This window comes from Electrophorus electricus, chromosome 3 (genome assembly GCF_041902795.1).
Source record: "Electrophorus electricus isolate QZ-2024a chromosome 3, ASM4190279v1, whole genome shotgun sequence".
Classification (NCBI taxonomy): Eukaryota; Metazoa; Chordata; class Actinopteri; order Gymnotiformes; family Gymnotidae; genus Electrophorus; species Electrophorus electricus.
Window position 1 is genome coordinate 5,390,001 of NC_137499.1, and position 111,397 is coordinate 5,501,397.

Here is a 111,397-nt window from a genome sequence, read left to right on the forward strand (position 1 = left end):
CAACAAAGTGGTTACTTAGTAACAACTTTAAAGATAGGCTTTCTGAGAACACTATATTGATGGGCTATGTACCAAAAATCAAGAAAATATTTTAGCATTTCCTGTTGTCTAAAATCCGCCGTGAATTCTAAGAGGGCGTGCAAAAAAGGAAAGGACCTGAGACTGCTAAAGACAAACAGATGACCTAAACTACCGTTTTCCAGTCCTGCCTCCTACTGGAGACAGGAGACTTGTTGCTGACTGGAACACAATTATGTAATGTAGTGTAATTTAAGCATTTCAAATGAATACATTTTCTGCAAATAAAAATTATTGCTGCTGTTTTAGTGAAATAAAAAAACTATCATCAACAAATATATAATCTAATTCATATAATCTATTAGAATTTCCTGATCTACCAGTAAAACTAACCAATAGAACAAGCTGTATTATTTTTAGCACAGTATTTTATTTTGTTTTTTTATTGGGATGGTTTAAGGGCAATTGCAGTCAAACCCATGGCTGTGCCCGACCATAATCTTGTAATACAACAGTCTTTGGATTGAGATGGAGAAACGTGAGTAGACAGTTCCAGCTCTTATGAAGGCGAGGGACCATCTCATTCCGTTCCTACCATATTAGGTAGTCTACAGCAAGTAAAAAAAAAATTACAATCAAAAACGGAAATAAGGCACGTGTCGTCAGCCTACGTTGGTTTTGTCGCATTGACATGAAACTTCAGTTAAAGCAAAGAGAAGCTAGTATGCTAGAGTCCGGACGTCATTCCAATAACGCTATAAGCACTATAAGATCAAAACGTAGCCTATTTAAACGAGGAACGAATAACGTTTGACAGTGAGCGACTGCGGCGACCTCTCAGCAGCAAATACAACGCAATTTGATGTTGTCTCTACATCAAAGACATCAGCAGCTAAATGTTTTACAATTATATCAATAGACATAGAGCCAAATAAACTACAGTTCAGACGGGCTATTCCTGCCATATAGGATGGTTCTCTAATAAAATATTTAATATTTTGAAAAGCTTGTAGAAAGAACGTAAACAGAACTTAAAAATCGGCTTCTCACGTCCTGTGTATATTTCACGATAGTGAATGCTTTCTCGTAACCAAAGTTAATGTATGCTAGTGGGTTACCAAAAATAACCGGGCTCCAGGAGAAATTCGCGGTCATTTACCGCAGCAGGGAAAAAATAACTACTTACATGGAGGTGATGTTCCTGAAGAGGTCCTCAATGTCGTTGCTGCTACTGCCATTGCTGCCTCCAGTATCTTGTAGCGCGAGGAGGGGAAAGAAATTCCCACTGTCGGACTTATTGCAATAGATCTCAGTAGGTGAACAGCTGCAGGTTGGCGGGCAATCTAACATTGAGCTGAAATAGCCTTGAAAGATGCTTGAAAGAAACAAAATCCTTAAGCCACAAAGTCGTAAAGAACAGAACCATACATCCATGACTTTAGGTCCAACCGGGTTGATGCCTCCGTGCTCTGGTAACAAACGGAAAATATGTGGTGAGTCTGAATGCGTTTGGCTACATAAGAGCGCGCGCGCCTATGGACATTATGTGTGGGTGAGAAACCTCAACTCCTTAATTTTTTGTAGACTATTCCGTCATGAAAACAATATCTGAAAATGCGACCGTTCCACTCGGGTTTTCACTCATGATAAAATGCCCGGTGTTTCGGTTACCGTTAGCTCCGACCGTGCTGAGGAACCGAATGATGCACTGGGTACTTGTAGAATCGGCAAGTTCGTGATTTGAGCATGAAGACCCACCTACCGGGCAGAATTAAGACTGACACCTGCAAGAAACTGGGATATCATGACTGCGAACTGACGTCGTGAGAATCGAAAGTCATCACGCAAACAAAACAGGAAGGAGGAGGGGGTCTAATGATGATTATTGACTTGCATTAAAATATTTTTCTTTTCTAGCTTGTAAATAAAAAGGTAGCTAATCAACCAACTATTCAACTCGACTTCGACGGCATGATGTCATACTTACTCCTACATGCAGTGAGATTTTTTTACTAATCTACTTTTTGTTGGGTATTTCGTACTGCACAAGTTCATTTTATTTGACTCACATCGAGGCTTTCAGGTCTATAAATAAATTATCATGCGAATCTATTTGCAGAGTTTCCCAAACTGAGTAAAGTTGCTACTTTGAGGAAAAAAAGGAATCCAACGAAACATGCTCCTGTATAAGGCATCAAATCCTATCAGGTGAAGAGATTAAACATTAATATACCCGTGACTACAAAAGTCCATAGGCAATTTATATGGCTTATAGTCTAGATAGCGCTCATTTAGAAAACGTTTATGACAAATGAACGTGTGTGTGTGTGTGTGTGTGTGTGTGTGTGTGTGTGTGTGTGTGTGTGTGTGTGTGTGTGTGTGTGTGTGTGTGTGTGTGTCTGTATCTGTATCTGTTGCTTAAAGACATTCTCTATGCAGCATTCTGACCTTTTAATATAAACCTTTGCAGTGATTGAAATTCTTTCATAAGCTCTTGCAGTTATTTACCTCTAAATTTATTTAATGCACGTCTCCTTCACCATGTTAAGAAATATTATATACCATTATATAACATTTTCACAAAAACCTCTCAATTTAGTAATCACATAGCTGATAACCAATACAGCATGTATAGTAAAAGGTGCACAGAGTTGTGGATAGACGATACATCAGCCCATATTTGCTAAAATGTAGCAGTGAAAGACCAACTCCTATATCTGAGCAGCATTGCTCAGCATTGCCTTTAGGTCACTTGCTACAGAGAGCTTTTTTACAGTGCCATAATCTGTGGATTCATACTTTGGGGAACTTCTGCCTTCCACTGCAGACCTCACCTGGACATACAGGTATATGTGCTGATGCCAAGCAGGTATATCTGCCAATTTATGTCAGTGCTGTGATAGGGAGTGCCACGGGGAGCCTATTTACATAGACTGTCACAGCCACCAGGAGGTTTCCCACCCACGACTGAGGAATAAAGCCAAAAAAAGATTTGATTTTGCAGCCTGCAGTGTGGGAAAGGACTGCTGTGCCCATGGATTTTAATGCCAATCGCAAACCACTAACAACTGCACTGATGGAATCTGTAGATAGGAATGTGGAAATGGCAGGAAGTGCATTAGTCAGTAGGTTGGCATTCCGGGGATGAGATTGCCCTTCTTAGAAATGAAGGTAAGGTTGCTATTATAGAAGAAACGCTGTTTTGAGGTCAATACCTAGAACATAAAGGAACATGGAGTATTCCTCTCAATTCTTTTCATGCTGGAATAGAAGGAGAGAAGATGTCCAGGTCAATATGAATCTTTCTTCAGCCTGCTCACACCTTCTTTGTTGGTACCCAGAATGAAGGTTTATGATAGATGAGTTATGAATCTGAACATGAGTTATGGCCTTTGCAAAATCTGAGTAATGACCACTGTGAATTGTTTTACTTTATCTTTAATCAAGCCTTTATGCCCATGGTGAAAGCTTGCAGTATGCCCCTCCCTCTCCTGTTAAGATCTAAATAAGACATGTGGCAGTTCGACATTGCAACTTCTAAGAATGTGGCCTGAAAATAAAGTTAAGCCATCAAAGAATACTTTATTGCCTATTTGCCACACTCTATTAACTTGAATTTTTTTTTAAGTTGTTAATTAATGTTGCAACACATGAATAAATATACTTTTTTATCTTATCTGTAGAACACATTAAATTATCCGAGATTGTTTCTGTCTTATTTTCTGCTGTGTTGGGTACTATCCATACATGCTCAGTGGAAACAATTAAAGGTTTAATTGGTAAAGTGAAAATATATTGCTCAAATTAACATAATTAACTTGTTACTTTGAAAACAAAGTGAAAAATCACTGCACATTGATTTTTTAAATTAAATATTGAAATTGAACTCAAATTTATTTATATATTTCATGGCACAATGCATGTTGTTACAAAGCAGATTTACAAAAGTTTGCATCTATATCCCTGATGAGTAAGTTAGTAGTGGCAGTGGCAAAGAAACTTCCCGGACAGATTTAGGAAGAAACCTTGGGAGGACCAAGACTCAAGAGGGAACCCCTCCTCCTAGGGCAGCCCAGTGTACGAATAATCCATGCTATATTGCATTACATTCATACAGTTCAGTATAGATATAGGAGTCTCAGCATGGGGAGATAGGGCAGCTGGATGGATATGGCAGTATGAGTTCATCCACGGGTATCAGCGGTACATTTTCTGATGTCATCTTAAATTCTTCATCATTAGTAAGCAGGTGTAACGCAGTGTTGGTACAACTCAGCTGTAACATGTAGATAAAACCAAACCGCGTTGTTTGAGCTGTAAAAATCCGTGAACAATAGACAAACAGTCCATAAACAGGACAGTATATACGTGCCAGTGATCAACAGGTCTGTCTGTAACAGCATAGCTAAAAGAGAGGGCCAGAGAGTCACTACAGGCCTGAGGGCTCTCTGAGACATTAAATTCAGACTATGTCATTTTGACAAACCCGAGTGAACACATGAAGAGGCCAGACGATAATGTCAGCATTATACTAAGATTACCAGAACATTCTATGACCACGAGACCCCAGGCTCTGTTCCTTTATATAAAGGAAGCTAACCTAAAGGTTGACTAAATAAGTAAGTTTTTAGCCTAGATTTAAAAACTGTGAGTATGTCTGAGGCCCAAATTAAAGATGAAAAGTTATTCCATAATTATGGGGCTTTATATAAGGCTCTATCCCAACTTTAATCTTACTAATTATAGGTACTAAGAGAAACCCTGCATTTTGAGAATGCAGTAGGCATCTGAAAGACAGTATTAATGTGGTCATACTTTCGAGCTCTTATAGGAATCTGGATGTTGCATTTTTTTAGTCAGGGTTATGACTTTTGAGAACATCCAATTAGCAGACTATTGCAATAATCCAGTCCTGATTAAATAAACGCATGGACCAAATTCTCTGCATCTGATGATGGAAGTACATGTTTCAGTTTAGCAATATTATGTAAATAGAATAAGGCAGTTTTAGTAAAATTTCATATATGTTTGTAAATGAGAGATCAGAGTCAATAATGACATCTACACTGCCTGGCCACAAAAAAAGGTCACCTTCTGGATTTAACTAAGCAAACAGGTAAATTTAACTAAACCTCACATTGCATAATTACTGCATGGGTAATTATGTTTCAGCTGGCAACAAGTTATTTAACCCCAAATGATGCAGTGAGTAGCTTCTCATTTGTTAAGCAACCATGTCGAAAGACACATCCTGTGGTTGTGGAAAAGCTATTAATCTGTTTCAGAAGGGTCAAATTATTGACATGCATCAAGCAGAGAAAACATCTAAGGAGATTGCTGAAACTACTCAAATCAGGTTAAGAACTGTCCAATGCATTATTAAAAAGTGGAATGTGGTCGGAAAAAAATGTTGAATGATCGTGATCGGCAATCACTTAAACGTGTGGTGAAATCAAATCATAGAAAAACAACAGTAGAACACAGGGATATGTTTAATAGAGAAAGTAAGAGCATTTACACACGCACACTGCAAAGGGAACTCAAGGGATTGGGACTAAACAGCTGTGTAGCTTTAAGAAAACCACTTGTCAGTGAGGCTAACTGGCATAAATGGCTTCAATTTGCTAGGGAGCATAAAGATTGGACTCTAGAGCAATAGAAGACGGTCATGTGATCTGATGAATCCAGATTTACTGTTCCAGAGTGATGGGCGCATCAGGGTAAGAAGGGAGGCGGCTGAAGTTATGCACCCATCATGCCTAGTGCCTACCGTACAAGCCTGTGGGGGCAGTGCTCTGATCTGGGGTTGCTGCAGTTGGTCAGGTCTAGGTTCAGCAACGTTATGTGCCCAAAGAATGAGGTCAGCTGACTACATGAATATACTGAATGACCAGGTTATTCCATCAATGGATTTTTTCTTCCCTGATGGCACTGGCATGTTCCAAGATGACAATGCCAGGATTCATTGGGCTCAAATTGTGAAAGAATGATTCAGAGAACATGAGACATCATTTTCACACATGAATTGGCCACCACAGAGTCCACACCTGAACCCCATTGAGAATCTTTGGGATGTGCTGGAGAAGACTTTCTGCAGTGGTCCAAATCTCCCATCATCAATACAAGATCTTAGGGAAAATATTAATGTAACTCTGTACAGAAATAAATGTTGTGACATTGCAGAAGCTTGTGCCACAGCGAATGTGTGCCGTAATCAAGCTAAAGGCGGTCCAATGAAATATTAGAGTGTGTGACCTTTTTTTTGGCCAGGCAGTATATTTCTGTTTTTCAACAGTTTCAACAGTTTTGATGTAACCGTTCAGATGTAACTGAAACACCATCTGTATTTACTAGAATATTGGACAATTTGCCTTTTGCTGCCTGTCAAGCAATAAAACTTCTCTCATCAGAATTTAGAAAGAGAACGTTGCTATCCAGTTTTTTATTTCCTTTACACAATCCTAAATTTTTTTAAGTTTATGGGCATAATCATGATTAGCAGATATATAAAGCTGAGTACCATCCACATAAAAATTGAACTAATGCCATGCTTATTAATAATTGTACCTAATATTATGAGAATAATAAGGGAGTAAGTACTGACCCTTGTGGGACACCAAATTTTACCATCATCAGGTCATAGCATTCATTATATTCTAGGACAAAGTGCTCTGTCAAATAGGATTTCAATCATGAGAGTGCTTGTCCTCTAATACCAAGTATACCAGCCTGTCCAGTAAGATGTTGTGGTCTATGATATCCAATGCAGCACTAAGATATCAAAGAACAAGGAGATTCATCCTTTACCAGAGGATATTAAAAGATCATTTTGTTACCACAATTTCAGTACTGTGGCATGGTCTAAAACATTCTGAAATTGCTCATGGACATAATTTGTCTCCAAATAGGTGCATAACTGCAAAGAACCTGCTTTATTTAAAATAATACAGGGCAGGTTTGAAATTGTCTTGTAATTGGAATTAAGTCTGTTTTTTAATAGTTTAATAATGGCAAGTTTTAATGATTTTGGAATACAACCCAGTCTAAGAGAAGAGTTAATTATAGTAAGCATAGGTTCTATGCTAATGGGAAGTGCTTTAAGTAAACAAGTAAGGACTGGATCAAGTAAACAAGAGAAGGATTTTAAAGAATATATCAGAGAGGTCCCCGCAGACAAATTGGAGATAAGGATTCTAATTGTTTATCTGAGCTAACTAGGCAGCTGTCAAAATGTATTTTCAGATTAACAGAATCTGAAGAAGCATAATACATTTTTCTGATAATATTTTCAATCTTGTCATTAAAAAAATCAGAAATGTATTACTGCTATATGCAAGCAAGATAAGAGAGTTTCACTGTGGTTTCTAGTTAGTTGTGATACTGTATTAAATGGGAATTATAGATTTTAAAAATGTTTTTATTATAGATTATAATTATGATGAATTTTGCCACAGTGGAGACATGTTTCTATTTAATTAGGCTACTTTTACATGCTTTAAAAATACCTCTGATTTACTATTTCTGTATTTATGCTCCAAGTTTTGCACAGCTTGTTTCAAAGTACATGTGTGGTCACTATGCCAAGTGGAAGATAGCTCTGGTTGCACACTTGCACACTGAAATATTTGCTGGAAGTATTATATCATCTGAAAAATGTTTTTTTGGTCACATACTGCATACAGCATAATGCATTGGGACCAAGATGTATGTGAGTAGTATGTAGTAGGTCATGTAGTATCTTTGTGGTTTACTGCATCCCACCATATGCAACAGTGGCAGAAAATCTTTCCCAAGTGTACAGAACATTAATATGTTCACATGGCCTCATAGTTTGGTTCGCGCTTCACATACTGGATACTATACTGCAAACTACTATGGGAACCAGTACAGTATGTATAGAGTGCAGTATGCAGAATACAGTATGCAGTAGGTTATTTTGCACATAGCCCTTAGCTTTGGTTAGTTGTCTGAAGATCACATGGACAATTTTTAATGGTAGTCTCTAATGTATGGTAGAAGTAACTGATTTCAACTAAAAACCTGGCAAAGCAGAATATAAACCCATGTAATTTACTTAAACACACTGAGGGCATGTCATTTTCAAAGGTGCAGAGTTGAACAAAGAAAAACATTAGACCAGAGCAAAACATAGAGTAAACATAAAAGATAAACAAATTTAAAGGAGTATTAAGTTATTTTTCCAGTGATTCTTCTGCACATTTTGAAACAGCCATTACTCACACCTAGTAGCCTGGAGGTTTCCAATATTCTGTATTAAATGAATTTTAAACGGCCACCTCCATGTGGGGGAATGAGTCTATGGAGCATAAACTGGTTCATTTGAGGACTACAAAACAATTTGATTCTTTATCTCTTGTAACCTGCAGTTTATAGACAAAATGTAAAAATAATAAGTACTCATTTATATAAATATTTATTATTTTTTGGTAGTATTCTTTGCAAAGTTAAACCAATAAAAATCATAAACAAGCTTGTTTATGTTTAAATATATAATAAAATGATCCAGTACAATCAGCACATCAAATTACAGATACATGATGTCATTTAACACTGATGTCACCTAGGAAAAGTGGCAGCCATTGATAATAGCCAATAAAGCTATTGCTGCCTTATTCTTCTGACTTCCTGTAAAGTGGTCTTTAAATAAATCTCTATTCAATGACCAAAAAGTCATTTTAAGGTGTCTGGACAAAACAAATGAGCATTATTAATATTCTGAGATTGTAGCTAGAGAATATTTATCTTTACTGGAAAACAAGACACTTTGTTACAGGCCAAAACCTTTGACACTACTCAAAAGATCTGACCAGCAAGTTGGATAGTCTTAGTCTCATAAGATTTCTCTTTGTTCCTCTCCATGGATACAGGCTGGCATTAACCCAGCAGAACTGTGTAACCATGCATTTTAGCCAGACAAATCAGCACATTCTGCTAAGATATATGGACTGCCCACTGCTAAATCTTCAATTCTAAAATGGATGGTTAAATCCTCAAATCTGATTGGCTGAGACTTGTTGGTAACTGTCATAAAATCCTCAATATACGCACATCTATGACTGCCTCACAATGATTGAAGTTAGTATTAATGCGATCCTACATTGAATAAACTAAGCTTTATTGTTGTGTTGCTTAGCAACAAAAGCTTGTTGGTGAACTATATTGCCTGGCGGAAGTGTTTATTGTGAATATTAATAATAAATTACATTATTTATTGAGTATCTGGTGTATTTTACCATATTGTTTTGTCACCATTTTATAAAAGCAACAAGCCTCCACTTCGTGTTGTGCCAAAAACACCCTTACCTATGATAAAATCACTGTAATGCACAGCCTCTCATGGCTTATTGCTTTAATTAAAAGCACCAGAAAAGAAAACATAACATTAGACAAAGCTCACTAAAGATGCTATATTGTTAGGGTTAGGATTAGGGATAGAGTTTTGCATTTTGAGAGTTTTTGTGCCATCACCCTTCCTGTTCTTTGTGATTTTTTGATTACTTTTTTCATACTTTTACTTTTTCGTTATAAACACTTTAACAACCACCCTGTTGAGTGTTATACAAATGTTGTAGCCACTGTGCACAGTTCACAAATGGCAGAATACTTGACAAAATTCATGACATCCAGTGGGTTTAACCAGACCACAAAACAGACTTGTCAGAATTTAAATTTACTACATAATTAGATAAAAACCGACATGAATGTCAACTCTCACAAAATTCACAAAAATACACAAGATACATGAAATCATTTAGGACCATTGTTGGATAGTTATGGACATCCAGGTTTTAGAGTTGATTTTTCCATTGAGAAACTTCCTCTCCTTCTAAGAGTTGTTGCAACTCATTGAAATCAAATCTAGTTATATTGCCTCTCTCTAAACCAGTATTTTTTTCTTTATTATATTTCTAATAGTTTATGATTGCATTCACACTTTTGTTATGATTAGTCTAAATGTCAATACATAGATTTTTAGTGTTACTCTTATATTCACATTATTATGCCTATGTGCATAACAAGGTTAATGCGGAAAAATGTTAGTGCTTTGCCAAGTAGCTTTTATTTTTGCCGTTTCATCACTTAAATCTCTGGTTCAATAGAAAAGCATACTGCGTAGGACGTATGATTCTTGGCATATATGCATGATTCTTGGCATATATTTCACTTGTGAATTGTATAGGGTCTATCCATTTAATAACTTCTGCCTCAACTGTCAACAAGGTCAAAGAAACACAGGTGTTTTAGTGCAAAACCCATATTCTGTTTGATCCACTCATATTCGTGTGTCACTAGTACGATAAGCACAAGATGGTACTGGCATGTACTCGATTTTCTTCGCTGCATACCTGAGGTGACAGCATGCCTTAGGGTAATTATGAGAAACTGTCCAAATCTTCGTAGAAACATAGGCAAGGCTAACTTTTTGCTCAGAGTTGAGTCCTGTCAGCAGAGCACCATACTCACCTAGAATAGTCCTAGGCTGGACAAGACAACATGGCCAAACTGTCACCGGAAACAGGGGTTAAGTGATGAAAATGACAACATTCTGTTGCTCTGAACTTCTCTTATGTGACAGAGACTGCTATGTGGAGGCTCTGTGCAAGATTTTGCCACTCCATGTTTGATTCCTGCTCGTCCTGCATGGCCTCCCACTGATCACCCACATCTGCAGGGCATTTATGGACTCATCTGACACTTGTACATAGAGTGGTACTAATACTGTCAGTAGTACCTGGTACCAGCCAACATTGCACTTGACATATTTAATTCAGTATCAAAAAGAATAGGTCCATTCAGTGCTTATGCCGAATCTGATAGTGTCATGGCCATATACTGACACAGTAGTATGTTACTGAGGCTAATTAAAACATGAAAAACAAGGAGCTTATTTTAGTGTTCCCAAGCCAAAGACTTGTGCTTATTTTCCTTCAGAATCAAAAAAGTGCTTTAAGTGCTAAGCAATTTAGGGCTTTTCTTGTTTAGTCAAAAATGATTGACCGTTTACTGTAAACACAGCTTATAGCAACACACAAATTCACCAACAGTATGTCAGTAATCTCAGCTGTTTGCCAAAGCCCTTTAACCAAAGCTGACCTGTGCTATGCGCATATTTTGTGCATGCCTCACTTCATCATATATTTTGTGTCAGCTGCATTTATCAAACAGGCGTGTTCACAGATCGAAGCAGAAAGGTCTGGTTCATTGTTAAATGAAGTAGCCATCAAGTTTGTGTCGTTAGGTAGTAGTCTGTGCCTTTAATAAACAAGTATAATGATTGCTGGCACATGTGTGCATAACATGCAAAATCAATATGTAAATCTGAAAAAATGAAAAGAAAATCACACAGTTCTAGCTTTCACAAGAATACAAAGACGACTTGTTTCTCAGATTCTCTAAGAAAATTTTAGGTTATGAAACAGTCCTGAATCTCGAAAGTCTTAAATTCACTTTATCTATTAAATCACTAGCTGCCATCTTAAAAGAGAATTCAGATGATGGAGAGAGCACTCTGAAAATTGTACTCGTTTTCACACACAAGCATCACTAACTTTTAAAAGGGCTCTTAAATGTGGCTTTCTGCCAGGCTTCAGCTACCTGTCAATCCCACATATGAAATGATACAGTATGTAACTTAATACACATTTCAGGCAACACATTGCAATGTGCTTTCCCTCTCAGTGTTTGGAATACTAAAATTCTTACACATACATTCTTCTTCTCCTTTCTTCTTCTTCTTCTTCTTCTTCTTCCTCCTATTATTATTATTATTATTATTATTACTTTATTATTATTATTAGCATTGTGCACTTTCTACAGTTACAGTAGGTGAACCTTCATTAATATGATGAATAATGCATTCCTGACACAAGAGGACAACAGTCAAAAGTGACAGAGAATTGGACACAGCTTATAGTAGCAATTATGAAGAAGACCATAATTAGTTGCATGAGATGTGTCCACCTCTCTGTCACTTTATAGTGTTGTCCTCTCATATCAACTTGAAAGCTTTAGTCATTGTTGGAAGGAAGGATAACCTAAAAGAACTGCAAAAAGTGCTGTTAACTATAATAATAATAATAATAATAATAATAATAATAATAATAATAATAACAACAACTTAGTATAGATGATTCATATCATACTAAGGGTGACAATTCTGAAATCACAGTAAAACAAGTCTCACTGCAAAGAAACAAGACACAAAGGCATGAGATGAGAAAGATGAGAACATTTCAACATTTGTATAAAAAAGCATTTAGGACTGAAGTATTATTTCAACAAATGTCAACATGCCTGAAATCCATTATGTTTCTAAAATGTTGCACAAGCAAATTCTGTTTGACAGGTGTGATATTGTTTGAATTCTTATCAACTTATTCTGTATTTGGGCAGGTGTTGGGCATATGGAAATGTGTGTTCAGCCACCAAATTTGACAAGATTTTCTGATTGTTCTGTTCATAATTCAAAAACAACAACAACATTATTACCACCAGTAAGGGAGTAGTGACATTAAAACAAAGTCCTTGAGCTGCATCTTCAAAAGTTCTTGAAAGCAGGTGGCATTCTGTGTCACTAAAATCGCTGTGAGTCAAAGAACTTTTGGAGGGAATTCTAGGCACTAGGCATACTGCTGATGGAGCTCCCCAGCTATGCAGCTCATCAAACAATTTCTCCCAGCAAGTTTCCCCAGGGAGCTTAGCCTGAGTCATGCTGCAAGACACCAGATGATCTGAGAGCACTACACCGAAGCACCATCTCCAAGGCATAAAACTGAAAGGAAGACTGCCAGGAACCTCCCCTGACGCCCTCTGCCAAAATTCCAATCGAGTCTTCGCTGGCTACTTACAGTATTTGTGTTTTTTTATGCTCTATACAGCTCATGACCCAGTTTTGCAGAGAGAGAAAGAGGGAAAGAGAGGGAGAAAGAATGGGAGAAAGAGGGAGAGAGAGGGAGAAAGAGAGAGAGAGGGGGAGAAAGAATGGGAGAAATAGGGAGAGAGAGGGGGGGTGATGAGAAGGAGAAGGCACGTTAGATGAAACACCAAGACCTTCACTGTGTCACTCGTAATTAAAAATGGATTAATCAAAACCAGGCAGTAGGGTGAGCATGGGGGGACAAAGAGTGGGGATTTTCAATTCATTACACCAGTGTGTCTGATAAGTAATTATGTAACAGTTCTCTTGTTCACCCAGAGGTCTGGGACTTTGTAGAATTAGAATGAGCTTCAGTGTGGAGCAGAACTTTATGTTCCTATAAGGCAATGTAGCTAGGATGCATTTTCACAAAGGAAATAAATAATTCTATATTTTTCTGCAGTTCAGGGCTTTCATTTTACCAACATAAATTCTCAGAAACACTCGGGATCTGCTCAGAATACAAATATAGACTTACAAAGGCTCTTTACTAAATACAGCAAGGTGGTGCAGATTCTTATGTAATGCTAGCTGTTAGCCGCCATGGTACATTTTAAATCTAGGGTGTTCTTTTTTCTTTTTCTTTTTTTTTTTACTATTATTTCAATAAAAGCACTGTATAGAGGTCTGGCAGCAGAGATGGAGCAGCTTCACTACCAGCTTCACACATCAGCTCCCACACAGTGGTTTAGAGAGCAGTGCATACTGGGAGTGGGCGAAGGCCTTGCTGCCAGAGGCTGGTGAATTTTGGGTGCCAGGATGTTCAGAAGGCGCTCGATGCTCCCATTGTGGAAGTGTTCAGGCTTATACCAGAGAAGCAGACAGATGGACAGGGCTCTGGGAACAGCCATTTGTGACTAGCCAAGAAGTGGACATGCAGGGCCTCAACCTGCCTTGACACCAAGGTCACAACAATAACTGCAGTCATTCAGATGGACATGAGAGTACACTAGCACCTACATACTTGAATGCACACATCTTTCTTTACTAGGTATCCTAATGATATGATTGTCCTAGTAATTACAGTCCTGAAGTTATTAAGAATTTTAATTAAAAAGCAGAAGAAGTCAAAGGCAAGGAACAAGAAGAAAATTGAAGGGCTGTTTATGCTTGTCAGGACCATGGACAGTTACATTACAGGGGACTGGCACATGGAACTATCCATGACAGCTAAAGGTCACCCAAAGGGCACCTCACAATTGCAGAAGCCAGACCTCATTTGTAACATCTCTCTCATACCTGCAGAAAGCCAAAAACAACACAACACACTCTCAAGAAGAGCCTAAGTCTTCTTATGGAGTCTTTCTCAGTCTCTCTCAGCTTTTAGAGCACCAGCAATTTGTGCCAAAACAGACAATTGAGTGAGAAGTGTGAGCATTCAACCTTTATAACACTCTAAGCCAAGCTGATCAAAGTGGGTTTTAAGATTGCCCTTGAAATGAGTGCTAGGACGTGTTATGGTTCTAAAACACATGGTGAGACCAGCTGATGGCTAATTTTATTATTTACAAGATGTAAGACTCACCAGATTTCTCAGGTATTATATCAAACAATTTTCCTGTTTGTGAGTTCAAAATGAATTAACTCATACAGGAATCAAATAAAGAATCTTTGGCTGTTTTCAGCTGTTATAAAGCATCACTGTTTTAAACGCAAAAAAAAAAAAAAAAAAAAAAAAAAAAAAAAAAAAAAAAAAAAAAAAAAAGATCACCAGCTATTTCAGTGTTCTTTTGCTTGTTGTTCCTGGAGAATAAACCTTTGATGGTGTCTTCAGAAACAAACCTTTTCCAAGATGTTCATCAAAACCTTCATCATCAGGTGCAACTGTGTTAGAAGGGACATCACGTGTGACTGTAATTTCCTATCACTGTTTTTCTCGTTTTCAGTGTAGCTTGAGTAGCCAAAGGCAGGTGGAAAAGATAGATGAAGGAATAAATGTGGAAGATTTAGAGCCTTATATTTCTATACAAAAGTCGGGCAACATAGTTTTAGAATTAATGTTTGTGTAAAATACCTTCAAGTTCTGGAGGAATCATCAATAATATTGAAGTTATAATCAGATATTTTTCACCTAAACATATGACCAGAATAAGGTTTGTTCTAGGGTGCCTATGAAATATAAAACAAAAATGATTGCAAGATAAAACTTCCTCAATTACTTCGGCTATGTTTTACTGCTAATGGAGGCTTAGCAGTTGGGAACAAACTGCTGGCGAACCTCCGTCTGACCAACTTCAACTTTCCTGGCCTTCAAATCACAAGCACCACACTCACGTATCAACACAATTAGGCCATGGATTGTTTCAAGATCTACTCATCTACCTTTGCCACTTGCCATATCATTTGTGATAGCAATTCTAAGTAGTTTGTTTCTGTGTGTGCTTTTCTGGTGTGTGGGTATTTTTGTCCGGCTTTTCTTTTTTTTCCTTTTGCTCTTAGCGATGTTGGATTCTGTTTCCTTGCCTGTGTGTTTTGGCTGTTGAATTTGGATTGTACCACTGTGTTTACATCCACTTTTCCGGTCTTGGCATTACTACTGCCTGTGCAGTAGTCCTAGAGTTTCCAGATGGCTAGACATGTTGCTTTTCTACATTTAAATTTGTTTCCCATTAAACAACACCAGAAAACATTTAAGAGTAAAGGTTTCTGTAAGCACTGCATAATCATTTAATATTTTCCGTCATTACTTATACATGACACTGGACTTTCAAATAGGAAATATTGCCTTAAACAGATTATGTGATTAAAACAATAAGAATGTTACACTGAAAGAATATTTTATGGCTTTACAGTCAAATTAGCTATGACGTATTTGCCTCATATGAACTGAGAAATGCATCAATTTATTACTCATTACTCACGCAGTTGTTTGCACAGTTTTACTAATTTATCTCAGCCTTACACACAGTGATCAAGTATTTCTTCATATATTTTTGTAAAATGCTCATGCAGTATTCATATAATTTTTCACACAATTGTATTTGTTTTGCTCCCTGATCTCGCTCTTACTATATCAAATTTGATCAATTTGGGTTTTTGCCTCTCCAGTTAACGTGTCCAAACTAATCAAGTTCAGATTCAGATTAAGTTCAGTTTAAGCCAACTCTTCTTATCTATAAGAGACAGCATTTCTTCTCACTGGGAGCCTGTATTATGGAACAATGGAGTTTGCTTCAGCATTTTCAGTAGGTTTTCATTTCACAGTTTAGTTGCAATTGCAGGAGTTACTAAAGAGATGGGGTAAAATAGAAGTTTCTAATGTGAGACACATTAGGTGTGAACCACAGCCGTTGACACTTCATTAACAATGCATACAGAAACATATCAGTGTGGCTTTTTGTCATACAGATGACAGAACTGAACTGGACACTAAATTGGATGCAGCATTATGAGAAACAATGTAGGATACCAAGTTACAAATACAATACAGAACTGTGACATTCCATATTCTTCAAAGTCCTTTTTGCAAGTGAAGAAATAGTCTGAAATCATTCACAGTCATAGCAGAGCCACTTTAAGCGACAGTGTAAGGCTATTTTTTATGGGACAGAATTTATTGAACAACCAAGATGCCAAGTGAACCAAGTGAATTAAATATTCAATAACATGAATTCCTTAGAAAATACCAGCAGTGTAATCTACTTGAACCCAGTCCTCATCATAGCAAACTAGAGCTAGCTTTTGTGTAATTAAAAGCTGACTAGATTTCCATGGAGCTGCACGGAGATGTATCTTCACCGTCGCCAATGCTTGGTGTTGCATAACTGCAGATATGTCCCTGGAGCGAGGCTGGTGCCTAATTGCCCTCTCCAGTTGCTCTCTCTCTAGATCTCTGAACTGTGGTCAAAGATTTCTACACATGGGTGGCAAGCAGAGCTGACAAAAGCTGACTCGTCTTCTTGCATTCACCACCCATATTTCATCTTGGGCTGCACCAAGGATAGCATCCAACTCTAGCAAGTTAACCTGAGGCAGTTCTGCCAATGCAGGTCTTGCCTGTGAAAGCGGAATGCCATGTCCTTTGATTTGCAAAGAAAAGTGGCATCATAACCACACAGATTAATTGCATTCATAAAAGGTATACAGCACTTTCATCAGAAAATGTATTTCAGAAGGCATGAAGTGAAATACCCTTTCTGATTCATATGATGACTGCTAAATAGAAGATTATGTGTGACTTTGATACTAGATGACTTCAAGGCAATGGAAATTGCTACTTTACTTTTTCTGTTTTTGAGGTTTATTTTATAACAGATAAATACACACTCTTAAAAATGAGAATAAAGAATCACATCAGTAAGAATTACACTAGTATACTATCCATGGCACTGACATGCTGACTGAAGCATTCCACTTGCCCAAGGTACTCTCCAAGGTTCTGAATGTACTGTGCATTTACTGTGCTTTTTCTGTGTATTTACTCGTATTTCTCATTTACAGTCTGGGGGGCCCAGGCACTGCTTTTTTGTTTTTTTCTTTTCTAGCAAATCTGACTCATCTCATTATGGCTTCATAATTACCTGATGAGATGAATCAGGTGTGGTACAGCTAGGAAAACAACATGTAGTGCACTTCAACACTGTGATTGAAAAGAACACTGTGCTGTGCACATTTCATTTGCTCAAAAAAAAAAAAAAAAAACAATAATAAAAAAAAAAATCTGTACAATGTGTACCACAGTGTTTGGAGCATTATCTGGTGAGCAAATATCTTGCTGAGTTGTTTAAACAGCCAATATAACCTACAGAACCATAAAGGAAGAATGAGAAGGGATATCGAGCTATAAAACCAAAGTCATCACTGGGAAAATCACGACTGCTGTTTGTCACCAGAGCCTTGTCTAGCCAGTATGATCACCTTCATCGTTTTTCTTTTTTTAAAATGCCATAACTGTCTGCATTACCTTCAAGTTTGCAGTAAGCTGTCTACCCTTGAGATGTGTAAGCTGCACATCCTGAGGGCACTGATGAGATCTCTTTTAACATGAATGCTGCAAAGATCATTTAGAACCTGCAAGGAGGATTGTTATACCATACACAAGTCAGATCAGTGTGTTGGCAGAGTCAGATCAGAAATTAATTCCATGCAGGCAAACTGGAGTTCATCTGAGTCAAGAAACCGAATGGGATTATAATGGAAAAATGCTGAGCCAGTCAAAATAAGCCTGCATCACTTAGGTGTCAGGGAGCAGGATGTTTCAAATGTGTCATGTGCTAAATTAAGAAACCAAGGTGCTGAGGAGGCCAGGAGATGATTATCATATTTCTACATTAATGCTGAACATATTTTTCTAAATATCTTATGTGGCCCTGTTTAACATGTCATTTGTTTACATACAAATTTTTCTGAAGCTGTCTAATGCAATCAAGTATGAGAATGATTTACCTTCTTTAAAATGACTTCAGATATATTTTTACTTAGATTACTTAGAATCAATCATTGCTTTTGTACATCTTGTCCTTTTTAATTGACAAGCATGAAAACATACAATTTGCGCTAAAATGATTCTGAGAACAGTAATTATGCATTTTTGAGCACTCTGTGGTCTAACAGAAAAAGCTCGGCTTGTTGTACAGTATTTGGAAAGACCAGGGTTCTGTTTGTGCACTTTAGGCAGCTGTGTCATGCGCAGGTGCAGTAACTGGGGCTTTTTGACATTGGGCCGCACTGTAGGCAGGAGTCAAAGAGAAATCAGGGCCAAAAGGTCTATTTTCCCATCTGGGTGCATTGTTTTTAAGTGCCACTTACGTTTAAATTAGGAAATTGTTAGTGCTGCAAGGCTCAAAGGTTTTCAGCAAGGGCCTTTGTGTATACAGACTGGTGTGTCAAAGGAGACAATACATCAAGAGAGGTATCCATAATGGTACCTGAATGTCGTGTGTATGGTGACTTTCACATTAACGTAACTCTGAAGCTATATGCTATCTACCAGGTAAAGGAAAAAAAGGCCTATAGTATTGGCACCTCAGTAGATTAGACAGCCCGATTTAGTACATAATGAGTTAGATCATAAGGATATTGGGTAGTCCTAAAATTCATTAAAAGTTTTTATGATGATTTGTGGCATAATCATTACTATTTTCGCCCAATCGGGGCATTGCAAATGCATATAAGATTTAGGTACAATATATTTATTTCATTATTTACTTATTAAAATACTTATTTGATCCATAAACAAAACTGTGCATTTTTAGGGGTTCATTAATGAAAGGCAATAATTAGTCTTTTAAAATGAGACAAGGACATCATGTGTAGTGAAGAACAATAGCTGTTGGTGCTAAACACAAGGCTCAGTGCAAACAAAGCCACTCCAAAAGTAATTATGAGACAACAGAATGTACATTAGCAAACTGTGTCTCTTTGTGCATTATAATAATGCATGTCTTGATCTACGGTCTCATTATAGACAATGCCTTGATCTATAATGACGCATGTCTTGATCTATGGCTCCCAAGCCCACACTGTTTGTTATAGCAAATGAACAACAAAGCCAAAGTCTGGCAAAAGAGTTTCAAAGCTGGGCTTTGCTACTCATCAGCTGTGTTTGGCTTGGGCTGTAGCTTCCATGCATTTGGCATTTAATCTTTCTCCTTCTTTGCCTCACACACACACTCTCTCTCACACACACACACACACACACACACACACACACACACACACACACAAAATGAACACTTGGACGTGTCACCCCCACAGGTGAGAGGTCTCTGGGTATTAGCCCAGCCAGATTCAACTGGCACACTCGCATTCGCTTGCTATTTTGGCCTCTGCTGTCCACCTGCACCCCTTAGTGGAAGTGACAATGTTTGCAAAAGAAAAATAAAACACTATCAATTAAACACAAATTATACACAGGGAAAATAACAACAGCGCTCCTGAGTGCCATATTGTTGCATCACTCAACATTAATAAACCATTGCTCAAACAGCTTAGAGATCTTGTTCTTAATGGTGGGACTCGTGCTGGCATATGGCTTATATGGCTTATTAATAAATAGTTTTCTGTTAAAGTACATCAAAAATAAAACACTTTTAGTATAACTTGTTTCATTACAGCACAGGAAACCAAATCATGAAGCACAGCACAAATGATAAGAAAGGCTTGAAATATTAAATACTTTCTTTATTAAAATTATTGGGCATTTATGAAACATAGCTTGCCTTAACATCCTCTGTCTTGCATGGCGTAAACTGAACTAAGGTTTCATGAAGTAAGGCCTGCAGGCCAGCGTTTCTGCTTCAGATAATGCCCACGATCTCTCGTGAGCTGCAGTGGTGGCCCATTACGGGAGTAGCGGGGAGAGTGCGAGGGCGAGACGTGTGGGCACTGGTGCACTAATGAGACATCAGATGGTGTGGGAGTCTGAGTGGAGAAATTACACTGTCAGGGTGTACAGGACTGCTATAAATACCATCCCTGTTTTCAGATTCTGGAGCACTGCTAGGCGCTGAGTCATCTGTGATGCCATGGTCTCATGGATAAAACCCCTTAAAGCTTAAAAACTGTAATATACTGATTCACATTGCTTCTGGTGGACAGGAATTGATCATCTACACATGTGCACTTTGTACATTTTCTTATCAGCTTTTGACATAGGTGAGTCAGCTATCTGTAGGAAAATAATTAGATATTAGAACTACCTTTAAACATTATTAACCAGCCATTATACTTTCTAAGTAATTCAAACTATTTAAAATGATTTTAAAATGACGGTCATACATTCAAAAGCATTCCAGTAAAATAAATAAAGCTACAATACCCACATATTTGTATGTGTTGGAAAAGCTAAACGCTAAAACAAATTGTGTGAAACTGTAGAATTATACCAAGCGACTATGATATCCATGTTGGACCTCAGCTTTGCCTTGAGATGAATGCAAGAGTGAGAAAGAGGGGAGAAGAAAGCAGCACATAATTAGAGCTGAATTGCCTTGTTAGAATGTGACCCAAGGGGTCTACCACGCTAGGTGAAAAACATCCAACAGAGCACTAAATCTGCCCAGGTGAGAAGCAAAAGACAAGTCAGTTGAGTTAACATAAGCCCCCTGCCACACAGGCCAGCAGGAAGACAAAACCAGAGCCCATGTTAAAACTCCATTATAGGATGAATCATGGCACTAATTTCTTTACATAGCAAGATGCTCTTTGTGGTGGCCACACTACACTCTTAATGGGTTCCACCACTAACACAACCTCTGTCAGCACTCTAGCCTAATCAAATACTGTAAACTGAGTATTTTGCATGATTTATTGAGTGCACTACGAAGTATGACGCTTTATCGGGTTATCTTGTGAAATCTGTTTGCTGTTCATTTATTTTCCCTCATCTAATGTGGGATGGCCACGTTAATGCACTTTAAAGTGCTGAGTTGTTGTTTTCACATTTTAAGAGCACCCTTAAACAGATTACAAATGTATTTTCTTGCTGTATACCAATTAGAGCTCATTCATGAGAGGACAATGATGGTCACTCGGCTTCTGATGAGATGTTCAAATCAAGGCCCAAAGCTTGTTTACACCATGCTTATATGAGGATAAAATAATATGCACACACTGTCAGAATCCTAACAAACAAATACTCTTATTATGTCAAAAACATGAGCTAAAGATAAATTTAATACATTTAAAATGTATGTGATGCAACAGATTCATGGAAATTGATCAAGTGACCGGTGTTTAGAATGAAAAATGATAATGCACACCTATGGATTAACGGATGCCTCAGAAAGAGTATCCAAAGGGAACTAATATTAAAAAAATGAGTGAATGTGATGAAGTCTGAAGAAAAAAAAAAAAAAAGATCTATTTTGTCAGACCATTTTACAGCTTCAGCGTAATTTCCTCATAATAAGAAAAATGGTCCAATTTTCTGCATTTAGGTTATTAGAATATAGTGAGTGATTCAAAATGGCACATTCACATCATGCACACTCTCACTGGAACCAGAGAGTCAATCTACCATAAAAGGACAAAATTGGAACTCAGGATATTGCTCTATATTGTTCTCTGAATGATGTTCCTCTGATATGTTCTCCTACTACAGAGAACAGAGACCCTTATGGACTGATAGGACCACCTCTCTGCCCAAATCTCAGCCTTAATCATTACAGGCTTAACATCAAATCATGGTGTCAGATAAGCATGAAAGACAATGAATGTCTAAAAGTCTGTCACTACGGGAACATTACCCATCCTCTATTAGAGACTGAAGGTGACGATGTGTCACAGTGGAGAGTAACAAAGGTGCTGGTTGATTGCCTTATCTGCTACATGAATCAAATGGAGGGCCAATTTTATAGTTGGCCACAAATAAATAAATAATTAAAGAAAACTAGTAGCAGCTAGGCATCATTATTCAGATGAGATTAAGGGTCTTCATGAGCTTTCATCCACACCTCTTTGTAAGCGTTTCATTCGTTATGCTGACTCAAGTCTTTTTTTTACCCTTAAATATGCAACTTAAATATACATGTGTGGGCTTTTGAATTCTAGCCTCCTGAAAGGTCCCTTCAGCATTTAAATGCAATTCACAGAAACATTCTGGTATAGCAAAGAACTTTCAGCAATCATGGGCTTGCAGCACCTCAGAACCATAACTGCTCAACTGCAAGAATGCTGGTCCAAATCCCTGCACAATGAACAAAATAAGCAAAACACCATGGATTGTAAATTTCCTCTCCATCCACTGTATTCTGTTACTGCATACCCCAATGCAGCACTATATTCTGAGTTTGGATTTTTTTTAAAGGCTGTTTCCTTTCAAGGACAAGCTAAGTAACCCTGAAATTTGACTGGGACATTGTCCTAAAGAGAGTAGATTCACATGCATTTTTTAGCTGATTTATTAAGTCAACAGGTAGAAACTAGATTACTCATTTGGATTCACAGAGATCACTTGATCAACAGCAATAACACAATTATGGACTGCAGCAGGGTACCAAACCGGCAGTGACACTTAGCAATGACAGATGTGGGAATTTAGCATTTGCATAATGTCCCCTGGTACCATTTCTGTCATCTAAAATGGAAGGGAGGGTGACGTCAAAGCCTTTACTCATCAGATCCTTTCACTTGGCTGTGGCAAGCACCAGATGAAGTCAGCACAGTTTGACATTTAAAAGAGGCTCTTGAAAAAGTGGGGAAACAAACAAACAAAGGAATTGTTTGAGATTCCAAGAAGTAAGAACAGTAGAATCTAGAATGCTGAGAGAAAGATTTGGATAAGAATAAAGAACAACTTCATCATCAACATTTCTCTCATAAAATCAAATGTAAATTAATATTACCATAAAGTACCTCTGCAATTACCCAATATTGTTCTCAGTACCAGCACACAAAGTTTTACACTGGATATTCATTTGGGACTTTTGTTTATCCATTCTGTAAATTTATGTTTAAAAAAGTAAACATTAATGAATGCTACCTGAACAATTAAACCCATACAGCCATATTGATTCAACTACTACAGAACAGACTTTAAGACCCAGTGATGTTTTTTGTATATATGCTGTAATACACTGAACAACCCCGAACGAAGATGCATCAGAGTTTGAAAAGGTCTGATAGAGCAGTGGTCCTGGGGGACTGGTATAGCATTCAGCTCCAGAGCAATCCCTCAGATTTACAACAATCTATTCATCTACCAAGCCTATTAGATCAATACAAGAAAACAGGTAAAAACCAAGGAAACAAAACCGCCAGAGAAAACAAACAATTTCATGGACGATTGATTATCCGCTGATCGGGCAGCTGTCATTGCAGTGCATTTAGACAAGACAGGCCCAATTAAATTAGTTGTACTGTACAAATAAGAAGAAAAGTTAAAGAAAAACTTTTTTTCATGTTTCAAACAACAATTTTCCGAAGACTTGATGTGAGCATATAGAAAAGACTGATAAAATGTACCTAGACTAGAGGAAGTGTGAGGTAATCAGTGGTTTTATTATTGCATTTAGTAATTATACTCCGTAGAAAATCTTTCATTCGTTTCAAAATGTCCTTGAAAATGACCTTACCTAGAACTTGTCACAATAGGTCTATTAGTGCAATACAGTACGTGTCATACCAAAGTTCAATTCAGTAATCTTCCCAATGCCCTCTGGTTTTGCATCATTAAAATGAATCCCCTCCCATGAAATACTGCAATATTGCACAGCTTAAGGTTAGAAACATTATGTGCTTTGATGTCTAATGATCCATAAAGTTTCCGTAATATCACCCTGCCCAGAGAAATGCATTAACATTTGAAAGCAGGGGAAGGCTTAAATAAGAAGAAATTACTCTTATTAAAACACATTGTCACGTTGCTGATTACATGATACCTTTGTTAATGGCACAGTCATTTGAAGAGAGAATTAAAGTATTATTTCCTTACCATTTTGAGGTCTGTGAGAGACCATCATGTGCATAACATAATTATAGTTGTCGTCTTTCCCCCCCAAGTAGGATAGAAAATACACTTTGATTTCCTGTGCCAAGAACAAACAACAGATTAAGGTGACAGATGTGTGTACATTTGACCAATAAGACTCAAGAATCAGAGATCGAAATGGAAAAAAATAAAGGGCAGGACTGCAGCTGCGATTGCAGCACAAACACCTACACCTGTGGTCCATCACTGTGTTCTAACATACTACCCGATATAGCCACTCTTCCATTTAATCTCATTAAGGTGTGCTTGATCACAGCATTGTTATCGTCATATGCAGCTGTGCTTTCTCTTAAATAGCAACACTGAGAAATGTTGGCTCCAGCAATATGTTTAAACTGGTGAACTGATGAAACACTAATATGTGCCTTAACCAGCCCAGCAGGAGATAAAGTATTCTGAGAAAGTGGACTGCCTCGAATCGAGTCTTCTGACGCGAGTTCAAGCTATAGGCCCTTAGCCCTGCCTAGTGAAACCATTCATTCTCATCACTCATTTTCAGACAGTAGTGCTCTCCAGCTGTCTGCTGAATGATTGATGCCCGCTTTCCCTTCACGTGGTGCTTGCCAGTAAAATCCGACCCCCCAGCGCAATTTGTCCTGGGGAATGTGGCACGGTGGCTTTGGAGGCACACCGGAGCTGCTGTGAACAGGTGTGGATTTCACACACTATTTCATCCCCGTGTTTTTTAGCGCACTCCACGGTCATCATTAATAAAAACTGTCTCCATGGATCCTTGGCACCCCCTCGGCTGGGCAGGCCCCGCCACGGAGCCAGCGGCGCTGGGTGAGGGGACATGGCAGATGGCAGCAGGTGAAGAGGCCATGGATCAGGCGGGATTGGTGTTGCAGTGCAGACTACTGCATCAGCCACTGCCCGTAAGTCACATGAGGGAACTTCTCATTGTCACTTGCACAGAGATATGCACTCCATCAAGCTTTTACATGAGGTGGTCTTTGGTATCAAAGCCAGGGTGTCGGATGCACATTTATAAACCTGTACTTACAGAACACAAGTTACATCTTATTTTCCTTTGGAGTTGCCTTTCGCCTCTGACCTTCCAACTTTGACCCATAGCATGTGACTCATGCAGTGTTTATTTCTCTGATTATTGTGAATGGTTCAGCATATGGATCAAAACCATATATTCTCAGACAAACAGGAACAAAAGCTATTGTAACCCACTTAATACTTCTCCCCTAACATGGACTCAAACACCTCATCCCTTCCTTGCCTCCATGCCGACCTGAGATTTCAGTTCAATTTCAGCCTCCCCATCCACAAAACCAGGTCAGCCAAGGGGCTCCGTCCCCTGGTCCCTCACAGCTCCATGCAATAGGTGTAATTATGATGGATAGGGCAATTTCTGCTGGTTCTTTTTTTGCCGGGGGGGGGGGGGTCATACCCATCCTGCTTTCTCATAGTGGTAATGACTTTCTAATGGACTTTTTAAGTCACAAATGCCAGACAACAGCAAAGCACCTGGGAACGGAACTGTGAGGCCTCTATTATAACAAGTAATAGCACCCAGGGACACTCAGCTTTCTCTTCAAATAGGCAATGCATGTTGCTATTCCTATTCCGAGTATTTGTTTGTTTGTTTGTTTGTTTATGAGAATGCAACCTGTTGGCCTTGCACGAGCCACACCCCCCACCACCATGCACAGGTCCAGCGCTCCTCACTTCTGACTATTATCATGTCCCTGTGTTTATATACCCACTTTTGTTTCCTCCCTTGGAAAAGTCTAGGAGTCATTATCTTGTTCGCTGTTAGCGTACTGACCTTTTCTTTTTTTTTTTAACCTGTTACCCTGGTTATCCTTTTGTTTCCTCTCCTTTCTGGAAGCTTGCCTGATTATCTGTGGCTACATTTATGATTCTTGCCTGCCCTGATTTCCAGTGATGCATTCTCTGACATCACTACACAAGTAGAGAATCCCTAAAAGCACCATGGGGAAAAAGCAGTACAGCTCTATCTTCACATTGCAATTAGAAGAGCAAGATCACATGTATTTTAAACAGGCATGCTCAGTTATCTGTTGGCAAAACATTGAACATTTTTCCTGTTCTGCCTCAGGTGTTATTTTGAATTCGTCCATTCTTTACTAATGGAAGTTTTGCTCATTGCTTTTGCTTGTCTGCATTTGACTAAACTGTGATTTTTAGGATGTGCCATTTTTAAATCATTTTGGTTTTACTATTTATTTTTCAAATTGTTGTTTAAGTGCTTGAATACGACCTCAGCAACTAACTTTTTAATTTGCTACATGTGGAGGTAACTCTCTGTCTAACCCAAGTACCTTTTCAGTAGCAAAAGTACCACCTCGGCCCTGTGCTAATGAAACACCTGAGATTTTTATAATATATATATATATATATATATATATATATATATATATATATATGAAAATAAAAATTCACATAATGGGTACATGCATCTGTGTGACATGACTAACAACACTGACATACCGACATTTTACAATGTTCACTTTTAATGTGCAAGTCCAAGTGAGATTTCAGCTAAAAAAGGATGTGATGTTGGGCTCTTTGAATTTACCTCTGCTGTATTCTGTATGTAGGATAAACACCTCACTTTCCTCACTCTCTAGGACAAACTGTGCCAACACTGAAAAAGGGTGTGCAGTTCTCTAACACAACCATGGACTGGGCGGAGGTTTCCGGTCAGTTAACTGTGCCCCACCCCACCGCAGTCTCAGCCTGCTGATTTCAGCACTTGTGGGTTTTTAACAGGGTGAGATGTGCATCCCCTCAACCCATTTATTACATTATGGGGCCTATTTACGTGCCTCTTAAGGCCTGCAAGGTCCTGTTTTAACTCTCAATTATAAATTAAGCTGTAGGGCTTTACCGTGTTTACGAGCTGAGGCCGTCATTGAATTAAATTTGAAATGGGATTCAGGTCGAAGTGGCTGTTCAGCAAACGCAGAGTGCTCAGCCTTCCACCCCAATTAGCATCACTGATAAAGATGCGTGGGGTTGGTTTAGAAAGTCTTGATCTGCACACAGTGGTATTTACAAAGACAAATTGCACATAGTTCATTGTACGATATAAACACCTTCACCTAATGGATGAATGTGGTCTTACTGTCAAAAGAAAACCTTGTCTCTGCAGTGAAATGTACTTATCTTTTATTAATCTCAATTTGATCACAATAAACCTTTCAATACAAATCTGTCTTCCACTGTCTTAAACATGCACTCTTGTTGTCGCACTTGCATAATAAACCAAGCAGTAAAGTGTCTCCAGAATGGTCCCGCCATAGTTTTTAGACTGTATTTTACATTTAATACCAGAGGAGACAACAATCGACAAAAGACAGGGATACCTATGGAAGCGTGAACCTCAACAGACTGCTTTGTTGACACACATGGTCCAGCCAGGGTGTGTGATAGCACTCTGGGGCCAGAAGGAGCACAAGATTGGGAAGCAAGGCTCAGTTTTCCTCTCCCTGTCGACAGAGAGTAATACTATCCAATCAAGGGCATCTGTCAGGCTAACGTAAACAGAAGCGAGAGGTCAGCGCTCTCCTCCGAGTGCGTCGAGGTGTTCTATGGTGTAGTGTGAGCAGTAGATCTAAAGGATGTGAGGACTGACATGTGCTGCGTTACTCCTTCTGTCAGGCTGGAAGCTGTCATGGAATAACGGAGACCTAAACGGCAGGTGACAGCTGGCTATGACCAACACCGGCAGAAAACTGGGTAAAACATGCCAAAAGGTTTAAGAAACTGATACATGTGGTCACCAGTTCCATCACTTTGATGTTCTCAGTAACAGCCCCAACTGTCAAGGTCTTTTCAAGCAATAAGCACTAGAAAACAGAACACCGGTGTGCAATACATTCCAAATCAGACATGGCATTTACTGAAAACAAGGTCGAGGCTAGGCTTATCCTGAATAAACAGTATGAACCAATAAAAAGAAAGAGCATGCACAAGGTGAAGAAAGAGGAATTCTCTAGATATAGCCAAAGGCAGGTTAAGACAATGGTGGGTCTCTCCAATAACCCAAACACACACTGTTCCAAGGTGGAGTTTGTGATGGCTTGGCGAAGGAAAAAAACAAAAAACAAAACAAAAAAAAACAAAAAACAGTTTGTGCTTCAGATAAGGGTGGCATGTTCACTTTCACCCAGGAGTAGAAAATGATCTTTGAACTGCTGTGCAGAGATGTACATTCCATTCAAAAGAGGATGAGCCCAAACAAAGCATCTTGAAAGGATCTATGCCTCCCCAGCAACAGGTAGGTGGCAGTCAGGTGTGAGATGCCTTCATTCATCAGAGCTTTTCAACCAATTCTCAGTATTCCACTGCCTCCAAAGCCTCAATACCTTATTGATGGTATTCAAAAGGAACCAAGCAGCGAACACTGACTGCTGTAGCTTTAAAGAACACATTGATAACTCTGTCCTGACTGCGCTGCATCAAGTGTCCACTTGCATACTCAAATTTTAAATTAGCCAATTATCACTGTGCTTGGAGAACAACTGCGATAAGGTTCATCAATCCCAACTTTTTCTTTTACTCATGATAAGCCTTTCATCCAGAATTTAAGACTACATGAAACTGCAGATGGGCTACAGAGCAGGACATGGACATGCAAAACATGACACAAGGACGCTTGGGAGATTCTTAATGCACCTGCTAATTCTGTAGACATTTAATAAAGGCACTGTCAGATCATATCCCAACTTTCAGCCTCAGTAGCACGATTTGAAGCCTGGAGCACATTCAAGCAGAACTCATGCATACAGTTCAAACAGTAAGGTAACATTACTGCAACCATGCAGAAGTCATCTAGCAGCGTTTGTAACAGACAAAGAAGGACGTAAATTCTAGAGAACTTTACACCCACCCACACCTACACCCCGAGAGACATCATATCCACTGAAAAAAATCTGCACAACTTCTATTGCATGTTTGACTGGCTGTGGGCTCTCTAAGGAAAGGAAGCTCATCTTTGTAACCCAAGGATATGGAATGCAGTCAGAATAGGATAAATCTATTAAAGCTTCCAGCCATCCAGGACACAGGTGCCCAACTTTTAGTACTAAGCCTGCTACATCTAACTTTACGGCTTAGACTGAACAGCACTTGTTTGCCTCAAGCTTGAACTTGCATTGACCTGTTAATTCTCAGATGTCTACGTTTAGACGGACGAAGAGCATGTGGGCATACGCTGCAGTCAGCTTTCTGCTCTCCTCTGTACATTGCTGTGATTTGGGTAGTACATGAATTAACATTCTCAAAGAAATATTGAGGTATTAGAAGTAAATTAATATGTTCAGTTAATATGAGTACTTGATAAAGCTTGACTGTCAGAGAAGCAAATGTCACAAGTTATCAATTTTCAAGCTTGGGAGTGCTTTAAAAATATAGTCAATATAGACCTATTGTTGTACTTTAGCACTGTAGAACAGTCTTTCACTTTTAAAACATAGGGCAAAAAAGGCTAGCCACTTACAATTGATAAAAGGTCTACAAAATCGAATTAGCTAAACAATTCATAGTTCGGCTAATCCCCATTAGCGTACATTCAGCACTATAACCACTGACTGCTAGACACTTGAGTGAGAGAGAGGCATTTGAAAATTGCAGAGCCCAGTGTTCCTAGGCATTTAGGTTTGACAAGCAAGGGGTTTATGGTCTCAGTGGAAAAACCTAATAGAACACCACTCTTATCCAGATTTTCCTTAAATTGTCTTGCCTCAATACTGCAGCTAACTACTGCCCCCCGGTGGTATTTTACTGAAGATGTATCTGGTCAGCACGTTCAAGAAAAAACAAAAACAAAAACTTTGCACATGAAACAAAAGGGCAGGGTATTATTTTTAATGTTGTACATTACACATTTAGGCATTGAAGGAATGGCGGACTGGTCATGGCAATCTGATATAATCCACAAAGATTTAGAGCTCTGTAACAGAATTCAATCCATCCTAATTTATTAGTCCATCACATTCTGCCTAAGACACCCAATTCATTTAATCAACAAATCAAACCGTGGACTTATTTAATCAGTTATGTCATGCTTGGTCACAGCGTCATAACTGATTAAGGCAATGAAGCAGCCAGGAAATGGACTGGGACATTATGTTTCTGATCATAAGAGGTGCAGCCCATCTGATTTGTAGCCATTCCATTTATAAAGGAGTGGGCACCAGTGTACAAGTCTGAACACCACGTGTACATGGGGCACAGGTCCTCTGCACTTGTGCTACATTACAGATTCAGGATGAAACGCTTGACCTGTTTTAGGTATTTTGGTTTGAGATAATCCTGCAGTTCATCTTTTCTCACCCATGCAAAAGAGTCCTTCTGTAGAGATGAGCAGTCACCGCCTGACAGCAGAGACTTGAAGAAAAACACCTTGGCTCCTATTCTGCTCTCGGTCTGAACGTTCTTGGGAAATTGGTATTTGTAAAATCCACATGGGGAATTGCCAAGAAAGGTTGCTTTCAATTCTGCACCTAGATGTATAAAGCAAGTGATAAATCCTAAGTAAATTTTATGATTTTATGAAAATTCCAGCATGCATCTAAGACTTAAGTTTCTGTTTACCACAGAAAACAGTACTAGATCAGGCCTCACCAAGTTTACTGGAAAGTCAACAAGTTACAACTTCAGAGTTCAGCACATAAAAGGAAGAGGGAGTGATACCTGGCAGACTGGAGAGGGCACGCTCGGCTGTCTGTCTCAGTGTCTCTCCTGCCTCCCACTGCAGCTGAGGCAGAAGCCAGACGTTCTGATGGCCAACATCCTGCTTCACCAGGAGCACCAAGCTGTCTCCCAGGAAGCACTCGGAGGAGCTCACATCTGTGTTGTCAGAAGCTATGGAATGTTGGGGGCACGTGCAAGACAGACAGACACACACACACACACACACACACACACACACACACACACACACACACACACACACTGTAGTGGATCGAGGTTGTGCACGCGAATATACAGCAGCTAAACAGTGACAGCGTGGGAAGATGAATGAGCCTCTTGACATTGCGGTTGTGGTTTGAGGTCACAGCCAGGAAAACGACAAGCGTAGCAGAGGGGCATCTTATACAGATATGCTAAATGCTTAATATTTTTAGCATATACAGTTGTGTTCAAAATAATAGCAGTCCAACATGACTCATCAGATCAATCACTGTTTTTGGTACAAATTATATTACTGCATGGCAAATAACCCACCAGTAGGTGTAGCAGAGTCATAGAAAACCATCGGACCCAACATTCATGATATGCATGCTCCTGAGTTTGTGTAATTGAATAATTAATTGAAACAGGCGTGTTCAAAATAATAGCAGTGTGGAGTTCGATTAGTGAGGTCATTCATTCTGTGAAAAAACGGTTGTCAATCAGGTGGCCCTTATTTAAGGATGAAGCCACCACATGTTGTACATGCATTTCTCGCTGAAAACCTGAGAAAAATGGGTCGCTCCAGACATTGTTCAGAAGAACAGCGTACTTTGATTAAAATGTTGATTGGAGAGGGGCAAATGTATAAAGAAGTACAGAAAATGATAGACTGCTTGGCTAAAATGATCTCCAATGCTTTAAAATGGAACGCAAAACCAGAGAAACGTGGAAGAAAACGGAAGACTACCATTCGAATGGCTCAATGAATAGCCAGAATAGCAAAGACTCAGCCAATGATCAGCTCCAGGGTGGTCAAAGACGGTTTGAAGTTACCTGCGAGTAGTGTGATAATTAGAAGATGCCTGTGTGAAGCTAATCTATCAGCAAGAGACACCCGCAAAGTCCCATTGTTTAACCAAAAAAAAAAAAAAAAAGACGTACTGAAGAGGTTACAATTTGCCAAAGAACACATGGACTGGCCTAAGGAGAAATGGAGAAACATTTTGTGGAATGATGAAAGTAAGATTGTTCTTTTTGGATCCAAGGGCCGCAGACAGTCTGTCAGACGACCCCCCCCCGAATTCAAACCACCATACACTCTGAAGACAGTTAAGCATGGTGGTACAGGCAATATGGTATGGAGATGTTTCTCTTACTATGGTGTCGGGCCTATTTATCGCATACCAGGGATCATGAATCAGTTTGTATACATCAAAATACTTGAAGAGCTCATGTTGCCTCATGCAGAAGAGAAAATGCCCTTGAAATGGGTCTTTCAACAAGACAACGACCCCAAACACACTAGTAAGTGAGCAGCATCTTGGTTCCAGACCAACAAAATTAAAAAGTTATGGAGTGGCCAGCCCAATCCCGGACCTTAATCCGATAGAAAACTTGTGGGGGGACATCAAAATTGCTGTTTCTGAGGCAAAAACCAAGAAATGCAGAGGAATTGTGGAAAGTTGTCAAATCATCCTGGGCTGTTGGTCGACTCCATGCAACACATGTGAAGCAGTTCTCAGTAACAGTGGTTATACAACTAATTATTAGTTTAGTGATTCATAGCAATGATGGATCCTAAAGATTTTCCAGTTTATACAGTAAATATTTGAGTTTGTGAAGAAAAATGCAGACACTGCTATTTTTTAACAGCCCAATATTCATTTTTTCTTCATTTTCTGTAAAGTAATTTAAAAATTGATACATTTTTCTTCATGTTTTGATTTAGAATATAATGTGCAGTGCATGGAAATAAAAACTACTATAAGGATTCTGAGCTTTACTCACATTTTTAAACACACTGCTATTATTTTGAACACAACTGTACATTTATACTAGGCTACTATAATTAGAAATTAGTACTGTCATTTAGAGGTACTTACTAAACAGTGCATGGAAATTTCATTAGATTTTAATGAACTACACACCTTTTATCCTTAAAGCTGGTTTGAACTGCTTCAGTTTCTGTTCCCAAGCATCCTCCAAATCTTGAGCTGTGACAATGTCCTGGCTTTCATAGTCCTCGTCATCTGAGCCATAATCGGCCTCTTGTTTACGACTCAGGCGATCAGAATCCAGCAAGAGACGAAGCTCGTGATCAGAAAGCATGCTTTTCTCCTGTTCCAGCTAGATGAAGAAACCCCATAAGGCAATGGACCTTAACAGCTGCACAACTACCACTCCATATAGCAGTTAATATCATACTGTTCAGCAGTTTTCCAAAAAGATGATAAATTACAGCTTGACCAGAACACTACAGCCAGAGAGCCAACAGCCACACTAAACAGAGAACATTTCACACCAAGTCTCACTTCATTACACTGGCTTGCAGTGTCTTCAGTAGTACTACTAGATTTTTAAACATTACAAGGAATAGCACCATCATATATAATGAACTGCCTGCGTGTGTGTGTGTATGTGTGTGTGTGTGTGTGTGTAGATCGTTCTTTAAGGTCCGGTAATGCAGGCTTGCTTAACGTATAAGAAAAAAAGTGGTGAAGCAGCCTTTTGCTTTTATGTACCAAAATATGGAACAATTTACAACGAGACTAGACAGGAAACATTACTACATAATTTCAAGAAGCATCTGAAAATGTATTTCACCTACAGTAGGTCATTGTTCATTTACATTCCACAATAATATCACGGCATTTATTTTATAAAGTTAATTTTAACTTCTAATAATATCACTATTACTATTGTTTATTTACTACTATATTTATTTCCCTCCTACTTTATGTTCATGTGATCTTATTTAAATGTATAGCTTTATTTTAATCCTCCGTCAAGCGAAGCACTGTGAGCTTCGTTTATGTATGAAATGTGCTATACAAAATAAAATGTAGTAGTAGTAACAGCAGTAGAATCGCTTAATGATCCAAGGGCAGGTTGCGAGCTATTAACCAAGTCTGAATGTTTGCGGCTTACCTGCTGCAGAAGGTCCAAGAACTGCTCCTCGATTGGGTTCCGGTCTTGAGATATAACTGGTAACCGTTGTAAACACACCGCTCCATGTAGAACCCAAGGAGACGGAGAATTTACAGCCCGGAGTTTTTGAGCGCACCATCGCTGAGTGCTAGAAGAGAGGTTGCGCACACCAGCTTTTAACGTGCCTTGTCTCGCTATAATTTGCCACAGCGGTCGAGAAGCAGACCTCCAACAGAGCGCCGCCATCTTGGCTGTACATGTGTTCCCACAATTCAACGTTCAAGCTTCGGGGAACATGCTATTAAAGGGTTTGCTGGGTGGGGATAAATACAGACATTTAGTTTGAGAATAAATGTAGATATAAGCATTGGCGTGATAAAAGTAGATTTAGTTATAAAGTAATATTTATACAGATCGCTTTTAAATGTATTTGCTGCATAGAGATTATCAAGGAAAGGGAGCAAAAGTCGTGACGGGATGTACCCTATGATTTTCAACGAATATAACATTCCGGATACACATGACCCTCAATGTCATGCCGTTCTGTAGGCAGCTAGTAAGCAACTTCTTGATCTTTAACATATGATATGAAAATATGTATAGAATAAATTCTGCGTTATCGAATATCATAAGAGGTGCCTGTCAGCAGCTTCTTGGGCCTTTGACTTCAACCGGGAGGGCAGCGTAAGTGTTCTGTGTATGTAAGCCTGCTAGCTAGCGACCGGTAAAACTGGGTTAACTGTTCCTGAGCTTTAGCTAACCAGCCAAGGAGTCGTCTATGAAAATTATTTCTGTTAACTGGTACCGTTTACGTGGAAACGTTAACTTTATTTCAGCTTAGACTCCTTAACAGTGAAAAACACTGAGATGTACTTATCTAATAGTAGCTTTTTAGTATCAAAAGTGCAATATTATAGTGTGCAATATCCTGCTCTGCTATTTGTTTTAGAGTTGTTATATTTATACATTCACTAATTTATTATTATTATTTATTATTGTTATTGTCGTCATTATTTTATATTCGCGATTTATTTTGGTCACTTTTATTTTATATATAATAAGTGAACTTATTTTATCCTTGGTTAAGCTTGGTACACGTAATTTCGTTCTGCTATGCACCTTTCCTGTATGGCTGAATGACAATAATGTGAATCTTGAGTCTTGAACGTGCTTGCCTGAGGCGTGACGTTAATTGATCAATACATTGAACTGATCGATCAAATGATTTTGTTCTTGAGGCAGCGGAGGGAGAGTGGAGGTGGCGCGCGCGCTCTGCTTGGGCGCTCCACGTTTGCAGGAGGTTGGAACCCAGTCTCATCACGACGGCGCATCGGCGAGCCCTGCAAGAGACTCGAAAGACTTCAGGTGTGCCGTGCAAGCTAGCTTCATGCTTTTGTTTTCGTTTGTCTCTGGTAACATCGAGAGCACCCGACTAGCTAGATTTGCACAAATCCAGAGTCTGTTAGTAACTGGGCAGTGACACGATTTTAAATGTTTTGGTTAAAGTGTAGAGTTTCATCTTTAATTTGAGAGTATTGAGAGCATGCATCCGTATTTGGAGAATGAGGATGTCCCTGAAATGGGACGTGGTGCTATGAATAACATGAGCTGTGATTCTTAGGTGGTTTACTCAATATAAATGTAAATTCTCTCAAATTAAAGCTAACCCTTGGAAATTTCTTGCACTAAGTTGGGTGCACAAAATACTTGGGTGAAGGGGACTATAAGTAGCAGGCTGTTGTAAATCACTGGTATCATCTCAGCCAGTCATATTAATTATATCACTCTTATTGCACTTATTTCTCTTATTTAAGTAGCTGCACTGAGAATAATGGAGTATCACAAAAATGGCACACCTGTGTTATTATTTCACGTTTAGCATTTCTTGTTCTAAAGCTCTTGAGATAAGAATATTGTCAGATTTGCACCTCCTTTACCCCCACCTCATACACGTCAGGCACATGTGGAGTTGGTCTTCTTACAGCAGTGGATCCTCTCACTTTGGGTAAAGCAAGGGGCCACAGGGCATAAATGTGTTCTACGATGATGATGATGATGATGATGATGATGATGAAGATACCCATAGTACCCCTATCTCTGAATGTCCTATCTGTATAGCTGCAGTGTCTGTGTCCCATGAAGAATGGATCTGGAGTTATTGATCCATTTCAAATTTAATGTGTTGAAGTGTAGAGCTAAAATACCAAAAAAATATCACTGACCAATTGTTTACACTTGCCCTGCTATGTTTCTTGAAAAGAAATAGATAAATACATTGGGCTTCCAGGTATGTGCATATCATATCACAGGATGATTCTTGTAGTTCTTCAAGCTCTTGTCTGGAGGTTCTCAGTGTTTATGAGTAAAAGTTCTACAGCATTAAAAAAAATAACCTGTTTGATTGACAACCAAAATTTGACTGACAAGATTAGCCTTAAAATAATTTTATAAGCCTACGACAGAAATTTATACTGTTATGGTGTAGTGAGAGTTTTTCTGTAGTTTTCTTGTTGAAGAACATCCTCTCAGATGTACTTTAATGTTGTTTATTTGAATATATTTTTATATCCTACAGATCTTCAGTTTATGGCCTTTTATGAACATAAACAGATTGAGCATGATTAGCACTATTCTGGCTTGTAATATCACTTTTATACACTTGGTTTTGTAACTTAGAAATACGTTTGGTCTAATCTCTAGTGGGACTCTGTACAGTTTTTCTTTCACAGTGTTGGTTCAGTGTTATTTTCTTGTCTCTACTCCTCAGTTATTACCCACCATTTCCTGGTCAAGAGAGTGCTTTGAAATGGGATGGCAAAACATTTGAAGAATTGCCGATAGCTCACATAAAAGCCACCTATAACAAGTAAGCTTTTCATTTTAAGATGAAGATGGTTCTGAAAGATTCCACTACACACAAGATATGTCATCTGTTGTGTACTCGTTCAATTTTATTTTTTTTGTCTGATCTTTCTTTTTAGTTGAGTACGCTTTCCTAGTGAAATGTCGTAAAAACAGATCCAAGTATGGGTCTTTTGATTTCCATTTGAGTCTGGGATGGAACATGGGCAATATCCATAGCACATACAGACAGTGCTTAGAGACTGGCAGGTATATCGGGTTCTAATCAAATCCTCGTTGTTCCCTCCAGCACACACATCCAGGTGACAGATTCCATGGGCCAGTACATGGCCAGGACATCATGTGGAACGGAGGGCTTCCGCAATGCAAGGAAGTCTACCCCCATCGCAGCGCAGACCGCCGGAATATCAGCTGCTGCTGTAAGACACATTTTGTCACTGTGAGATTACGGCTAACAAATTTTTTATCCAACTGAACAAGTATAAAGTTCACACACAGGCAAAGCAACAATGACTGAGCACCACACTCAGCATAAAAAATGCTTAACGTAATTCTTATGAAACAGCATGGTAAATGGGACGAATGTATATTGTTCATAGTGGGTTCAGGAGAGTGGTGATCTACCACTGTCATTATTATGAAGTTGGTGGAATGGAACCGTAGATTGTAAGTGCGCTCAGTAAATCATTCTTGCTTCCTTCATTCGCTCAATTTCTGAGGCATTACATTAGCTTTTTATCACTTTTCACGTCTTTTCTCAAATTAGCGTAGTTTGTGGTGTGCAGCGTTAGTGCAGTGCTGTCCACTAGATGGCAGCACTGTTTCTTTTAGCAACAATGTACTGCTCTCTACGATTGTCTTACTATTGGTTCACTTGTAGTTTACGTTTTGAATGAAAAAAAATAAATATGGTTCTATGTCTGAATAATTTGGCATGTTGGGAATTAGTCAAACACCACGTTAAAATCTTAATCATTGAGGGTCCTGTTTAGCATTGCATGCCCACCTGCCTTCTACCTTTTATGCGACAGGATATAGTTGACCACATACTGCAAGTGTAATTGTTCAGTCGAGTATTTCCGGCAACATTTTTTTTTTTTTTTTCATAATTGGAAAAGTTTTCTGTGCATTCACTCATGCACCAACAATTTGACTAAGGGACAGAAACATCGCTTACATATTTACGTTCATGTTTATCCTTCGCCCTCCATGTTACCGCTCCGCTCCTCTCGTAATTTCATCGGCGTCTGCTGCGGGGACGTTAATGAGAACCCCGCACGGTGGCACTATGGATAATAACTGCATGACTATATTCTTATAGCCATTTATTTACTGCCTGGACACAAGCGGTATCATCTAAATCAGTATTTTTGCAGAGCCCTCACAACACAACCCCCTGCAATTTTGTTTTTCTCCACTCATTTATTAGCTCTTAATAGAACAAGTGCCTCACTTTGTGCTTGTTCCCTTGGAGCAGAAAGCACAGACGAAGGGGGCGACATTTGTTCGGGTGGTGCTCAAAGGTCTGGGCCCAGGACGCTTGGTGAGTATTGCCGGCACTCGCCTTCACTGTTCTAGTCTTACGTAATCCTACGAAGACCATAATTATAATATCACATTTCTAATTTGTGGTACGTATTTGACTGCTTACAAGCCTATAGAAATGTACTGTAGGTTTTTGAAGTCCAAGTAAATAAACAATCCAGAGGTTCAATAAGTATTAAAAATTCCAACTTTAGAATTACTAAAGTTACTTACTTTTTTAATTGTTCAATTCTCCATGCCACATTGTTGATTGATTTTTATAGCATGTTATCAGATAGAAATTGCAAGCCATCTCTTAACTCCCACTTACCCAATTAGTTATATTTATGTAACGCGATTCACCCAAGGTCACTTTACATTATGTCATAACAAATAGGAAGCATAGCGCATAAGTGCATTACACACCAGTGCATTTTTGAAGATTGAAATAAAAAAATGACAACTTAAGAAAACAAGTGGTCGCAACAATAGAATAATGGAGAACAACAACTTTGTCTTGACCGGACCTTCTTACCGTAGAACCTCGGCCAGTTTGCTGTTAATACCACACATACGTCATTGGTTTACACCCTAAAATTTGGTAATTGTTGTTTGACAGATGAAGTAGAAAAGAAAAGCCTTTTTTCAAGTGGGCAACTAGCATAAAAAGGAAGGCCAAAAATATAAAACATTACTACAAAACAAGAGTACAAAATAAGAGTTTTGCTCTGTCTACCCTGTCTGTCTATGAGAAATGAAGTTCTGTGAAAGCAAGGGGAGGGAGGAGCAGAAGAGTATCAAAAGCTGCAGCTCTTGAAAGCTTTTTTTACAATGCCAGAAGAGAAGCCCCAGTGGAGTGGCAGGAAAGAGACGAGGCTGAAGGGTGTGGACAGACACAAAATGCGATGTCTCTGAGCTCCACAGGTATCTGGACAATAAAATCTTGCACTGTTGTCTAGATTGTTCATCAGCTCTGCAGGTTTGAAAAGGTGCCTTGATTGCTGGGCTAAGAGAGAGCCTGTCGGCGTTGAGTTAAAACCTCGCTTACAGCACATGAACTGTGGAGAATCATTTTGAAATTATGGCTCACTTTGTTCTCCTTCACCCTGTTTTAGGGGGCCTTTTATTTTGCTTTGCACTTTGTGGTTCTTTTTATTGGTCAGGTGGGCTTTAATGTGTTTGGCATTCACAGAGTCAGTGGTAATTGCGGGCTTTGTGGTTTGTTTCTGGGGCTGCCAGTGTCTGACATTGTGAAGAAGTGTCAATGGAAGTGGAGTACACTGCCATGAGAAAAATAAAGAGAAACAAATTAATCAGAGAAATAGCGAAACATTAGGCTTGCCAAATCGACCTTACACAGAAGGGGAGAGAATCCGCCGGTGACCTACAGTGATGGGAGAAAGGCCCCTGTATACCAAGGTTGACCACCGCAGCGCATGCTGGACGAATCCTTTCAGTGGTAAAGAAAAATCTTCCAATGATGGGGCAAAAGATCACGACTTGAGTCTGTACCACAAATGAAAACCTCTAACAAATCACATGGACGGTACAATCAATTTCCAGGATCCAGAAGAGGAGTCTATTCAGGAAACGGAGTCGGATGAATGCGTGCAAATCAGCCTGCAGCAGAATGGTGGCAACCTGAAGGGGGGGGGGGTAGGGGTGCTAGCTCTGGAACATTGCTCAGGCACGTACGGCTCCCGCTGCACTCGGCTTCCGACAGTGACAGAAAGATGGATTCTGTGATCTGCAAAAAAAAAAAAAAAAAAAAAGAGAAAGAAAGAAAGCTTAGTGTTCTTGTGGAATGATGGGGACCCAAAACATACTGCCCAGAAGGCCAAGGTGCTCTCTCTATGCTGAACGAACCAAAGTGAGCAAGAACTGAAGGCTAGCCGGTACTAGCCAGTAAATCACCAACTTCGCAATGTCATTACCGGAGGTGCTTTTTTTTTTTTCCACATGAATTGTTTTTTTTTGTTGTTTTGTTTTGGGTTTTTTTGTTTGTTTTTTTAATTCATTTTTAAACAAACACAATATGCTGACTTGTAGTTTTAAAAAAAAATAAAATTTTGTAATTCACTTAAAATATGCCATATACCCCACACCCTCCTAATTTAAGCATACAAATACTTATCCCTTTACTACAATTACTACAATTGTCTGCAATAATACTACTATAGCCAGTAAGGAAAACACATTGGAGAGTCATCAACATTGCTCCAGCATGTCTTTGACCTTGTAATTGGCTGAAAGTAAGCTGTCCTATTTAAAGTGTTTTCAGGGCTGTGACTAACATTATACCTTACAAATGAGCAAGGGACGTAGAAATTTGTGATATGCATGTGAATGCATGTCTGTGTACCTGCTTGTATCCACTGATCAAATTTAGATTAGACTTTGTTTGTAACAGGTCACCAGTGGAAAGCAGCTCAGAGAACAAAGACTTTTTGTTCAAGTAATGAAAAGTATGGAGAATTAGTAAATTAATTCGCTTATTTGAGTGGATCACCATGCCTTGTCTTATATGCTGTGCATTTTTGATATTTGCTAAGGTAGTGTCAGGGTAACGCTAAAGGTTTAAGATCATGTTAAATGTGGTTTGCAGTAGGCATCAGTATGTTTGTTGCAGCAGATGGATGAGACATCAGTTCCAGGTGTAATCTCGGACCCCACATCAAATTCTGAGGTGTCACTGATGCTACTGCAGTACAGTTGGAAATACCACTTGATATAATTCTCATTACTTGCCACTATATAGCTACCATGTTCCCTTATGTGCTCCTCTATGTGTAAAACTGTAATCATGTGCTTACAGTCTTACATTTTGTTCAAGTACTGTTTAATATGTGCAGAAATGTTTACCTAATTTTAGCTGAAAATGCTTTGCTTAAAAAGTGATTAGCAGCCTTATCGTCACTTGATGTTATTAGTTGTCCAAAACACTGGAAAACCAAAAGATAACATCATCAGTGTCCGAGTACTTTAGGGACTTACTAAATGGAACCACACACATGCACGTTTCAAACTGTAACTTTAAAGGGCTGCACAATGAGTAGCTGTCTGTTGGTGAATGGAGTGCTGGAAGTTTGAATTGGAGGAGAAAGAAATGGCATGAGAAATTAGCCTGTGAGTCCCTGAAGTGACCGAAGCTCTGGTGGCTGAAAAAAAGGTCTGTAAAAGAAAGGAATAAGCGAAATGCACATTCTGTGCAAACACGTTCTAGTTAATAAACTGCCAGCTGTAGAAAGAGTCGGTGACAGACAAGTAGCCAGCTTGCCGGCAACTGAAACAGCATGTCAGCTGGGTTTCCAACATCACCTAGGCTTCATCTTACAGCTGACAGTGAAATGCTGGAATGAAATTCTTTGCTTAGACAGGGTTGAAGCTAAAGCCTCCTCTTGCGTCTTGACACCGGCACTGACCCCTAATGTGTTTAGTTAACCAAAACCATGCTCGGACTGGCATAATCTGTCCACTGGCCTAACATAAACGCTGATCTCCCTTTTGTGTATCCTCGCATGCTTGCCTTCAAGGAAAAATGCTAATGTAGTCAGTAGTCAACAGTTCGTGCAGTCAACAGGAATCACTGACCCAGTGGACTGCAGTAGAGTTTTATACTGTGGAGTGTCGGCTGGGGGAGGGCATGAGGCAGGTTGAGAGTGTTCAGCGCTGCAAGGCTCCTTTTAGCCACTTCGGCACACTGGCGGGAAACGGGAAGCTTCTAGAAGCGTGATGCGTTCAAGCATTTGTGAGGTTAAATTAGCGCCAGCAGGAGGCCTGTAGCACTGGTACTGCCCAGGTTGGAGGATGGAATCTAGACTTATGTAAGCTGAAGATAAAGCGTGGTGGTTAGCTACTACTAGATACGATGTGGAAAAGACTTGATCGTGTTAAAACCGCTAGCATCTTGTTCTGTCAAACAACATATTTACATGTACTCTAAAATAATTTCTGTTTAGAGCAATTTTCATACCTCATCATGCCCGTGTTTGTTAAAATTTTTTTTTATTCTAGCTTTTGGACATAATGTTATCTTAAATAAAGACCAACTTTATTTAAGACCAACTTTAAATAAAGACCACTTTTCTGTTTTCCTTGTGTACAGTCTGCCATTAAAGGGCTAACCATAGGAGGACTCAAGGTTGTTTCCATTACTGACAACACCCCGGTTCCACACAATGGCTGTCGCCCCCGTAAAGCTCGGAGGATATAAACCCCGGTAATCCAGTGTGTGTGAAGGGAAACCGTCAGTGACTGAGTCTGTGGTCTCTGTGGAGGAGCTGAGAATCGAATCACACTGGGATTCTATCAGCTTAATGTGCTAGGATAAAAGGCTTGCTCATTTCATTTGAACAGTATGGTGTCTCCTCATATATCTATTAGAAAAATTAGCTTTGGATTTGTGGTTGCTATTTTTGCTATTTTTAATGTATGAAACTGTTGGAATTAAAGTTATGATACCTTTTCCCTTAACATTAAAGTTCATATATGGAGTGTTTGTGGGTTTTTTGTTGTTGTTTTTTTCTTGAGTGTGATAAAGACATTAATCACTGTCATAAATGTATGAGCTATGGGAAATGAGGTTTTTTTTTAAATGAAGCTTTTCAGCCTTGTTCAGGTTGAACAATGGAACATGTCAGTCTAATGTGCACTTCAGAATGTATCATTTTTTTATCATCACTGGTATTAGATATGTCAGTTCCACCTTCCAAGTCTGCCTCCAAGTCTGATATGACAGGTACAGTGCAGAACAGCTCCCTATAAATAAATGGACTCTTGTAAGGTTATTGCCCTTTCTTAGCATTACATCAGGTGCCTCGTTGCCATGACGACAGCAATTAGCAGGAACTCAGGCAGACGGTTGAATACAAGTCTGTCCCTAGTACCCATAGCAACCAAGGTCAGGCCTGCAATGCACATCTGCTTTTTGTGTCGGCGAGAGCGCTAAGGCGGCGATGCTTGGGGAGAAAAGCAGTCTGCACAGGAGGCTATTTCCAAAACCTTATGGTGCAGTACAGCCCAGAGCTCTTATTAAGACCCCTTTTAAAGCAGCAATTAGTATTTGGACAACAAAGAGGACTTAAAGGAAGCAGTTGGGAGCATATTGCCATCACCACATGCGCAGAATTAAGACAGCAAGAGTAAATGGACCTGAAAAACATTCATATGGTTCATATTTTACATTGTTTTTTGATCGAATCAAACAAATAGTTTGGCTAATGGCCAGCTGATGTGTGCTCTTTAAGGATTATTGGACATGTGCTTGATGGAAAGAGATGTGACACCACCACCCCACCACCCCCAAAAAAGTGCATGTCTTACACTGTGTTTATTGACATGTAGGAAACAGACCACTAATTGACTGTACTTAACATTAGCTCCATGGCTGGTACAATAGCTGTATTGCACTGTGCAATGCCTGTTTTGATGATACGGCATTAACCACCTTGCATGATGATGTGTTCTCCGTGTAATTTGTTGAAATTGTTTTCAGTCACGCCTTTAGGCAGCAGTGGTTGGCTAAGCAGTAGAGGACCCACCCAACAGTATCACAGCCCAGCTGCTGTGTCCTCATACCTCATAATTACAGCTTTCAGAACTTACAAGTCTCTACAGCCCAATATGAATTACTTTGGGAACTCATCACTGTCCAATTAATTTCCACATTCTACTTGTTTCAAGATATTGTATCTGTATGTGTATTCACTGAAAATCACAACGGTCATATATTCTGTGAAAATCCACAATTTGCTATGTAAATTTACTATGTAGTGGCAAATCAGAAACTGCATTAGTTATGGCAGTCCATGCAATGTTATTGTGTATATTATTTATAATGGAAAAATAAATAAATATATAATCAACACTGCATGGACTGACATAACATTCTACAAATATTATGGAAATGGTAAATATCACAAAGTTAGTAAAATTCTCTCCAGAATGCACAGTGTGCTGGCAATAGGTAATCAAATCAAGTTAGCATAGTGTGTTTTGATGAAGGTTATATCACTAAAAATAATTCATTCAAATGAATAAATCAGTTAATTAAATAGAAATAGGATCAATGAAACTATGAAAACAAATCATGGGGTCACTACTGAATCAACTTTGCTTCTTGAAAGTTAGCAGAGCAATATCATGAGCATTGTGCATCGGTTCGATGCATCCTAGCACAAGGAAATTAAATTCATTAAAGTGAATTACCCAGGTGGAAACGCTTTCTGCTACTGAATTTCAAGCACAGAGTACAAATCCTCTGTCTCTGTTCTAAGGTCAGCCTTTTCTAACCAGTTTATAATGTCATTCACCCAGACATAAACCACAGTCATGGGTAATATCTTCCAGCATCAAATTGATCTACTTGTCCAAATGGCCAAGCACCTCAGGTGTCAGTACTGAGCCTCAGTTAACTAAAAAAGGTTATAGAAGAGATTTAGCTGTAGTGCATTTGTTCACTAATACACTGCAAGGAAAATACAAGGTTTCATTATTTGGCTTTGCTTTAGAAATAGGTGTCTGAAGAACATTTTTTCAGATTAAAAAAAATCTGGAAAATGACTTTAATGGTAAAACGTTTGAAAGGTTATTATGTAATTAGAAGCTAAGGTCCACTTTTGCTCTTCATTGAAGTACCGCACGTATCTCACTTTCCTACATTGTGAAAGTCTAAGGAGTTGCAATGAAATGATCATACCCTTTAAGTACTTCTGGTGGTAAAGTCAATGTATTATCAAACATCAAGTTTGAAAAAGTTGACCAAACTGCACAACACAACATTTTTAGCTAGGTCTCCTTCGATCTTTACATATTAGGAACTTTTTCTAAGCCATGATAAGTTGTTTTCTCTTTGAAAGATTTTTCTTTCCCATCAGAACATACCTTGTTGCTTTTTTGTTTTGTAAGCATGGTTTATAATATTTCATTACAATGGTTATCACTCTTAGTTGCATATAAAGATTATAAATGTAAACTGCAAATACTATTTATGGTCTGACTCTAATAAGGGCTCAGAAACATGTTTGACCCCAGACCTCAGCAATCCTTGGAGATATAATGAGAGTTGTTGAGGAATCCATTTGCACCATTATAATCAAACATATTCATACCACTAAGTACGCCCTGCAGTGTTAAACATGGATTCTGCAACCATTATGAACATTTTCTATTTAATTGCAGCTGCTTATTTAGAGGAGGTCATCATATGGAAGGCACATATTTTCCCCGAAATGAATTTGAAATTGCAAATAATTCTTTGAGCAATTATGTGTTCTGTGTCTCCCCCCATTGTGATATTTTGTGATATTAATGGCACGTCCTTGTCCTCTGTTTTAGTTGGCTGGGTGGAGGGGGTGGGGGGAGTGCAACTGATTGATGTATCTCCCATGAGACTTTGCAACATGTTCCGGAAGAGCTTAAATGATCCAACATAGGCTAAATGAATGGCTGTGTTGGAGTTGTATCTGTAGGGTGGTAGGCGCTACCACAGCCTTTTTGCACTGTATGGTTTATAAAAAGCATTTTTTAAAAATCCAAAAACTAAAGGTAAAGCACTGAGAATGAACACATTAAAAGCAGGAAAGGCAGCTCCATGTTTGGCCTTGAGTGCTGGATAATGGCCTTCCAATTATCCCTGTTCGAAGTATCTAGACTTAGTTGTAATTTTCTGTAATAGCAGGCTTGGAACATGGAGGGGGAGCTGTAGTTATGTGTATGTGTGAGAAGACCAGGAGTTGTGCTAAGTGGATTGGAGGATATTTTCTGGTTGTGGGTTGTTTTTTTTTTTTTTTTTTCTTTATTCTTGGTTTTGTATTTTGTTTTTGTTTTTTTGTTGTTTTTTTTGGGGGGGGGGGGGTTGTTGTTGTTTTTTTGCAGTGGCCATTGGTCTTTACCCATTGTCCTTTTGTATATTCTGAGGTCTTAATCTGCCAGTACCTGTCTCAGCCAGGAGGATCTTGAAGACAAGAGTTTCCCCTTTTTGTTTTCCTTCATATTTTGCCTAATATTCGTCCTACTCCACGGCCAAGCTTTTAGCAGCCACTGACGAAGGTACATTTTGAAAATGGAATCGGGGGAGTGAGGGTAGGGAGAGGGGGGGTGTGAATGGAGAGATTTGAATGCTCATTGGCTATTCAGTCAAGAAGGCCAGAACCCACTTGAGGTCCATTTTGGTGCTCTTACCTGCCTTGCTGTGTTGAATAGCACCTTTGTTCTACAGGAGGAGAGACTGGAAGAATGGTAGAGCACTCGGGTCTACATTGGTAAGCATGCCCAAAGCTTTTCAGATACAGTATAACAAGTTCTGAAGACATACAAAGGCTTATATTAAACCCAGGGACATGGGTTGCTAATTGTTCATGCCCTTGCCATTACATCATTGGGTAGTTTGTATAACAGAGAAAAGATTTTTTTTTTTTCTGTTTTGATCAGTCCACAACACAGAGATCAGTTAATGAAATAGAAATTGTTTGTCATTTTCTTAACAAATGTAACATTGATTTGAATTAACATTAATGCCTTTTGAATCACCCTGTTTTTGTGAATTTAAACCATTCCAGAAATAACATTAGAATAACTGTGCATGTAATCATATTTTATAACAAATTGTTAGACATGGCACAAAATAACTGTTAATGTTTTTTTAAAAGCCTGTTGACAAGTGTGCAGTGTTAAGCCTGAGGCAGGAAATGCTGGCTATGAAAGGCACTGGCAGAAACAAACAAACCTCTCTACATAGCATTTGGTTTGACTAAAAAGTCCAACAAGGGATTGCTTGGATGATTAGCCATCAATGTGACAGGCTTCTGTTGCTTAGGAACATGACTATTCTGCCTTAATTGTCGCTTCACTTGGTCCGCTCCAAACAGCTTCAAATTGACAGCAGTTGTAATTTCCCCTCTAAATATGAATGTTTAGCACACAGAATCATCTGTTGTCCCCATTTTATACATGCCCTTTTTTGCTGCCTTGTGTGATTCAATTATTTTTTTTTTCAGACATAACTCACATCCCTGCTTGCTTACATGGGATATCCTGACACTCCCTGACAAAACATTTCTCTGAGTTCTTATTGCTCCCTGATGCTGGTTGCCATGGTTACTTCCCAGTGCCAAAGGAAAAGGGGAGACAGCAAGGGGAGGGGGAGAGCCCCAGAGCAAGCAGGTGACTGCCTGTGCTAGCTGTGTGTAATTTTGTTAGTGAATCAGTGTAAAAGCAGGGGGTGGGGGGGAGGGGGGCTAGGGTGTTTGTGTGTGTGTGTGTGAGAGAGAGAGAGAGAGAGAGAGAGAGAGTGAGTGTATGCATGTCTTATGTGTCTGTGAAGGAGAGAGTTTGGAAATAACATCAGAACAGGGAGACTGGAGCAGAATCCACACATAGTACATTAATGCACTGTGTTTTGGGTCCACTAGAGGGCCACAGATCAATGCCAACTGTTTACTATTCTTCAGAAAAAGAGCATTAAAGGAATATTTTGGCTCTGAGACCAGTTCAGTGATTCATTCTTATGTGAGACATCTAAAACTAATATAATACAAATGCACCAAAGTACTTTAAATACTGGTTCTTTAGTTCTCTAATGTTTTTATTGATTCCTATTGCCTAACTGAGAGCAAATGGAGGCATTGATCCAGGATCCAAGCTCTAACACAGTTTTGTGTGTGTGTGTGTGTGTGTGTGAGAGAGAGAGAGAGAGAGAGAGAGAGAGAGAGAGAGAGAGAGAGAGAAAGAGAGAAAGAAAGAAAGAAAGAAAGAAAGAAAGAAAGAAAGAAAGAAAGAAAGAAAGAAAGAAAGAAAAAGAAAGAAAGAAAGAAAAAGAGAAAGAGAGAGTGAGTGAGTGAGAGTGAGTGAGAGTGAGAGAGTTGGTTATATGAAAACATGTGTTTAATCAGTTAGCCACAAATGAAGCTGGAATCCACCCACTGACTGTAGTGGTGTTGTTTTGAATCCACTGATATCACATGTATGTGAAGACCTTCTAGAAGACCATCGCACATTTAATATAAGAAACACTATCCTAGTACATGTTTCAGTGTATTATTAGTTATTCACAGACTCCCAACGTAACTTGATAATTACAGCTTTGATATATAATAAAATTTAAAAATAAATTTCGATGAGTTCTCTGTGCTCTGACCAAAAAAGAAAACACAAAACAAGCATGATTATTACACCTTTATTTAAAATTGTTTTAATGTGCATCAAATTATGCATTTGAGAACATCTATAGACCGGTTATATTTAACTTAATATAACTTTTAATTCATAGCTATTAAATAATTGTTTAACAAATTACATTTATGTTAACTTCGAAATAGATCACAGACTCACAGTTTATAACATATGAATCTTGTATCCTATAATTTCTTCTTGTTTTGATCCATTGGCAACATTACTTAGTCTTTCAATTTTTGTCTTTCAAAAACGTCCAGAGGGACTCTTGTTATGAAGGTGTTTTTTTATTATTATTATTTTAATAATGGTTACGTCATGCTCGTGAAATTGACAGGCCACCTGTCGGTCGAACGGATCTCGCCTTTAAGAAGCAGCGTTAGAATCAAAACTGGAACTGTTCACTGCACATGGTGCGGAAAGAAGTCAGAACATGCGGCAGCAATTAGTGTCAGAGCATGCTATTGCCAGATAGGAATAACAGCCAGAAATGCATGCTGCTCCATAAGATACACCACATAGTGGAAGGACGAGAGAGTGTTCGATTAAATTTTAACTTCATTTGGACAACCATTGCTGGAAGAGGCACAGTCGAACAAGAATGTCTTCGGGCAACGTGTTCACAGTGTGTATTCCACCTTTTCGTACTTCCTAATATTCTTGGTGATTTGTCCTGATATGGCTGAACGCGTGCGATTCACAGGCGTCACTGGACGAAGCAACAGGTAGAATTATTTTAATAACACACTTTTCGGCTCATCTCTCGGTCTTACATCCTCGATATTTCATTTAATCGCGTAAATTTTTGTATAAGCCAACAGCACTGAACCTGACTGATAATTTAAATAAATCTGTCGGTGTAGTCTGTTTTCGTTAAAGACGGTGCTATTCGTAAGAATGACCTCTCGAGACGGCACAAAACTGCCGTGTCGTTAAATGTTCATTTTTTTCCACTCTTAATATTTTATTCTCAGTTTTATACTTACCCGCCGTTCGTAAGTTTGCGTTTGTCATTTGCCTAACGATTATTAGGAGGGTGATACTTAAACTCAGAATAATGTTTTCTCAGCAAGTCGAAACTAAATTATATCCTACTATAAGTAACAGATACAGTTTCGTGGAAATGCCAGCAAAATAATGCTTTGGTTTTGTTTTAAGAAATTAAGCAACAGGATAATGAAAAGAATCGTCACAGTGAATTAACGAAGGGCCACATTGACGTGCTTTTCAATTCCTCCGAGGGTATTTCACTTAATATTCAATTTGGATTTGTCAGAGTTTGGATTAAGGGCCTTTTAAATACACAAGATTGCTGTCTTTCTTATTAGTGTCAGTGTGTGACACAAACACGGGTCCACTGGCGGAGGCCCTCTGATCCGATTTTGAGCACTGTTTCAGCACCGATAGCTGGACAGCTCCGTTTAAAAAACAAACTGATCAAACGGATGCAGATAATACTATAAAAACGCAAACGCCTGTTTGCCAATTCCAGTTGCTCCATGTATTTAATTAAATTTTGTCCTGAGGCCTGATAATTCAATGTACTTATTGTATTATGAATTTACAGTTTAAAGAATAAATTCGGTGTCATGATAAATCGTTTAGTGCCCTTTTCAATAATGTTCATGTAGGATCATTATTGTGCATTTTTTGCCTACTGAGAGAGAAACACATTTGCAACATTTACTTTGATGTAATGAACGGCACCTAATTGCAGTTCCACATTTCAATAATATGCATGCGTTCTTCTCTGTGCTGTGGCATTCTCACAACACTTGCTGTTCAGACAGCAGGTTTGATGTTGAGGTGAGTACTAAATATGCGGTGTTACTTAAAAGAATAACTTAGCAAATGATATTTGATTGTTGGTAATTATATGTTTTATGTAGTTATAAACATATCTGTGAATCAGTATGTCTATCTCTGTGTCACCACCAGACCTTCTCTTCAGCGTGCAACGTGGATTCCCTTAGGACATAATAAAAACACAAGAGATACTCAACAACGTTGTTGAAGATTCACTTAGATGGTGCTTTCTTCTGTGCACATTAAGCTAAAACTACCACCCAAACCAGATGTGTATTTTTGGTATTCCCTAGTACACTGTAATTATTAGTACACGACATGCATGCACACACACACACACACACACACACACACACACACACACTTGCAGATTTCGCCTGTTGTCAAAAAACAGTAGTCGCACAATAAACAATGCCTTTATCTGATGTGAGAGTAGGTGAGTTTAGGTTATGGAAGTGCGACAGTTTTACAGCAATCTTTATAGAGGCCTATGGGCTTTTGAAGGAGTAGACTAGCTCTTTTGAAGCACCAGGGCGTGAGGGAAAAAAAGGGAGATCAAAACATGACAGAATGTGCGCAAAGAGGCTCCATTTAAGGACACATTTGATGTACTATTACAATCTGTGGTGGAGGACTAAGCAGACAGGGCTTGTGGTCCCTGGGGGCCAAAGGGGCACAGACCATTTTTGATGTAGTCTTTTATGAGGAGGGGGGGACAATGACTCTTTGGAGTGCAGAGTCAGGGAGACCAGGTTATTCCTGAAAGGATGCACTAAGCCATAAGTTGACTCCTTCCGCTCTGAAGGACTGGTGTGCTTAGAACGATTGCTATGTGTGCTGAAGAGACCCACATGCCAGTTCTTTTCAGCGAGCAATAGCAGTCTGATGAATCTGTTCTCAGACAGCGACTCGATCACACTGCATGTCCACCTGCCCCTGCTGTTCAGGACAGAATAAAGAAAGGGTTCAGTCTACAAATGCTAACAATGCTCATAGTTTTAATGAGTTTTAAAAAGACCAAAAAAGTCTCTGCCTATGAGGGAAGGAACTGTAGCCCCCGAAGGTTGATGCTGGGGTCAAGCATGCCATGTTACCCAGCAAGGGGCCTTGGTTAGAAGCTATCTCATGGCAGGTGCCTTCCTGTAGCCCAGGAGCTGAGCTCATACCTGAAGTGGGAGGCCAGGACTCTGCTTAGCCTACGTTGAACAATAGCCCCTCACTTCGACTCTGTCGATATCACTCAAAAGAACAGTCTGCATAGAAACTGCTAATGTGTTTAGAAGTTCATGAAAGCTTGTGGGATTGAGCGAGTCTGATTTTATTCACAAAAGTCTGGCTACTAATAGCTTAATCTTCTTTGTTTTTCCCTTTCATTTCACATTTCATTTTACATTTCAGAGGTTACTGCTCCTTAAATAAAATACTGAGGAATCAAGTTATCACTGTTCCTGTCTTTGACATGAGAGCTGGAGAAAATAATGATGGTGTTTTATACTATATTTGTAATATATAAACTCAAGGGTTTAGCTATATTGTTTTTATGAAAGAACTAAATGTCCAGTTCAAGCCTAATCTGTAGTCAAAGCAACAATGATACAACACAGCACTCTTTAAAATTAATATTGATATATAATCCTCTTTTCTAAAGATGTAAATAACATGGAATCTGAATAATTAATCCAACAGCTTCCATAATTGTAGCTCACTGCACTTTGTGTATCTTGTGTAAAACTGTAATTCCATACAAAATTGTACTGCTGAACATACAAATTCCTTTTTAAAGTGCATCCAGCATTATTGTTCAATTTGCCCCTATGATTGTGTTTGTATTCATCACAGCCATTAATATATGTCTATCTTGCCATAACTAAATTGATAAGAGATTCCCCATTATTTTTATTGTCATCTTTCATTAGGGGTAATATGGTGCCTCCTTGGTGTATTTGAACATAGTGCTGTATCATATTGTTTCGTACAGTACAGTCACAGGGAAAGCATACAGCAGGTTGTCTGGGCTGATTGGTTTCCTCTAAACCTAATCTTCCCCCCTGGGGGGGGGGGGGGGGAGCCATACCATAGAGAGAGAGCAAGAGAGTGAGATAGAGGAGAAAAAAGATTGAGTGAGGCTCCATTCCTTTTTCCATAAATCCCTCAGCAAACCATTTCAACCCAGCGCGGAGGACAGAGAAATTAATGAAAGGAGAATTGAATAAAAAGCCCTGTAAAATATTTCTGTCATGTTCTCCCCAGTAACAAGCTTGTTTGATGATGGCAGTGTAATCAAATCACAGCATAAGGGGAGGAGAGTATTGTACCTTAAAGGCATGGTTTTTCAAAGTAAATGCTACTGCATTATTTTGCGCTCCCAGCGAAATATTAATTTCACCTCATTTTGTGGATGTGATATGTACTGTTATCTTCCTCGGCCATATGCTATTTGCTCTGTTTCCTTTCCCAATCACCTTATTTTTGATAGAGAATTACAGAAGGAATTGTAGAACTCTGGTCACATTTGCATGAAGTAATATCTGCAACCTACAAGGAACTATCACTACTGTTCAAATTTAGCATTTTGTAAAGTTAAGAATTTTTTCAAGTGGCTGTATAATTGTGAACCATGCACGGTATATGTGCGTTGTCATGTTTATGTCTATGAATTATATATTTCTATTGCCTACTTTTTTGTTCGCTTAGAAACACCAAAATGTGGTTATTTTATCAACCTGTGATGTTAATTCTTATATGGATATAAGAACCCACCAATAATAAACCTATTCTGTATAGAACATTAGTTCCTTCCTGGAAGCTGATCGGTAAACTTTGCTCCACCTCCATTTTTGTCACTTATTCTGACAGCTTGCCTTTTCATCACAAATTCTTAAAATAGGTCAGTTTAATTTTAAGGAGTGGATTCTTTTTTTTATATAGCGTGTTTCTGTAGCTTGCATTGTCTTTCTCTTTTTCTTTTGGAGTAGTCATAAGAATGATTGCCTATGGTTTATGAGTCGTAAGTCTGCCAAATTGCTCAGGCACTTATCGTGATCATTAGTTCCCATTCACATGGCACAAGGGCAGAACTAAGCACTGCTGTTCTTGGCCATCTCTCCCTGCTGAGCCACATCACTGGCAGAACAGAATGTAAGGCTTTCATTGCATCTAGGGGATATAATTTCAGCTTTTAATAATGCATTACTGTTCAACATGGCAACCATTCTATTCCCCTAGGACCAAATATTCTCAAGAGTTCTTTAGGAAATTTTTGAATACACACATACATGCCATGATTTGAAAGAGTTATTGTCAAGGTACTTAAGCCGCTTTACTTTGACAAATGTATCTAAATTTATCACAATTTCTTTCTCATTCCCTAGACACTGAGTGCTGGAATCTCTTATCAATGGCAGCAAACCTAGAGTGTTTCCGCTAGTTTTACTAATTCTGCTGAACCTTTAGTTTTTATCATTGTTGTCACATATCCTGATTTGTTTTTGTCATATTCAAATAGATGAATGAATGCATGCATGCATAACGAGTGAATGGATAGACAGATGGAAAGACATATATCAGGAGGGGTAAGGTAAGCAGGAGAGAAACATCCAACCTATTGAATTTGATTAGAATTACTCCATGCTCTTATGCTGTTGTTCACTGAACCACAGACATAATTATTCAGTTGCTGGAATTCTAAATGCTTGGCACAAACCAATAAATCTGTTTCATAAGAGCAGCATGCCTGTGTTGATTACTTTTAGCAAGGCAAGAGCCTGACTGTCACTGGGCAAACCCTGGATTGTCCAGTGAAACAAGGACCCTGGAAACAGCCCTCAGATATAAAAGAGAATACGGACTAGGCTGCATGGTTTGTGGAAAGGGCATGTGGATTCAGCGCCATGACATTATTAACTCAAGACATATTTTTTCCAGGGCTGTGTAATTCGCCTTATATTAGAAGAGGCTCTCTGAGACCACTCCATAAAGGTCTTTTACTTTTGAGTTGAAACACTTCAAGTGTATATGCTCAATGCTCAACTAAATAGATATAATTGTGGATGTTTATAGAAATGTGGCATAATTGAGAATGAATTTAACAGCTGTATATATAACTGGCCCCAATGTTATTCCTTATTTTATACTATGGAAATGACAAACTGTTTATTACTAACTATTTATGTGCATTCATTTAAATTCACATGTTTTTGGTTCTGATATTAATTTCTAAGTCAACGCCCTTTATTCACAGTGTCTAATAAAAATGGAAAATAAACCTTCGTAAATATTCAGTGTAAACATTATTGTTTATGCTAAAACCTTTAGTTCTGGGCACTGTGGAAGACTAGTGATTTTGTTGTTGAAAATATGTCAACTGCGACAACAAGTCATAGTCTACCTCAGTGAGCAGGATGCAAACACACGCACACCCCAGCAAATGTTTCTTTCTAAAATAGTACTGGTATACTTTGCTTTTGACTGCTAACATAAATCAACATTAAATGCCAGATAAATGGCAGAAGATCAATAGCTGATTGAAATGAAAAACTATAAGAAGATTTAGATATTTATTTGGTCATGCTGGTAAGGTCATGCATAAATAACCCAGGATTCTTTGCTATTATCATTCATTATGATTCTTTGTGTTCCAAAATATTTGTTCATTACTCACTTCTTAAGTTATTTGCTGAAATGTTATTTTAAGCAAACTCTGAAATAAAAACAATTCAATGAAGTTATTGTTTCTTTCTTGAACAGAACAATCAGTAGTGATTATATTTTAAATAGTCTTAAATATTTGCACACAACACTATGAATCACATTGTATTATTTTTTAAAGCTTTGTCACAATTCAGAAAGAATGCATCACAATTCAGCTATGCATTAAAATCTGGAAATATCCATCTTATAATTGTGAAAACATGAAAAGATGGATAGATGCAGTATTATTCTGTTCCCATCAGCTCTGAGACTGGTCAATGAAATCAATGGCTTAGTATTTTTATAACAGCACTTCGTTTTCTTATGGCGATTTAGTGGCAGTGATTGTGATTGTGAGGGTATAACTCATTTTCATACAGCATGTAGCCATGGCTACCACAAGTGATGCAGTGCATAAATACTGCAAAGTGTGGCCTTGGGAAGGATTGAGAATCCTTACTTTTGGCACTTAATGCAAGCAGGCTACAGCCAAAATGATATTAATTGTTATAGGTTTCAAAAGATTAATTTAAAGTGGAGGTGCCTATTCATATGAGAAATCAAGCAACGTATTGTAAATTGTATGTCCTTGTCTGTCACAAAGCTTAAGCAAGTCAAATATATCTGAGTAATTATATCCTATCAATGTCTTCTCATCTAAGAAATGCAACCCAAGAAATATTAGAAAACATGGGAGCAGGTTCGAAGGTGCAGTGCCTTCTAACAAGTCATTTCTAAAAGCATCAGGGGTGCAACCCCCGTCAGGTCATTTTCCATTTAGACTTTTTAAATGCTGGATGGTACACATGGTGAGAGCCACATATGGTGAGACTGACTAGGAACGAGAGAGATAATCATTCGTTTTCATGTTTTGGCCTACCAAACACCCTACAAGAGGGAGAGAAAGACACCTTAGTGTGGAACTCCAAACCTGCTTCAAGGGTACATTCATGAGGGTAGATGCCTATATTGCTTTACTCTGATACTACATCATCTGGGTTTATATTTCCATGAAATATGATGTAGCTCTCATCCAAGTATCTTAATCCTAAAGGCATTCTAGCCTTACAACGTGTCCCTTGTCTCGAGGAATGTTTGTTAGAGGAACTCTTAGCTATTTGCCTACTCTGCAGGCAACCTCATTTAATACAGGCATTTGGGAAGCCGACTACATGACATCACTGCATCCCTCAACTAGTTGAAAATCTCAGGATTGTGTCCCTGACTGGGATGTGTCTCGAACAGAAAGATGGAGTCGAAAACAACAGTAAGTTGAGAAGTTTATTATAGGCTATTACAAGTGGCCACGGTTTACAGTTTCGGATGATCAATTTTAACCGACCCCATATACAGAGAACCAAATTTCCGTTCGTATAAAATGTTTAACATTTCAAGAGGTGAATGCAGGACACATCAACTTTTTCGTTTTCTTTAAGTAGCTAGCTTGCTAGCTTGAGGGTTTCCGCGAGCTATGCCTTGTAGATAGCATCAAAGCTAACGAAGTTATATTTCAGAGGAAAACTCGAGAAATGTCAGAAAACGCTTAGGTTAAAGAATGCAATTGAAGGGTTAACCAAAGCGCTCACCAGTCAGTTGTTTGTTTGTTATCCATCTAGTTTACCAAATATCGTGATAATGTTAGCCTTGTGGCTGTACAAATGCATCTTGTAAAATTTGCAGCATTAAAAGCAAAATTAGCCGAAGTGACTCGCTTGCAACTTTGACGAGCAACATTTCTATGTTACAATGTAATTACATTTATTACAATGTATTTTGCATATTATACTGCAAATTGCGTAATTATGGTAACATTGTTGCAGTCATGAAAAAGTTTCCCCCCTTGCCTACCATTATTATAATTCAGATTTTTTCTAAGTGTTTTTCAACCTTTTTAACAAAATGTTTCTGTATAGAAATGCAAACTCTGTAGATAAGTAGTTTTTAATTTCATGTAATAAGTTAATTTAATGTTACAAGTTAATGTCCAATTCATTTAAACGGAGACCATTTTTTAAGCGTGCTTTTCATTGGTCCACTTTTTAAAAAATAATTAAAAATGATCTGAGTCATGAGTTATGACAGCAAGCTCTTTTTTTCTCAAAAAGTTTGCACCATAGCAGTAAAAGTTATCAAAGTTATATTTTTCTAACTACCATTTTTGCTTGACTGTTTTCAGCGATCTTGAAATAACCACAATCATGCCACAGGTCTACAGAGGTTCTGGGGACTGTTAATTGGCTTTGCCATGTCTCCCAAAGTGGCCAGCCAGGGCAAGGCAGAGGAAACTGCAGTGCAGGTAGCAGTGCGAATACGGCCTCTTCTCCCTAAAGAGGTCCTACACAGCCATGAGAGCTGCATCACAACCCACCCAGAAGACAGAAGGGTTACTCTCGGCCATGATCGTTGCTTCCACTCCGATTTTGTCTTTGAGGAAGGTTCCACTCAGGAAGAAGTGTACGTGGCCTGTGTCCAGCCACTTGTTGAGGCTTTCTTTCAGGGTTTCAATGCCACAGTGTTTGCTTACGGTCAGACCGGCTCAGGCAAAACCTACACAATTGGAGAAGCTAACATATGTGAGTGCTTTGGGTTTTTTTAAGCTCATCAACACTACAACAGCATGGCCTCTGTAATATGATGGAGGTCACAAAAGGTCACTATAACATGTTCATGTAGCAATCCACTAAAAAAAGTTCATTGTGGTCACAAAAACATGTACATGCCTATTTTCAACCATGTTACACAAAAATATAAGTAAATATAAGTAAGGTGTGCCATGTCAGCATTCTGTATTATGCAATAATCATGTTCTAGGAAACAGAGTATAATATGCCTGGAGTTATTTTAGTTTGTCACCAGTCTTATTTCTCCAGAGCTGCTCGTGACATCGATATATTTTCTGGGCTGCATCAAGGCCATCAGTTTTCTGGGTTAGAAGAGGCTTGCCTGATTCTAGTTAAAATCTCCCTATGAGTTCACACACATTTGCGATGCCAACAACACTTCCCCCGATGCAGCTGTCACTGCTCGAAACCACAGCCCCTCTTGCCATCTGAGATCTTGCTTTTTGGCATTTGGCTGCGGACAACTATTACTAACCCAATGCTGGTTTTTGGCTGAAGCCTCCTTTAGAGATGATGAACAAGGGATCATTCCCAGAGCTGTGGCCGAGATCTTCAAGTTACTGGATGAGAATGACCTCAGCGACTTCTCCGTCAGAGTGTCCTACCTTGAGGTTTACAAGGAGATCTTCAGAGACCTTTTGGAGATTGAGACAGCAAGCAAGGATATTCATATCCGGGAAGATGACAAGGGCAACATAGGTGAGGAGCCAGAGTTTTTTTGGCCTGTGGAAGCAACTTTAGTGTTTCTTGTGCAGCCTGTGAAATGTCTAGGCCAAATGTCATGGTTTTTCATTGGAACACAGGGATTTGCACAGACATTTCAATATCACTTATCATGCAGGTGATATTTATATTTGAGTATGTAGAATATTCAGTGAAAATACTTAAGAAAGCAATGAGATTAATCCAAAAAAACTTTAGTGTTAAGGCAAATTTGTAAGTTACTGTGGTGAGTATTCTTAAGCAAATTTTTGTGTAACAATAAAGTCAGTGTGGAGTATTCTGAAGTTCTTGCACTTAACATTTTCAAGCAAGGGTACGAATCATTTCACTTCATTCTGCGTACTGAAAGAAAGCAGAAAACATAAGTACTCTCATCATTTCAACTGTAGCAAAAGGACAAACTGCTCCATTGTGTTTTGACATGTGAAAGATTTAAAAGCTCATGGAATAAGTGGAGCTCAAATAAACAATTTACAGACGCATTTGGGGGGGCTTATTTGTAAGCGCAGTATGCCCACAGCTCTCACTGAGGATGATGCAGACAGTTGCCATTTTCTGATAAATGTCCAATAGATCTCAGATTAGTCTATTCCTTTAGATAGGAAATGCATCAACTAATTTTTAGCTGTCATTTCAGATGAGCAACACTAAGGAAGCACTTACGCTTCAATCTGAATATTTTTAAACTGTTTTTGTGAAATGGGTTCAGGGCATTCAATTTTTGGTTACAAACATCAGAAGAAAGTCTACTGTTAAAAACTCTATTCTCTATTCTCTGATTGTTTTGCCCCTTGTGTTCTGACACTTCCTGAATGCTTTCTTATTAACATGAAAAAATTAGGTTAATAAATGCATTACAAGACCAGTTTTTGCAGTGTAGCATACATGAAGCTTTGTTGCTCGTTGTCTTCTTTTATGCAGCAGTGGAGCCATAGAGCGGTTATCACTTAGAAGAAAGAGGTTAGGGTGAAGCAGTTTAACAGAGGTCTATGGCATCAGACATCGCAGATGCCGCGTCTGGCCAGAGATAGTTGGTAGTAGCACACTCCCAAAACGCGTGGGGTTTTGTGAACCATTTCAATGTGGCATATGTAGCAGCAAGGAACTGCAGGGGGCCTCGTCTGCGGTCCTTTCACAGGCGTGTTGGAGGCCTTGTGAATAAGCTATTCTACTCTTGCCGCATTGCTGAGTTTCTCAGCATGCTCATATGAGAGGCACTGCTTGATTTGCTGTTTGACAATGTATGTGAATGACTGAATGCGCTCTACTCGGGGCCACTTAGACCTGAATGATATAGCCCAATTTTCAAGGTTGTGATCATTTCTAAAATTTATTTTATTTTGCAATATATGTGTACACTGAAAATGTAAAAAAAAAAAAAAAAGGTAAATTGTTTCTGTGGTAGAACAAAATTGTGAGAAGAATGAAATAACCTTTATATTGACACTTGTATCACTGTTTAGTTCTAATCTGCAACCTCAGGGTGTTTAATGTTTATCTTTTTACATGTGAAATACCTGGCAGACATCATAGTTAAGATCTGGTGAATGCAGTTAAGAATTTGGGTCGGTGTAATTCTTTTCAATATCCCAAAAATAAACCACATATAAACCAAATATTATCCATCACTTACGACACCAAGATACTTAAAATTCCTTAACTGTTAATTTCATATTATCATAATAATATAGGCTATTTCACTTTATTGCCCAGCCCTGTTATTCTGTGCCTCTCCCCTGGGAATACAGCCAATTACATTCCCTCTAGGCTTCTAGCCACAGGCAGCACATGGTACAGCTTGGATACAATCCAAGTTCCGAAGTGCCTGACTGCTTTGAAGGCACTGAATGATACTCATTGGAAAGTGTTTTATGTTTTTTTCCCACATGCTTTCCCGCAGTTCTCTGTGGAGTGAAGGAGTGTGAGGTGGAGGGGCTCGATGAGGTCTTGAGCCTTTTAGAATCTGGGAACACGGCTCGCCACACAGGAGCCACCCAGATGAACCCGTGCTCCAGCCGCTCCCACACCATCTTCACCGTGCTCATGGAGCAGCGGCGCGGTGGATCTAGGGCCGCTGGCGGAGGCCTCCAAGTCCTCTCCTCCAAGTTCCACTTTGTGGACCTGGCCGGGTCTGAGCGAATCGTCAGAACAGGGAACACCGGAGAGCGGCTCAAGGAGAGCATTCAGATCAACAGTGGACTCCTTGCCCTAGGAAATGTGATCGGGGCGCTAGGGGACCCTAAGAGAAAAGGCACACATATTCCTTACAGAGACTCAAAAATCACCAGGTATGACGCGAGATGTACAGTTCCCATTTGTGGGTTGTAAGGATGATGATGATTTTTTGGAAGGCAAATCTTTTGAATTCTGTTAATTTATGTATCTCAAGTTACTGAGGTTTAAAACATAACAGGCCCAATTTCTAACATTTCATTATTTATTTACTTTTGTGTGGTAAAAAAAAAGAAGCTGTTTACGCATTTTCTTTTTGTAAGAATAGAATGCAAAATTATGCATTTTGTCCATTTTCTCAGAATCTTAAAAGACTCCCTTGGAGGCAATGCAAAAACACTCATGATCGCCTGCATTAGTCCCTCATCCTCTGACTTTGATGAGAGCCTCAACACCCTCAATTATGCCAAACGGGCTCGCAACATCCAAAACCGGGTCATGGTGAATTGTCGTGGGGAGCCCGACAGGGTGGAAAGCCTGGAGCTCCAAATCAAAGCCCTCAGACGGGCCCTGGAGAACCGGCAGCGCTCAGAGACGCGAATCCTTGCCCGCTCGGACCCCGAGCGTCGGGCACGGCCCCTCGAGCCAGACATGAACAAGCTGCAGGCAGAGAGCGCCCACTACAGGACATGCACGGACTCGGCCTACAGGCTGCTGACAGAGTTGCGAGGGGAGGGGACGCTGAATGCTGGGCAGCAGCTGCGGGTCAAGGAGTGGCTGTGCGCCGTGGAGGAGGAGCGAAGCGGCCTGACCACGGCCTCGGGGCCGGACAGCGGCATCGAGAGCAGCTCCACTGAGGACACAGCCGCACTGAAAAGGGGCCGAACACTTCTGAAGGTTCAGGTGGGCCACGTAGGGCACAAGGCTAGGTGGCATGTTTTCCTGCAAGTTGTATATACACATGCAGTATTTGTAAGCTAAACGTAATACTGTAAGACAGTTCTGTTCAGTACATTAACTAAAAACTTTAAAAGAGTCCTTCACCTCAAAATGCTGATTTTGTTAATGATGCAGGGATACTAATAGTAGCCGGGTGGTTTAGGCATGATGCCAGGTGGCTTCTAGTTATAGTAAGCATGTCTGAATGAAATATTTTTTAATGGAAATGAGACAAGAAAATACATGAGTTTACAAACATACATATCTGCAAAATATGTGAGTTGTTTCCCAAACAGTTAATTAATTTTTATATTGTTAATAATCATGATGAATGAACATAACATGAAACAACATTTACAGATTGTCACAGATTATATTGTTATAATATCCTTCACAATTCTAGGTATGACTCCGATAATGAGTCTTGGTATTACACTGAAGGTATATTCAAAATCGGGTTAGATGTTATTGCCTCTGGTATGTCAGGAGCTGAATCATGTGAAGGAGGAGTGGAGCAGGGAGAAAGATGACTCCATTTCCCAGTTACTAGAACAGATCCATCAATTAGAGCAAGAGAATACCGACTTTCTGTCTGCACTAGAAGATGCAATGGAGCAGTACAAGCAGCAGGTAAGGCATTTTTCTTTCATATACACCTGAACTTAAAATTTAGACAACCTGGCTTTAGGACATATGTTAAATAATAGTTATAATATTAAAAAATTGCACTTATAAAAAAAATGTTCAAAGTGCTTTATAGAGTAAATATTAATTATTATGAAAATTAATCATTGAAATCAGGTCAGTTTCAAGGCTCACCAACAGATTACATAGCAAATTATATGATCATATCTAATATTAATTTGATAAGGTGGAAAAGGGCAAAGGGGCTTGAAGACATTTAAATATTAATAAATTCTAAAATAAATTCTGAAAGACGCGAATACCTAATAAAGGGAGATGAGAGCCAGTGGAATGTGATCCCTCATTCTGGTGCATGAGTGGGTTCTGGCAGCAGCGTTCCGAACGCAGTAAATTAGTAATAGGGCTCTTTGGCAGGCCACATAAAGGAGCTTTGGAGTAATCCGGTCTTGTTGACACAAAAGCACATATAGGTTTCCCACTGTCAGCAGTGAAGGTGAACGTCACAGTCCTTGGAGATGGTACAGAGGTCATCTACCGTCATGGAAGGCTGTTCTGCAGCCATCGCCCGTGCATTTATTTTTTTTTCTGAAGGCAGCTGAGACATCCACTCATCAATGTCATCTAGGCAGTCAAATGAGCTAGCAGAGTCGAGGTGCTTGCTGGCAGTGTAGGTAAAGTTTTGTGATCTCCCTTTCAGAGCGATAGGCTCCAGGAGCAGCAGGACCTCATTGCAGAGCTGCATAGTCTGCTGGCCCAGCCAGGCAGCATGGGTCAGCTGCACCTGAAACGGAGACCCCACACTGCACCCATCAGCTCAGTACAAGTAACACTCGCCCCAGGCTATTTTATCCCTCTCTACAATGGAGACCCTGGGGAAAGCCCTTCACAACAGGTAGATTATTTTCCTTGCTAACCCAACACTTATTTTGCTATTTGAATATGCTACCAGTCAAAAATAAGTTTTAGTTTACATGATGCAGACGCCGCTGTGTTTTAATGCATAGATCAGAACTGTGTAATTTGAACATCTACAGCGTCCTTGTACAAGCAACGTTGTTGGTTATGGACTACATATAATAATTTAGTGTTATTAAACCTGCTGTAGGTGTCTGCCTCATGGTGCAATAGTTATTGCTGTTGTTTCTGGGTTCTGTGCTTTCAGGCCAACCCAGGCACTTCGACGGGTGCCTGTTCTTTTTCCGAACAGGCCCAGTGGGAGGCTGGACATGGGGACATGGAGAATGAGTCAGAGGACCGAGAAGGAGAGGATACTCACGTCAGAGGAGGCAGCGACAATCGCAGGTATGGAGGTGATCGCTGTAGGAATGGTGGTCTTCACCCTTCGCACATAATGGCACATTAGTGGGTTTGTTTTGTTTTGTTTTGTTTGTTATGTTTGCATCTGAACATGCTAACAAGCTATGCAGGAATACAAAGAAGGGTGCAGGAAATTCTCATGAGATTTAGGTTTTGTATTATTGAGGAAACGGTTTTCTAAAAACATTTTTCAGTTGTAACTTTTGGGTGGTTATACAAAAACCCACCAAGAAAGAAGCTTTTTTCCTTTTTTGCACTTAAAGTTAATAATTGGCTAAAAGAAAATTGTGGTTATATTGTTTGCTTTCTCTATAATGTGATTTATTGATGTATGCGTTACCTGGGGACGTTGTAAGTAGAATTTGGACTGTTGATTTGGATTGTATTCATAGCCTTGCATACATGGTCTTGTACAGGTGCATGCATACTACCTGGTCAAAGAAAGATGCACCATTTCAAGGTTCATCTGGAAAAGCTAGAGCACCTCTGTCTCAGGTGCTGGGATCAGGCTACCCTCCAGCATTACACAGCAACAGGCGTACATGTGAGTTCAGCACTGAAGCTGTTTAAACATCCTGGTCACTGCTTTCTGGCTGCCGGCTGTAAGCTTAAATGCTTATTTGTTTTACTTACCTTCTTTTCTAGCGTTCATTGAAATTGAGCAACAAGGACAGTTCTGTGTGGCTGTTTTTGTATTAATGGAATAATTTTCCCAGAATTCTAGGGTGATAAAAACATTTAAATGATGGGAGTTAACATGTTGTCATTTTGGCAGAGACCAGTTGGCTTGTTCCTATTTGCTCAATGCTTGCTTTAGTATTTTACACTAGCAGTGGTGTTTTTTGGTTTGTTTGTTTTTTGGCAAAAAATTTATTTGCATAATGTAAATGAGCAGCAGCAGTTTAGTATCCGTTTTTGTTCTGCCTGCTGCGTGTGTTGGACAGCCAGCAGCAGTGTAGGGGAGAGTTCAGTGCTGGAGAGCCTGAAGGGGTGTGTGTGGGAGCTGGGCTCCGAGCGGGGGCTGCTATTGGCCCAACAGAAGATCAGGGAGCTGTCCATCACCATCCGCATGAAGGAGGAGCTCATCAAGGAGCTGGTCAAAACAGGTGACACTGCTAACCACACCATAATGCTTCCATGTTATTAGTGTGTGTGTGTGTGTGTGAGTGTAAATAAATCCACGAGGGGCGTTTCTAGTCCTGCAACCCTCCATGCATATGTTTAAGTCTTCAGACTATATAGCAGTAGAGCAGGAGAAATACAAACACAAGGCATGTACAAAAATACACAAACCACTGGTATAATGTAATATTTACAAGTATGATGGCTTTTAAGATGCAATGCTATGTGAATTCCTATAGATAAATAAGAACTTAAGCACAGTTCAGGGCTTTGTAATTTTCTTCTTTTTTTCCCCCCTTTCATTCTGTTCTGTCCCCTGATGACTTCCCGGCATGCGTGCAGGCAAAGATGCGCAGACGATGAACAGGCAGTATAGCCGGAAGGTGGCCGAACTGGAGCAGGAAGCAGAGCAGGCCCGGGCTGAGCTCACTGAGGCCCAGAAGCAGCTGCAGGACCTTGAGGCGCAGGGCAGCCGCGACGCTGCCGACTGCTCCAAAGCCCAGGAGTGCAGGAGGAAGATCGCAGCTGCACACAGCAAAGTGCAGGTCAGGCTATAAGTCCATGGTAGTGATGACCTCGCCAGAGGCTGGTAGCTAGAGTGTCTGTGTGACGTGGACATAACGTGTTATGCGAGTGTGTACTGGATCTCCCCCCCCCCCCAAAACCACAATGGCAGTTTTATTTCTGATATTTCATTCATGAGCATTTCTATCCTTTTATACAGTATAATCTAAAATTTTAGATTTTAATTTTGGTATTCAGTGGATGGCAGGTGTTCTGGACTGTTTACTGAACATTTACTCATTGGAATGCCCTTTAGGCCTCCGAACTGCTGCTATAACAGTCTGCATACCATCCTTCTTCTACTTGCTACACATATGTACTCGAGCAAGGAATTTAGCCTCATAGTACCTACCAAATACCAAAAGGTATTTGTGTAATAGTTCACGCAGTAAAACCTGCTGCATCAAGAGACACACTTTTGCAACATGTCGACTTTAAACTCTAACTAAATATTTTAGAGTCAAAAATATGATGAAATGTAAGTCGTTAACATGTCTGAGTAATAGAGGTGCAGTGCTACATGCAGTTTCAGTGTTTCTTTCATTATGAGGTTTGAATTTTTCAACACAATACAAAAACTGTTGCATATAAAACTTTACACAGCATTTGACTAGCGCTCAGAAGAGAGAAAGGGTAGAAGAATAATAGAGTTATAATTTGATACTTTTCCAAACCTTAATTTTATCCTTTCTTCGATACTACATCAGAACCCTTTTGGGTGCCAGAATGCAGTCCTTCGGTCAGGACGTGTTTTTTGTTTAGTTTTTTTGTTTGTTTGGTTTTTTTTGCGGGCCGACCTGCAGGTGCTGAAGCAGAGGCAGCGGGACACGGCGCAGCTGGCTTCACTGTCAGCGCAGAGCGAGCGGCGTGTGCAGGAGCTGGAGCGCAGCGTGCAAAGCCTGCGACAGCAGCAGGAGCACCTCCACCGCCGCCTGCGCCAGGAGAGCCAGCAGAAGAGGAGGCTGGAGAGCGAGATGCAGCGGGGCAAGCAGCGTGTAAAGGCGAGTGACACACACACTCACACACACGCACGCGTGTGTGGCCTGCCTCAAGAGCCTGAGCCCCAGCAGGCTCCAGCAGGCCCCTTTAGGCTAAAAAAAGCTGCCTTAGCAACATATTGTGCTGGTTTTTTTGCCTCTTCCCGTTTAGCAATTTTGGTCTAAGCTAGGTAGATAAAGCCTAGTCCAACTAGGCAAAAGATCTCATAAATGTCTGCTTCATAAGTATGACAGATCTGTGATTATTTGAGCATGTCTTCCCTGCCTGTGCGTAGGAGCTGGAAATCAAGAACAAGCAGCAGCAGAAGATCCTACAGATTAAGACGGAGAAGATCGCTGCCTTCCAGAGGCAGAGGAGAAGCGGCAGTAATGGGTCTGTCATCTCACTAGAGGAACAGCAGGTATAAACTGAGAAAAGGCTAGCCACAGACTTATCCAAACACTCAAATGGAATCTTTATAAAAATCTTTCTAAAGCTAAACCAAGTTAGAGGCTACTTGACAGGTATTTTCTTTGTGGATTTTTGTGTATGTGTGGTTTGGCATTTTCCTGTTGCATTCTGTAATTGGTAGCCTTAGTGTTTGTAGTTTAGGTTGTCTTGTGGCTTGTTTCAGCATGTTTTAAGATCACACTCTCTCACCCTGGTATTTGAGCATGTGCTGTTGATAAAGGTGTTATTGCCTTCTATGCTGTAAACATGTTTCATCATGTCTCAAAGTGTGCACGTCCCCACTGCTCTAGCCAAAAATCAAATAAAAATAGAGTGCATATTTCAAACCCCTGCCATCCCTTTTTTTTTTTTTGACTGCCGTTGACCTTTGCGTCCTGAGCAGAAGATTGAGGAGCAGAAGCGCTGGCTGGATGAGGAGATGGAAAAGGTTCTGGAACAGAGGAGAGGTCTGGAGGACCTGGATGGGGAACTGACCAAGAGAGCAGAGATCCTGGCCAAGAAGGAGGCTCTGCTCCTGGAACGCAGCAGCCTGGAGACCAAACGACTCCGCTCTAGCCAGGTCTGTGAGGGCAGCACCTTCAGCCTTTGACTTGCCACGTTCATTGTGTTGCGGGGCACTGCTGTTAGGTGTCAAATTAATATGCAGATATTCTGAGCTTGCAAAAACATTTAACTGAAATTGATTTTCTTAGTTCTTTCTCTCTGTCATGAAAAAGTATTATGACAGATGGAAAGCGAAGACCTTTTGTTAGCATCAGGATCCTCAATATCCACGTTATGTCGTAGTCATAATAAAGCAGATATGTCAGACATTCTCAGATTCCAATACATAGCTGAAGCAGATGTCCAGTAGCTCCCTCTGAAGGTCTAATGCACACACGTGCGCACACACATACACACACACACACACACACACACACACACACACACACACACCCGGCAGGCTCTGAGCAACAACCTGGAGGTGCTGTCGAGCCGCATCGAGTCGCTGGAGCGGGAGCTGAGCGCACGCAGCGGGCAGCTTCGCAGCAGCAGTGCGCAGGACTCGCAGCACATCCGGCAGGAGATCTCCAGCCTGCGGCAGGAGAAGGAGCAGCTCCTCAAGCAGAGAGTGGAGCTGGATGAGAAACTGCGGCAGGGTAACCTGCTCTCTCCTGAGGTGGGTCCAGGGCTTGTGGCATACCTGGGTGTGTGCTTTGGTCAGTGAACCTAAAGGCAGCATTGTTTACTTTGGTCGTTTGTTTATTTGTTTGTTTTTCCTTCTAGTTTTCCCCTTTGATGTAGAAGGTAAATGAAGGTATATTTGTGTTGTAATATTAACGTGACTTTGTGATTGTGCATTGATGTAGATATTTTGTTTCAGAGCGTTTAGCACACTAACACTGCCATGTAGATAAGAGATTCCTAAAGGTGTCTGTGTTAAGCACACCATTATAATCTTTTTTATGGTTGCTAAAGTGAACATGCCCAACAATGAAAGTAAACCATGAAGTCCAGGGCATTGTGAAACCCGTAGTCCTGTGATCCTGCAGTTCCAAGCAGCCTGGCATTCCTCCACCCACCAAGCTGTGCAGCTCTGGTGACCTCCATTAACCCCACGTTCCTTCCCTAACTGCCATTCAGGAGGAGCGCACTCTGTTCCAGCTGGATGAGGCAATCGAGGCGCTGGACGCTGCCATCGAATACAAGAACGAGGCCATCACACAGAGACAGAGGCAGCTAAGGGCCTCGGGCAGCATGCTCACCCAGTGGGAGATGAACCTGATGGCCAAACTCACCTACCTGTCTGCCTCTGAGACACGTGCCCTGCTCTGCAAGTACTTTGATAAGGTCTGCACACTCTGAGTTACTGGGAGACAATTACAATGTTGTAATGAATTGTATATACTTTTGTTACTGTAGATGAGTACTTTTTACATTCATTGCACTTCTAAAAGTAGTTTAATAAAACTGTATTTTATTTGATTACTAACATCGTTTCAACTGAGCTACATTTTACTTAAAGTACATTCATAAGTTGTTTTTTTCCAAGGTTTTATTTACTATGATTTTTTCTTCATCCTGTGAAATTCATGTGCTATGATTGGGTAGTCATTCTACCTAGCCGATTATATCAAATCCTGCAGAACATCTCAGTCTGGCAATCTTGTGATTCCAGAGAAGTCAGGCTGAACTGTATAAATATTATAAATCAGCTTATACTGAAATCAAATGGTGCATATAAAATGTAGCTGTCTTCAAAGCCCAAATGCAGGCTGGAAATGGGCGTTTGCGTTAAATTATATGGCAAAGCAAACCCCACTACCTGTATTGCTCTGAATGTCCTAAGTCGTTGAAAATTATGACACATTACAGATATTAAGGCAAACAGCCTCACCACAGATAAATAATGTAGAAAAAGCCTAATATGTCTGTATAGCTAGCCTGCTACGAGTATAATTGCGTGAAAAGCAGAATCCTCATGACACTGGCTCTTTAGGCCTTAAGTGCAAAAATATGCATGGCATCACAGCAAAAGATACATTTAAGAATGTGTACCCTGGTGTCGTGTGAACCATTTTACTTTGCCTTTAATATTTTGCGTGCGTGAAGGTGGTGTCCCTGCGGGAGGAGGAGCGGAGACTGCAGATGGCTCTGGCCGAGCTGGAGATGCGGATGGAGGAGCAGCAGCGCCTGGTGGTGTGGTTGGAGGCAGCCCTGGAGCGCCAACAGCTGGACACAGACCGCCGGCTTACCCAGCAGCAGAAAGAACACGAAAGGAATGTGCAGCTTCTCCTGCAGCAGTGCCGAGGTGGGACTTGGACTCTTTAAATTCTCACCATTCTTCTTTACTAGATAAAAGGAACAGTACTTGATTGGACTCTATGACCAGAGAGTGATTTTTATTTCTCCCTCAACAACTACCTTTTAGGAATATAAAGAAACTACACAATGCAGCCCTAAAGCCCATGTGTGCTAATAATGAACTTAAAACCACATGTTGTCAACCGACCATCGGTTTGGGTTCTTCACAAGGTAGTGGTTACTGAACAAAAACACATGATCTAAGTGGCAAAACAGACAGGTTCAGAATAAGAAGCTGGTGGCAGTGGCCAGTCATTGAGCTCTGTTAATTGCCATTATTGCTGTGGAAACAAAAAAGCACTAATTGTCGGAAAGGCAGGGAAGGCTGGCATCTGCATTTGACATTCTGCATTACTAACTGCAGGGACGATAAAGCATCAGGAAAAGCAAAAGATAAATGAAGAGAATGATGATCATCATCATTATCATTGTTATAAAACAGTGATTCAGGTAGCCAAATTACTTTGACAAAGCACCATGGCATCTGAGCAAGGACTGCAGCATCTAACATGCTTTTCTCTCTAGGACTTTATTATACCTGGATGTTTCTTATGAAAATATGCTCTCGTGAAATGCTTTTAATTGTTTTGCTTAATTGCCTCTAAAACCTAATCGAGTTTATTTTATGACCAGCATTAAACAGTAGGTTAGAAATATGTTTAGCAGGACATTAATTGTTGCAAGCTGTTTTTTCCTTAGGTCGCAAAAGTTGAGTCATATATCTTATCATATATACTGAAGGTGTCCAAGATGCTCCAAAGGAGAATGTTTCTCACTCGATGCTGTGAAGGTGGAAGACTCAGATGTTGGTGAAACATATTCGGATTGCTTTCCTCTATCCACAGATGAAGGTTTGGCTGGTAGGCAGCGACAGTATGAGGGCTTGATCCACAACCTCAGCAAAGAGCTGAGCCTATGTAAGGCAGCCAATCTGGAGCTCAGCGATAAAATCAGGGACATGTGTGGGCCGACTTGTCAGTCCGGAGATCAGAGCAAGGGTGAGCAATCAGATCGCTCATTATAATGTACCAGTTTATGGAGCCTTCTCTGTACTCTTTAGTAAAATATTCCATCATCTTTTTAAGTGTAACAGTACAAGAAAAATAAAGAATCTCTAGTTACACTTTTTTTTACACATTTTTACAATTTTTCTTTCTTGCAGGAGTGTAGGTATGTGAGTCGATGTGTGTGGAAGTTTTATAAAATATACAGTAAATATTTTCTATCACGTCATATCATACTGGTGTGTACTGTATGTGCATGATTTGCATTGTAGGCGCAGCAGAGAGGGTGCACTACAAAGGAGCTGGAGAAAGTTCTAAATCCACTCCTGAACCTGTGCACAAGTCAAGGGAGGAAATGCGGGAGTTGGTGAACGCGCCCCTGCCCCCCACGTGGAGGCGCTCTTCACTTCCAACTGAAGATCAGAACTGCATGGAGGAGCTTCGGCAGAGGGCAGCTTGTGAGCTTCCCGCCAATAGAATTGTCCAGTCCGTGAACAATGTGCCTTGGAACGGAGCAACCTCATTGTCCGTTAACAAAGCACGGAGGGAATTTCGGAGGTCAAGCCTAAATACAGGACCCATTGGTTCAAATTCTGCAATTATTGATGTTCGGAAAAATCCAATGTAGAAACATTCTTTTGGCCAGACGAACTGGTTTACTCTTATTATCATTGTGCATTACTTTTAATTAAACTGTCTGTCTGTATTTTCAGTGATAAATTACACTGTTTTTTGTTAAATTAATGTTTTAAAATATTTTCTCTCTCTCACATTTTGTGTACATTATAAAAAGACTATTTTATTGCTTTTTTAAAATGTAATTTTATGTCCACCTTTGCATGTTCTAAATATTGGTTTACAATAGGATGGCCACTTTAATAACCCCTAAAACTAGTACATCATACCCCCAAGAAGGAGGATATAAAGTAGATGTGGATATGATTGTACAACACAGAAAATTTAAACCATAACCTATCTAGCTAAATAGCTAATAGCTGACCAATTTTATCTAAAAACCTAAAATGTAAATTTATGTGAAACCAAACTTGGCACCTACTTGCAGTATTCTGCACACTTTTATTTTTTGTATTTTTACATCGTTGCAAGCATCGTCTCTGACCTGCATTTAGCCTTTCTGCGGCTAGTCGGTAGGTGAGCTACGAGGCGATCCAATTCATGCACGGTCTTTGCATCGACAGCTGTGTGACACTGACTCGCTAAACTGATTAACGGAAAGCAAGTACACTCAAAAAAGATGACAAATGGGTGTCAGTCTATGCCAGGCGGAAGACGGCGCGGAAAAACGGGACTGTCCGGCCTAAAACCAGACGGCTGGCCACCCTTGTCTATAATGAGGAAAACTGCAGTTTTGACATTTTTTAATGAGTTGAAAGTTTTTGAACCACACAAGATTAGAACCTAAATTTTGTAAACCGTTATCCATTGCAGTGCTGGGCCGTAATTTGGGAAGTAGTCCTCATAAACTGAATCAACAGCGAATTATCGTGTTAACCAGACAATTGCATCAAATACCTTTGTCGCTTCAGATCAACTATTTGCTTAATATTATCTACCCAGTATCAAATCAACTAGCTATATCTATCATACTGATTTGCTTTCTAAACGTAGGGTTAGCTAGCTAGCAATAGCTACTGGATCGCCGAGCGTTCAATATTACTTTGTCCATCTTTAGCAAAGAATCTCGGAAGTTGGTTTACAGCTAGTTAAGTTAACTAGCTAATCTACCTACCTTTTCCAAATTGAATACTGTTGCAAAAAACAAACAAACACAAAAAACCCCCGACAGAATTAGCATAGCTCTAGCAATCTCGACCGTAGCTACATTCAGATTTAGTACCTACAGAGGTTAGTTTAGCTAACGCTAGGTTAGTTGATGATATCCCCCATAATCTAGATACCACCATTGTTTCTACTTCGTATTTAAATAATATTGTATGTTTTTGTGTGGTAGTTTATTGAGTATTGCTACGTTCATTAAGCTAGGTTTTGTGGATTTTTAACTTATGTAGCTAGATATCATGTTAATACTACAGTCTAGTTGAGCCGATAACTGTTTAAGATAGCGATAAATGCATTGGAATATGTTCACATTTATTAAATCTTGGGTGGGCCTCGTGGCCTAATGGATAAGGCGTCTGACTTCGGATCAGAAGATTGCAGGTTCGAGTCCTGCCGGGGTCGCACTTTTCTCAACACTCATGTTGAGATTCAGTTTCACTAGAGAAAGACTTTAAGTAGCTTATGTAGAAAAATAAAAGCCTTTACATCCTTTACATTCTTCAGAAGTAAATCAGAATACTAACTGTTTCACTATTACATGGTTAAAATACGCTTTGCGTATATAAGATATCTATTGTATAATGAAGCTGTATACAAATGTCAGTAGGCTGTTAAGATGTAGAAATGAACTTCTGTGTTTAATGTACTGGCATCTTCAAAAAACACGGTACATTTATGTAAACTATAATTGTTTTGAGTGAAGTGACAGGTTCTAGATGAAGTGAGATATCTACAACACCCTTTAAACACACTAAGGCAATGCAATGCATTATGCAATACAATAAATTTTGTAACTTTTACTTAATACAATAAAAGTTTTGCTCATCCAAACTGGAGTGGGTTGATGAATACAGTCACACAGGAAGGAACAAGTATTTATACTGGAATTTTTCAAAATATTTTTCACAAGTTGCACAAAATTGTAAAGAAATGGTATTTCTTTGTATAGATCTCAATGCCATCAGGTAAAGTATCCTAGAGCCGAAAAAGAAAGTGTCTTGTGTAGGTATTCTAGGATGCTCACTACTTCACCAGCTCCTTATCATCCCAGAAAAATAACTGGCTAGTGTTTATAAGAAATGCATAGACAGTTGCTGATTCTTGGAGGGATGGTGAAAGTGAAATTACAATTTGATAAAATTACATCAATTGAAGCATAGATAATTCATATTTTACAAGTCAATCCCTGGAGTGTTTGACTTCAATCCTTAGCATTTATGCCACTCTGACCTTTATAAATGCACCCAACGTAGGTATAATAAGGATAAAATAATACAAACATTTGATTTGCATTCTTTAATAAGAGCTGAAAGCACAGAAAAAAGAAAAAAAACCAACATTCTTGCACTCGTAATGTTCATCCACGAGATGTCACTCTTTACCTACTTTCAGTGCAGGCCGTTCGAATTCACAAATGCTTTTATTTGCTTATTGTGTGTTAAGTGCATGTCTTTCAAAATCGGCCTGATTTCTTTTTTCTAGGCTTATATATGGTTTTCAAATATTTGAGCTAATAAATATATTTTTCAGAACAGACTTGCTTGCTCGTATTTTATCATCAATCGACATTATTATGGATGAACAATCTCTGTAAAAGACGACGTCTGTCCTGCTTTTGTTACCAACTCAGTTACAGTGTGTGCATAATTCCAGTAGATTATTTAAGAACATCAGTACGGCAAAACACATGGTTTTTGCACAGCAGAGCCTTGTCGAGAAATATGGAGGTTTATTTTTTAACTTAACGTCGTTACACCCGTAACTGCTATATTAAATTGTACTCGAGATATAGGCTATTTATTCGTTTTAATGTCGGCAAAATCGATGTTTTATTAGCAAATGTAATATCACACTAGATCATTATAATTGAACAACCCGCGCATATCAAATAAAACAAATTTAGTGACGATTTGTAATGAACAAACTCTATTTTTAGTATGTCTTATTATTAATCAGACTTGCCTCGTGTATCTGTATATTATTGTGCAGAGACAAGAGAAATGCAATGGGTAAAATGAGAAAACAAAAATTCTAAATATTTTATAGCCAAGAAGATTATTTGCATTCAAATAAACCAGGAACCGTGCGTGTTTTGCTTATATTGTCCTTATATTGTTTAAAACAATTATGAGATGATAAAACGGCGTAGAAAATCAGAGATGACTTTAGTTTGCTATTACCTTTCTTTAAGTATTCTTAAGCATCAAGAAAACAATCGCAGTAAATTGGTAGAGTATTGCATTTTACCTACATACTAATAAACGCAGTTCTAAAAGTTTTTTTTTTCATGCAGTAACATAGAATGCAAGCCTATGAAAATATGCAATTGTCTTGCAACGCACAATTTCCATTGCAAGGCCGATAGCAAAAATATTGAGTGGTTTAGACTGACTGAGACAAAGCCATCATTTTTAAGAGCAAGTAGATAAACATTCCGTTAATAGAAGAACAAATGTCTAAATATGTGGAAGCGTGTGGTCTGAAGAGCACACGGAAGAGCTTAAGCAACAAATGTATGTTGATTTTAAAAAGTTGAATTGTTGCTGTGGGAGTAAACAAAGACAAAATCATTGCTTAGTATTCTTAATGGTGTTTGTAGCTGTCCACTTTAAACGCGAGGGAAACTTGGATAACAAATAATTAGGAAATGTAAGATTATATTTCGTTTTGTCTAAATATATAGGCTATATCATGGGTCAGACCATGGTTTAAGTAGGCTGTTTGTTCTACAAGGAAAATGATTCATGTAAGGTGGAGATGTAGAAACCACTATGGAAATTACATAGCCTAATTTTTTAGCAGTTAGATTTAAATTCGCAGAACGGCGTTTGACGAAAAAACTTTTGGAGACCCTTGCCTCTAGAGGTCAGTATTGTAGTAAGTGTTTCATAAATCCATGTCCCGTATTATTGCAAATTAGCTTACTCTCCAGCCTATAGACAATTTAGACGTGTATTTCGAATAAAAGACTTATTTTTAACCCAAACCATGAACTGTTTTCTTTTTTTTTCTTTTCTAATTTCTTTTTCTGACAATTAAGATTTTTAAGAGTAAACTGCCTTTTAGAACCTTTTGGGGCAAATCACTTACCAAACGCCCAGTGCAAGATTCCCATGCTGTTATTCGTGCCAGTAGCCTAGTATTGGCCTAGGAGAATTTGTTCGTGCATTTCCTGGGTCAGGTAAAAAATATTCAAGACGAGAGTCAATACTAGCCGTAACCGCGAAATCGGCACTTCCAAACATGGTTTTAACTATATAGCATGTAGGCTGCAGTAGTAGGCTGCTGTGTAGTACAGGATAACTGGCTAACCAGACTGAAACACGTTCGTCAAAAGACACAATAAGCCCTTCACTTAACCCGCATGACCTATGCTAAAGTGAGAGGCTGGACCCTTAAACGGAGCACTTGATCATCAAAAAAAAAGTAGTAAGGGGTCAAGAACCTCTGCCACGTGGCTATCGGGCTGTCCAGTCAGCCTTGCTGTCGTTCATTTTTAGTCCTAAAACATTTTTATTCAGCCAAATAAATATAACCAAAGAAAAAGCTGCATGGTGTGTGTGTGTGTGTGTGTGTGTGTGTGTGTGTGTGTGTGTGTGTGTGTGTGAGAGAGAGAGAGAGAGAGAGAGAGAGAGAGAGAGAGCGAGAGAGAGAGAGAGAGAATTGCTTATTACAATTCTTTAAACCATACATTTATACTGGATACTTTAAGCTACATGTCATGCACTCTCAATAGACTGAATAAAGATAAATGTCTAGGCTTCCATTTATCAAACGTATGCCACCAAACGGCATCTCTGTGCCTACTACTAAACTGTAGGGTGGCCCAAATTAATTTCAGCGAATGCATGACAATCCTTAGCTATCACTGAATACTATAAGCACTGCTTCTATACTGAATTTATTCAAAATTAAAATGAAGCTCGGTGATATTGGTGTTCCACAGAACATTTAGTAAATCCATATTTGCCTTTATTTAAAAGAAAGACGATACCCTCCTACACGAGTTTGTTAGAAGTTTAACATTTCGAATTAGGCCTGCATAAAGCGTAGACATCTGTAAGATCTTTCAGTTACGTGCAGTTCTCTGTAAACCTACAATCTACGCATAAATAAAATAATGTGATTTTGTACATTATGCGATTATGGGTATTAACAGTAGACTATTCATATTTGCAGTAAATATAGGCCTATTAGTATTGTTAATAATAGACAGTTAAAATCTATGGGGTCAGTGATTTGACCACAAGAAAGAAACGAAATCAAAAGACAGATGAAGTTTCACGCCTGACTACATCATCTTATTGCTGAAGGAGAGTCTTGCTTTTTCGAATTATACTTCTTATATTATATATATATATATATATATATATATATATATATATATATATATATATATATATATATATATATATATATATATATATATATATATATATATATATATATATATGAGAGACATACTTCTTTATACATATGGCATAACGTACTTGACTATAAAAAAGAGATCATATCTTACTTAGGCTAGAGCTTGTTCGGTAATGGCTGGTATACGGTCAAATATAGATTTTCCCCTTAAGACAACAGGTGGAATGAAAAACAACTATTTATGAAATATAGTATTTGTAAACGTACAATTTAATAAAGGTTCATAAAGATAGGATACAACAACTAGCCAATCGAGTTTTGGTTTATTGCATACACCGGGGCTACATCATTTCTTAGTGCACGCGAACAGACAGTCGCTACCAGACGCGGAGAGAGAGAGAGAGAGAGAGAGAGAGAGAGAGAGAGAGAGAGAGAGAGAGAGAGAGAGAACGCTCCATCCTCTCGTCGCATCTGCATCTCTGTGATTGGTCGTTCGCTAGCCTGCTGCTTCGGTGACGTCACTGCAGGAGAGGACTGACTGAAGACGAGGCATTTAGACTGAAACTAGAGACTTCGAAGCTAGTGAGAGCATCGCATGCGCGGAGGACCACAATGGATGCGTGCTCTAGCCCTGCAGAGGACGGATTGCAGCGTGAATGATAGATTAGCCTATACTTAAGTTAGGTTAGATAAAGTAAACTGCATTATAACCCTGGCCGAATGCTGTAGCCAGATTTCAAGGGAAGAATTCCCCATCTTGGAAATAAACTGCCAGTTTCACTGGATCTTTTAAGAGGCGGCATTCGAGGCATGAATAGCTACGGACTTTGAGAGGAAAATGCCCGCTGGCCGGTTGTATTGACGATGACTATTTATTTATTTATTTATTGGCAGAGAATATTTGTGCGTACGCTGTTATTACAGTTGAGCAGCATAATCTTCATCACCAGACACACCGGAACATCTAAATGTGCCCGTTACACGAGCGCTTTAACACTGCATTCTGAGCATCTCAGAGAGGAATACGCACGTCATGATGAAAAGTAAGTTTTTTTAATTTTTCCCCCCTTATTTTTATGAAATTTAGATCTACTTGCTCTGTGGATAGTAATCACTTGCTAATTTTGAGGTAGCCTACGTATGGTCACTAAACTGTCTGTCACTCGAAGTTATGCATGTTAGACATTTGCTTTTGGTGAACCGTAATGTAACAGACAAGGCCACACTAAATGGTAACGATGCTTTCCCTTGCGCTTTCTCTTATTCCACATTATATGGTAATAGATGCGATGGAAGAGTGACAATCACTCGGTGATAAAGAACGTACGGGTGGTTAACTTGGAAAAACAAATGTAGTCATCTGTATACATTCAAATAATATCAGTTGTTGTTACATTGAAACAAAGATGTGATACAGTGTAATCAAAGCCAACAGGCTACCATAAATCTGTGCGACCAGATCACGAGGATGCGGAAACCTGCTCAGAAGTTCAATGCACGACCTGTACAGGCCTTCACAGAATTCATTACAGATATGTTGTTCAATAATAAGTGACATAATCCTGAATTTAAATAAAGATGTCCAAAGCCTGGAGATCAGAATATGACAAGATGTGTTATGGGATTTTTATTTTTTGGTTCTTTAGTAGACTACATTTCTATTTCTTTAGGATAAAAAAGACCCAGTCATTGTTGCTTGTCCATAGCTTATTAATTGCTCTAGTGTGCAAATTCGTTATGATCACACATAAATGTATTAACAAGATAATGAACGGTTGAGGCTGTGTTCTCTAATTATTGCAATCTACTCTCCAATGGGCCACAAATAGCCTATGTATTGACTTGCACTATAAAAGTTTCATTATTTAGATGCAGCACAACAGGTAAACAAAGTAGTCACAAATAAATTAAACCATATGACGTCACACGCTCAGCGCGCTCCAAAGAAACGTGGGATGATTAGGGGGTTGGTTCCAACTGCCAATTTACAGGCGCAAGATAAAAAATAGACCCGCCCAGGTTAGTTGTATCAGTGCTTTCTTCTATAGATTTTAAAACTCGTTACCCTTAAAACTAATATTGATCGGCTGTAGATAGTAAAACCTATTTAAGTCTGTAACAAGACCCGTGATGTTGGGTAAAACAAGCTATTTAAAATGTTAGAATTTATAGAAAAATCATATGATGATTAGCCAGTCATCTTAGCTGGTTACAAACTTCTTTTTCTTTTCTTTTTGTTTCTTTTTTTTACATTTTTTTATTATTATTATTATTTTTTTTTTACAGTGAATAGGGTCCCTTGTGGTATGGGCTGTAACCGCCTAATTATTACTTTAACTGATAGGAAGACTGATTAGCCATGTGGAAATAACTCAGTTCAGGCAAATCTGTTGTAAAAGCATTTCGGTTGAAAGGACAGAGTTCTACTGTTAGCCTTGAGAAGACTTCTGTTTCGTCCGTTCGACTGGATGTTTTCTTTGTTTATCGTGAACTTATTCATTTCAGTTTATGGAAGCAAATAGTGACGGAAGCACGATGAATAGATTGCCAAAGGTTGCCTAGAGGCACAGCGCCTGGAGCCTAACATCACTGATGAAATGGCCTATATTAGTAATAATATCGTTGTGGTTGTTATTAGACGGCTGGGGCAATTCATGTCTAAATGGGCAAAATGAATGACAACTCCGGGGTTCAAAGCAGGTCTTAACCGAAGACGACACTGAAGGGGCATTTTTCATTCGCCTTCAAAGCGAATACTGCAGTTCCAGGCTTGGGCATGTGGGTTGATGTAGGCGCGCGCGTGATGTTGAATAAAATGGGAGTAATATGCGCGTACATGTGCACATGAGCAATGGGGGATTTTCTTAGCGCGTGCATAGCTAAACAGAGGGGTTTAGAGTGCATTAAAACAAACTGCCTAATTTTGGTGCTTTCCTTACATTTTAACATTTTCTTTGTTTATCAGGTCTACTTTATGAGATGTTCCTCGTTTCATATCATGAGAAAGGGGTCGGTTGCTATCTTTGGTTATCTAGCTGTATGAGTGTTTGTCTGCCGTCATAAAGCTAGATAACCGAAAGTAGAAATGGTCTCCTATACTGCGCTAGTTATATGCAAACATATCCAAAGAGCACCTGCTCGGGGATCTACCTTCAGGTAAGCAACGTTGTGTATCCACGTTTTAGTCGTTTTACAGTCATAAAGCTTAATTTGTTTCATGAGACCTTTTAATTGTATGCTATCAGCAATAACCTACACAATTAAAATACGATTTATCCTGTTCTTGGCGTTTCATATGTGCTTGTTAAAACCTACTCTATAGATCTTTAAGCTATGGGTATAATAATGTCTATAATTATAATTTAGTATACACCGAATACCTACGACTAACTTTAACGTATTATCAATTTTACACCTTCGACCTAAAATATATTTTTTGTTTCATAGTTTTGTAATGTTAGTTTTTATTTCATAGTTACCTATGATACACAGACACCTTAAGTTCGTTAAACTCTTCAGTTGGCAGTTGTCTTTTTTCCCTTTTCTTGTGCGTTTTTAGATGGGTGGATTATATAACCATTATTTTTGAAATACTATAAAGGCAACTAACAGAAAAAAAAAGTTTCGTTCTTTTGTGCGTTGACATTATCTTATTTGTTAGTAAATGTGTTCTAATTTCTCAGAAATTACATTTATAATCGCAAATAGATTTAAACTTTTTGCGTGCACACACACACACACACACACACACACACACACCACTGTGAGCGTGTATGTGTCTGTGTGTGTATGTGTTTGAGAGAGAGAGAGAGAGAGAGAGAGAGAGAGAGAGAGAGAGAGAGAGAGAGAGAGAAAGAAAATCAACAGAAAGAAAATCAAACAGAAAGCTTATCAGAAAGTCGTCGTAGCATAAAGCGCATCGTCAACTCACATCTTAACACAACACTCCAGTGCTGTGAGGAACCAGCGCTTTACCTGCATTATCAACAGGTGACAAAAACGGACGATTTAGGAATAAAGAGATATAAAATTATTCAAAAGCATTCTCACTTATAGTGATTTACTTTACTTAAGTTCATAGCCTAATTGAATATTCCGTGCAACAAATCAATCGTCTTGCCTACCTTATCTCAACTTCTCCTTCCTAATTGCCTCTATATAGAATTCAAAAGGCCACTGCCGCTGTTGTACTTCGAGTAGGCTACCAAATTCGTCGACCACGTTCTTTCGGCTAACAGTGTATATTACAGCGCATCACTCGCAGCAGTGAGGCCTACGGTGACGCTCAATAGGCGTGTAGTGGTTCTCAAAGGCTCGAGCAGGGTCCTAACTAATTGGTTGGATTCGGAAGGACTTGTGAAAGGCCTGCACGAGGTTTTCCCACGATGAGACGGATTTGTGCCCGAAGTGGCCAGTGTGGATTTTTCACAACTAAAGACAAAGTTGGCTTTTGGACTGGCTTTTGCGCGCGCAAAATATCTCTCTCTCTCTCTCTCTCTCTCTCTCTCTCTCTCTCTCTCTCTCTCTCTCTCTCTCTCTCTCTCTCTCTCTCTCTGTCTCTCTCTCTCTCTCTCTCTCTCTCTTACACACACACACACACACACACACACACACACACCTCGGTGAGCGAGAGTAGCCTATATACACAGTAACCTATATAACCATTCTATTTATGGAGAAACGGTAGCGCACACACGAGAACTGTTGGAAGCATTTAATTTTACAGATTACCTTATTTAATTACATTTATTCATATGATTATAGTAATATTTATCACTACATTTGGTTGAACGCTGCTGCTGTCTCATTCTTGCAGCGACTATCACATTGGAATAATGTTTCTCTGTAAAATGTTTAATGATGTCTTTCGAACACAATAGCGAAGCAAACACATAGGCTTACTGGCCGAGGCCTGCCGTCGCTGTGTGTCAATTACACGGTGTCATTAGTGGTTAGTCATAGTTAGCGGCTCAACCAGAAAGTTAGCATTATACCATCAGGACTTATTAGACGTAAAATAATAGTCTTTGGCGACAGCGAAGTAATAAAATCGTTACAGGAGATTTATATATATATATATATATATATATATATATATATATATATATATATATATATATATATATATATACACACACACATATATATATATATATATATATATATATATATATATATATATATATATATATATATATGCGTTGTAGGACATTTTCAAACCTGACATTATGAAATCAGCAAACAAGATCTTAAACTTGCCCTCACTTTTTTTTTCTAATTTTATTTTCAAACATTATGTGTTTAGAATGTCCCGAATGTTATGTAATGTTCGTTGTGTTCTTATTGCCACCCGGCCTATAGCTCCATTCTGACTGTGGTGTCTTTGTGTGAGACTGGAGGACCACACACTGAAGCAATACCATCTGGTAAGCACAATCAAAATGTATCATAACTGAGGCAAGTAGCTGTTGTGTGGAAAATTAGCAGTGCAGCTACTGAAACACAAAAATACTGCCTCTGAAATATTTCAGGTGGTCTACACTACAGTACTGATACGGGAAATTTTTTTTGAGCACTCCTGACAGCATTCAAATGCCCAGTGTCTCCTACCAGTGAGCAGCTGAGAATACCAAAGCAGCAAATCGCTTCTGATATTGATCGCCTGACCCAGATGCAATTGCATCTGTCTCCTGATCAGGCGGGTTCATGGGTGGGTTCGAGGGCCATCCCGTATCCCGCTTGGCACTCAGCTGTGCCAGGCAGGGAGGAACATGGAAGAAATCATCAACTTCAGCACCTGGTCCCAGTCTCCTCAACCTCTGTCATTCACTGTTTCCTGAGCACGCCATGTCCCATTTCATGTCATTTTGTCATATGTGACATGCACCTATCCACACATTGTCTTCCCATGATGACAATCACTCTCCTGACATGTCACCATAAGTGGTTGTGCCAAATTTCCAGATTTTCCCAAAAATAAAAAATCAGGTTCCCATCTTGCCTTAGCGCGTCTTGACTCATTCGCTCCAGTGTAGAGGTCACAGCCGAAAGAGACCATCTGTTCTAGTTCCATGCCAGTGATTATTGCACAAAACATTATGTAATATGGAAGTTTGTAGTTTTATGTAAAATACATGAGGTTAGTTATTATCATCTATCTAGAGCCTGGCACATTTTTAGATGATGTAGAACTGAAGCCAATGCACAAAACTCAGTGATGCCATGTTAAAGTCACAAAATATATTTTGTATGAATCGTAGATAAGATCAAAGAGAGTGAGACTGAATTCAAAAGGCCTTTTGGCATGCTTCAGAATGCATAGTTAGAATGACTCTAGGACATTAGGCCCAAGAGCTTCAATACGATAAATGATCAGAGAGAGGAAATTATATGTCCGTCTCCGTAATGATAAAAATGTATGGGTCACTATCATATTACATATTACTGTTATGCAAAATTAATGCGAGCAAAGAAATTTTGTCATCATTCATTAACAATGATCTTTTCCAGCTAAACTGGTTACCCAGCTAAATTGAATAAGGGTTATAGGATGAAATTATGGGGTAAGGGGGGAAGGGGCAATTGATCGTGAAGCTGATTTAGTACACGTGTGCTGCAACTGCCATGTAAACCATGCAAATATATACAAGAAGTAAGAAAAAAATCTGGCTTTGCCAAATCCATATCATTACATTTAGGATTAGAGCAACACAATCTACTTATCAGACCAGTAGATATTACACTAGGACGATTTGGTGAAACCAAGCACGTGAAGTTTTTTTTTTTTTTTATGGTGAAGCTGCTTTGCACTGAATACAAAGGAATTACAGTTATTTTTTTCCTTGATTTTTTTTCTTTGTCTCTAAAGACAGATTATACAGTAGTTGCCATGACATCTACTTTGGCAGTGATAAAAGGGGGCTTCTTTTTAAAATTGGGCTTTACTTTCTTGTTTCCCCCATAGCGGCTGCCAGGCCATTCACACTGCCTTGATGGAGCACAACAGAGAAAAAAAAATGGCACAACCACCCAAATGAAAGAATAGAAAATAATGGTCAACTCTTGTCCTCCTTCCACCAGCCTCCTCCCACCATCAGCGGAAACGTTTGGTGCCACGCATGCCCCCAGAGAGGGGGGCTGGGGAGAGAAGGGAAAAAAAAAACTGACGAGCTAGAGGCAGCTTGTGTGCCAGTGGGGACAAAGAGGCTGCCAGTTGCCACGGTTGCTCCCCCACACCCCCCAGATGCTGGAAGATTGGAGCCCTGAACGAGGGGGCTGTGAGGATGGGAAGCCATCTTGATGGAGAAGCTGCCTGCTTGTTTCCTAAAATGGCTGTGTTGGCATGAGGTAGGTTTGCATCATTGCCTCTATTAGGCTGAGCATTGGCCATTATTCATAGTTCAGGGCAAAGCTCTGAGCTCACTTTTATCTCTCCATTGGCTGTGCCCATCGTGCCAATTACCCTGACAGGTCATTCCAAATGCAAATGCGGTGGGGTTGGGGTGGGGGGAGCAATTATATGGAGGGGAGCTTGATGCATATTCCTTTCGACACGGTCAGAACGTGCTGGTGGGCTACATTGCATTATTTTTTCTTGCCTTTGGTGCACCTTGAGCAATGACCATGTTGGTTGTTACCATGTATTCATTGGATATAAGAGTTGCCTCTGACAGGTCTTCACCAGAGCAGTTTTCTTCAACCCATTATTGTAGTCTGAACATGTACTATTCACACACAAAGAGCAATCTATACTCACACATGCCACACATATGCACATACTAGCGTATATATCCCAACACCACAACACACAAACACATTGTCTGTCTAATTTTCAACAAACTATGAAATTATGCTTACAGTTATTTTTAATGCAAGGATCGTGTGATGGTTATGGTTATGTGATGGATACATGAAGTAATTTTAACTCTATGAGTTTCATAATTAAGTATATTTATCTACAATCAACCTAGGTTAGTTTACCAAAACCATAAAGGAAAAAAGCAAAATGTGTATAAGACAAATGTCATATCAGAAAAAAAGGTCACTTCTTTTAAATACGAAGAAAAAGCTTTCTTTATCCATTTTGATGACAATTAAAGCTACTCTTAAAAAATCATAATAGATAATTACGTTGCTTTCATCATTCAGTTAAGTCATTGATATGCCCTGGTATCTTCCTGACCTGTGAACCAGAGTGAACCCCTGGTGAAGTGCTCTTGGCCCCATTATTGAAGAGCCTTAGTTTTTACTCTTTATTAATGGAGTACAAAACGAGGAGGTGCACATTCTGACCACATTCATAAATATAGTGCAATGGTTTCAAGGCCGCTGTTAGAGCATTCAAATGCTACTGTCTTTTAACACTAGCAGACATGGAACATCCACGGCCAGACTGTGAATACAGTGTAATTGGCCTCACTCAAAGATTTTTTTTTTTTTCCTGCATGCAGTTTAAAAGGAGGATGTATGGCTAAGAGCTTGATTGGGGTTCCATTCACCAGGTGATGGGAAAAGAGAGAGGGTTTCAGATAGGCCTCCAAACTGCACAGAGCAGCATGTATTGTCTTGAAAATGGGATGGCATATCATAATATGTGGCATTAAAGGGTCACTACCGTCCTCACTTCGATTGCTGGTGGAATGCAAACATTACCATTTGTCTGTTTTAATACTTTAAATGCTGGCGTGGGAGGGGTCAACATAAGAATGTTTATTTCCTGATGATAAATCGGTCTGAGATTTTAAGCAAAATTAACATGACGAATGAGGATTTAAATATGCAGGATCAATGCAATGTCGAATGAACAAACGAATGCGTCATGTAGCTATTAATTATTAAAGACATTAAAATATTCTGTATCTGAATAGAAATAAACATTTGCATACTTACTGAACGCTGGACCTTGTCTGTCTAATATGGTCTCGTTATTCCCCAAAAAACACCGCAATCAACGATTACCTTACCATACGGCTAATCTTTAAACAGCTGATTCAAATGAGTATGCATATGAAAGTCACTATATATATATATATATATATATATATATATATATATATATATATATATATATATATATATATATATATATATATATATATATATAATCAATTTCACAAACGGTTTGCCAATATCGAATCTATTAGAGAACATGAATTAACGTAGAATCACTGCTGTTCGCTTCGTGTAGCAGGGTTTAAAAAGAAAGAAACAATGATACAACCGCTGCGTGTTAATGAAAAAGACTAGATCCGCATATTAACATAATTGCATAGGAACGAACAGAGAGGACCGAGCCCCCAATTAAAGGCGCAGCATCATTTTAGTTCAGACCGAGGCGTCACGCCGCGCCGTTTTGTCTGTCAACTTTAAACGAGCATTTCGCACGTTTGCGTTGAGGGTCTTTAAAATTATGCGTTATGGGTATACATGTACGGATAAATAAGAACAAAATGAGCCGCCTTTGTAACAGTAATGTCACAGACGTCGAGGAGCACACAGATTTAGCAAGCAGGTTGGGAAGCGTAAGTGCACCCGGTGGTAGACTGTGTGAATAGGCTACAGTGTGTCCATAATAGGTGTAAATGCACAAGAGACTGTTAGAATGCCCAATCGAATGCATTATACACCAGCATAGCACAACATGTTCTAAAAAAGTCATACGTGTAAATAAGAGATGGTTATGCAGTTCAGAACCTCCCCTAGGCCTACACAAGAGGATCAAGATTCAGCAGTGAACCTATTCAACACAAACCTCAGACTCAAAATAGCATCATTGTGTTTTGGCAACATTAAAATATTTGCATGTAACTACAAACACAAACGCAGAATAAATGGAATGTTTTAGAATCTTCCTCTGTACCTCTGTGGGATTTGAATTGTGGTTCTGCAGGCCTGTACTTGACACAACACTGCACATTTGTTTTCAGCTTTGTCTGCGGACAAAACACCTTGCAGAAACGAGGGATCTGTGCCTTTAATAGCTGTTTTCTAATTAGGGAGTGTGTCTCCCTAGGAGGGGGAGGGGTCTGCTCTTCACTTTGCATCTCTTATTAGAGCTTCATGTAAGACCTTTAGAGCCTGTGTAAGACGGGTTTATAGAACTGTGCAGTAGCTCACACAAAGATAAGGTATGCCTGCACAGTATCTGAATGTGATAGCAGTAAAAAAAATGTACTTTACTTGTGAATTTATTCTGCAAACGATATTTTGCATATTGAAGAATGAGTAGGGGAGCGAGAGAGAGTGGGAGAGAGTGAGAGTGAGAGTGAGAGAGAGAGAGAGAGAGAGAGAGAGAGAGAGAGAGAGAGAGAGAATAAGGACACTGGCAGGGGGAGTGGATGTTTGTCAGAGCATAATGTGACTGCTGTGGAGCACAGGCAAAAAGTGTTAATTATGCCACTTGGCACAGTGCCAATCCTATACCAGATTTTTCCAGTTTTCTATATGCAAATCACAATTCAAAATGAGCATTGTTACTGTGGTTTAATGCTAACTGCTATAGTTTTCACCAATGTAAAATATATCTGTATCCTGTGGGTAATGTGTGTGTATCTGTGTGTGTGTGTGTGTGTGTGTGTGTGTGTGTGTGTGTGTGTGTGTGTGTGTGTGTGTGTGTGTGTGTGTGTGTTTTGTTTTTGTTTTTTTTTTTCCGAAAGAATACATATCTCATAATGGCATGGAATCAAGAAAATAATCTACAGAAGCTGTGCCTTTTTTAGAGCCTTTTTCAAGATTTTTCACAATTTCACATACAAAGGCAGTGGTTTTTGTTTCTTTCTGTGTGAACTGAGCATTCATATTGTTGTTCTGACTACAACAGTGTTCTGAATGTTGCTGGGCTGTAGGTGACTACTTAAAGAGCCACCTGGACTGCGTCTTGTCTTTTTAACTGTGCAGAGCCTTTGTTTTCATTTAGGTGTATTCAAAGTGTTCATTAAGTGAACTGAATCAGCTCACTAGTGTTCTATGTTTTAAAAATATGCACATATAAAACTGAGTAATGAATTATTTTGGACTGACTTGTGATCTCTGAAGATCTTAGAGACATAGTAGAGGTCAATGCTACAGGGGTTCTTCCCGAGAATAGTTTTATGCAGTAAACAGTGGTAGGGGTGGACTTGTAGGTATAGATGTAATTTCCATTTTGTGAATTAAGTAAACAGAGCTTTAAAATAACTCATATGGGGATTGATTATCTTATAAGAGTATCTTATATGTGTAATGTTGTGTGTGTGGGGGGGGTGTCAAGAGAGTCAATGATTCCAGGTCTCAACTTAAATGTCACGACAAACACACTCTCCTGGTCACACGGTGCCCTCCAGCTGCCCTCGTACTGCGGTATAAGGTTGGCTGAAGCGCACAGGAGAGACGTGCAGTACTGGGCAGTGTGTTGGTAAACTGTTGGGACGATGCTGCATTATTATTCTGATCTTTCTCTCTCCACTACAATGGCAGTATTGTTGGGGTGGGGGGTCGGGGGGGGGCTCTCGACGTGGCTCCACAGTACCCCCTTTTCCCACCATTGTCAGCATAGACAGGGTGTGAGAGACAGAGGAGGCACAAGACTGGGAAAGATGCTCAGACTCAGACAGAGCCAGATGCCTAAATTAGCACCCGAACCCTGAGAGACTATCCCTGAGGAAAAAAAATGAGGGAGCCCTTTTCTCCCCTCTGTGTGTGTGTGTGTGTCTGTGTATGTGTGTGTGTCTGTGTGTGTGTGTGTGTGTGTGTGTGTGTGTGTGTGTAGAAGTGCACTGGTGCCCACACTGGCGCATGTGTGTTTGTCTGTGTTGATGTGGAGAAGCAGCAGGGATTTCGCAACCATCTGCACGTTGGCGTGCATGTGCACCGTAATGTAGGGCGATGTCTTTACACTGCGTGGATGCAATGGTGAAGAATTTGCTCTGCTGTGTGGAAGGCTTACAGTTCTTGCAGGGCATACCGTCACGTTGTGTGCATGCTCTTGTATGTATGTCTCGGCGGCGGTCCAGAGACTTCCCACGTTCACTCATTTCTATTCCACAGTGTGTGTAATGTGATGTAAACAGCAGCTGGCATTAACTGGCATGCAAGAAATTAGATAGGGAATAGCAATACTTTATTCAGTGCACATGCCATGACTAACAGAAATTGCAATAAATCGTGCTTCCGAATGTGAGATCCAGCAAAAGATTAACAGTCCAGTCCTGAACAGACAGTTTGTCACTCTTCCCCCTTCTGCGAGGGCACAGCAGTTGGGCGAGCAATTAATTAAAGCTCCATTACAATATATTACTCAGTAAAATGGAGGCGGTGATACCCGGAACCACAGAGAAAGAGAGTGAAAGTTTACACCAGGAGCTGGGACAGTATTTCACTAGGAAACAATGAAAAACTGAGGGCAGAAACAGGGGGTGGGGTGGGGGGAAGGTGCCCGCAGACAGGAAAATCTCAGTGGAGGGAGAGCGACACACTGACAGAGATACTGCAAGACAGAAACCCAAACCGCGTTAGCACCTGTGCCTTCATGCTCACTCCCCTTGAAAGCACAGGATTATGTGGTGAACGAGGCCCGGTGTGGTCGGATGAACGCGCTGACTCCAGCCGCGTGGTGCCTAGGGCTAGCATGCGGGTGGTGAGAGCAGCCGTGGTGGAGACCCACGAGTGTGCACCGAGGGGTTATGGGTGCTGTGTTCCGCTGTGTGTGGAGGGGGGAGGGGTCTTACTGTCTGGCCCTGCCTTTGGCCCCATGTGGCAGATGCTGCAGCTGGCATGCTAATAGCAGAGACTTATGGGAGTTGACTATGTGGGAATATTTGTCTGGCATACGTACTGTGTTTCTAGACACCAACCCCCTGCGTCCTGCCCCCACTTCACGTCATCCTTCATGTCCTCTATCAAAAAGCATCACAGTTCTTGTTCACTCAGAATATGCCGTATTTAGAACATTTAGGTTATCATATAGTTTATCTGTACCTTAGAATATACTTTACCTTTCTTAATTAAAATATATTTAAATGAAGAATTCTAATATCTAGTACATGGTTACTGTAAATGGGCAAATCTGCTTTCATTTCTGCTTTGATTCATGTTGAAAATGACAAGATGGAAATGACAAGCTGACACTAACCAAACTAAGCCAAAGTAAGTGTTATTGTGTTACTGGGTACCTCAATATGGCTGCTGTATTTCTGTGTCTTCATTTATGCTTGATATGACATATGATTTAAGATTTAATAAGTCGTCACTTTTTGAATATGCACTCTAGATACACATCACAGAATATTGTTGTGGTAGAAATACCACAGACAATATTAGAATCTCTCCTCATGACTCGTGGCTGTGACAGTGATATGTCCACGTGCTCTTGTTGAGCCATTTCTGAGAATCATTTATGAGCACTGTGAGTTTTATTGTTGAGGTCCATTTTTCTCCCATGTGGCTTACCTTGGCTGCGGATTCACTGTCTTAATCTCAGGATAAACACGATTATCCCGAGAAGGGTTGTTCTCAGCTGTGTATCGACTACAGGGGAGCTTTGATATGGCTTTGCCCCCTTTCTTTGACCCACTCCCTGTCCGATTGGCCATCAAAAGCCTGGGGGATTCCTGAACATGACTTGGGCTTAGGGAATAACAGGCAGCAAAAAGAACCTCACTAGACAGAGAGGCTGCGTGGGAGCTCTCTCCTGGTTCTTGGTTATCCCTGGTCACCGCACACACTCTGTTCTGTGTGGCGGACACCAGCCATGGCAGCTACATATTAGTGTATTTTGAATTTAGCATGACTGTGCTGTAAGGTTCCATCAGGAACATTACTGTAGGAACAGAACTGGTTAAAAGAACTGAAATGCCTGTTGACTTTCTATGTTACTGGAGGCTGACTGTAGTTATACATGCTACATACTATGTAGTGTATTTAGAAATTAGGCGGATTGTTCTATAAAAATGTTAAAGGTGTAAATGTCCATTGTAATCAGGTCCATTCAATTATAAAATCATTAATCAGATCTTTCACTTTAAATTCTCCCCACCAATACAGATATATAACGAGGTTGACATTTTGAAGCAAAAAATTTTATAATATAACCTAAATCTTTTCCCTGCCATCCTGTCATTTTAAAAAGTCTTTGTTCTCTTTAATATACATTTCTTTTCTCTCTGTCTTCATATTAATTAGCCCCATTAGGTGGACTTTTGATCAGTCTGACTAGAGGCTGATTGAGATGTTCTGGAATGTTACAAAGTGATAAAGCCATATAAATTAGAGTTGACCTTTAACTCCTGCTCAAATTTTTAAAACAAGAACTAAATTGCACATCAGTCACTGCATTATCTGAGGGAGACAACGATTTCAAAAAGAATTATCAAGAAATGTAACAATAAATGCAGTGACAAATATCAAACTAAAGACCATGTCTCTGTTATCAGAAAATAAGAACAGGTTATTTTCCTGTAACCATCACTACCAGAAATTTATTACAGGAACACAACCTGCTACTTTAGAAACCAGTTCTCATTATATTTACAAAGAAGCCTTAAATTATATGCAAATAAATACAATTGTTTCAACACTGTGTAGAGATCCTTGAGAGTCCGCGTCAGAGTCAAGTTCAAGTTCACTGCCTTGCAGGGAAGTCTAGTCACAGCAAGCCAGACTGGTACTTCATCCAACTGCACGAACTTGTCCTCCCCCCATATCTCCCCCTCCCACCTCCATCCACGTCGTCTTGGTGGCTGTCTGGGGGGCTCTCAACTCTGTGCAGTTGCTAAGGGAGAGGGGCCTGGTCTACCCAGCAATGCACTGGTGAAAAGGACGGCCTGTCAAAGTGTGTGAGGGAAGTCAGGCTGGTAACCCCATCACCCACCTCTACACACGCACACACACACACACAGACACACACACACACACACACACACACACGCACTACCCCTAGCAGCTGGGCAAAACCACACAGAATGTGTGTGTGTGTGTGTGTGTGTGTGTGTGTGTGTGTGTGTGTGTGTATTTCAGAGCCTGGGAATGTCAGTTGCAACGAGCACTTTATATTCATCAGGCCCTCCCTTCCTCTCTCTGTCTCTCAGTGACTTTGGTAAACAGCCCCCCCCCCCACCCCCCAGCATTAAGTGTCTAGTCTACCTCCATCCACTCAGTCCCCTCCACACACACACACCAACTCCCCCTGCTGCAAGTTCACTTTTATAATATGCCTGATTGGCTCTTAGAAACACAGTGGAGCTCAGAGACTATTAGATACCCCATGCCTGTCAGAGATTCCTGCATTTTCTGTCTTTCCTCTGTTTGCCAGTGGCCAGTCTGTGTGTTTTGGGAGGATGCTTAGCTTTTTCTAAATGTTTATATTAATGAGATCCACGCCATTGATGTTACATGAGTTTGACTGGAGGCTGATGGAGAGGTCGTCGTTTGATGTGGTGACAAAGCTATAGAAATTAGTATTGACCTCAGGCTCCTCCTCAGATTCCAAAAGCAGGGACTAAACTGAACACAAATTACTGCATTATTTGAGAATAAAAGACTATGATCTCAAAAAAGATGTACATAGGTATATTTTGTGAAAGTACTTTCTTTTTCTTAATGCAAATAATTTTTGCTGTTAGTGTGTAATGAACATAGCAGACTAATTGAGCATTTTGCATGTCCACAGGGCATGGAGATGTGGTGAACTGCTCCTGCTCTCTGATTGGCTTTTGTGTATTTACAGTGAGGGTGTTATTTGTTGATAGTGTAACAGATTAGCACTTAGCACCCAAGGCTAGCCAGGTGTATGTGTGCATGCTCAGCAGCTGGCAAGAATGTTTTTGAGAAAGAGAATGTTGTGGTGTTGTCCACCCACAACAGTGTGTGTGTGTGTTTTCTTGAGGTCTCATTCAAGTTGGAGGACGAGTACTGAGAATAAAAGGCCAATGATTTGCATAAGCTGCATGCTGTCTGAGGGCTTGGGGGTGGGAGCTGGGGAGGGGAAAAAAACGATATGAGGGAACATAAAAAAAGAAAAAGAAAACCCCACATTGTGGAGGCAGAGAAAGAGAAAGGGTGCTTCAATGAAGGGAGAGGGTGAAAATTAACAGAAAAAGTCTCCTGGAGGGATTAAATTGTCCAGAAGCCCCTCTACATATAATTTGAAAAAATTGGTAATGGCACCACTACACAGTACTCGTGCACAAATTGTAAGAATGATGAGGTGTGGCAGGGATTTTTATGACTTTGTGAAGCAAACAGGAAGGAACTGTAAATAAATAAATTGTTCTTCTCATGCAGTATGAGTTCTGCCATTTTGGCAGATGGGACATGTATTGACCATACTAAACAATATTAAAACTATATCGAAAAATTCTTAAAAGTATCATCTCATGTAGGAATGGTGCAAGAGGGTACAATGTGAGAAGTTTGCAGTTTATTTACAATGTAGCTTTATTTATCTGAATGTTATATAATATTCACAATCTTTTTTTCAAAGAAGACTAGATGAGATGCATGAACTATAAACGCAAATTCACACCTGAAAATAGATTATTCAAACTGAGCTGAAACATGTACATATTTTTCAATCTTGCTCTCCCAACAAACTCCAAACTTTCATTTTTGAGTAAAGTATGCATTGACATTCTATTTCTTGCTGTGTCATATTCCCCAATTTACCACTGTCAACACACATTATCAGTATTTTCTTAAAAGAGGAGGAAGCTTTTCGTGCATTACACAAATTCATCAGTCACCACCCACGCATCACGACTCATGAAGTCTGAAGTCTTCTCTGAGAGAGAGTGTATTCATTCTGGGGACAACTGCATGTCATGTCCTGCACATGTTCCTCTTCCGATCAGAGAGCAGCTCTTCCTGTTGCAGCCCGATGCTCTGGGAAACTCACTGCGTCAGTCTAGAACTAGACAGAAAACCGATTGCGGGGTTGTCATTCCATAGCCACAAGTGCGGACGTAACACACTAATCAGGCATTTTCTTTGGTTAAGTTAGAGGTGCTTAGGCTTTTGTTGCAGGGTTAGTTAGACTTTAGTTGTGGGGTTACAGCACAAACATAAAGGGTTTTGTGATGTAGAAATGCAATGTTCAAATGTTTAAAAATGTGAATTTTGTCTTGTGTGCTTTTTAACAAAATACTACTGATTTTGTTCAGAATCTCAAGTGTTGGCTTGTGGTGTTTACAAGGAATTCAAGTTTCTGTGATCCCAATATAGATGGGTAACGGTTGCTATCTGGAGTATAAAACTGTAAAAATGATTGCTCATTCTGTGTCATTCTTTGTTTTGTTTTTTCTAGAACCAGACTCCTGTCAATGATGACACCCAGCTGATTGGAAATCAATGCCATTATATCTGGTTTCAGAATCAATACATCATCGTCCAATGTTTTGAATTAGGAAACAAATGGAAAAGCCATTCCAGTTTCTGATAGCTAATGACAGATCCTCACTAATTAATAGAGGTCATTAAAAACAATTCAAATGCTGGCAAAATATTGTTTAGTTCCATGAACAATCTGTATAAAATAGTATATTTTATACACTCTGTACCTTCTAAACTATAAACTATTTTGTTCTAAGCTGTATATTGTATCCGTAAGGTACAAGGTATTTTATGATCTGTTCAGTCTGCCCAGAATACTAGCAGATAAGAATGTGCCTTAATGTGTGAACTGTTTACAGTGAAAGAGTAGTTTGCATCTATTAATAGACTGTACTGTACAGTATTAATGAATGCACCAGTCATTTATATTCCCCCATTTTAAATGTGCTTTTAATGTCTTTGCGACTAAATGAAATGTATGTCATTCCATGATGAAAATTATATCCATTACAACTTGCCTTTTCACTGAGGAATTTCAGCTCGACAGGAAATGGTGCTTTTTGCTTAATAATCAGGATATTATTCTGACACATGCACTGAAGAAAAAAATGAAAAGCTATAACTTCTCTGGTTCTTCTCCTGTTTAGCAGTGTGATTTGTGCTTGATACTTTATTCAGTGATGTATGAAATGGAGTCAATAAACTTGCTCAATATGAAACTGATATATATGAGCCAAGTGGTTATTTCCATAACCAGCTCAGCTTTTGCAGAACTCAGTGCTATGGTTATAGCTTGACGCATTGGGCATCCTTAGTATATATTTCACAAAGTACATTAAGGCACACAATTTTCTTATTCAGCAACTTGCCTACACCTACTCTAGCATGATTGCATCAAAATTAAATGAACATTTCACCAACTATGGGTAACCCCATGGCAATGGCTATCTCTAAGGGTGCAACAGAGATAGCAGTATGGCTAACAGTGGGAACAGCAGTGAGCAGACAGCTACTAACTCTCATACTAGCACCCTGGATATGCAAGAATGATCTGCTAGTAATGTTCATGTCACATAAAATAGGCTGTTTTTTGTGATGAATGAACAAAAATTTTAAAAAGTGACAGATATTTAATTTGTCCTGAAGAGGTCAATTTAATGTGCTTAGTTTTTTCTTAATTCTCAATCTTTTTGGTTTTTTGAATATATATATATATAATTTTATTTTTATTTTTTTTTCTTTAATTATAAATACATTTGTGAATAGAAAATATTGCTACTATACTATTAAAGCTAGGATTCAGTTTCCTGATATAATTTATCATCTTTACAGTAAGTCCATTCTAAATATGCAGATGTTCTAAATTCAATTATTTTATATATTTCAGGTCATTTCATCAAAACATTTGGTCTAGTGGACTATACAATTAACACAAATGGTATAATTTTAAAGCCACTAAAATACTCTGAACACAAACTATACAAGAATCCAACAATTTACATAATTATCAGCATCTCAAACATATATGTACATATTTATACAAATTCATTTGACAGAAAGTGCAATCAATTTTAATTTTAATGGCACACTCACACCTTCTTGGTTGGATTTGCTCGTTGCAAAGATTATTTTAGGTGCATAACAAACAGTGTCAGATTACAGAGGCATATCTTTTTCTTCTTTTTTTCAATATGAAGAACACTATCTGATGATGCCTCTTTTGACTGAGCTTATAGGGACCATTTGATAATGAAAAATAAGTAAGGCACACTAGAAAAGAGCAAACGGATCAAACATTCGAAAAAAGGGATCTTTGACGGATTAAATATATATTTATTTAAACATCTAAATAAACGAAATCAATTTTAACATGAAACAGCAATGTATCTGAACACACGAAGACATACTTCGGAAAAAAGTAACTCTTCTGAATATCTATGCCTTAACCATTCACTGAAACCAGGAACCTACTGCTATTCTTTAATGCCATAAAATATAACAAGAGCAGATAGCCCATTGGTGTATTAGGAAATCTGTTAACTGCTTTGGAAAATTAATAATGATCAGTAATAATAATGAATTTCATTAGGTTAACTGCTCTTGTCAGTGGCTATGTGGTTGAATTTTTCTATAAAAATGTCTGACCATTTGATAGTTTTCAGGAGGTATTCCAAAGTTATTAGGAACATGCAGGCCTACAATATGCTCTGAGGTTTAATGTAACAATACTAGTTAATGTAAAAACTACACATGTCCAAAAAGTAATGTGACACAGCAAAGATAGCAAACTAAACTGAAAACCAGCCAACGGTGGTACATATACAAATACACATAATATTCTACTAACTAATCATGTGAATAAACCTTAGACTTGGATGTATAAACAATAGTTGCTGGGATTGCATACAATTTTTGAGTTAGTCAGTTTAAATCAATAGAGCAGACATTTCCCTTGAACTTTGAAATTCATAATGTAAAGTCATAATGTAAAATGGCTTATTCTCATTTTGTCCTGCTACATATAGTTTAATATTATAGATTCCACATTTTTAACAGGATTGCGAGATTAGTATAATTAAGAGCACTATTAAAGTTTTTTCTCTTTCAAATAAAATAGTTATTTTTTTCTTTTCACTTTACATTTAGCGTTCTTTTAGCAATTTTACTTTCACAGAATACTTATGGTAAATCACAGAGCAAATATCATGAGCTGAACAGATAAAACTGTCAGTGGCAGTATAATAGTTATTCTTTTAGCAATTTACAATAAATAAATAGACCCATTTAAAAACATTTAATAACGCCTGTGTTTGGTGGTGACATCACATGTGCATTTAAAATTATTCAGGCTGATAACAAAGATTTCCCTCTTTATCCATATTTGGCATTAGATTGTTTAAAATCTTAACTCATTTTAACAATCTTAAAATATGGTAACAGTATTTTTAACTCGAATGCCACCTTCTGTCAGTATCTAAATCTCATCTTATATTCACCGAATAGCATCACAGCAGTTAACTGTAGAAAATAGCCTCGTATATGTAAATCAAAGCCAAAACTCCGTTGACAAAATCGACTTGCCCTCATGACCCCTGCGGTTATGAGGAAGCGTTGAGGGTGGTGACCTCTCTATAGAGGGGCAGTAAGGCTCGACTCAGTGAACTGACCAGGCACGTGCGGTGGTGAGTCATATCCTCTTCATCGGAATCCTCATGTATGTTTGTTAATCTCACAGCAAATGACAAAAAATTAATTACAGACCAGAAATTAATTAATCTCATTACCTACCTATTTCAGTTGTAATATGTCTTATTCTGTTTTGCCTTTAATGCCACACGTATAAAACACGTTGCTTCTGGTAAATAAAAAAACATTAAGAGGCCTACTCAGATTCAGATCATTATTCTAATTATGCTGTGACTCACCTTTACTGGCTCATTTTTGTTACAATAGCCCTGTTAGACCATTTAACTTCACTGGAATTTTGTGGCAGAAAGTGGACGCACTGGTGGTTTAGCATGTCAGTATTGGGGAGTTGTCATCACCAATCTCTTGAGGGTCAACCACAGATGCCCCAAGGTCAGGGGTGATTATCAGGGTTTAAGTGGGTTTTCCAGCTATTCCCCAATGGCTAATGATCTAAGTTAACAGAAATGATTTCCTTGCCATATCATTGCATTTTGTTTCGAGGCATCGTTCAGCCTACTCTCAAAAACGAGTGACGATCCAGTGTTGGTGTGGTTCTGCATATCATGATTGAGACTTATATCTAATTACAAATTTATGGCAAAAAAATCTACTTTATGGGATATATTCTGCAGATAAATCCATAGCCTCATTTATGCGCAGGGTAATACCCCTTAAGCATTATTTAATTACAAATCCCAAATATTTTCCAAATATATTTATACTGTTCAATTTTTTGCTTTTCTTTTTAATTTTATATTGATCTTGTATGCCAACTCTTAGTGTTTATTGGTTTATAAAACTGAAGAAGAGAGAACTCCTGTGCACGCCTGACCGCAGGTGTCCTGTCACGTGGCACGATGATCATTTGTATTCATTCATTTATTCTGGTCAGATTTTCTGCTTGTCATAAGGAGATAAATAGCATCTATTGTACTAAAAAGCATTCAGGGTTCATTTACAGAACCAAACAACCTATTAGTGTTAGTCATATTCTGTGTTACTGTTATGATTGTTGTAATGGACCGATTAAATAACGATCTTTGATGCATTTAAAAATGCAGCTTTAAAGAACAAAATGAACAGAAGCTTAAAGACGGGTAATGTAGGCCTCGTGATGGCATATGTTCCATGTTAGAAAATGATCTCTGGCTGTATGATTTCACTGCCAAATATCATCAGTTGAACACACATACACACAAAACAAAAACAACAACAAAAACAATAACAGACAGGATGCTTGCTTCTAAAACCCCTCAGCTCGTGGAGTTTGCATTGAAAGTGCGGAACTGTGAATTCCCAAATGTGAGGTTGCAATTAGCTGCAGAGCAGCCAGTATACCCACTGAGGGCCTGGAATTGTTGTGGAATCATTTCTGTCTTCCAAATCAGTAAGCATTAGAGTCTCTACTATATGTTAGCATAAGAATGGAATCGGGTCCTGTGAACTTCTTCAACCTCCTGACCCCTTTTCCCAGAGATGAATAGCACCACTTCGAGACTCCCCGGCCTCTCCAACAGGCCTGAACCATGCCTAAATTCTTAATCATGGTAATTTAATATATCCTAAGCCCCTGGCTGCTTCAGTCACATCTCTCTACAGTTTGTTTTAGGCATTAATGTCGCCTCAGACCATCATTAGAACTCCTTATTTGGCAGGTTTAGGGAGGCACTGTTAGACTACGCATTTTCTTTTATAGTTTAATAAGCAATGCCTCCATATTATTAGAATTGTTTTCAACCACCAAGCTAATCATATCACCTGCAGAAACAGAAGGAAAACTTGCAATAAGAACGCTATTTCTCTCTCTCTCTCTCTCTCTCTCTCTCTCTCTCTCTCTCTCTCTCTCTCTCTCACACACACACACACACACACACACAATAATAAAAATAATAATAATGCCGTATGAACCAATAATTCTAACATGTTTTAAACAAACTACACAAAGTGAATTAATTTTGGTATCGCACCCTTAACAAATTATATTATTGGGTGCTGAAATCTACTCGACTGTGAGGAAAGCGTCAGCGCGCCTGCGTCCGTTCGACCTGCCTCTTTGTTAAATGGAAAATATGAAATGACATTTTAGTATCCATGTTCTGCACTAATACGAGCATAGACTAATCTCATTTGAAAGTCACATGTATGTTTACTAATGTTTTCCAAAATAAAGACACAATAAGGATTTCGATCATTGATCTTACACCATAAGGCACCTCTATTAACTAACACTCGTGCATATCAGAACAGTGGGAAAAGGCGACATCTCTAGGCAGAAACACGAACAAAGGCATATACACTGCTCTCGGAGCCTGAAGTTCCGTAATAGGAAAAATGATTAGCAGCAGAAGCTAACATGATACGAAAGAACAATAGGTAAAACTGACACAAGGGGAAATAGGTTTATGAGAAACATAATCGCAATACAATCATAAGCGTAGTAAATGGCCTACCCCAATATTGATCTACTCCTCCATCTAGGATGCATTCGCTGGTGGAGACTATGAAACTGGGATCATCAAAGCATTAACAACATTAATTATGGCTGTGGGATAATTTATGCATAGGCTAATTGACGGTGATGTCACATTGCGCGCTGTATCGCGAGAGCAAACACGCGCGTCTCAGTTTCACACACACGCACCAGCGTATATAGTTGCATAATTTTAGAATTTAATGGTGTTGCATCTTAACTAATTAATTAATTAATGGTCGAAGCAAGTGAAAAAGAAGCTTGATCTTTAATATTAAAAAGTGCTAAAATAACATCATATCCAAGAGCGTTATTTCCAAACTGGCCTATATGTTTGAAGGAAATCTTGATTACAATTTAAGGTAGTTTTTTTTATTTGTTTGTAAGATACAATTTTAAACACAGCATATTCCTACGTATTTCCTCTGTAAATTCACATTTTGGTTAATTACCGGTTATCCTATGCACAAATAGCCCGGGTTTTAAAGGTTTCCATTACATGTAAAAACATTTAATCTTATGGTCAGCGCCACCGAACATATTGTTTTATTATAACAGGCTTTAAGTTAGGCCCGTTTCATGTACAAGACTGTAGGCTACCAACAAAAAGACGCATATGATGATTCACACTGCAAATTAAACTGTACAAATAACAAACATTTAGCCTACAGTTATGGAGGTCTTCTTGTAATTTCATTTTGAAGCTGCTGTTAACGCCTTGTATGCGGTTTTCACACGTAGCGCATTCCCCTTTAAACGTAATTACACCATCAACACCGCTATCTAATGTAACACTTGGCAAATGAAAGGTGCGGAATTTGGCAACAATCCAAGAGTGGAGAGCACGGTATCATATTAGGACACACTGAGGGAAATGGCTTAATGTGTTCTTGATCTCGTATGGTCATTTAAGGTCCGTAGTTCAAATAGCTACTGACCCATAATTGCTTGAAAAAGTTTTTGTTTTTTTGTTTTTTTTAAAAAAAAGCGCTGTACAAAACGAAACCTGTGCATGAAACCTCTCTTGATGTTTCTTTATGACAAATCAGATAACAGTGTCTTGTCAGTATATCACCAGAAAGCGGATTTTGATATACTGGAACGGCAAGCAAAATGTTCTCTCACAATACACTTCACTCGGCAGCGTTAAATCGACATTGAGAGAACATTTAATGGGGTTATGTTATTAGGTTAAGCACATATATATGAAAACGCAGGAAAGTGGTCCTTTGCTGCTTAACAAGAAAGCCTTTGTAATCTGTGATGGTTTGCATGGCTGGTTTGTTTAGTTGGAAACCATTCAACAAGTCTGGTCAACCACGGGCCCGGCCTATATGGATCAAGTCTTATTTTCATAGACTGTTGGCATATCACTATTGGCCCTTTTTAATTGACAGAATTAGAACTGATTTAAGTAGGTTAATTACGCTGAGGAAAAGTCGATTTATCTTTATCAAGCCGCTAAATTATAAACGCATAGGCTATTATTCAGCAGTCCTCATTTTTTTTTTAAATTGAGGGTTGTCACGAATGTTATTGAATATCATTGGGTTTTTTTTTATAATACAATGATATATCATCTAGACCTAAGATGTTAGGTAGGTCTAACTCACAGCCATTTCGACCGAAATGTGTTTTGTTTTGAACAAACAAGTATCAAAAAACTAACAAAAAAACAAACATAGGCTACACACACACACACACACACACACACACACACACACACACACACACACACACACACACACACGCACACACACACAAATAATAAATCAAACCAAAACGTAATGTAAGAATCGTCAAAAAATATTTTTACAGAGTGTTAATAAATGCACCAAAGATACTATCTGCCACAAGATTGTCTGGATGAAGGGAGATTATGCTATATAGAATTTAAAACTAAAGCTCTTCCACGATTTTAAAGAGCCACACGTTCAATTTGGCATTACCAAATGAGCGCCCCCTCCCATCTTAATTGCATGCATAACTTAGGGTCTTTGTTTCAGGCGCAAAGATAAAAATCCAACATCAAAACATTATCCAGCGCAGTAAATCGTATTCCCAAATACATTTAAGAAACACAAACCATATCAGAAAAAAGTCTGGCAGGAGGTAGCAACACGCAGGAGTGCATAGGCCTGGATAAGTCCTGTTTCTGAAATGTATTATTAATTGTATAAAATATATTATTATTATGTATTTTATTTAGTATTTTATTTAATTATTTTCTTTGACTGATTGAATCATTTAATGTGATGTTACGGAGCTCTAATGTCTAAGGATATCTCCTAGACTGTTCATCTATAAGCTTTGACTGTCCCGTGTTCGCAAGAAGAAACAGTATAATCCAAATGTTTCTTCGGATAATAATAATGTGGATGTGTTTAATGCCTCTCTGAAGTCAAACGTATTGTGAATAAACGGTAATTCAGTGAGCTTTGTCTAAGAAATAAATGAAAAAAGTGGTTTGCAATTACTTTTAGTCAATGCGCAGTAAGTCACAGGCTTAATTTCAACATTTAAAAAATGTAAAATATGAAATGTAATATTTGTAAGGTCATTGCTCATTTCTATATTATTGTTGTTGTGGTTGTTGTTGTTATTGTTCTTGTTGTTGATATTGTTAGTGATACTGTTCCTGTATTTTGTATAAGTTCCCAGCCATATTCTACATTTTCGGACGTAGACCTAACATACGGAAGTAATATTTGAATAAGAGAATGATAATATATATTGCTATATAATAGATATTGCTACTATATTTGGAGATCTAGACGTTGTTATTAGATTTAGCATAAAGTTATTACTTTTTGACTGTTTAATAAATACTTTCAGAACAACGCCAACTGGCTGCTTAATAGTTCAGAAGCTATGGGGGCATTTAAAGACATTATTTCACTGATGTTGTCCATTTGAATCTTGATGAAATCTGGTGGTTGCTATTTGGAAAAAAATTACTATGGTGTTCATATTTACTATGATGTTCATATTTATTTTTTACATTTTCTGTGTAGTTTCTACTGCGGTACATATGACACTGCAGCAATGCATGTCCTAGATACTACCAAAAGAATATAAAAACAAAAAGACTTTGTGTACTTGGTATCTAATTAACGCTATCTTGTTCTCGCTCTCCAGTTTTTGAAAGAGATCTTTTTAATAATTTACATCTGTTTTTACATCTCGAAAACGAGAAGTGTGCTGAGCGACTTATGTTAAAACGCATCCTAAGTACAAACTGAAATCTTGTTCTCGCTGAATGAAGGTTAATGATAACACAAGTAATCATCTTAAAACGACAAAAACATGCTTATAAGCTGGAGTCACAAGGTCGTAATGGAAGATATCTCACTTAGCGGTTATACATGATTCATTAGTAGGGTACTGCTAAATTACAACAACAACAAACAAACTACTGCTACATTACAACAAAAACAAATAAAATGCGTCGAATAACGAGCAACAAAGAAAATTATCTCGATAGGCGGATAATATTTCATGGTTGAAAAAATTAGACCTTTACGATCGCTAAAAGTAACTTACTGAGTGCTGTTTCCAATATTGAATCTATGTATAGAGTTGAGCATTGTAGGCTACGTATAATTTTAACAATGTGGTATTGGGAGAATTGTGTAGGCACCTCAAAAATGTCTGCAGGATATGATATATTCTTCTCAATATATCTAAACTGATATGGCAATTTAGTTACTTGACCTAAGTCATGTCTTGAAAACCTGCACTCTGGAGTTGGTGCACGGGGCGAGAGAATTTTTTTATTTTTTTTTTTATGAGTAGCACGAGGGGACTCTAAACGAAGAGGAAGTCGCACAGTGGAATCATTGTCCTGCAGTCTGTCACAGTCACAGAGAGATTCGGCATTGCTTTTCAGGATTCAACAGCCTGCTCCGGAGCAGTGCGGAATGTTAATACGCTCCGTTCATTGCGAGCTCCAGTCAACAGCCAACAGTCTTTTTCACACCGGTGATTTGTTGACTGCTTTTCCCCTTTTTTTTTTTTTTTGCTTCTCCTCCACTTCTTCCTGTGTTGTATTGATTAAAGCAGAATGGAAAAAGAGGGGAAACATTGAAAGATTTGGGGCTTGGGCTGTGTGTGTGTGTGTGTGTGTGTGTGTGTGTGTGTGTGTGTGTGTGTGTGTGTGTGTGTGTGTGTGTGTGTATGTGTGAGGAGGGAATTTATAGTTGAGGCTCAGGGAGAAAAGCTACCCTGTTGTCTTAGTGGGGTAAAATTTAAGGCAGAAATATCGCTTCGTGCCATCCAGGTGCTTGGCATGACATCAGGCAGGCTTTTGAGGCAATGAAAGGGGAAAAGGTCCTGATATTGCAATAACAAACCATAGAGACACAAGGTGTTATAGTGACAGTCCATGGTGACAGTCATGGTGGCATATATAGATATGCTACGCACATACCATTATCTTCCCCTTTCCCTTCACATCAGGTTACTACTGTGATATCACAGCTCTCTACCTCCAATCCTCTTTCACTTTCTGTCTTCATCTCTGATGCCAGCTTGAGGCACATGTCTACCTAAACCCTTGGAGTCATTTGTGCTGTAAGCTATGTGGTCACATGTTCATCCCAGAGGAAGGCCATAACAGTTAATCAGCTAAGCATCCTGAATCATTTTTATCCATCAGATAATTAAAATAAGAATCAGATATTAAATGTTTTTTTAATCATTTTGTTTGCATAAGTCTGATAAAACAATTATTTCTCTGTTCTTAGTATTTAATTTTAAAAATTTCTCTTAAAAAAGTGTTTGTATTCCTATTGATTGTTTCCCATAACAGGCAAGCAAGGCTTATGCTTGATCTGTGTGTATTAGAAACAAACCCACATAGACAATGCATACAGTAGTGCACTGTAAACATTCTGCTGTAGGCCTAAATAAAAAACTACATTTTTCGTAAATATTTTTGTGCAACAAAACTGATGATCCACACCCAGGGACAACTACTTTAGTTACATTCAAGTTTTTTATTAACCTTCCTCCCACATTTGCCTTCCAGGCCTTTTAAGAAACATATTGCCTTTGTTGTTGTCAGAGATAGAAACCCATTGTAAGGTAACTGTCAGGCAGTTGTTTAAGGGCTCAGGTTTGGTTTAGTCCTTCGTTTAATTTATAATTAAACCGAATTCACATTGGACTACATCTTAGCTTGTAGTGCCACTAGGCGTAGTCCAGGATTCCTGGACTAGTTGGTTTACATTCCTGTGGTCATGGCACCAGAATTATAGCACAAATACTCAGGAGCATTTAGTATCAAATGAACAGGTGAAGCTGCTGTTTTAGTGACCATGATTCAGGGCCACAGTCCAGATGGTCAGACGTCCTTTATCCCTCGTAGCTTTTGAGAGGGTGAATGTCTTCTCCCAAACATATATACAAGATATAATTCATTCGAGTGTGCCAATTCAGACTTCTGTGCACATTAGTATTTGTATTAGAGTGGTACAGTAGGGTGAATAAGTATTTGTGTGGAGAGATACAGTAGGGTGAATAACTGTTCCTTTGATGAGGCCCACAATGCCAGTGTCTGGGTTTGGCATGCCACAGTGGCACCCTCTTGTGGCAGGAAAAGCTATCAGTGGCTTTGATTCGCTTTGTTTGAGTTTACTGTTATTTCTTATAATGTGCCCCCCACATCTGCCCCAAAATGCCCCCCCCCCCATTTACTCACAAATCTTTATTCAAATTAATCACAAATTCATCTTCCCACACATATTCCCAATTTGATACGTTCGGCTTCACATTAACAAACTGAAAGAATGACAGGACTGTTCAGATTCCCAGGGGTCCAAAAATTACTGATCAGAAGAGGAAAATTCACCGAATCCCATGTACACCCCCCCCCCCCCCATTAGCCATCTTCAACGAAATGCATTGTTTTAGATTTCTGAGGGTGCAGCTAGGCTTTGGGTTTGCGAATGGGACGACCATTTTCACAAGGCCTGCAGTGCCTAAGAGAACAAGGCTCTAGTCAGGAGGCAGGGCTGGAGTGCATCTCGCCACCTTAGCAAAGCTTCCTCCATGCTTTGTGCAGCAAAACAAAGCACAAACATTTCTCCTCGCTTTGCCCACTTTGACCATTCAGAGCTCCCAATTAACACAGAATGTCCTTAGTGGGATCAAATGTGCACAATTATCCACTGGGCACTTTGATGGCACTGGTTCCCATCACTTCAACTGACTGCACCTTCAGAGTTTATCATGGGTCCATACACGGTGCTATGAATCAAAACAGTGTCGCCCCTTCCACTGTGCAGCGTGGACGTAATGAGAGCTTGCTCTGAGGTTTGGGTCATTTCACACACATTCCAGCACACAATGCTGCCCTGGCATCGCTAATGTCCATCAGCAGTTTCCTGCTTTCATGCAGAGGGCAGTGCCACACAAAGTTGCTCTTCCTCACAAACACATCCTTTTGGCCATGGCCTCAATTGCAATGCACATATTCAATGCCATTTTCACCACACTGACACTCCCACAAACACACACACACCCACACACGTGCACATGCATGCAGTAATGAGAAAGATCATCGTCTCTTTCTTTTGAAGCATGAATTCAAACTAGAATTACAGCATCAGGGTAAGACCAAATCACAAGAGTATGGTGTCTCACTGAGGCCAAAGCCTTGGTTCAGACATCAGCATTTGTGGGCTCTTGACATGATGTGACAGCCCCACTATAACTCACCAAATCCTGTATTTTGGGCCATTTTCCTGCCTTACCCATTTACAATGGTTCAGTGGAGATTTCTTTATTTCGCCACAGACAATGGTCCCTTTCTGTATAGCTCCCTCACTTTCTTTTTCCCCTCATGCAGTCGCACACACACACATCCGTACACCCGCCTGCACGCACACACACGCACGCCTTAGCATCCGCACGCACACTCGCTCACTGTCGCGCACATTTTGATGGTAATTAATGACATCAGTGAGAAGCTGGGGAAAGAAAGGCGAGGTGCGTTTGTTTGCTGTGCCGACCGTGGGAACCCCAAGGCTCTTGAGGGAGGAGAGTCAGGGGGCTGGAACAATACTCACGCTGTCGCCTTTCACCCAAACACCCCCCATCCACACACACGCACACACACACACGCACGCACACACACACACACATATATACACACACTCCCCAAGATCCTCCAACCACTCCTCCTTGTCTGAGATTCTCTCTCTCCGTCTCCTGCCCCGTGCTTTGACTGCCCTCTCTCTGTCTGACGCTGCAGAACATCTAGCTTTGTGTACACACCAAAGTGCTTTTATGTGCAGGAAGGTACACTAAATCACTGTGACCTGCATCAGAACAAAGAGTGACGAAGCAGCTTACCCGGCCATGTTACGATATTTCACAGCGCCAGATGCTTTTAGACCTCATTTCAGACTGACCGTCAAGAACTCATGTCAGCAAATGCTCCCAGCACTGGCTCCTCTGTTTGGCTATATCATTAGCTGAGCCTCATGAGGGATGCCGCTCGCGGCTCCCAGCTTCAACTCCTATTCCATTTACATGGGTGGCAATGCAAGGAATTGAACATGCCAATCAACAGCCAACCCACTGGTGAGGCCTAGTAATCGCCTCTCACTTTAGTTGATGGACCAAAGGAGAGCCAAGTCTGTCCATCCCCCATCCACCAAGGCTCTTTAATGGCTGGTCCAGCACACTGCAACATGGCACCTATATAATCGTCTCTCACTGCTGCCTAATGACACTTCCTTCTACAGCACCACGTCAATGGCCGTAATTATACCCTTTCAGGGGTTTTGTCACCGAGCCAAGCAGGAACGAGTTGGGTAGCTGTTATATAGATGATATACAAAGATCCTTGAGGCATTGCCCCAGGCGGCGTTCATGCATTGGGCTTCTTTGAAGAACCATCCCAAAGGAGGGTTTTTTCCCTAGTAGTTAATCTCACTTTTCCTGTCTAACAGAAGAAGAAATGGAACAAATAGAGTAAAATTGTATGTGAGAAGACAGGAACATATAGCGACTCCTTCACTTCTAGTGTGCTGTTTACAGCATTATTGCCGTTAGTGGAGCATTTATAGAATGTCAGCCCTATTGCACAGATGGCAAAAATATGAAATATCACACATTCAGGGGGGAAAAAAAAGATTACTTGCAAATACCACAGATTCTAGGATAGGCAGGACATTACCTGCTGCTTTCTAATATATGCATCTGCATGGATTATCATACTTAAGGTCCTCGACCCTGATGACGTCCACCTGGCAACAAGTCTGTCTAGAGAAACAAACCAAAACAGACAGGTAACATCATGACTGCTATAGTTAGACATTCAGAGAAAACATTAAATCTGGGCACTGCCCTTTCCCAAGTTTTGCATTGTGGTTTTGGTGTATCCAAAAGTATAGAATATATAGGGGCAGGGACATTGAAATGTGTTACCTTTAACAGTGTTGATTTCATTGTTTTTTTAGCATAACAAACACATTTGTCTCACATGTCAAATGTCTGAATCTGATGTATATATCTAGTACCAGTCAGGTCTAAACCACACCAGCCAGAACAGATGAGTAACATCAGAACTGCTACAGTTAGAAATTCAAAGAAGACATTCAATCTCTGCACCCACCACTGCTGTTTTTGGACCCTAATGTCTGGAACTGTGCACCCAGGAGATGAATAACTATAAAGCATCAGAGCCAGACATTCACGTCTCTCTCTGCGAATGAGACTGGGCCAGACAGAGAAATGATCGTGTGCCTGCTCCACCCATTCTCGCCCGACACGCCTCATACTGGAATGTGGCGGCTGTATGTTCCCACACGTGAGGAGCATTAAGAAGCTGCCATGAGGGAGTTCCCCCTCACGGATCCTCCATGGCAGGGCACAGTGCGGGAGAGCTCTGAGAACCCCCAACCTCGCTCCCGGGGGCCCCACACTCTCTTCACAGCACGGCATGCGGCTGTATGAATATGCATGTGGTGATAAATGGGGCCAAGGCCCAGTCTTGATTGTGATCCATGGCCAGGCTACAATGGTTCCCAGTCCTCCTGCTTTATGGCCCTGATCTGTGAGTATGCAGTGGCCTCAATGCCTGCTCTGATTTAGATGCATGGGAATGGCCCAGCCTCTGCCTGCCTGAGACGTGCTCTGTCTACCTGGGTGGGTTTATTCCCTTTTGAGGGTCTATAGATTCTTAATGCTTTAGCACATTTAAGGGGTGAAAGGAAGGGAATTATGGGTATGCTTTATAATGCCATGTCTTCTGATTTTCATCATCTGCTAAGATGGACTGAAAGGAAAGAAGACAAATATGTAATGGTCACCATAAGTACGATTAGCACGGAGTCCCCCAACTGCACAGGAATGCCGCACATGCTTTTCACACCAGAAGGGAGGAGATGGAGTCGGTCCTGCCCATGTTCAGTCTGCCACGTTCAAAAGGGGCTTTGGGTGTGGTGCCACCCACTAGCTGCAGGGCCCCATTTGCAGAGATCCTGGTCCATCGTGAGCTACGTGACCTACCTGTCTGTCAGCAGTTGTTAGGAGAAAGAGACGTCTCGACTGGCGCGACAATTCCGGCAGCCCACGCGGCATGCACGCCTACGCCTGCCGTCCTGCCTAGCAACCGCTGTCAAGCGACAGAGAGGCTTCAGCCCTAGCAACAACAGCCAAAAGATGGTGAGGCCTCGCACCTTAGCAACAAGGACCCTGCAACTGAGAAAGGCGCTTCTCTGAGCAAAACTGAAAAGACACCCCCACCACACCCACAACCCCCACCTTTTTTTCCCCCTGGGGTGAAGTTCATCTGATGGTTCTGAAAAGAGAACCCTCCCCCCACTCAGACACTTGTCAAATGGAGAAAAGAAAGGGGCAGATACTCGGTGGATAAGATCATGACTAATCTGTTGTTCGTTGCTGCTGAAATCCGACGGAGGCTCTAAAACAGCTTCACACTGGCGGTGGTGCATACAGATGACAGCCTGGGAGCCTCTCCTGCATGGAGGGGGTTTGGGTGAAGAGGAGTGTGTGAAAATGGAAAAAAAAGCAGGAGCTTTCAGGCAGGAAGAGACTTTTTCCACCACTGTCCACTATAAACTTTAAATATACACTGAGGTTGCATTTGGCTTTATGTCAGATGGCACAGGGCACTATTTTGTTAGTTATAGTACAGTATAATATTACATAGAAAGATTACTTAGAAGTCTCCAATTCTCTGACACAAGATTTCTTTTTATTCTCATTATACTTATAATAGTTCAGTATTTTTTTCAGTTTCTTCAGTGACACCATTAGCAATATTACTCTTTTCCATGGCCCTAGGAGTTTATGCCTGTCAATTAACTATGATGGGTGGAAATGTAAAGAATTTCGACCACAAAGTTTTTCTTTTTATTTTCTTGTGCAATTTTGCCATGGTGAAAATCCTGTGATCATGGGCAAATGGTTCACCTTAGTCATCATCATGGCACCTTCATCCAAAGCAAAAGTCTCCCAGAGCAGTTTTATGTAGTTCATATTATTAAGTTTCACTACAACACACCTGGCAGAACACCACCACTCCCATTACAGTCAGGTTCAGCTGTGAACCTGAGAGTGTTATCTCTTTTTAATGAGTACAACTCAAGCTAGGCAGATCATTTCCTGTGTGTTTTCACATGCGGTGCCTTGTTCATTGCCAAAAATCAAGATCTCAGCTCTTGGGGTGGGTCCCACCTTGCACGTTGCTTTAAAACACCCGAAAATACAGCCAGGTGTTGGTAGTAAGCGAGCACAGCAAGCCACACCCCCTCGCTTTTGTTTCCCTCTGCACACGACCCCATTTGAGCCCTGAAAGCATCTCCTCCCTACTCTTCTCCCTTCTGTCAGGTAGCAGCTCTTTTCTTCCCTGACCACTGAAGGAAGATAATGCATGCCTGTCTCCATCAGTTAACTGAGGGGATTGATTAAAGGGGCCTGCCAATCAGTTTATTCCGATCAATTAGTCCCCATTTGCCCAGAGCCCTGGCTTAGCGGAGCTAGCCATAATCAGTGGTTCCACCTCGTCATTAGCTGTAATTCTAGCCCCGATGTGGCTCTAGTTCCTAATTCAGAGGGCTTGCCTTGAGTAAGGGTGGGAATATGGTGCCGGGTGCAGGAGCCCTCTCTTTATGAAGAGCAGATGCTTTCCTCTATTGATTCTATCCGTCATCACCTCCAGATCTCCGGGGTTGAGAGCAGGCCCGAGGAACAGAGGAACAATTCTGTGAAAGGAGGTGTGAGCTATGCCCGTGGATGTGTTAATGAGGAGAAAGAGGAGTTAAATTTGCACAGTCTAAAACTAGCACGGTGCAAGATTACACAGCACGTACCGCCAGCGTCTTTCACGATGACTTCATACAAGGGATCAGTCATTGCTTTTCTATAGGCTTCACATGTCGATCCTCTTTTGAACATGTAAAAACCTTCATCTGGTTCCATCACATGCTTGAACATCTCTCTCTTTCTTCACTTCTTAACTTGTCAGTCAAGCTCCATGACTGACTGAAAAAGCAAATAATCAGCTTTCAAATTAGACGCCATTATAAGAAGTCCCCTTACATCCCTCCCACTCTCTTTCATGCAAGGCCCAATGCAGGTGGATCCTTTAATTAG

The 111,397-nt window shown here is 39.5% G+C and overlaps 4 protein-coding genes, 2 long non-coding RNA genes and 1 other non-coding gene across 9 annotated transcripts in view; 4 read left to right on the forward strand and 3 right to left on the reverse strand.

The window, feature by feature from the left end:
- ntrk3b (neurotrophic tyrosine kinase, receptor, type 3b) overlaps window positions 1-1,760 on the reverse strand; it is a 78,196-nt gene extending 76,436 nt beyond the window's left edge. Inside the window, exon 1 of the mRNA XM_027004547.3 lies at window positions 1,205-1,760. Coding sequence (XP_026860348.1) covers window positions 1,205-1,452 — 248 coding nt within the window. The 5' untranslated portion in view covers window positions 1,453-1,760. The remainder of the gene's footprint in view (window positions 1-1,204) is intronic.
- Window positions 1,761-30,217: 28,457 nt separating this feature from the next.
- mrpl46 (mitochondrial ribosomal protein L46) lies at window positions 30,218-34,457 on the reverse strand. Its single transcript, XM_027004524.3, has 4 exons — window positions 34,191-34,457; window positions 33,191-33,389; window positions 31,062-31,232; window positions 30,218-30,871 (listed from the first exon to the last, which is right to left on the reverse strand). Exons 1-4 carry the CDS (start codon window positions 34,434-34,436, stop codon window positions 30,624-30,626), a joined length of 864 nt encoding a protein of 287 aa, XP_026860325.2. The 5' UTR covers window positions 34,437-34,457; the 3' UTR covers window positions 30,218-30,623.
- Window positions 34,458-34,611: 154 nt separating this feature from the next.
- On the forward strand, window positions 34,612-43,074 carry mrps11 (mitochondrial ribosomal protein S11). Its single transcript, XM_027004492.3, has 6 exons — window positions 34,612-34,874; window positions 35,433-35,555; window positions 36,958-37,056; window positions 37,342-37,471; window positions 38,530-38,595; window positions 42,682-43,074. The coding sequence occupies exons 1-6, from the start codon at window positions 34,786-34,788 to the stop codon at window positions 42,787-42,789; spliced, it is 615 nt and encodes a 204-aa protein (XP_026860293.3). The 5' UTR covers window positions 34,612-34,785; the 3' UTR covers window positions 42,790-43,074.
- Window positions 43,075-56,414: 13,340 nt separating this feature from the next.
- On the forward strand, window positions 56,415-71,347 carry kif7 (kinesin family member 7). Of its 2 annotated transcripts, none has more exons than XM_027004544.3 (19): window positions 56,415-56,508; window positions 57,418-57,814; window positions 58,361-58,561; window positions 60,486-60,873; window positions 61,120-61,660; window positions 62,183-62,326; window positions 63,039-63,233; window positions 63,504-63,643; window positions 64,075-64,202; window positions 64,603-64,764; window positions 65,123-65,325; window positions 66,148-66,345; window positions 66,618-66,743; window positions 67,176-67,352; window positions 67,737-67,952; window positions 68,417-68,623; window positions 69,386-69,584; window positions 70,483-70,635; window positions 70,914-71,347. In XM_027004544.3, exons 2-19 carry the CDS (start codon window positions 57,487-57,489, stop codon window positions 71,267-71,269), a joined length of 4,062 nt encoding a protein of 1,353 aa, XP_026860345.2. In that variant the 5' UTR covers window positions 56,415-56,508; window positions 57,418-57,486; the 3' UTR covers window positions 71,270-71,347. The 2 variants fall into 2 exon arrangements, with proteins under 2 accessions (XP_026860345.2, XP_026860347.2); XM_027004546.3 differs by having other exon boundaries at window positions 63,549-63,643.
- A 1,423-nt stretch (window positions 71,348-72,770) lies between these two features.
- trnar-ucg (transfer RNA arginine (anticodon UCG)) lies at window positions 72,771-72,843 on the forward strand. Its single transcript has one exon. It is a non-coding gene; the product is annotated as a tRNA-Arg (tRNA).
- Window positions 72,844-77,399: 4,556 nt separating this feature from the next.
- LOC113573949 (uncharacterized) lies at window positions 77,400-94,833 on the forward strand. 2 transcript variants are annotated; one of them, XR_014122547.1, is made up of 5 exons: window positions 77,400-77,852; window positions 78,094-79,965; window positions 82,171-82,235; window positions 83,890-84,156; window positions 94,085-94,833. It is a non-coding gene; the product is annotated as an uncharacterized LOC113573949 (long non-coding RNA). The 2 variants fall into 2 exon arrangements; XR_003410267.3 differs by having other exon boundaries at window positions 78,238-79,965.
- LOC145656923 (uncharacterized) lies at window positions 87,362-99,844 on the reverse strand. The gene is made up of 2 exons (XR_014122548.1): window positions 99,750-99,844; window positions 87,362-93,691 (listed from the first exon to the last, which is right to left on the reverse strand). It is a non-coding gene; the product is annotated as an uncharacterized LOC145656923 (long non-coding RNA).
- Between the last annotated feature and the right edge of the window lie 11,553 nt (window positions 99,845-111,397).

What these genes read in the sequence shown, in the direction of transcription:
- mrpl46 (XM_027004524.3), bottom strand. Translation starts at nt 34,436, where the DNA reads ATGGCGGCGCTCTGTTGGAGGTCTGCTTCTCGACCGCTGTGGCAAATT. An exon ending in TCTTGGACCTTCTGCAGCAG is followed by an intron (nt 33,390 to 34,190) that starts GTAAGCCGCAAA and finishes TTCTTCATCTAG; the next exon opens with CTGGAACAGGAGAAAAGCAT. An exon ending in TGCCCTCTCCAGTCTGCCAG is followed by an intron (nt 30,872 to 31,061) that starts GTATCACTCCCT and finishes TTATACATCTAG; the next exon opens with GTGCAGAATTGAAAGCAACC.
- mrps11 (XM_027004492.3), top strand. Translation starts at nt 34,786, where the DNA reads ATGTATAGAATAAATTCTGCGTTATCGAATATCATAAGAGGTGCCTGT. An exon ending in CCGGAATATCAGCTGCTGCT is followed by an intron (nt 37,472 to 38,529) that starts GTAAGACACATT and finishes CCCTTGGAGCAG; the next exon opens with AAAGCACAGACGAAGGGGGC. An exon ending in GTCTGGGCCCAGGACGCTTG is followed by an intron (nt 38,596 to 42,681) that starts GTGAGTATTGCC and finishes CCTTGTGTACAG; the next exon opens with TCTGCCATTAAAGGGCTAAC.
- kif7 (XM_027004544.3), top strand. Translation starts at nt 57,487, where the DNA reads ATGTCTCCCAAAGTGGCCAGCCAGGGCAAGGCAGAGGAAACTGCAGTG. An exon ending in CTGCACACAGCAAAGTGCAG is followed by an intron (nt 65,326 to 66,147) that starts GTCAGGCTATAA and finishes GCCGACCTGCAG; the next exon opens with GTGCTGAAGCAGAGGCAGCG. An exon ending in GGGGCAAGCAGCGTGTAAAG is followed by an intron (nt 66,346 to 66,617) that starts GCGAGTGACACA and finishes GCCTGTGCGTAG; the next exon opens with GAGCTGGAAATCAAGAACAA.